General features: G+C 42.2%; 2 protein-coding genes and 2 pseudogenes across 4 annotated transcripts in view; 1 reads left to right on the top strand and 3 right to left on the bottom strand.

Annotated features, from left to right (window-relative positions):
- Nucleotides 1-9,521, top strand: part of TXLNG (taxilin gamma) — a 56,730-nt gene extending 47,209 nt beyond the window's left edge. The window contains exons 7-10 of one of the 2 annotated variants that reach the window (XM_028842169.2): nucleotides 997-1,071; nucleotides 4,922-5,014; nucleotides 7,150-7,304; nucleotides 8,773-9,521. In XM_028842169.2, coding sequence (XP_028698002.1) covers nucleotides 997-1,071; nucleotides 4,922-5,014; nucleotides 7,150-7,275 — 294 coding nt within the window. In that variant the 3' untranslated portion in view covers nucleotides 7,276-7,304; nucleotides 8,773-9,521. The remainder of the gene's footprint in view (nucleotides 1-996; nucleotides 1,072-4,921; nucleotides 5,015-7,149; nucleotides 7,305-8,772) is intronic. The other variant, XM_015127003.3, reaches the window with a different exon arrangement.
- A 2,453-nt stretch (nucleotides 9,522-11,974) lies between these two features.
- RBBP7 (RB binding protein 7, chromatin remodeling factor) lies at nucleotides 11,975-38,652 on the bottom strand. Of its 2 annotated transcripts, none has more exons than XM_015126963.3 (12): nucleotides 37,752-38,238; nucleotides 37,333-37,477; nucleotides 30,905-31,050; nucleotides 26,279-26,452; nucleotides 25,154-25,269; nucleotides 21,283-21,443; nucleotides 20,357-20,483; nucleotides 20,169-20,246; nucleotides 19,666-19,742; nucleotides 16,858-16,915; nucleotides 13,144-13,254; nucleotides 11,975-12,425 (listed from the first exon to the last, which is right to left on the bottom strand). In XM_015126963.3, the coding sequence occupies exons 1-12, from the start codon at nucleotides 37,897-37,899 to the stop codon at nucleotides 12,357-12,359; spliced, it is 1,410 nt and encodes a 469-aa protein (XP_014982449.1). In that variant the 5' UTR covers nucleotides 37,900-38,238; the 3' UTR covers nucleotides 11,975-12,356.
- A 5,127-nt stretch (nucleotides 38,653-43,779) lies between these two features.
- On the bottom strand, nucleotides 43,780-43,848 carry LOC114675299 (U4 spliceosomal RNA; annotated as a pseudogene).
- Nucleotides 43,849-70,068: 26,220 nt separating this feature from the next.
- On the bottom strand, nucleotides 70,069-72,691 carry LOC100429875 (solute carrier family 35 member C2 pseudogene; annotated as a pseudogene).
- Nucleotides 72,692-111,165: the final 38,474 nt, after the last annotated feature.

Genomic DNA, 111,165 nt, shown 5'->3' on the forward strand with positions numbered 1-111,165 from the left:
GTGTATGCTGAGATTCTGTTGCCTGTCAGTAATTGTGAATACAGTGGAATCTCATTGGGTGTGTATATTACCATGTGCAAATTCAGCTGTGTGCGCTTATCCACAAGGGAGAAATGATTGCAATAATGCAGACTGTTGGATCCACAACCCTGACATGAGCACGGTGTGAAGATTCAGTTCCTGAGTGGCCCTCATCATACGGGCGTGTCACACTGAGTGCATCTAGGGTTTAGAGAGACATGTTTTTCATACAGTGTGATCCTTCAATATGAACTGACAGTGGTATCCAGTGTTTAGCTGAGAAATGGTTATCATTTCCAAAGTTGGAGTATAAATTGTATACACACACACACACATACATACATACATTACATGTGTGTACTTTCTGGTTGCTTCAGTAGGACTTTTCTAGGCTTCTTTGGACTATGTGTGATATTTTACTTCAGGGACTGAATTTCACAGCTGCCTACTATGCAACTTTGTAATTTTTTTGAAAGCACAAGTACTATATATAAATGAAAATGCCCATCCCCTCCCTGCTTTCTAAAAAAGTGCTCAGAAACCAGGTCTCAGATTGATTGCGTTGCTTTCCCCATACCCTTTCACCCTGCCTCATCTTGCCTTAGGGAATAGCGAGGCTTTCTGAGTCACCCAGACAATATCAAGGTTCCCAGCCATGTTTTCTGCTAATACTGTACGTGTAATTATTTTCACCTAAAACACAACAATTTAACTGAGTTTTATAAACCATATTAGGCCCCCAGGGTACTTTATCTGCTTCAGCAATAAAAGATAATTCCTACATTCCTAAGTGTTAACCAGCGGGACAGATAGAAGATACAGGTAAATGGCAATTTGTGGGAATAGAATGTTTCATCTGTAGACCTGTGGTTCTTGCTAAAATAGCAGAAGGATGAAGCCTAACTCTGATCATTTGATATTTAGTCCTGCTTGTAATTACTATTAGCATTTTGCCAGAATGTTTCTGTTTTCTAGTTATTAAAAGAAGCGACAGAATCGAGGCACAAATACGAACAAATGAAACAGCAAGAAGTACAACTAAAACAGCAGGTAACTTCACAGCAGGGGAGAGTACAATTTGTAAGAAAAATCTGTGGTTCCTTTGATTCTGCGTATCTTCAGTCTCCTCTAAGATGGTTTTGCTTTTTGCTTTTTCCCAGCCAGAGCTGACCAGGATTGAGGCAGAAATCTCATGGCCCTCTTGGGATTTTCCACTTCATTTAGGTTAACTACCTCATCGCAATTTGCCCAGCACTTTCCTGGGTTTAGTACTGAAAGTCTTGTGTCCCAGGAGATGCCCCATCTCAGCCAGCCTGGGATGGTTGGTCAGCCTGTCTCCAGTAACCTTTCCAAGAGTCCAGATAATTCCTCCCCTTTTCAGTCTGTTCCCACTACATTTCCCACTAAAGGAAAACTGAGACATCTGCATATTTTATTTATTTTGTATTAAGTTGAACTGCAGGAAATTGCTAAAGAAGACAAGAATATGTCCTTGGCCTAAAAAAATGGCAGTTTCATGTCGTGAACTCTAATACTTTTAGAGTTTTGTGCTATAAGCACGTAAGTTATTTTAAAAACTACATATAGCTGGGCATGGTGGCATGCGCCTGTAGTCCCAGCTACTCGGGAGTCCGAGGCAGCAGGATCGCTTGTGCTGGTGTTTTTCATCAGGGCCTTCCCTCTCGCTCAGTCCAGACCCTGTAAGTGTGTCCTACTGTGATCTCTCTCTGTGGTTACCTTGTGTGGAATGAGTGTAGGAGGAGCTATCTCCTTAAAAAAAAAAAAAAAAAAAAAGGGTACAGGAAAGACTTGCTGTGGCTTGACAGATGGGTAAAATTAGGCGTTTGTACCTGTACATTCATCCTTTTTTCAGTTAACTAGATTACATTTGGCTGAAAGAAGTGTTACTTATTTAAAAGTTTATCGTAAGTTTTCGTGAAGACTCTAGATTAGCTGTGATATAACACTGATACCTTGAGACTGACGTGGTCTTCACGCGCACCTCTTTGGAGCGCTGCTTTTCTTTGGGAACATCTTACAATGTGGTGAATTTAAGGTCCTATAAAGCTAGCCTAACTGAGTGTGAATATTCAAGAGTGTCAGATATGAAGAATCTTTGGAACTGAAGATCATGCCAGAAAGCTTCAAGATTTGAATCCCTTACTTATCAGCCCTATCCAGTCAGTTGTCCATGTAAATAGAGATGAGAATTGATGTGGAGAAGGTGTAAAGTCTCCAGATGGTTTTGGAAGATGTTCCTGAATGTGGGAGTCATTGATAATGCTGCGGAAGTCACCAGAGGGCCCTTTTACCAAGCCCGCAGGCCAGCTCCCATTCTGTTGTACTGTCACCACCGTAGCTTCTGTTGTCTGTGATCTGTACCACTCAGAGTCCTCTTATCCAGTCACTATTTTGTTTCCTTTGCTGTCACCTCTTGTTTTCCTCTAGCTAAGCGTGGCCGTCCTTCCCAAGCATATCTCACCTTTTCTGCTGTCACTATGTCATTTCCCAGCATCCGCTGCTGATACTTTGTGCTGTCTTGACCCGCTGTTTTATAATCTAGCCATGGAGGTCCATGTGTGATGATAGGGGCCACTTACTGGCTACCCATCGGGCCAGCGTTGAACTCTCACATGGGACAGTCTTTATTTGGATGTTCCATCTTCAATAAAAGTGGACCATGGCTGCCAGGCACAGTGGCTCATGCCTGTAATCCCAGCCAAGGCGGGCGGATCGCTTGAGCTTAGGAGTTTGAGACCAGCCAGAGCAACATGGTGAAACCCCATCTCTATAAAAAATATAAAAATTAGCTGGGCGCGGTGGCTCACGCTTGTAATCTCAGCACTTTGGGAGGCTGAGGCGGGTGGATCACTAGGTCAAGAGTTCAAGACCATCCTGGCTAACATGGTGAAACCCTGTCTCTACTAAAAATATAAAAAATTAGCTGGGCATGGTGGCACGCACCTGTAGTCCCAGCTACTTGGGAGGCTGAGGCAGGAGAATCACTTGAACCAGGGAGGCGGAGGTTGCAGTGAGCCAAGATTGCACCACTGCACTCCAGCCTGGGCGACAGAGTGAAACCCTGTCTCAAAAAAAAAAAAAAAAAAAAAAGCCAGGCGTGGTGATGTGTGCCTGTAGTCCCCTCTATTCAGGAGGCTGAGATGGGAGGATTGCTTGAGCCCAAGAGGGAGGTCAAGGCTGCAGTGAGCCGTGATTGCTCCACTGCACTCCAACCTGAGTGACCGAGTGAGACCCTAAAGGACCACATCAAAACTGCTGTAACTTCTAAATGTCCCTCAGGCACTAATACTGCTCCCTCCCTCTGCGTGAGCACCACTCTTGGCCCCAACCCCAGGCTTGCTTTGTCAGAGGCCCCGTCAGTGTCTGCTAACAAATCCTGTGTATTCTCCAGGTCACCCTGCATTTATCTTCCTGCTTTGTCCTCATCCCAGGCCAGGCCCTTGGGCAGACGTGGCTTGGCCATCTCACAGGGACCTCGTCTAGCCTGACAAACACAAGGTCACTGTGAGATGACTAACTTTCAGTTGGCTTCTGCGTCCACCACACCACAGTGTGTGCTGCTAACGTGCTTCCTGCATGGCCCGTCCCCCTGCTGGCTGTGGTTGGGCGGGCACCATCATATTCCACCCTGCCCCGCATCCTGTGTGCTAGGTGGTGCTGGTGAATATTCTGCATCCAGCACTGCTTATGCTCTTTCTTGGCCTCTGAAGAGCCTTTATTCTTCTCTGCTTTTCTTGTATCTATCGTGTGATCTTGCCCAAAATACTTTATTCCTCTGGGTCTCTCTCTGTTCCCCTATCCTGAAAATAATGTCATTATGTTGGATGGTCTCTGAAAGGTTTCCTCCTGGTCTAAGATGAACTCATTCAGCTCACCCGTGAGGCCCAGCTCAGGCCTCCCACAGGAAGCTTCCCCTAAGTATCCTGAGCCTCACTGTGCCCTTCCCCTTGCACTTCTCTGGACTCCTTTCTAAGGGGGAGAAGATGGTGACTGCATTTTATATTCTGATTGCCTTGTTGGTTGGCATTTTTTTCCTCATCCTTAAATAAAAATTCCTTGAGGGTAGGACTATGTTAAGAGTAGATCTCGGCAGGGCGCAGTGGCTCACGCCTGTAATCCCAGCACTTTAGGAGGCCAAGGTGGGCGGATCACAAGGTCAGGAGATCGAGACCATCCTGGCTAACACGGTGAAACCCCGTCTCTCCTAAAAATACAAAAAATTAGCCGGGCGTGGTGGCGGGCGCCTGTAGTCACAGCTACTCGGGAGGCTGAGGCAGAAGAATGGTGTGAACCCGGGAGGCAGAGCTTGCAGTGAGCCGAGATTGCGCCACTGCACTCCAGTCTGGGCGACAGAGTGAGACTCCATCTCAAAAAAAAAAAAAAAAAGAGTAGATCTCTACGTTTTCTTTTAATTTTACTCTCACCGAATTCTTCTTCCCCAGCCAAACCAATTCTTTGGCTTCTGTTGCATTTTCCTCCCTACATTAAGGAAAGAGATACCATTGCTATCAAACTAAACTCTGCAGGTGGTATTCTAAAGGAATGATCTTTTCCCTAGGACAGTTTTCACATGGCAGGAGAGGGGTAGTTGGGCGAGCAGTCCACATGCATGACGTTTCTAGTCACCACATCCTTCAGGCTGTGTTATGATCAATGGGTGGAGATCTAATATTAAAGTCAACAGAATGTCCTCAGTTTTCATGCATTTCTGTGGGTTGTCAGAACTTTAGCCATCTATGTCTGGTGTCCAAGGATTGGATGTGCATTTGTTCGTATTTCTATCACTTGTAATAAGTAACTGTACTACGTTCTTTTGAAAGTTTGGGAACGGAAATTGTTTGCGTGGAACTCAGAATGTTTCATACTTTTTTTCCGGTAGCTTTCTCTTTATATGGATAAGTTTGAAGAATTCCAGACTACCATGGCAAAAAGCAATGAACTGTTTACAACCTTCAGACAGGAAATGGAAAAGGTATTTGCATATTTTTAGTAGAATATTATATCAAATGGAATTTGTATAAGCTCTTTTAAGTGTGATTACTACTTTGCTGAGTTCCCATTGTTATGATACTGTCTTCATTTTCTCTTTAGTGATCCTCCAGTGGCATTTTTGGTCATTTTGCCCTCAGTGTACCCCAAGTAGCTAATGTCCTCTGTGCTCTCTTTTATTATAGTGAAATCCTATATTAAATGCAACTTGTTAGAAATAAAGTGGTGATTTTTTGGTGTGTTGCTGTTTTTTGTTTGTTTTAACCACTTTAGAGGATCATCCTCACCCCTCTCATAAAACTCTGTGACCTTGGAGATTAAACTGTTGAAAGACGTCCAAGCCTAGAAGAATAATCACATGTTTTGGTTGGTTGATGTATCAGTGTTTCTACCTTTTTTAGCTTCTCTGTTTTTCTTATCTTTACTCCCATGGAATTCTTTCTCCCCTGACCAAACCAATTCTTTTGCTTCTGTTGCATGTTGTTGCCTATGTTAAGGAAAGAGATATCCTTGAGATCAAGCTAAGGACCAAAATATGTAATTCTATACATATCCAGCCAGCCAGCCAGCCAGCCTGCCAGCCTTATTTTACTTGGCATCCTTCCCTTAAAAATGGAGGATTTAAAAACACAGTGTTGGGTTGGGGAGAAGTACAGTAGTGCCTGGCACTTTGTTAGCATTCAATAGATGTTAGTCATGACTATTATTAGATCTCACACAGTGATGGAGACCATGTGCCCTGGGTTAATGTCCCAGTTGCATCATAGAACGTGTGACTGTGGACAAGTTGTTTAACCTTTCTGTTCCTTCACTGTTAAAAATGGTAACAAAAAACCTGTCCTTCATGAAATAGAGTATTTCAGACAGTGCTTGGCACATTAACATGTACTCAGTTACCATGTGGCTGATTGGTGCTCAAATTACCACCTCCAGGTATTTTTAGACCTGGTAATCTGGAGAATTCCGTGAGCAGCAGATTCGTTCTGCCTGCCAGTCCTTTCCGTTGAGGCTGCAGTCGAGGGGGCGCTGTTAGGCACAGTGCAAGTGATAGCTGGACGCCAGCACAGACTCACTGGTGAGGTGGAACAGAGTTCCCGCCTCCTGGATCTGCCATCCTTCTGGTCCTCTGGGACTGGAACACATTCCTCTCTGTCCGTGGCTGCAGAGGTCACTATGGGTCAGCAGTCAACCTGGGTCTTCCACCAGCTCTTCCCACGGCCTTTGTCCCAGTTTGCCTTGTGTTACAGTTTTGTGGGTAATTACCCAAGGCACAGGGTGCTGGCTGTGTCTTGTCCTTGTTTCCCTTAACGCCACCTGGCTCAGTGCCCCGACCTGGATCAGAGCTGGTGTGCAGTCAACAGTGGATGAAGGCATATTGGGAATGTAGCTGGTTACAGGCACGGATAAATGCATCCTGAATTTCTGAAAACTGTGTTCTGGTAGCGTAGGTTTAACACTTCCCTGATTTGGGGACCCACTTTATCTTTAGCAAAATCTGAAGTAAATCAGCCTCATGACTTGTGAGGATGACCAAAGCTGAGGTATTAACTACTTTTATCTTCTTGGTCACTGGAGTCTTATCTGAATCATGCTGCCTTGAGTTCTAAAACTGATGTGTTCTTGGAGGTTGGTTGTGGTGGAGCGTCAGTTCTTAATGTCTTGTGGGGCTGAAGATCGCTGTCTTCCCAAGAATCTGAGGAATTCGTTTAATGGACAGAAAACTCAGTCATGGGCATTTTTTTCATACAACTTAGGGATAAGGAGGGCTTGTCTCTCACTACCCAGAGCTGGGATGAAAGCTGCACTTCAGCCTTAACTGAGTTCAGAGTGTGGTGGCTGACAGCTTCCTCCATGTGCTGCTGCCTCTGAAATGGAGATTGAATTTGGTTTTCTCATAATACAAACCCCCTTTGGTTCCACCCTCGGAGCTTCTGAGATAAGCTCTGCTACCGACAGGCAGGCACAGCTACTTCTATAAAGACACACACAGCTGTCAGCCGGGTGAGGCAGGTGCAGGGATGGGGGAGTGGAGGGGCACAGAAGCATTTTTGTGTAGTGGGACAGGGAGTAGAGATAAGGAAGGGAACTTAGAATTTAAATGTGCAATTGTGTTCACAGATGACAAAGAAAATTAAAAAACTGGAAAAAGAAACAATAATATGGCGTACCAAATGGGAAAACAATAATAAAGCACTTCTGCAAATGGCTGAAGAGGTGAGATGGTTTCCTGCGACTAAAGTGTAGTCTTAGTCATGGGGACTCCTTGAGTTCAGGTATCTATCCGGGCCGGGGACGTGTGCTCTAACACTACTGCCATAGCTGAGGACTCCAGCCCGAGTTGGGGCGGGGGTGGGGTTGAGTTGCTGGGTAAGAATCTGTGACTTCTTTCCTGGAAGTTAGGTTAGGGACAGGGCCCCAAGTGAGGGGCTGAGCTTCCTAACGCCCAGTTAGCCAGCCCAGGCTTGTGTCAGAGATAGCGTAAAACGTCTAGATTTTGCTTTTTTCTACAGCAATGATTTTTCAAACTTGAGCTTGCATCAAACTCCCGCTTGTTAAGACCAGGATTGCTGGGCTCCACCCGGAGGCTCTGAGTCACTAGTCCTCGGGGCCGGAGGCAGGTAATCTGCCTTTCTAAAAAGCATGCAGGTGATGCTGATGCAGCATGTAGGGCCTTTCTAGCTTGACTTACTAGGCTTTCAAAAAAGCAACAAAGTACATTTTGCCTGTTTTATTATAACACTTCAGGAAAGAATATGCTGGGGCACATGTGTACAAGAACCTTGTTCTCGGCTGGGCGCAGTGGCTCACGCCTGTAATCCCAGCACTTTGGGAGGCTGAGGCGGGCAGATCACGAGGCCAAGAGATCGAGACCTTCCTGGCCAACATGGTGAAACCCCATCTCTACTAAAAATACAAAAATTAGCTGGGTGTGGTGGTGCATGCCTATAATCCCAGCTACTCAGGAGGCTGAGGCAGGAGAATTGCTTGAACCTGGGGGGCGGAGGTTGCAGTGAGCCGAGACTGCACCACTGCACTCCAGCCTGGGCGACAGAGCAAGACTCTGTCTCAGAAAAAAAAAAAAGTCGTCTTCTCATCTAAAAATTGGTAGAGGAGAAATCTATGTAGAAGTGAGTCATGTTCTGTATGTAGGCCTTTGTGTCTGCTAGTCTTTATGATGAATATCTTGAATTTCCTAATAGTTCAATAGGAAATGTCTTAAAAAGTTTATCTTTGGCTCACGCCTGTAATATCAGCACTGTGGGAGGCCGAGGCAGACAGATCACGAGGTCAGGAGATCAAGACCATCCTGGCCAACATGGTGAAACCCCGTCTCTACTAAAAATACAAAAATTAGCTGAGCGTGGTGGCGCTTGCCTATAATCCCAGCTACTCGGGAGGCTGAGGCAGGAGAATCACTTCAACCCAGGAGGTGGAGGTTGCAGTGAGCCGAGATCACGCCACTGCACTCCACCCTGGCGACAGAGCGAGACTCCATCTCAAAAAAAAAAAAAGTGACAAAAGGAATTTAATTTTGTCCCCCTGAAACAGTATCATGGTGCTAAATCTCATTTGGTATAAAGTTATAGGTGCAGTCACGCTAGCTAGCTAGAATGTTAGGAGGCTGAAAAGATGGAACACGTTCCATAGGTGAGAAGTGTCCAATAAGGCTCAGCTGGCTTAATTTTTTTGTAACCTGATTGATACTTAACAAAGTTACAGAAATCCTCTTTTTTCTTACAGAAAACAGTCCGTGATAAAGAGTACAAGGCCCTTCAAATAAAACTGGAACGGTTAGAGAAGCTGTGCAGGGCTCTTCAAACAGAAAGGAACGAGCTCAATGAGAAGGTAGAAGTCCTGAAAGAGCAGGTATCCCTCAAAGCGGCTGACAGGGATTTAGCAACACCTGTGATACAGCCCTTTGCTGCTCTGGATTCTCACAAGGAGCTGAACACTTCCTCGAAAAGAGCCCTGGGAGCGTACCTGGAGGCCGAGTCCAAGAGCCAGAGAAGCGCCGTGCAAAAGCCCCCGTCCACAGGCTCTGCTCCGGCCATTGAGTCGGTTGACTAAGATGAGGTGTGATCACTGTATTGAGAGATATATTTTGTGTATAACTTTCTCTGTTAGTAGTTAACTATTGGTTTTGTGGTGAAAATTTTCTTACTTTTTCTACCATATCTGTATTTTCTTAGAACTACTGGACTTACATGGTACAGGAGGCTGCTTAGCAGTTTTGAATAGTTTTAATCTATAAATTTTCCTCGGCTGTGTTGCACATCGGCCTCATTCTCCCTCCACTGGAATGCATGTGTTCATTGCCTTGTCCTTTCTCTCCCTGCTACTTGCACATTATCATCCTAATGAAAATTTCACTGACAGGGCCGACCATTACAAGGGAACTTTGTTCTGATGATGGTTCCTTAATGTGAAAACAATATTAATTTAAACGTCTTAGGTTCCCCCCCCAATTAATATTATTCAAAAAAAGAAAATACCAAGGTGATTAGTTTTGTCTAATAACCCATTTAAATGCCAAGTAAAAATAAAACTCTAATGTTGGGTCAGAAACAAGCATATTTGACTGAAATTAGCTTTTTGAAAATATATCTTGGGACAAATTGAGATGGCCACATGGCTAGAATCCAAGTTTCAGCAGAATATGTATATAAAGATGTCACTTGTCGACAAAATAGTATATGCAGGCAAATCACTAGACAAATAAGCTTAGTGTTTATGTGACTGAACAGTCATCCCGCTTTGGTTTCAGGTGTGGGATTTGGACCATGAGGGGCTTCTGTAGAGGATGGCGGTTTGTGTTTGATTCTGATTTGGGATTTGAGTACATATTCTCCACTTCCCATAGAAGGTCACTTATTCTTTGAAAACTGGTGTTGGTGTTTCCCGTTCAATGAAGTCCCTTGTCAAAGACAAGGATGGTCAATTCACGTGTAGCTTTCACGAGGCAGAAGTTTCTCCAACACTTTCTGGCTACTTGAAAGCTATTACAAAAGTTCCACCAGCAAAATACTCCAGGTTTTTCAAAAGGGAATTTTCATTATGGATCAGTAGTACCAACTGAAATTGATTTTCATTTGCAAAGCAAACACTGGCACCAACATTTTTACTTTGGGAAGACTTGGCAGAGTGTTAGTCAGGATCTATTACTTATGTGTTCAGTGTGTTTCTCACCCCCTTCTTAGTTACCATCTCTTTTTTTAAGAAGGAAAAAAAAGCCACAGTATTATCAAGGTCTCTACACTTGGAATGGGGGAACATTTGAAATTAAGCACGTAACTTTTGAATTAGTTCTTTGTTTCAATGTTGAATGTGGCTCAGTTATGCAGATGATTAATCAGGCTGCACTGATGGAAGTTTTGACTTTGTCCCTGGTATAATTTGCATTGAAATGCTTTATGAAATAAAAGGTTCTACTAGAACTGATGTTAGCACATTCCACTGAGCAAAACTATCAGACTGACACTTGTTAAATTGCTTACTGGACTGAATAAACTCTGTTTTGTCCAGTTAAAAGGGTTTTCTCTTTGTTACAAGTTTTATTTGTAAAGTCCTGTCACATTCATGGTCTAAACTGGGTTGAAAGAATTGAAAATTGTCCAATAGATAGGAAACCGCCTGGAGTGGAGGGTTGTATCTAAGCCTCCACCATCAGTCATGTTAATTCAAGGGGCCAAACAGTGGAGGAAAAGAAATCCACAAAGTAGATTATCTAATTACCATTCAAAATGAGTCAGAAACAAAAAACAATACCCTCCAACAGCCTCTTATGAGTACACCCCGTTCTGCTACTAAAGAAATACTAGGCTCATTTCCCTGGGTGGGTGGGGGGGGGGAAATGCAGGTATAGATCAGAAATATAATCTACCTTAAAATTAGTACTAATGATCACATTTCACAAGAACTCTGCTGGATGTACAGCTCTTAACATTTTATTAAGCCATTTGTGTAGCCCACCACATTTCTTTGTGGTGCTTGTCCTGTGTGGAAGATATTGTCAATCTTTGGCCTGTTGCATACTTCCAAGGGCTTTAAAGCAATGTGATTAACCGTACTTGGCCTGCTGCTTTTGGCTTACTTTGTATTTTTAGCTAGATGCTACTGTAGTCTTGAAAGGATATGGATTCTGTCTGGGATGCATCTGTTCCTTTCAGAACCCTTCCTCCCATTACCCTGTGAATAAAAACAAATGGGGACCCCCTGAGAAGGACATCTTCCTACAGTGATCACCTCACCAGCCCAGTGTTGTGGCTTTGTAGCACACCCCCTTATCTATCATATTCTAGAACACTGTAATGCTACTAGGCTGGCCCAGAAAAGGTTTAAATGTTGAATTCACTTAAGTTGCATTTGTTGCACCATCATGGAATCATGATGTGTATTATTTATAGTGGCAGTAGACTCCAAGGTGTAGAGAAAACTTGGGTCTTGGGTAATATGGACCATTTCATCCTCAGACTTGTTAGGAGTACATTTCTTGGTCTTGAGACCAGTATTTTTCAGTTACGTATGCAACTGCCTTTATTACACCTGGTTATCACAATTCAATTCTCAGGTGTTGCAGAAAAATCTACCTCTTTCAGACTGTAGATGGAAATAACTGTGAAAAAATGATGCAGATATCTTCTAGTTTGTGCTAAACACACTGCTTTATTTTTACAGCCCACGTCTTTCATTGAGGATACGAATTGTTAAGAGGCAGTCTTGTTTTGCTTTTCAAAGACATTTTGTAGAGATTTTTCACTAATGTGAATCTGATTTTATCTACTTGATTCTGTATAGATTAAGTAAATATGTATGATAAACTTAACAGCTTCTGTGTATTCTTTTATTATCCATGTGGCCTTAACTGTACGAGTCCAAAGGTACCATTTTACCCATTTCTACTCAAAAAGTAGACCCCCCCACCACGCTTCTAAAAAAACACAAGTTTTATTTTAAAACTTTATTTCTGCAAAGCCAATCAAGAAGTGTTGGAAGGAAAAAGTGTAAAAGTTATTCTTGCATATTTGGGAACAGCAAGCACTTAGTTTGAGAAAATGAGGACTTAAAACAGTTGAATCAAAGGCAATACCCTGCTACTTGTATTTAAAATCAATGATGTTCTTTCTTAAGTAACATTCTTCTCTTCCCTAATAGCTACAATATGATACAGTACGCAACAGCTCACTTGAAAGTGCTAGAATCAGAGGATAAAGAAGCCATAAGCCAACCCACTTACATTTCCTACTATACAATGCCTTTTTGGCGCTTGACAAATCAAGCATTCATGTAGCATTACATTCAACAGAAACATCTCTCGTACTTTGGGTTTAAGATCCTTGTCCCTCCAGTTCGGATGTCGTGACATCTGACTCTTCATCGTTGTAAATATTTTCAGCCTGGAGATAACCAAATAAATTCATAGGTGTAAAAACTCCCTATGGTTTTCACAAGGTCATCTAAAAACTAAAAATTTAATCTATTTAAAACTTACTAGTTTCACTTTTACATTTCTTTCTAAAAGCTTCAATAAGGAAATGGCAGGCTAGCCAGTATTTTGAAAAATTCTTTGCCAGTGTGTAATTCCACATGTATACTTAGCCACCCATCCATGCACTAATTTCAATCACTGTTCATAAGAGATGTTTTCCAAAAGCACTTCAAGCATCGTTTAGAGGAAGTGGTAGCCCAGATGTTATGGAAGTCTCAGTTAACACCTTAGAAATGTCAATTACTCAGTGCTCATCCTCAGAGAACTTGGTGTCATTTGAATGCCTTGACATCCCCTTCCCGTATCCCTCATATCTACCACACAGAACAGACACTGGAGACAGAGCAGCGATGCCAAGACTCCAGTGTATGAAGAGCGCAGCAACAATGAAAATCAGTGCAGATGCAGAGATTTCTCCTGACCTGACAGGTGCTACAAATAGCAAACAGTGGACGAAGCACCATATGGGACTAAAGATTGTATTGTTGAAATGGAAAAAGTTCTTTTAAACTGTTTCTGTAAATGTTTGGCATAATATGCACCTACACATTCGAAATAACTTCATTACATTATGTAACTAGTAAATCTCTACAAGATAGTTATTCAAGAAAAACATTTTAACTCACCATTTGCCATATCTGCATGATGTTATCCTCAGACACTGAGCAAATGACCCAAGGCTCATTGGGGTTCCAGCTAAAATCTGAAATCTTAGCAGTGTGTCCTCCATGAATAAACTGTTACAAGAACAAAAAAAACTTTGGTTTCATATACTCTCCTGTTAATCCTAATAAAGATTTTAAAAAGTCTTTAGAGCATCAGTATTTCAACTGGGGGTGGGTGCTGTCTGGTTTTGAAGAGAGGGTGGTACAGGCTCAGTAATCTATTTATACCTGTTTTGCAAATTTCCAAACCTCCAGAAAAGGTGACAGAATATAGTACAATGGATACCTGTATACCCTTTACCTAGATTCAACAAGTACTAATAGCATAACCGATGCTTTATCCACGTGCCTATACAATGAAATGGCTGAAGACTTCAGCCTGCATCCCTTAAGAATGAGGACATTTTCCTATATAATCAAAATGCCATTTCCATACTGATTATGATGAACATTAATCCAGCATCATTTGCTCATATACAGTTACGTGCAAATATCTAAGGTAATCAATCCATTATATGCCATGTAACATACTCTTCTATTATACAAGGGGCCTGAGGAGTCTTCTGGTTCTTCCCCTCTGCACTTAAGATAGGCATACTTCTTGCCCATCTTTCCAAGGTACACAAACAGCGCCAGGGTGAAAGAAAATCCCTGGCTCCAAAAGCATAGCTCCAGATAGTCCCTCATAAGTTATGCCTAAGGTGAGACAGCTTTGCTAAACAATTCTGAAGAAAGCAGTTGTTCCCTGAAAGAGAGAACCTCGTGGGAAGGCACTATGCCTTATTTATCTTAGAATTAAGACTTAAACAGTTCTTCACAAGGATAGTATTAAATACATTGCTTGGAATTGGGACATCACACTTTCTGACAAAGTCTGATTTGACTCTAGTTTGACAATGAGGTCCCTGCCTGCCGACAACTATGTCTTATGCAATGTATCTATTTTACCGAATAATCTTATCAGGTTAAAAATATGAGGTGGGGCTGCGTAAAACTCAACGCCTGTAATCCCAGCACTTTGGGAGGCCAAGGCAGGCAGATGGCTCAGGCTCAGGAGTTCAAGACCAGCCTGGGCAACATGACAAAACCCTGTCTACAAAAAATATGAAAATTAGCCGGGCGTGGTGGGGTGTGCCTGTAGTCCCAGCTACAAACTGGGAGGAGGAGGTTGAAACTGGGAGGTGGAGGTTGAGTGAGCTAAGACTGCGCCACTGCACTCCAGCCTGGGTGACAGAACCAGACCTTAACTTAAAAAAAAAGAGGTAAACAGCTTTTTAAAGTACTCTTAAGAGGTACACAAGTGAATATATTGGCTGGGTGCAGTGCCTCATGCCTGTAATCCCACCACTTTGGGAGGCTGAGGCAGGTGGATCATGAGGTCAAGAGACCGAGACCATCCTGGCCAACATGGTGAAACCCCATCTCTACTAAAAATACTAAAATTAGCTGGACATGGTGGTGTGCACCTGTAGTCTCAGCTACTCAGGAGGCTGAGGCAGGAGAATCGCTTGAACCCGGGAGTCGGAGGTTGCAGTGAGCTGAGATCGTGCCACTGCACTCCAGCCTGGGCGACAAAGCGAGTACTCTTTTTTTTTTTTTTTTTTGAGACGGAGTCTCGCTCTGTCACCCAGGCTGGAGTGCAGTGGCCGGATCTCAGCTCACTGCAAGCTCCGCCTCCCGGGTTCATGCCATTCTCCTGCCTCAGCCTCCCGAGTAGCTGGGACTACAGGCGCCCGCCACCTCGCCCGGCTAGTTTTTTTGTATTTCTTAGTAGAGACGGGGTTTCACCGTGTTAGCCAGGATGGTCTCGATCTCCCGACCTCGTGATCCACCCGTCTCGGCCTCCCAAAGTGCTGGGATTACAGGCTTGAGCCACCGCGCCCGGCCAAAGCGAGTACTCTTAAGGGGTACACAAGTGAATATATTTTAAGATCACTGGGGCTTAGAATACATACAGGAGTTATCAAAGCATACTGGTGGAATAGTTCACTACTTTCTTTTTGGGACCGGGTCTCAGTCCCATTGCTCAGGCTGGAGTGCAGTGGTGTCATCATGGCTCACTGCAGCCTCAACTTCCCCGGGCTCAGGTTTCTCCTACCTCAGTCTCCCGAGTAGCTGGGACTACAGGCACACGCCACCACGCCTGGCTAATTTTAATTTATGTTTTTTTTTTTTTTGGTAGAGACAGGGTTTTGCCATGTTTCCCAGCCTGGTCTTGAACTTTTGGGCCCACGTGATCCACCTACCTTGGCCTCCCAAAGTGCTGGGATTCCAGGCAGGAGCCACCATGCTCAGGCCCAGTTTAATTCTCTCAAATGTCCCTTGATTTCAAGCTCTCTTGTGAAAAACAAAATCCTAGTGTATTTTCTCAAGCACCTTGGAATTGTTGCAGAGCCATAATATACAAAGTAATACGCTTTCCTTTCTCCCTAAAAAAATTGCTGGAGACCTTGAAAACACTGTACTATGTGAAAGAATCAGTCCCAAAAGACAAAAGTCACATTTACATGAAATATCTAGAATAGCCCAAACCTATAGTGCCAGAAAGTCTCGTAGTAGTTGCCAAGGGCTGGAGGAAGAAGTGAATTCAGAGGTGATAGCCACAGTTTCTTTTGGAGGGTATGAATAATGTTCTAGAATTGATTTGTGGTGATGGTTGTACAAGTCTATGAATATACTAAAAACCACTGCCTTCAAGAACAAAAAAAGGAGGAAAAAAATCCCCCAAAACCCAAGAACACCTCCCCCCCACTGAACTGTACACTTTAAAGAGGTGAACTGTGTAGTATGTAAATTATATCTCAGCAAAGCTGTCATCAAAACAAAAGGGATTGGGGCATTCTTACAAGGTGGGCTTAGTGAACATCTTCTGTGTGCAGGGCTTGCTCTCAAGGGCCTTCTTTACCTTTGAAAATGTGTGGACATTCAATATAATCCATAGGTTCAGACAAAAAAATAAATAAAACTCATGGACAAAGTACAAGTGTGCCAAAAATGAGTACTGGCATTAGAACTAAAATCATAAATGACAAGAGTGATGAGTGACTATCTGCCAAATGATAGGAGGAAACAAATGTTAGATTCAGAGCAAGGACAAGGAACCATTGCTAAATCCGGCAATGTTTCACAGAAAAATGACGAAGTGAGCACTGAAGGACTCAGACGGGAAGAATGAGGATGGGCAGATACCACCATATAAGCTTTCAAAGGGCCAAGGAGATGCATGTGCTTCAATTGGGCATGGGAGGGAGGTAGTGGGCTCTGCTAGCATCAAGATCGAGAAAGCCCTCCTTTTCTGGGCAGGAAACTTAAAAAGCATTTAAAATTTTTTCTATACTGTTAGGAAATGTTAAGTATTGCCAACTGAATAGCAGTTATACTCACTCCCCATCCCCAAACCATCACAAATACCAGAGTTGAAATCAGTGAGAAATCACTACACACTATTTTCCAGGACCTCAAACCATTCCCAGTGAAACATTCATAAAAACCTACTGGGCACCATTTACTATTTTTGATAAATGTCAAAGCCCAATCGCAATAACCTTCAGGACCTCCATTTTGAAACCATCTGCAAGAGCTAGAATTCGAAGTTCTGACTCATTCTCGAAATAAATGGATCAATGACAATCCAATCTGCATATGGCATTTCATCTTCTATAAGCCAATGCGTACCAGGAGTTCTGGAGGCCCATCTTCTGCATCTTCTGCTGATTGTTCTTCCCCAATTTTACTGTAAGAATAAAGAATATAATGCTTTCATCAGTGACATTCTTGTAGCACGAACATCTGCTAAACCAGTATCAGCCCAGAAAGTAATCTTAAAACACAAACACACTCACAAAAATAACTTATTTCTATACTACAATCAATTAGGTTTTTTTTCTTTTTCCTTAGAGACATGGCCTCTCTGTTTCCCAGGCTGCAGTGCAGTGGCTATTCATTCACAGGCACGATCACTGTGCACTAGAGCCTTGAACTCCTGGGCTCAAAAGCAATCCTCTCGCCTTGGCCTCACCACACCTGGCTACTGTTTATATTTCGTGTAAGGGTGGAATGTTTACTTTCTGGAAATTAAAAGTTAGAGTTGTTCATAATTAAAGCTGCAGAATGAGGAATTATTGTCAATAATAACTCAAAATCCCTTCATTATTTTAACTATTTATTGCCTTAGAACTAAAAGGTGAAATGTATAGTTAAAAAAATCTACACATGAACTGACGTGTAATCCCTATACTTCACTCAAAGCCTTTTGCATCCCAGGAGTAAAATATAATTACATATCAGTACTATAGATCTGTCTAAAGATATGGCAATAAAACTTTACACAATGTGTAAGCCAAGGAAAGGTTTCTAAGGTTTTTCTCTTAAAAACTTCAATTTGTAGAATTTGCCAGTGCTCAACAGTGAAATCACTCTTTATATATCAGTATCAGCCCTATCCTTTTACCTAACCCAAAGACTTTACTAGTAACAACTGCTAAAAAACAAAACCCAGCCCTCCAAGTGAGACATTTTTTTCCTTCCCATAAAATTAACCAAACAATCTCAAACCTGTGGGATTGCTAGACAATTATATTTCTCTTCCACCTGTCAGTACAGTTGCTAACACTCACCCATTTTAATCCCAAATTTTATCTAATATTTTTAAATTTTTTGTAGAGACAGGGTCTATGTTGCCCAGGCTGGTTTTGAACTCCTGGGTTCAAGCGATCCTCCTGCTTCAGCCTCACAAAGTACCGGGATTATAGACATAAGCCGCTATGCCTGGCCCCATATCTAATGTAATTTTAATATTAAACAAGCTAAGAAATAATTGTAATAAGAAATTACACACAATGGTCACAAATTATTGGCACCTTCAGGGGCAATTCAGTTGCCAGGGCATCAGACTTCCAAACCTTACTGTACACTTCATACAACCTCTTTATAGTTTTGATTTAGGTTTTTTAATTTTACTACTAAAATTGTTTTTAAATCAAATACAATGCCCCGAACTGTCTGCTTTAAAGGTTTTCTACATCTTCACGTATTTATCATGGCAAGAGTTTGCTCCATCAGAACCCTGAATATTAGTTATTTTAAGTTTTATATACAAGCATTTTATTCTCCAGTGTCTCTTCTATATACTGAGGATTACTGCCTCTGTAATTAAGGTAGCCTTGGTTTTAATATACAGGTTGAGGATCCCAAATCCAAAATGTTACAAAATCCAAAACTTTAAGCACCACACGACACTCAGAATTTGGACTTTCACACCGAGTGCAATGGCTCATGCCTGTAATCCCAGCACTTTGGGAGGCCAAGGCGGGAGAATCACTTGGGGTCAGGAGTTTGAGACCAGGCTGGCCAATATGGCAAAGCCTTTTTTTTTTTTTTTTTTTAAAGTAAAAAATACAAAACCGGGCATGGTGGCTGTGGCAGTGCCTGTAGACCCAGCTCCTCAGGAAGCTGAGGCACGAGAACCGCGTGAACCTGGGAGACAGAGGTTACAGTGAGCCAAGATTGTGCCACTGCACTCCAGCCTGCGTGATAGAGCAAGATTCAGTCTCAAAAAAAAAACAAACAAACAAACAAACAAAAAAAAAACAAAAAAAACGCAGAAGAATAATAATTTGGACTTTCAGTTCAGATTTGAGATGCTCAACCAGTTAAGTATAATGCAAATATTCCGAAATCCTAAAAATTCCAAAATCCCAAACACTTCTTATTCCAAGTATTTTGGATAAGGGATACTCAACCTGTACTAAATTCAGTCCACTTCAAAGCAATATATTTAATACAAGCAGAAAATAAGTTATTTTTTGGTAATTTAACGATTTAAACTTAAGATGACATCTTATGGAGAAGTATGTAACTGAGCAACTTTATTAAGTTGTAAAGGCTCAGATGAAAAAAGTAAAGGAGTCTAAAATTCTTAGAACAGCAAGCTGAAGTAAAGGAACTTTTAAAAATTGGGAGAAACTCTTTATACAATGAGGCCCCAGAGAACATAAGCTCTCTGACAGCCTGGGCTGTCCTTGTCCCCTTCACAAAGGTCTCCCCGGCAGTTACACAACCCACAGCGGGAGTGCACATCTGCAGAATGAATCACTGAAAGCAAAGTAAATGGTACAAAAACTCAGAATAAACAGTCCTGCCTACACGTACTATGAGATCCAGTGAGACATAAAATAGCTAACATCTTGATCTCTCAAGTGTTTTAAATACAGTCATTTGAATGCAAAAACAGACAGACACATACACCTTCATGCCTGAATATTAAGAGACAAAACTCACACCAGAGAAATTTATTTTATAGTTCATTTGCTGCTTCACTTCCATTTTACAAAACAAAGACTCTTTAGGAAGATACTTAAAAGTTTCTTTAACATTAGGTTTCTTGAAGGGGGATTACCAAATTGCTTTTCTAGTTATGAATTACTATGTAACTTGCCAGATGAGCATATTTATGCAGTATCTTGTCAAGGGAATGTAAGTTACCTTAAATCCCACACATTCAGGCGGCGGTCAGTACCACTTGAAGCCAGAATAGTTTCATTATGTGGAGACCAGTGGACCTAGTAATAGATAATTTTGAAAATGTATTTAAAGAATCATCCGCTGCTAGGTTTGTGGCTGCTGTTTTAATCTTGTATTTTCCCATCTTGCGCTCTATGATCTTATCCTTGGCCTGATGTCCTCACTCTCTTGTCCCAGACTTTCAAGTGCTCTGAAAGGGCTCAGCTCCATCCTGTCCTCAGGAAGGCTGCACTCCCCAGCACTGAGGAACTCAGCCTGGGATTTCAATAAATTTATTCAACCCCATAACCATCCCACAAGCTTTTTAATTCTTCAATAAGGTGTACCTTACCCTATGAATATCTCCATGTAACCATGGACAAGGCATTTTTTTCAATAGTGGACCCACCAGTCTGGTATAGCTTAACTGACGAATCCCTGGATTTCATTTCTTGACATACAGACACCAGAAAACTGTCACATACCTGGAAAATTTCATCTTTATGAGATTCGAAGGTATGGAGTTTTAATTTTAAGTTACGCAGATCCCATAAAGCTACGGTCTAAAAAAAATAACAAGTGAAAATGATTTCTATGCTTTACCTAAGAATTTTCAAATATCTGATTAAAGCACAAGAGAACTGGGTTTTATAAACACCAAATAATGTAAAACCTTATCCGCAGAGCCGGTGGCTAGAATAAATTCGCTGTAGGGATTGAATGAGAGGCAGTTGACTTCGGCAGTGTGCGCATCCACCAAGTGGCTCGGCTTGGAGGTGGTATTGGACCTGGTGTCCCATCTAAAACACAAAGGTAAAGTCACACAGCACCCAGGGAGGACACACTCACATTTGGCCCCACGTCACTGTCACTACACTCCACAACTAGCTCCACTATGTGAGCCCCTTCATGAGGAAACCAACCACACAGCTGGTGATTCAGACCTTGACCACTAAATGATGGTTTTTTAAATTAGATTTTTAAATTAGATTTTAAATTAGATTCCTATTTTAATTACCAGCTACTTCAAGCATACACAAAATACAGACTATGTAGAGAATAATGTTAACAATCTGATACCTACAACTGGTTTTGACAAATGCCCAGTATTTTGTCACATTTGCCTCAGGTTATTTGTTTATAAGATTATAGGTGAATGAAGCCCTGTGGCCATACCTTGATGCAATCATTTTCCTCCCTGACCTCCAACTGGCATCACTCTGGATTCCAATCTTGATATTTACCACCACACCAAGTATGTTCCTTCACATGTCCATACCTATTTTTTTTTTTTTCTAAATAATAAGCAATCCTCCCACTTCAGCCTCCTGAGTAGCTAGGACTACAGGTGCACACTATCATACCTAGCTAATTTTTTGTTTTTAAATTTTGTGTAGAGACGGAGTCTCACACTCCTGGTCTCAAGCAATCCTTCTGCCTCAGCTTCCCAAGGTGTTGGGATTACAAGGGTAAGCTACCTAAAGCCGTTTTTTTAAAGCCATAACTTAAAAAAAAATAATCAAACTACAGCCTGCAGCAATCACTGATGGTCATTCAGGTCACCCATTTAACAAGATCCCACTGAACTTTCCACCTTACATCATAAGTTTCTGATCATCAGCAACAGATCCAAACAATGACTCGTGCAGCAGGTGCCAGGCCACATCCTCTACAACAGCTGAGTGGCCAGTAAAGATCGCTTTAGCATCCACAATTTTGCCTTCTTTTGGTCCTGCGTTTATATCCCACAGACAGACAGTCTAAGAGAGAAGCAGAGAAAAAAAAAAAGAACAAGGGCTATAAGAGACTATTTTTCCCCCCCTCGAGACAGTGTCTCAGTCTGTCACCCAGGCTGGAGCACAGTAGTGCGATCTCGGCTCACTGCAGCCTCCGTCTTCCAGGCTCAAGCGATTCTCCTGCCTCAGCCTCCTGAGTAGCTGGGATAACAGGTACAAGCCACCAGGCCTGGCTCATTTTTTTTGTATTTTCAGTAGAGACGGGGGTCTCACCATGTTGGCCAGGCTGGTCTTGAAAACTCCTCACCTCAAGTGATCCACCTGCTGCCTTGGCCTCCCGAAGTGCTGGGACTACAGGTGTGAGACACTGTGCCCGGCCAAGAGATTGAATTTAAATGCTAACATCTTATTTAAAATAATTTCATTACAAACAAAACTATTCAACTATATAAAAGTTTGAGGTAAACACAAGAGAGAAAATATAAGCAAACAGAAGAGTATGTGGGTGCAGCCTCCATGTGAGGTGCAGAGGAAAAGGAAACTCCACTGTAATGAGGGGGAGGGGAGACTGAGTATGGTGGCAGGCAAGGACACTGACGCTGGAGTTTCTACCTACATACATTCAGACATTCAAGTACCCCAAATTCACTTAGACAACACAACAAATCACCAAGAGCCCGGCGCTCAGCATCTACTGAACACCAATGCACATCCTAAAGTTTACACTGGGATGGGAAGACTGGGAATTAAAATTAAACTGTGCCTCTCACATAGCAAAAGCCTCATGGACAAGTCTTTCACTTCATGGCAGAAACCACCATAAACATCAGGAGATGTGACAGGTAAATGACACTGGGCCAGAAATCTCTACTAGTCTACTCTGAGAGGTCAAGGCCTGGGGCCCACAGACAGATCCCCAATGATATGCTCCTTGAAGCATCAGCAGAGTCCAAGGAGGGGCCATGGGGCCTTGCTTGGGCCTCAAAGGTCACAGCAGCCCACAAATAAGGAGGTCTCATGTGGGCCTTGACATCCTATCACAGAAAGAATTAAGAGGAAAGTCTTAAGTTTTTAATGAAAAAATATTGCAAGGTATAGGGCAACGATTCTCATTCAATGGTTAATAAGAAATAATCCCATGAAGGTATATTAGCACTATAGTTCCACTGACACTGGTATGGGCTTCATGTTTTGTTTTTTGTTTTTTAAAATTCAGAGCACGTGACCATGAAAAGGCTTCATCTCTTTTTATTAAATCACTTTCTTAGAAGAGTTTCTTTTCTATTTTTTTTTTTGAGACGAAGTCTCGCTCTCTTACCCAGACTGGAATGCAATGGCACAATCTGGGCTCACTGCAACCTCCACCTCCCGGGTTCAAGCAATCCTCCTGCCTCAGCCTCCTGAGTAGATGGGATTACAGGTGTGTGCCACCATGCCAATATTTTTGTATTTTCAGTAGAGACGGAGTTTAACCATGTTGGCCAGGCTGGTCTTACACTCCTGACTTCAGGTGATCCACCCGCCTCGGCCTCCCAAAGTGCTGGGATTCCAGGCATGAGCCACTGTGCCCAGCCACATGAAGGACTTTCTGTAACAAAGTTATTTCCCAGTAATGGCTATTTTCCCAGTAACAAAACTTTTTTTTACACAATACATATGCCCTCAAGTCTCTGTTGTTACTTACACATGAAGACACTCAATGTACGTAAACTGAAGAGAAAGGAACATGTGGCGCTGCTGCCATTCACACCGACTCAGAAGGACCTGGCAAGATTAGCATGATGCTTGGCATGGGGGGAGCCCCTGGTAAATGTCAGCTATTATTACTACTACCAAATTCCCAGCCTGGTCTCTTCAAAAGGTACTAGTAATTGGGTTAATGAGTACAGTCCACTTTCCCTACTTGGGAAACCATCTCATATACACTTTGAGGGAAGCATCCTTTCAGAAAGCCTGTAATCCCAGCTCTTTGGGAGGCCAAGGAGGGTGGATCACTTGAGCCCGAGAGTTCAAGACCAGTTTGGGCAATATGGCAAAACTCCATCTCTACGAAAAATACAAAAATTTGCTGGGGTGGTTGGTGGGCGCCTGTAGTACCAGCTACTTGAGAGGCTGAGGTAAATAGCTACTTGAGCTGGAGAGGTGGAGGTTGCAATGAGCCGAGACTGAGCCACTGCGCTTTAGCCTGGGCGACAGAGCAAGACCCTGTCTAAAAAAGTGAAAAGACAACCAACAGAATGGGAGAAAATTTTTGAAAATCAGAGGGACTTATACCTAGAATACATAAGAAACTCTTATAACTTGACAATAAAAAGACAAAATTAAAATATGGGCAAATAATTTGAATACGTATTTCTCCAAAGGAGATATGCAAATGGCAAGTACAAGAAAAGATGCTCATCATTAGTTGTCAGGGAAATGCAAACTAAAACCACAATGAGCCAGGTGTAGTGACTCATGCCTGTAATCCCAGCACTTTGGGAGGCCAAGGCAGGAGTATTGCTTGAGCCCAGGAGTTCAAGACCAGCATGGTCAACATGGTGGAACCCTGTCTCTTACTGAAAGTACAAAAATTAGCTGGGCTTCATGGCGCATGCCTGTAATCTCAGCTACTTGGGAGGCTAAGGCAGAAGAATTGCTTGGACCTGGGAGGTGGAGGTTGCAGTGAGCTGAGATCGTGCCACTATACTCCAGCCTGGGTGACAGAGACAGACTCCATCTCAAAACAAAAACAAAAACAAAAACAAACAAAAAAACCCCAGGAGATACCACTTTACACACACTAGGATAGCTATAATAAAAAAGACAAGCATTGGTGAGGATGTAGAGAAACTGGAACATTTGTACATTGCTTGTGGAAATGTAAAATGGACAGCCACTTTGGAAAATAGTTTGGTAGTTCTTCAAAAAATTAAACAGAGATACCATATGATCCAGTAATTCCACTCCTAGGTATATATCCAAGAGAAATGAAAACATACATCCACATAAAAACTTGTAAACAAATGTTCATAACATAATTCAAAGTAGCCCAAAAGTAGAAAGAACTCAAATGGTTCATTGACTGACAAATAAGTGAACTGTGGTATATCCATACAGTGGAATATTGTTCATCCATAAAAAGGAATGGAATGTAAGTAATGTTACTTGAGAACATTATGCTAAGTGAAAGAAGCCAAACAGAAAAGGCTACATATATGATTTCATTTATATGAAATATCAAGAACAGATAACTCTATAGAGACAGAAAATAAACTAGTGCTTACCAGGAGCTGGGGGAAGGCAGCGAATGAGTGGGGAGTCACTGCTTAATGGGTATGGAATTTCTCTTTCAGAGAGCGAAAACGTTCTAGAATTAGTGGTGACAGTTGTGCACTTTTGTGAATATACTAAAACCCACTGAATTGTACACTTAAAAAATACTTTATATTAATCAGGTCCCACAAACATTCTAGAGTTTCCATTATAAGGGCCTGGAGGATCATCTTTTAAATAATGGGAGGCCTTTTGCCTATGCTCCCTCCATCCTAAGGCTACTTCAAAAGAGCTTTGTGGAATCCGAAGACTCATACAGGACAGTATGAAAACCATGTCTCTAAGTCCTGGGGGAATGTTACCACAATAATCAGCAGTATTATCTTAGAAAACCTTTCATCTATATAGCACTCCTTCAGTACAGCTGTGACACATCAGCTCTCACTATATGAACAAATTACAAAGACTACGTTTCTCACATGGTCATCAGATGCACTTAGGAGATGTCCACTCAAATTCGAATTCCAGGAGAGACCATAGCCTTCCTTCTGGTGACCTCTTAACCTGAGATCAGGATTACATTCTCCACTTGGGTCTAAGAAAAGATGAAAAAACATTAAGTTGTTCTCTGTTTATCAGAACTGGTGAGAATAAATTCTCACTCCTTCATTGAGTGAGCCATTACAGCAATTGCACATGAACAAGATCTGGTCTGACCCATAACCACTTTAAAAAGCTGTTCTCTTTGCTTCGTTCTTAATACCCAATGCAAATTGAGCCTCATGACCATTAAACGATTGGTTTCTTTGGAAAACCTAATATTATCCCCAACACAAAAATACTAAAAACTATAGCTATCCTACAAATTTGGGCAGTGGTAACCCTATCCCCCCAACTCCCCAATTTTTTAGAAATATTTCTAACACAGCAGGTCTGGTTGCTCAGTCCTTGCATGCCTCTAGGGTAGCCTGCAACCATAAATGACCCTTAGCCAACCCCTGGGAATGTGACCCTCAGAAAGTTCTTCACGTCACTGACTGGTAAAGTTGTGTAAGCCCAGAGCAGTGGGGTATGCCATAGGAACCTGTCAAGACTTGTAGGATTGTTTAGCAAGATTCACAATGTATTTGGCTTCACTATTGGGGTTCTCAATTTTGTTACCATGGCTGGTCATAGAACAGGATGTGCCCATGCCAACAGACCTCCACAAAAATCCCAGATTCTGAAACTCAAATGGGCTGCCCTGGGTAGAGACATTTGGCACATGTTCCTATGGTTTGCTGCTAGAGACAAAGTATGTCCCACGTGACCCTGGATGGGAAGGACTCAGACACCTGTAGCTAACCTCTCTGGACTTCCCCTGATGTATATCTTTTTCTTCCTACTTTTGCTCTGGATCCTTTGCTGTAATAAACTTTAGCTGTTAGTATAAGCTGCTTTTAGGCAGTTCTGGCAAATCCCTGAACTTGAGGATGGTTATGGGACCCCCCAAAGTAATTTTTAAACCTTTAAATATTACAAAGTATGCTACTTTGACTTAAAAACATTACCAGTTTGAATCAAGAAAACTGCTCAAGTAATGACCTGACTTTATTATTACGTACCTGGTTTAGCAGGGTGTTTTGTATAGTCAAAAACCAACACATCAGAAGATGGTGTTTTTGTAGCAATGATGTGAGGATTCTGCGGCATGTAACGAGCACGGTTTACTTCTCCTTCATGATTGATTTTAATTTCACATTCAATTTTTCCTGTTACAGAACCAAAGCCACCAAATTCTAATGTGAGGAGAAAGAAACACACACACACTCAGGATTAAAATTCACAAATTACTTAGTTCAATCAACCCAACAGATTTTGACCTGGCAGAATACAACACAAATTGACAAGCCAAAGACAGAGACATGCATAGAGAAAATCCAAAAATGTGGGTTCATTTGCCACATCAATTTATTCTTTTTTTTTTTTTTTTTTTTTTTGAGACGGAGTCTCGCTGTGTCTCCCAGGCTGGAGTGCAGTGGCGTGATCTCGGCTCACTGCAAGCTCCGCCTCCCGGGTTCATGCCATTCTCCCGCCTCAGCCTCCCAAGTAGCTGAGACTACAGGCGCCCGCCACCACGCCCGGCTAGTTTTTTGTATTTTTAGTAGAGACGGGGTTTCACCATGTTAGCCAGGATAGTCTCGATCTCCTGACCTCGTGATCCACCCGCCTCGGCCTCCCAAAGTGCTGGGATTACAGGCTTGAGCCACCGCGCCCGGCCCAATTTATTCTTAAAGCCCATTTGCACTGGAAAACATTGGTAGCTGCCTTATGCAACTTAATTCAGTTCCACCTTGGATCTAAAACAACTGTCCTCTTTCAGTTATGAAGATGATACAGTTATTCACTGAAATTTCAAATAACCATATAATAAGCAGACCAACAGCTTTTTAGTTCAAATACAACTCACTGGAAGTGCTGCACTGATTTAGCATCTTATTTTAGGATTCATCAAAACAGGAAAAGTTTTAACCCTCAGGAGTATGAACACCCTTTGAGTCTAAAGTCAGAAGCATCCTCAAATCAGTGTGAAACCCATGCTAACCCCTACCTGTCCCTTAACACACATACGTTGGCCCTGCTAGCATCCTTGGTTTAACTGCTAGTGCAATGCCAAGGTTAACCTCTCCGCCCATCTGGTGTGTGAATAAGACGGTGTGTGAATAAGACTGTAGTATTAAATAATCATGAAAAAGGCCTTGTAAAGTAACAAAGCCATATAAAAAGCACAGTAACTTCCAAGAAGTAGCAACATATTAGCAGAAAGAATACAAATAGAGAATATCTAAGCAAATACAGCAAACAAGAACATTCTTTTTTGTGCTCATAGATAAAAAACTTGAATTAGTTGCTGAGGCTTAAAAAGATAGGAGAGTTCACACTACAATTGTGTTATTCTTCCTGACCTATATTGCCTTTTCTTTGCACATTCCATTTTAGCTCACCCTATGTCTCAGGTCAGGGACAACTAGCACAAATGCCTACTGGAGCCAGGCTGATAAGTAGTAAAACAGACCGGGGCCTGGAGCAACCACCAAAAGGAGAAAACCATTTCTCAGTTCCAGGCAGCTCCTTCTATGTGGAATGCTTAATGAACATTGGCTTCCATGTCTTAATATTAGTATCTAGCTGTTCTCTCTGAAGCAAACATAGCTTACTATTGCAGTGCGGCTGAAAAAACCGTATCTCAAATCCACGATTACTTCAAAGCTCCTTTACCCACTACTCTCACGTGACAACATGCAAAAGGACCCTTTTTCCTCATAGCACCTTCTGTTCCATGGTGTCAATGGAAGAAGTGTGCCTCAGCATGCTAAGACCCCTCCTGATCCAATAGTCTCCTGCCTCCTGAGACTGCTCCAAACCTGCTTCACTTTGACCTTCAACATCCCATTGCATGGACTCCAGTGGCTCTAACCCTTCTGCTACAAAGATACTCAAATTTCCTGATTCCTTTAGCTAAAACAACCTGAAGAGCTCTCCAAAAAAAAGGGGGGGGAGGGGCGCTTCCAAGTAGGATTTACTTTGAACACAAGAGTTTTGTTTTCTCAAACTTAAAATTTTGAAGTCACTGTCTTAATGATCACATCCATTAAAAAATATAACTGAATATTGGCCAGGCGCAGTGGCTCACACCTGTAATCCCAGCACTTTGGGAGGCTGAGGCGGGCGGATCACAAGGTCAGGAGATCAAGACCATCCTGGCTAACAGTGTGAAACCTTGTCCCTAACTAAAAATACAAAAAATTAGCTGGCTGTGGTGGCGGGCGCCTGTAGTCCCAGCTACTCGGGAAATCACTTGAACCCAGGAAGCAGAGGTTGCAGTGAGCCGAGATCGCACCACTGCACTCCAGCCTGGGTGAAAGAGTAAGACTTTGTCTCAAAAAAAAAAAAAAAAAAAATACACACACACACACACATATAAACGTAAACTGAATATTAACAAAGGTATTAAATTATTTCAGCTACTTTTTAGAATACATTGGATGTGTAACTTTAAGATTTTAATAGTATATTAATATCGTTATGCAGAGACTGTTAAACTGCAAGCCCAGTAAATACATACTTCAGGGCTAAAAGCCATTTAAAAATTTCTGATTACAATATATTCAGGCTGGGAGTGGTGGCTCATGCCTGTAATTCCAGCACTTTGGGAAGTTTAGGCAGGCGAATCACTTGAGGCCAGGAGTTTGAGACCAGCCTGGCCAACATGACAAAACTCAGTCTCTACTAAAAATACAAAACTTAGCTGGACGTGTTGGTGGGCGCCTGTAATCCTGGCTACTCTCGAGGCTGAGGCATGAGAATCACTTGAACCCCAGAGGTGGAGGTTGTAGTGAGCCGAGATCGCACCACTGCACTCCAGCCTGGGCGACAGAGCGAGACCCTGCCTCATAACAAACAAAAACAAAACACAAAAAACTCCCAATATTTAAAGAAATAATGCATACAGTTGTCGGGGAATGAACGATAAATTGTGGGAGGGGTAAACTGGGTGAATCACTTCGGAGAACAGTTTTCTATGAAGTTGACAATGAATACACCATACAACCCAGCAGTTTCGCTACACTAGAGAATGTAATATTTTTGAGACAGGATCTTGCTCTGTTGTTCAGGGTGGAGTGCAGTGGTGTGATCCTAGCTCACTACAGCTTCGAACTCCTGGGCTCAAGAGATCCTCAGCCTCCCAAGTAGCTAGGACTATAGGCATGCGCCACCACACATGGCTAGTTTTTAATCTATTTTTTGATAGAGACAATGTCTCACTGTGTGCCCTGAGTGGTCTTAAACTCCTGGGCTCAAGCGTTCCTCCTGCCTTGGCCTCCCAAAGTGTTGGGACTATGGGTGTGAGCCACTGTGCCTGGCCAGTATTTTATTTTCAATAAAAAAAAAACCCCTAAGGCACGTATTAGAAAATGCTAACGGCATTAAGCTATTTGGGACTGTGAAGAGAGAGTTAATACAGCAGTCTGGGTGCTTAGCCCTGGAGTCTCTGAGGAACACTGGGACCCCATTACTGACCCTTGGCAAGCTCCTGGGAACATGCACCTCAGAATGTTCCTTCTGTCACTGATGAACTGATGATTTTGTGGTGTGCACCTGGAGCAATGGACCGCGTTGTACCAGTTTGTCAGGTTTACTTTGCAGATATCAAGATTGATGATACATACCTTCTTTTATTACTGGGTCCTCAGTTTGTATTACTGGGGTCCTCAAGTTTCAGTCACCGTGGCTGGTTGTCAGCAGGATGTGCCTATGTAACTAGTCCCCCAAGAAAACCTCAGACCCCAAGACCCAAACAGGCTTCCCTGAGCAGAGATATTTCACACATGTCCCTGCAGTTTGCTGCCAGAGAGAAAGCACATCCTGTGTGGCCTTGGACAAGACTTGTGCCAGATCTCCCTGAGCTTGCCGATGTACATCTTTTCCCTGCTGCTTTTGTTTTGTGTTCTTTACTGTAACAAACTTTAGCCACAAGTATAATTTGCTCTTGGGAGTCCTAGCGAAATCACCAAACTTGGGGTGGTCATGGGAATACCAAAAACAGGAGAGTATGTGTTTGACTAAATTAAAAAAAGAAAAAAAAAAAAGCCAAGAGATTCCTAAATTAACCCTACCACTACTGCCACTCTCCTCAAACAAAAAAATACCCACTGCACACACCAACACATATTACTTCTACCAAAGAGGAATATCTTAATTACACATAGCAGTTATTCACTTAATTTATCTTAGATACCTTCCTATACCAGTGTGTACAGATTTTTCTAATTAAAAAAAAATTTTTTTTGAAATTTTGGTAGAAATGAGGTCTGTGTTTTTCTTACTGGACTTGAACTCCTGAGCTCAAGCAATCCTCCCACCTCGGCCTCCCCAAGTGCTGGGATTATAGGTATGAGCCATGGCACCTGGCCTTTCTTTCTTCTTAATTGCTGAGTAGTATTTCAAACATACCATGTGCTTAACCAACTTTCTATGAACCAACATCTGGGTTACAAGGTTGATCCTAATTTTTCAATTATGCAATTATAGCTAAAATCCTTGCGCACATGTAGGTGAGTAGTTCTGTAGGATAAAGTCCTAGAAGTTAAATTACTGGGCCAACAGCTAATAGTATAGTTTTAATAGCATATGCTTTGAAAGAGACATTTTCCCTTTGACATCAATATTGGAATATATGATATACCTACCACCCTTGTCACTGTCACAATGGGAAGCATCAAACTGTGCATCATCATTGGGAATATGTACTCGAGCAACCACCAGATGATTCTGTTCATCAGACGTATGAGTCCCCAGCACTAGCCAATGAAGGGCATAATCTTTTCCTTCCGGTCTGTTTAAGAAAGAAAATAAGTCACACTGATCTGACAAGAAATCTCCAGTTGCTAACAAATTCAGTCTAGTTCCCTCAAAATACATTCAAATTTCTTTAGCAAATATATACTTAGCATCAACTGTGTATCTTCTCCCCCTCTGGTTACCAACTTTACAATCCCCACATATGCAAATATAAGAAAATATTCTAGTTACAATATGCAGAGGGCTTGCTTCTTTCTCAAAGACCCATCCTCCTGTGCCTCAATTATCAATGTGAACACTACCTTTTATAGAGCAGCACTCTGGGGAAGGCAGGCCCAACTCAGTATAACACAGACAAACATCTACACAGGAATCCACCAACAATCCCCACACTCATAAATCACAACTTCCCACCTAAAGAAATCTTCTTCCCACCTAAAAATATCTTACACACTAGATGTTTCCTATTTCCCAATAAGAAATTCTACAAGATAGTATGGACAGAAAGTACTGAATCAAAAAAACAGCTTAAATCCTGGATCAAACTAAAATGCAATTGCTTAAAACACAACCTCCCTGGGGCCTCAGTTTCTTCACTGAATAAAACAGGCTATAAGTGCAAATGGCATGATGTGAACTCCTTGATGTTTATGATACCTAAGTTTATGAAATGAACATTCTCAATTTTACTGAGCCATCTTTGTTACCTTGTTCTGTGGAAACTCACCTTGAGGCTGAAGAACTTGCCCAAACCTCTTGGCACCTTGGTCCAAGCAGTGATTTTTTGCATCAGTATCTATCAAAAAGGCTTCCCCATTTGTATTATCTAGAACACAATTTTCAACTGTGCTCCATGGTCCCACTTCAATGAAGAGGACTGAGAAGTAGGGCTCTAGGCCCCAACACAAGACAAGTTAGGCCATTTATCTGTTTCTAAATTTCAGCTGCACAAAGGACTCAATGTTTTTTTTGTTTTTTGTTTTTTTTTTCCTAAAAAGATTGAAGGTTACTTCTAGGCAAGTAATTTAGTAATAACTTAAGAAAATACAAGGCCGGGCGCAGTGGCTCACGCCTGTAATCCAGCACTTTGGGAGGCTGAAGCGGGCGGATCACGAGGTCAGGAGACTGAAACCATCCTGGCTAACACAATGAAACCCCGTCTCTACTAAAATACAAAAAATTAGCCAGGTGTGGTGGTGGGCACCTGTAGTCCCAGTGACTTGGGAGGCTGAGGTGGGAGAATGGAGTGAACCTGCGAGGCGGAGCTTGCAGTGAGCCGAGATCGTTCCACTGCACTCCAGCCTAGGCGACAGAGCGAGACTCCATCTCAAAAGAAAAAAAAAAAAAAGAAAACACAAGATGCAATTTTACCAAGATTTGGCTTACAGTAAAAAAGTGCGTGCACACAGACACACACGCGCGCGCGCACACACACACACACACACACACACTCCCCCAAGAAGAGAGTAAGGCAGCCATGACTACGCAATAGCAACGTGTTTGAAAAAAAGACACCTGGGCACGGTGGCTCATGCTTGTAATCCCAGCACTTTGGGAGGCCAAGGCAGGCGGATCACCTGAGGTTGGGAGTTTGAGACAAGCCTGTCCAACATGGAGAAATCCCGTCTCTACTAAAAATACAAAATTAGCCGGGCATGGTGGCACATGCCTGTAATCCCAGCTACTCAGGAGGCTGAGGCAGGAGGATCACTTTAACCTGGGAGGCGGAGCTTGCAGTGAGCCAAGATCACACCATTGCACTCCAGCCTGAGCAACAAGAGTGAAACTCAGTCTCAAAAAAAAAAAAAAAAAGACGACGACGACATGCGTCTTGATTGATACATGCACAGTGGGCCAAGAATATGATGTGGCTACCAAAAAAGTAATTAATTCCATCTTAGGTGGTCTTTATACGCGTGTAGGGGGCAATGCACATGAGCCCATGTGCCCCCGCCCCCACTTTTTTTTTTTTTTTTTTTTTTTTAAAGAGACAAGGTCTCCCTATGTTGCCCAGGCTGGTCTCCAACTCTTGGGCTCAAATTGATCCTCCTGCATCAACCTCTTCAGTAGCTGGGACTACAGATGTGTGCCACCACATCTGGCTTGCCCACTTATTTTTAACCAGTAAAACCAACATACTTTATGAGGACTTGGACAGAAATCAAACCTTTACAGGGAATAGTGGCTTAAAATGAAAGGGTAAGCCAGGTACAGTGCTGTGCACCCACAGTACCAGCTACTAGGGAGGACTGCTTAAGCCTAGGAGTTCATGTCCAGTCTGGGCAACATAGCAAGATCCTGTCTAAAAAAACAAAACAAAACAAAACAAAAACCAGTCTGGGCAACATAGCAAGACCCTGTCAAAAAAAGAAAGAAAGAAAGAAAGAAGAAATATTTGGCCACATGCGGTGGCTCATGCCTCTAATCCCAGCACTTAGAGAGGCCAAGGCAGGCGGATCACTTGAGCCCAGGAGTTCGAGACCAGCCTGGGCAACATGGCAAAATCCCATCTCCACCAAAAAAAAAAAAAAAAAAAGTAAATATTTAAAAAGAGAAATAAGAATGCTTGAGAGAAAGAAGGCACCACAAAGCAATGCCAGGACTGACATCAAAGGAAAAAAGTGACTTGTTTTTTGTGGAGTTAAGCAAGAAAACTGAGACTCACAGGTAAAAAATTACAGGTAGACAGGTCAGTTTATCATAGGCCCTTTCTAATGAACACTGTCCCAAGATGGACTGGAGGTGCTTAAAAATCCCTCTGGACTCAAATTTAATTATTCCAGTTTTCCCCAACTTGATCATCACATGAGGACTTTTCTTTCTACTAGAAATCCTTTCACCTCCATCACTAAAACACAGCCTGTTTTCCTAAACTAATCAATATGACACTACTTTCCTCCAATACTGGATGTATTTAAAGGCTGCAGAAGCACTAATGGTTAAGAGAGCCTATTCATTTTCAGTGCAGAATCCTCTGACCCCAGTAACTACCACTAGGAAATTTAGCCAAGCATCACATAAATATGGCCTATTACAAGATTATTCTCAGCAGTATTGTTTATAGCAGCAAAAAGACTGAAAATAACTAAACATCCATCAGTAACGAACTGGTATCATATATTACACAGTGTATCTATAAACAAAATTCTATGGCACCCTTGAAAAGAACAAGCATATCCAAGCATGCTGACAGGAAAATCTCCAATATGTACTCTTACTGACAAACTCAAGAACTTGCTACCATAAAAAATGAAGATACAGGTATGCACTTCTACACGCTGGCAAGGATGGGTTAGGAAATTGAAAACAATGACTGGGGAAAGGAAGTAGGACAGTAAGGGATGTGGAAAGGGGACTTATTCTTCACTCTACATCCTTTTGTACTTCCTGAATTTGAAAAACTACAAAGCTTTTTAGGTAGACAATAACTTAGTCTCAATATATTTAAAACATTATTCAACAAGAGATATGAAATAACTACCTAATTAAAAAAAAAAAACAATTTCTTAGAGATATCTAAATAAAACCTTTTAAAAGTCAAATCAACAATTGTAATCCCAGCATTCTGGGAGGCTGAGGTGGGTAGATCATGAGGTCAGGAGTTTGAGACCAGCCTGACCAACATGGTGAAACGCTGTCTTTACTAAAAATACAAAAATTAGCTGGGTGTGGTGGTACACACCTGTAATCCCACCTGCTCAGGAGGTTGAGGCAGGAGAAACGCTTGAACCTGGGAGGTGGAGGGCGCAGTGAGCCAAGATGGTGCCACTGCACTCCAGCCTGGGAGACAGAGTCTTGCTCTGTCTCAAAAAAAAAAAAAAAAGCAAGCCAAATCAATTATTTGGACAATTACCTAACTCAACTGAAGGACAATAGCTCAGAAAGTCCAAGTAATTGTTATGAAGCATGTTGTAAGTCGGCAGAAGAAAGGCTTATGAGGTGGAGCAGGGTCTTGTTCCTCAGAGTCAGACACTGAGGAACAGTCAACATTTTTACTGTTCTGTATGGTGATAAAACACAGTCCCTTTATACCCCTAACTGAACCCTGCAAAGCACCACACAGCAATCCTCAACATCCAAGAATGCAGGCTGCTTGGCATTTTCTTACATTCTCTAAGGCACTGCACGTCCCACAACTCAATCCCACAACAGCTTTGTATACAAAGAACACCATGATACATATTAAATAATTTAATTAAAGCATTTTCTGTTACATTCCTAAGTATTACATATTATAGGTAACATTTAAAAAAAAAAACTTCAGCAAGTAGCTTCCATTGAAATCCAAATGAAGAAACACAGAGCTATTTCAATCCTGACAAATTATTTCTGAACAGGAAGGGGTGGGAGAATCAGCATCAGTCACCACTTACTGTGTACTTATGCTGCACCAGGCACTTTAACATGCATGATCTCATTTAATTCCCTCAAATGTAGGTAGTCAGTACGACCAACATCTCCATTTACAGCCCAGACAACACGGCCCCAGTTCACAAAGCTAAGAAGAAGCAGGGGCATGATTCTAACCCAGGTCTCTAAGTTTAAAGTCCCTGCTGTTTTCCATTATGTTACAGTGGGTCAAAAAGATCCCCAAAAAGGTAAATTTAGTTAATACATTTTAAATCTGCTTAACAGACCAAAGAGGCAAATGCACACAATGCTCAAACCAGAACTTGAATACCCCTGGGCATACGATGCTTAATCTAGTTTTTAATCTGTTCAAAGGTGACTGTAAACGTCAATGCTTCCAAGTGTCCATCACTTAGTTCTTCTCTACTCTTCCCACATCTGTACATTTACATTTAGATTTTTGGGAAGCCCAGTGGAAATTCCTATCTGTATGGAAATCAATGTTTGCATATGGAGAACCTAGCCATTGTAAGAGCAGTTTTATATACAATTAGATTATTATTGTAATTATTATTTTTATTTTTAAGAGATAGAGTCTTGCTCTCGCTCAGGCCGGAGTGCAGTAGTGCGGTCTTGGCTCACTGCAACCTCCGCCTCCCAGGTTCAAGCAATTCTTCTGCCTCAGCCTCCCTGTAGCTGAGACTACAGGCACACGCTGCCACGCCCGGCTAATTTTTTTTTTTTTTTGTATTTTAGTAGAGACAGGGTTTCACCGTGTTGCCTGGGCTGGTTTCGAACTCCTGAGCTCAGGCAATCCACCTGCCTCGGCCTCCCAAAGTGCTAGGATTACAGGCGTGAGCCACCGCGCCCAGCCAAAATTAGCTTATTATTTTTATAACTTGTTGCAAAATCCTCTTTTTAGGTTAGAGTTTCATTTAATCCTCTTTAAATTATATGCCCACAACACTCAAATTTAAGATGCTTTTTTGTTGTTTCTTTGGAAGACAGGGTCTCTCTCTGTTGGCTAAGCTGGAATGCAGTGGCGCAATCATGGCTCACTGCAGCCTTGAACTCCTGAGCTCAAGCTAACCTTCCAAAGCGCTAGGATTACAGGAGTATAAGCCACTGTGCCTGGCCCCATATTTAATACACTTTAAAAGTACATGGTCAAGTTCCTACTAGAAAAGGTTCAAGTGAATGAGAAAGGCAGACTAACGCAGGGACCAGCTGTGTGATCTTGGGATGGCACTTAAACGCTCACTCCCAGTTCCCCTATCAGTAAAACAAGGATAATGAAAATTACCTACAGCATAGTACTACTGTGAGGATTACAACAAGACGTAGATTCTTCAGCTGTGCCAGGCCCTGTTGAGTGCTCAATAAATGCCAGCAATTATTACCAGAGAAACTGTAGATCTAACAGAAAAGAATACTCTTATGAAGACTAACGGCAATCTCAAAGTGTATTCCATAAGCCAATAACATCTTTTCTTTAGTCAATTGTTGACAAGGTCTTTTTGCCTTTACCAATTAAAATGTATTTATCTTGGGTGACTGTTACGTGTGTTCACTTTGCAAAAATTTATGAAGCCATACAACACTTATGATGTGTGAACTTTTCTGTAAATATTCTCTTTTTCAATAAAGTTTTAAAGAAACGCATTAGTTTGGGCCCAGAGAGATGCTGCTCTACATTCGAGCCCAGGAACTGTCAAATACATTCAGTGTTTCCTCCAAATACCATTAATCTCACAACGGATTCTTTCTCCCCTTTTACCACCACACTATACGCCAGAAATCATCCCATAAATCACGTTAAGTTTTGAAAATAAAAACCACCTGCCACCCCATGCAAGGGCTGATTACATACTTATGTTCTAGGTATAAAACGCCAAAACTAGGAAATTCAGAACGACAGTTAAATTTAAGCAAAAAAAAAAAAAAAAAAGTTGCCAGAAACCCTTACTTAGTCACTTCAGGAAGCCACTGAACGGTAAGACTGGGCCACTGAAGAGCATGGGTCATAACCAGGTCATACAGAAACGGTGTATTCTTCTTCCAGATTTTATATTCTTCATTGATGACACGCTCCTCCACAGTATCTTCAAACACTGAAATTTGGAGAAAGCCCACACAATTAAGTGGCTGAGATGGATCGAAGTCAGAAATTGGAGGTCACCTCAAGATGGCCACACCTCATGTACTCTTTCCTTTTACCTCTAATTTGGACACGGACAACTAACTGCTCTTCCAGAAGGTGAAGAAAATACTACCAACCACGAAGCCTCTTTTTTTCCGTTGAGATCAATACCCTCTGCGTATACCATGTTGGGTAGTCAATTACACGGACATGGAAATTGTTTACCCTGTTACAGCTGTTCGCACCTGTTCTAAGATGACGACCTGTACGTACAGGGGCTGCGCGACCCACTCGGGAAGATAACTGCACGTGTACCAGAAGCCCACAGGCCTGGTCCCTCCAATCCCCATCAGGGGAGGCCCCAGCTCCCACGACACCCGCCTCGGCAGCCATAGGCCTGAGGGCTCCAGCAACCCCCGGACAAGGGCCGCGACCCCGAGGCGGTCAACGCGCGCGCGTAGAAGGAGCCGCGGCGTTCGCTTCCCGGCGGCGGCGGCCGCCTCCGCCCCGGGGCCGAGGGCGCCGGAGGGAGCGCAGCCTCTGGAGGAGGGAAGAGAAGAGAGGGGCCCAGCCCTCGGCCCCGCGCCCGGCTCCGGAAGTGCTCGGAGCCCTCGGCACGGCGGTCCCGTCCCGCGCAGGCCCCTCGAGGCGCGCGCCCAGCCTCGCGCCCGGCCCCGCCCCCTGCTCCGCACGCCAATTCGCGCCTTTCGCCGGCGCGTGCCGCGGCCTCGCGCGCCCGCCGCCCCCCGCGGCCCCGGCGCGCGCCGCCCCGCAGGGCCTCTTACTCTCTTTACTCGCCATCTTGCGTCGGGTCGTTCGCCCCTCGCCGCCGCCTCGGACTCCCCTCGTTAGCCAAGAGCAGCCCGACCACTGGCGCTCCTGCCTTTCCCAAACGCGTCACACACTCCCCGCGGTCGAAAGCCCGGGCCCAGTCTTGCTGCCTGGGTGCTCCCCAGACGCCGCGTCCTTGTTTCCTGCCTCCTCCCCGCTCGCGGGTACCGAGGTCTGAGGCGCTCTTCTCTCTCTCTCCAAACTTGGAACGAGACTTTTCAACCCGCGCCTCCCAGCCCGCCCAGGCAGCTAAGCGCAGGCGCATCCGCCCTGGGAAAAGTGAGAGGAGGCGGAGAGGCGGGTCTGGGAGCCAACGGCTCCAGCGCCGCGACCAATGACGCGCGGCGGGCGGGTTTCACGCGGCGTTCGGAGGCGGGCTTCTGGGGGTGGGCGGAGCGTGCCGCGGCAGGAAGTTGGCGATGCGCAGGCGCGAGGGCTCGCCCGGTGCTCCCAGGGCCGGCCGCGGGGGCGGATGGGGGCCGCGGGGGCGGGGCGGATGAGGGCCCGAGGGGGCGGGGCGGATGGGGGCGCGCGAGGGTGGGGTGGATGGAGGCGCGGCTGGCCGGCTGAGCGGGGGCCGCGAGCCCCGGGGCGGCTAGCCTTGGGGCCCGCGGGGCGTGGTTGCTGGTAGCGGCAGCGGTGGTGGGGGTGAGAGGGGGGCAGGGAGGCTGCTGCCGCTTAGCCAAGCAAAATCTCAGAGCAAGAGGGGAAAATGGTTCCTGTTCTCGAGAGATTACTGTGCCTTCAAAGTCTCCCTGATAATCACGGACATGCAATTCTCTGCACCCCTGAAATGTTCTCCTCCAGCCGACTGGCCTTTCCTGGGGCCCGGTCGGGCCGAGGTGGGGCTGGTCTCAGAGGGAAGAGAGCTTCTGGAGAGGCCGCGGGCGTTTTTTGCCTGCAAAAGCCGCCGGGCCGCCTTGTTAGGCTAAATGTGCAGCCTGTAGCGGCACAGGCCGCCGGCGGGCCGAAACCGATTTACATTGTTACATTTTAATTTGTTCGATGTTTGGGTCCTTAAGATGATGGTTTGAGGCCTCTTCGTGCTTCAGGGGATTTTGTTCCAGCACTGGCATTCCTTTCGCATCCCAGCCCCGGCCCCTGCTGAGTCATTTTTGTCACCTGCAGGGGTCCCAGGGCGACCCCACCCCAAGCTGGCGGAGCTGGAGAGAGCAGGGCTGAACTGCCCTGGGCCTGCTTACCTGAGCCATGCTCTGCTCGGGAACTTCATAGCCCCTGGGGAGTGTATCGGGGGAGGAGAAAACTGGCTGCAAGGCCAAAAGGGGAATAAAAGAAAATGAGGGCCAGGAGCAGAGGGGACGGAGTTGGGGGAGGCGACCAAGGTGCCTGCGTGCAAAGGGAACCGAAGTGTACGTCCAGCTCCGAGAGAGGCTCCTCTTGCAAAAGCACCCCCGGAACATTTGCTGCCTTGATACCTTTCCAAGTGCCTTCATGCTCAGATGCTATCTTGCAGATGCCGCTGTCATGCCCACTTTTCTGACCGGGACGCAAACCCAGACGTTAGTCAGTGGCAGAACCAGTCACACATTCCCTTCTGTAGATATTTACTGTCTTGTTTCCGATACAATACAGTTCATTATTATAACGCCCTCCCCCTATGCCGGGTCAAAGAATCTTGTTAGTGCCTAAGGCTGAGGGGGTGGCTGGAGAGGGAAAAGAGTTGGAAGGGTGTTTAAGCAATACAGCCCTCATATTCTAGGACGCTGGTTGGCAAGACTTTTTCTAACAGGACCGAGATAGTAAATATTTTAGGCTTCGGGGGCAACTGCTCGACTCTGTCGCGTTGTAGCGCAAAGCAGCCGTGGAAAATGTGGATACATTTGGCCGTGTTCCAATAAAACTACAGACACTGAAATCGTTTTCAGGGTCACAAAATCTTTTTTTCAACCGCTTGAAAACGGAAAAACCATTCTCAGCTCGAGGGCCATACAAAAACGTGGTGGGTTAGATTTAGTCGGAGGACTGTAGTTTGCCCACCTTGTTCTAGAATAATTGTACCTTATGGCTCTGCTTCAAAGAGAACCTCGTGTGCAAAACAAGAGGCGGCTTGGGAGATGATTTGTATCCCTTTAATACAGTGTACTGATTTCTGATAAGTAGGCATGATTTCCAAAACCTATTAAAAGAAATGTTTGAAGGACTGAAAGAAAAGAAATCTTCCCAGACGACGTGGCTTTAAAATCTTGATACTGTTGACCTCAGTGAGGGTCAGAGAAGGAAATACGGAACAAATATTTTGGGAGTTTCTGAGAATATTCACACGCTATCATGCATTTAATCCGAAGGTATCATGTACAGCATATTTCATTGGTTTTGCATTTTTGTTGTTGTTAAATTGAATCTGTCAATTCTATTTAATTTTTTTTTGGCCTTTTTTCCATCAACTACTTTTTTTTGAATTAAAAAAAAGTGATGTTTTCTCTCTTGTATTGCTTATCTGTTGGGTTTGCCTTTCTCCCCAACCTCTTAGCTCTGGTCCTAATCTTTTCTGGCACTTTTCTGGGGTTGTTCTTTTTGTCTCTTCTGTGCTCAGCTAATAGAGTCAGGCACAAACAGGTGCACACACACAAGAAAGGGATGAATTTTATTTCATTTTTCCAAAAATGCAAATTCTAAATGGACTTCATGATTGAGCTTAGTCACAACTTGAAGTTTGAAAAACACTATACTATGATTTTTTAAATTTCTCTTTCCTTTTTCTTTTATTTTCTTTTTCTTTTTTTTTTTCTTTTTTCTTTTTTCTTTTTTTGTTCTTTTGAAAGAGGCTCTCATTCTGTCACCCAGGCTGGAGTGCAGTGGCACGATCACAGCTCACTGCAGCCTCAACCTCCTGGGCTCAGGCGAACCTCACACCTCAGCCTCCCGAGTAGCTGGGACCACAGGCACAGGCCACCATTCCCAGATTTTGTTTTGTTTTGTTTTTAGTAGAGACAGGGTTTCACCGTGTTGCCCAGGCTGGTCTTGAACTCCTGAGCTCAAGGATCTGCCCACCTTGGCCTCTCAAAGTGCTGGGATTACAGGCATGAGCCACCATGCTGGGCCTAGTGTTTAAACCTTTAGCTGTTCCCGACTACCCTTTATAAAATAGCAACATGCCCCCATCCACCCCCACAGGTAATCACCTTCTATTCCCTTTACTCTATTTTCTGTTTTTTCACAGTGCTTATCGCTTATCGCCATCTGACAGATGTTTGTCCACAGGCTTTTTCTTGCACACTAGAATGTAAATTAGAGGGTAGGATTCTTGTTTTGTTGCACCCTCAGCACCTGGACCTGTGCTTACCAGATGAGGAAGCTGAGCCAGAGTGGTGAGGTTTCTTGCCAAGGTGCCATAGCTAGTGAGTGCTGGAGTTGGAATTTGAATTTAATCAGTCTTATATTAAGACAGCAAAAGTGATCCTATGGATAGAATAAACTATTTACTAAAAGGAATCAGAGACATAATACCCAGACATACCTGCAGAGTGATTCCATGTTCATTAGCAACTATGGTTCACTAGGTTGGGGGCAAAAAAGTTTTAGCCATTCAAAAAAATTTTTTGAAGTACCTACTGTGAGCCAAACAGTGTTCTGGAAACTGCAGCTAGCTGGATGAACAAGACATACAGAGATCCTGCTCTTTTATACTCTCCTTTATTGTTTGTTTTCTTATTACAAAAACAAAGCTTGTTACAGAAAGATCTGAAAATTATACAAGCAAAAGAGGAGCATAACGAATACCAATTTTGTTTCTGGCCAAATTGTTTTCATCCAGTCATTATTAGGAGCAGAAGAAAATACACTAAGATATTAATAGCCATTGTCTCTTGATACTAGTATATTGTTATTTTATTCTTCATATATTGCCCTATTTTAACATTTTTTCCACTGGACGCATAATGCTCATATCAATAGAAAAAACGCATGCATTTTAGAAAAAAAATGTCGGAGTAATACAAATGAAGAGTTGTCTTAATGCGGTAAAATTCTAAGTAATTTAAAATATTGTTTAATGCAGTTGGGTGAGAGGGAGTTGAAGGAAAATTATTATAATAGAAAACACACTGTTCTTTGAACTTGTACTTTGTTTGCATTGACTATTGTGCTATTTTATTAGGTAAAGTGAAGTGACTGTTTTATACTTACAAATGTGTTAATATGTAACCTTTGTGGGGTGTCCCTCTGGACTTCTAAAAGACCAACCTACCCTGTTGCTAGCTGTTGAGGCTCAGCCACTTGAGCTCTGCATTGGGGGCAGTGAATAAAGGAAATGACCTAGACCAGAATCACTGAGGCTTAGGCTTAGAATCACTGGGGCGTGGTAAATAAATATTTGTCAAATGAAAAATAATGAACAAGAAACTCCTCTTAGGCTTGTCCCAATCCATAAGCATCAATAAGAAAGCTTCCCATGTAAACCTTTTTTAAATTTTATTTTTAATGGACATCACAATCATATAAATGTATGGGGTACAATGTGATGTTTTTTTTTTTTTTTTGAGATGGAGTCTCGCTCTGTAGCCCAGGCTGGAGTGCAGTGGCCGGATCTCAGCTCACTGCAAGCTCCGCCTCCCGGGTTCACGCCATTCTCCTGCCTCAGCCTCCCGAGTAGCTGGGACTACAGGCGCCTGCCACCTCACCCGGCTAGTTTTTTGTATTTCTTAGTAGAGACGGGGTTTCACCATGTTAGCCAGGATGGTCTCGATCTCCTGACCTCGTGATCCGCCCGTCTCGGCCTCCCAAAGTGCTGGGATTACAGGCTTGAGCCACCGCGCCCGGCCACAATGTGATGTTTTGATATATGTTTACATTGTGAGATGATTAAATCAAGCTAATTAACAAATTCATCACCTCTCATAGTTAACATTTTTTTGTGGTGAAAGCATTTAAAATATATCTTTCAGCAATTTTGAAATATATAACACATTACTATTTATTATAGTCACCATTCTGTAGAATAGATCACTAAAACTTACTTCTCCTAACTGTAGAATCTTCTTGTAGACATATAGCCCTGAGTGTTTCACTCCAAGCACAATGTTCTTTTATTCAAAGTTTTCATATACAATGCATTCTTATTTACCGCTGAAGACCTCTTCTGAAATTCATTGTAGTGTACGTTTGTTGTAATTTCTGGCCACCATCCATTTTTCCTTCTCCAGGAAACAGCATGCTGGAGTTCTTTTGAGTGAACTACTCTTCCTTAATCCATTACAGTTTGGGAGGACTGTCCATCAGGATGTCCAACTCTCCACCAGCTAAAAGGTAGGGCGCCCGACCCCAGTGGGCAACACCCTTCTTGGAATGTGAATTCTATAGATTCATGCTGGTGAAACGCCTGGAGGTGCAAGTCCATTGATTCCTGCTTCCTGGATCTCTGGAATGGCTCTGGTTCCTACCCTTTCCAAGTTGGCTCCTTTGATTCTGTGAGCTCCTACGTAGCTTTTCAATTAGCAATAATCGCGCCTCAGACAAACCTCATTGGCTATGATACTGCCACTGCGCAAAGCTCCTATGTAGCTTTTATGGATTTCCTTTTTGCTTAAGTTAGCCTGTGTCCATTTGTTGCCTACCATCAAATAAATCTGATATTTGCACAAACCTACCCCCTTCTCTCTCCAAGTTCTGAATTTAACCACAGATTATCCCGAATAAGGAACATGACCTTTGTAGCTGGAGAGGACACAGACATGATACTAAAAAATTCGCAAAATTGTTCTTGCAATTGTATAAGAAAGCTACAACACTCTGTAAGGCAAAAGCTATGCTAAGTATTTCACATAGAGCTGATTCAATACCGAGAATTGGGTACATATCAGCTACTTCACCTGCTGGCTGGCACTCCCCACAGTCATTGCTCTGACAACTGAAAAGTGTACTACTCGGCTGAGACTCAGATCACCAAGGAAGGTGTGGCTGGTTGGTGCTGACAGCTATGTGGTATGGTGATGCTGGGAAGACTGAAAGAAAGTGGAGGCTGGAGCCATGTGTGTTGGGCATCTGTTGATAGGAGTTGGCAGCAAGAAGACCCTTCTCACCCCTTCCAATCTCCCATCAGAACCTTCCATTGACAGAACCTAACAGGAAGGCAACCAGCAAGGGAGTTTGGGAAAAGCAGTTTGCAGTGCCAGCCCTAGCATCACAAACAAAGTGAAAGGGGGTTAGCTTAGCATTAAGAGGAGGCAGGAAAATAACCACAACAAAACCATGCTTCACTTTTAAGAGGATCAGTAATGGTTTTTGAAAATAGAATTCCCTAGTAAATTGGAAATTTGCAATATAACTGTGGCTGAATGTAAATTACTTCATTATTGTACTATGCTGAAAGACCTAAGGGCACAAATTTCAAATCTGTAACATGTTCTCTGGCCCTCAGTGATGGCATATGGGTATATCAGTCAGAAAATATGCCTTTGAATACATATTTATGAGGTACAGGAGGTACAGCAAGATTGTTTAGTTTGATTATTACAAAGAGGAAACTGACACTGACGTAAAGCTATCATAGCCTTCAAAAGGTCTGTAATTATAAGGTCACTTACAAATTCCTATTGAGAATTGCTTTTCAAAATAAGTTAGAGGAAAAACCAGAGACACTCATTATATTGTTGAAAAAATACTTCACAATCTCTAAAGGGAAATTATACATGCTTCAAATGTACAGATCTATTAAGCCAACAGATTTTATTCAGAAAGTTTGCAAACTTACTGCTCATCTGAGATTAACCGATAGAAGGGGAAATTATTATACTAGTAGAAAACAAAATGTTAGATGAAAATGCATCTGTGAATGTTCACAGCACTTTATTTGTAAAAGCTAAAAACTGAAATCAGACTAGATGTCCTTCAACTAGTAAATGGTTAAACAAACAAACATATGTATGGTACATACATATCATCAATGTACAAGAAAAAGGAAGAAACTATTGATACACACAATGACTTGGATGAAGCTCCAGGGAATTAGACTGAGTGAAAAAAGTCAATTTCAAAAGGTTGCATACTATATAATTCCATTCATATTACATTTTTGAAATAAAAATCAGGACAGATTAGTTGTGCCAGGGAATAGGGATGGGGGGTGGTGTATAGGAAGGTAAGTATGGTTATAAAAGGGCAAAATGAAAAATCCTTGTGCTTGTGTAGTATTGAAACTGTTCAATATCTTGACTTTGGTGGTAGATACAAGAACCTACAATTTTGGGTGATAAAATTATGTAGTACTTTACACACACATACACACACACACGCACACACAGACAAGTAAAACTGGGAGAATCTAAATCAGATGAGTGGATTATATCAATGTCAATATCCTGATTGAGATATTATACTATTCTTTTGCAAGATGTTACCTTTGTGGGAAACTGGGTGAAGTATACAGGGGATCTCTCTATATTATTTCTTTTTTTTTTTTTTTTTTTTTTTTTGAGACGGAGTCTCACGCTGTTGCCCAGGCTGGAGTGCAGTGGCGCGATCTCGGCTCACTGCAAGCTCCGCCTCCTCGGTTCACGCCATTTTCCTGCCTCAGCCTCCTGAGTAGCTAGGACTACAGGCGCCCGCCACCGCGCCCGCCACCGCGCCCGGCTAATTTTTTGTATTTTTAGTAGAGACGGGGTTTCACTGTGGTCTCGATCTCCTGACCTTGTGATCCGCCCGCCTCGGCCTCCCAAAGTGCTGGGATTACAGGCTTGAGCCACCGCGCCCGGCCTTCCTCTCTATATTATTTCTTACAACTGTGTGTGAATCTATAATTATCTTTAAAATTATAATTAAAAATTATAAATGGTGCGCAGACCGCATGTTCTCACTCATAGGTGGGAATTGAACAATGAGAACACTCGGACACAGGAAGGGGAGCATTACACACTGGAGCCTGTCGTGGGGTGGGGGGAGGGGAGGGATAGCATTAGGAAATATACCTAATGTAAATGACGAGTTAATGGTGCAGCACACCAACATGGCACATGTATACATATGTAACAAACCTGCACGTTGTGCACATCATGTACCCTAGAACTTTAAGTATAATAAAAAATAAAATAAATAAAAAATAAATGGTGTGCAGAAAAAAATCGAAAAACCTTAATGATGCTTTCAGTACTGTTCCATTTATCAACTGAAATAAAGGCAACAGTTTCTGTATCTGTGGAGTGGTTCTTTAAAACGCTTTAAAATTATAGACAATTTTATTTTTTTATTTTTATTTTTATTTATTTATTTTTTTTTGAGACGGAGTCTCGCTCTGTCGCCGGGGCTGGAGCGCAGTGGCCGGATCTCGGCTCACTGCAAGCTCCGCCTCCCGGGTTTACGCCATTCTCCTGCCTCAGCCTCCTGTGTAGCTGGGACTACAGGCGCCCGCCACCTCGCCCGGCTAGTTTTTTGTATTTTTTTAGTAGAGACGGGGTTTTACCGTGTTCGCCAGGATGGTCTCGATCTCCTGACCTCGTGATCCGCCCGTCTCGGCCTCCCAAAGTGCTGGGATTACAGGCTTGAGCCCGCGCCCGGCCTATAGACAATTTTAAACACAAAAAAGAAAACAGAATAGTGGAATGAACTATCTATGTACATGCCATCCAACTGCAATAGTTATCAGCTCATAGTCAAATGTGTTTCATCTCTCTCCCCAATCCACCCTTCCCATCTCTTATTATTTTGATGCAAATATTACATATCACACTATTCATCTGCAAGTATTTCTCTATGCATCTCTAAAAGATAAGGACTTTTCAAAAAATTCAAATAACTACAATACATTCTCATATGTAAAAAAGTAGCAATAATTCCTTGGTATCAATATCCAGATAGTATTTACGTTTCCTCCTTGTGTGTGTTTTAGCTTTATGGAGGTATAATTTATGTACAATACACTGCACCCATTTAAAGTATGCAATTCAACGAGTTTTGACAGATATAAACACCCATGAAACCACAACTACAATTAAAAAAAAGAAAAAGAACATTTCAATCACACCCAGAAGTTTCCTTGTGCCCCTTCCTCTATCAATGACCACTGAGCAACTACGAATCTGGCTGCTGCCACCACAGATGAATTTGCAGAGAACGTGATTTTGGAAAAAAACCTACATAAATGGTACATAATTTTATAAAAATTAGAAGGGGGTTTAGAGAATGAAGAAAGATATGTATATATTTTTGTCTGATATATTTCAATAGTGAGCCCCAAGGCAGAAAGCAAGTTAAATTTTGAATACTCCAATAGTAGCAGCCCTTACTCAACACTTATTGGGGGCTTACTATGTGCCAGGTATTTTGCCTGTATTATCTAATCTGTCTCATGATAACCTTACAATTATTATTAATCATGTTGTTATCATCAACCCCATTATACAGTTGAGTATACTGAGGCCGAGAGAGGTTAAGTAACTTGCCCATGATCTCACAGCTTGCAACTGAAAATGTTTAGATATAAAAAAGATCATCTGACTCCAGAGACAATTCCCTTAAACACTTAGCTGTAGTCAGTTTATCAGCAAAAAGAACTGATACAAAAATAACACCTCGAGGTATTGCTAAAAAGTCTTACCTCTCTTTGACAAAGGAGCAAAGGCAATTAATGCACAAAGGACAATCCTTTTAAAAAATGGTGCTGGAATAACTGGACATCCACATGCAAAAAAACCAAAAACACAAAACAAAACAAAACAAAACAAAAACGAAGCTAGACATAGGCCTTACACCTTTCACAAAAATTAACTCAAAATGAATCAGAGACCTAAATGTAAAATGCAAAACTACAAAACTCCTAAAAGATAATATAAGAGAAAATCTAGATGACTTTGAGATTGGTGATCACTGCTTAGACACAGCACCCAAAGTATGATCTACCAAAAAGAAAAATTGATAAATAGGACTCCATGAAAACTTAAAACTTCTGCTCTGCAAAAGACATTGTTAAGAGAACAAAAAGATAAGCCATAGAGAAAATATTTGCAAAACATTTATCTGATAAGGACTGGTATCCAAAACATACAAGCAGTTCTTAAACACAACCTTAAGAAAACAAACAGCTCAATTTAAAAACGCAAAATATCTGAACAGACACCTCACCAAAGAAGATCTACAGATGGCAGATAAGCATATGAAAAGATGCTCCACATCATATGCCATTACAGAATTGCAAATTAAAACAAGAAAATACCATTACACACATATTATAATGGCTAAAATCTACGGAACAGTAAAAAGATCATTGCTTGCCGGAGATTCAGGAGCGGGGAGGCAGGGATGAATAGATGGGATTTTTAGGACAGTAAAACTATTCTGTATGGTACTGTAATGGTGGATACATGTCATTATATCTTTCTCAAAAGCCATATAATGTACAACACAAAGACTGAACCCTAATGTAAACTATGGACTTTGGTTAATAATAATGCATCTATATTGGCTGATCAATTATAACAAATGTGCCATATTAATGCAAAATTAATGTGTGAAATTAAAGTAATAGAGATTAACATGTGTGAATTAACATGGGAAACTGTATTGATGGGAACTGTACTTTCAGCTCAATTATTCTGTAAACCTAAAACTGTTCACAAAAATAGTCTATTAATTTAAAAAGCCTTATCCTCTCTAAGACTCATTTTCCTCATCTCTGAAGTGAGGAGTTGGACTAGATCTCAGAATGAAATGCTGTATTTATTAGAGATAAATTGTTTTTTTTATCCCCTTACATTTCCAAAAGGATTCACTTTATTATTTTTCCTTCTCTCTGCCATGTGGCTTTCAATGATTGCATTGATAGATCAGCCAAGCTGGCATCACTTGGCTGTGGGTGTTCCGGCAAATAGGCTCACACAGAGGAGTCAAAAGTTTTCTTTATCAAGTCTTTTTGGTGATCTTTTAAATAAAACTTTGGGGGAAAACGTGTTTCTCAGGTCTAGCAAATGTTTTCTGTTTCTTAGTTTGAAGGTCATTTTGTGTATTCATCTATAATTTAGCTTCAGCAACCTTGAAAATATGATCATTTCAAGTTATAGTAAATATTCAAATTTTAGGGGGAAATCCCTTCCTTCCTTCCCTCCCTCCCTCCCTTCCCTCCCTCCCTCCCTCCCTCTCTCTCTCTCTCTCTCTCTCTCTCTCTCTCTCTCTCTCTCTCTCTCTTTCTTTCTTTCTTTCTTTCTTTCTTTCTTTCTTTCTTTCTTTCTTTCTTTCTTTCTTTCTTTCTTTCCTTCTCTTTGATATAGGATCTCGGTCCGCCACCCAGGCTAGAATGCAACGATGTGACCACAGCTTATTGTAGACTTGACCTCTGGGACACGAGCAATCCTCCCTGGACTCTAGGTAAATGCCACCACGCCTGGCTATTTTTTGCATGTTCTGTAGTGACATGGTCTCACTATATTCCAGGCTGGTCTCAAACTCCTGGGTTTAAGCCATCCTCCCATGTGGGGATCACAGGAGTGAGCCACTGCACCCGGCCAGGAAATCTTAATTATCCTATGATTTTAGTGAAATCCTTTGTTAACCATGCCGTGTAGCCAAATATCACAGTAGTCTCGCTCTGTCACCCAGGCTGGAGTGCTGTGGCCGGATCTCAGCTCACTGCAAGCTCCGCCTCCCGGGTTCCCGCCATTCTCCTGACTCAGCCTCCCGAGTAGCCGGGACTACAGGCGCCCGCCACCTCGCCCGGCTAGTTTTTTGTATTTTTTTTTAGTAGAGACGGAGTTTCACCGTGTTAGCCAGGATGGTCTCGATCTTCTGACCTCGTGATCCACCCGTCTCGGCCTCCCATAGTGCTGGGATTACAGGCTTGAGCCACCGCGCCCGGCCGTAAGTTAGTCTTAAATGAACATAAAGATTTATATAGTAGTGTAAATTGGTCACATGGACTTTATTGTTTCATCCTGGCATTAAATTAAAAGACATTCAAGAGCATCATGGCCATATAAACTCTGCCATTCTAACTTCTCCTTGCTAAGGGGAGGTACAACATTTATATAAGCCACCATGTCCCATTCTCCCTACTGGCAGCCATAAGCGTTTGGTCATGTTTAATGAGACAAACTGAGTGAAGAATGAGGTACAAGAGAACTAGATTTTAAAGAATCAGCAACCATCACAATGTATACCATAATGTTATTTAAGTTGTAAATGTATAAACGTGCTGTGGATGATTCCTATTGAATCATTTATTTTATTTCATTTATTTTTTTGTGAGACGGAATCTCATTCTGTTGCCCAGGCTTCCCAGGTTCAAGTGATTCTCCTGCCCCAGCCTCCCAAGTAGCTGGAACTATAGGCACCTGCCACCAACCCTGGTGTTTTTTGTTTGTTTGTTTGTTTGTTTGTTTTGAGATGGAGTCTCACTCTGTAGCCCAGGCTAGAGTGCAGTGGAATGATCTCACTGCAACCTCCGCCTCCCGGGTTCAAGTGATTCTCCTGTCTCAGCCTCCCGAGTAGCTGGGACTACAGGCGCGTGCCACCACACCCTGCTATTTTTTTTGTATGTTTAGTAGAGACGGGGATTCACCGTGTTAGCCAGGATGGTATTGATCTCCTGACCTCGTGATCTGCCCGCCTCAGCCTCCCAAAGTGCTGGGATTACAGGCGTAAGCCACCACGCCCGGCCTAATTTTTGTATTTTTGGTAGATACAGGATTTCACCATGTTGGCCAGGCTGGTCTCGAACTCCTGACCTCAAGTGATCCACCCGCTTCAGCCTCCCAAAGTGCTGGGATTACAGGCGTGAGCCATTACACCAGTCTGCATGTTATCATTTAATTCCTAAGGAGTCAGGGTAATTTGAGTTGATGGACCTTAAGTTTATATTAAATAGTATTTTGTTGTTCTGGGGGTAACTTAAATTTACATTAAATAGGTGTTGTTTTTCTGGGGGTAACTGTTAACACTAAGTATTTTTGCTTATGTTATATTAATTATTCTTTTCTAGTCAAGAAAGAAGAGACTTGTCCCATCCGCTACTTTACTAACATTATAGAAAGGAATGTTATATATATTTAGATTGCTTACAGCAGTGGCTTTTACATTTTTCTTGGCTGTAACCTATAGTTACGCATATATTTTTCATCTATCTGTCTATCTCATCTGTCTATCTGATACTGAAACAATTTTTTCAAAAAATAGTACTTATTTTTGTTATGTATAATATACTCTGATATGATCTGTTTTGTTCTATTTCATTTTAAAAAGTGCTGCTCGTGACCCTCTAATTTGATTCCATGAATGGGCCAAGACCAGCAGCTCGAAAAATGTGGCTTGGAGAGCTCCAGATAAAATGTGCAGTGAATAGACCAAATTATCACATGTAATGATCAAAATGCACTAAAAGAAGGTTTTTACCACTTCACTTCTGAATAAATGTAAAAATTTAAAACTAACATACCATACACTATTTCTGGGGAGTAGGATTGAGAGATAAATCCTTTTAATTTTAGCTTCAAAATTGTTTGAAAAAATAATTTTCATGTAGAACTTTTATAGTAAAAAAAAAAATCTAACATGATATAGTTATTTACCCCAACGAGCTGATGTTGTACTTTCTAAAAGTAATGTTTTATAAAAAATAGTAAAAAATTGGGCGTAACAGGAACGTGGAATTATAGGGTATTAGTTGCATAAATTGTAGATTATTCATGGGATGTACTATGGAATCATCATAAATGATTATGTAAGGTCTAGCTCAGTGGTTCTCAACCAGGGGTAATTTTGCCTCCCAGGGGCCATTTGCCAATGTCTGGAGACATTTTTGGTTGTCATAACTGGGAGGGGGAATACTCCTGGAGTCTAGTGGGTAGAGGCCAGGAATGCTGCTAAACATCTTCCAATGTACAAGACAGTCCCCCCACGACAAAGAATAATCCCCAGATATCAATAATGCTGAGACCAAGAAACCCTAGTCTAGCTAAAAGCCTGTATCTATATTTACCTCATTTTGTAAAGCTGTAAGTAATCTTTTTTTGTACATGTATCCCACCCAGAAAAAAAAGAAGCTTTCTACCTAGGAAACCAGACCACCTGGTTTCTTGTAATTATTTAATAAATATTTGTTGAATTATTACATAAGAAAGAAGATGAACTCTGTAATTACTGAAATGGAAAGATGTCCACAATATATTTAACTGAAAAGCAAGCAGGTTATAAACAGTATAAGTGATCTACAGATTTAACGCAATCCCTAACTCAGTTAAATTCTGTGCAGAAATTGATAAGCTGATCCTCAAATTCATATGAAAAGTCAGGGGATCTGGAAAAGCCAAAACAATCTCGAACAAAGTTGGAGGACTCACTTCCCTAGATCAAGACTTACTACAAGCTACAGTAATCAAGACAGTGTGGTACTGGTGTAAGGATACACATATATATTAATGGGATTCCATCAACTGGCAAATGGGTAAATAAAATGCATTATGTCTATACAATGAAATACTACTTGGCAATAAAAAGAAATGAAGTCCTGACACATGCTACAACATGGATAAACCTTGAAAACATCATACTAAGTGAAAGAAGCCAGACACAAAAAACACATATTCTATGGTTCCTTTATTTATTTATTTGTTTATTTATTTATGAGACGGAGTCTGGCTCTGTTGCCCAGGCTGGAGTGCAGTGGTACGATCTCGGCTCACTGCAACCTCTGCCTCCCAGGTTTAAGCAATTCCCCTGCCTCGGCCTCCCGTGCAGCTGGTTTTACAGGCGTGTGCCACCACACCCGGCTATTTTTTTTTTGTATTTTTAGTACAGTTTCACCATGTTGGTCAGGATGGTCTTGAACTCCTGGCCTCAAGTGATCTGCCCACCTCGGCCTCCCAAAGTACTGGGATAACAGGCGTGAGCCACCTCGCCCGACCGTATGGTTCCATTTATATGAAATGGCCATAAAGACACAAAATAGATTAGTGATTACCTAACGTTGGAAGGTTTGGGGGAAAATGAGGAGTGATTGCTAATTTGTCTGCTTTCTTTTAGGAGGTATGGAAATGTTCTGTAATTAGTTTGTGAATGTACTAAAAACTAGTCACTTGTATGCTTTAATTGGGTGAATTGTATAGTATGTGATTTCATCTCAATAAAGCTAATTTTTTAAAAAAGAAGAGCCAACACGATGTGTCTCTGTGCCCCAGAATGTAGCGGGCTCAGATAAATGTGGAACATTAGCGGGTCAGTGTGTACCTGGTTTCCAAAAACATTCTTTGTGAAACTCTTGATTGATGAGTTGCAGCTGCACGAGAAGGGATGTGACTTGGCACTTGCTCCCAAACAGGGACAATGCACCGAACACAGTGTACACACGTAGGTGCCCATTTGAAGGGGTAGCTGTTCTGAGTTGAAGAACTGCACCGGGTTCAACCCAATTCTTGTACTGTGCATGTCCTGCGTGGGGGAGGGACCTGGAAACTGTGCCAGACCTCAGGAGGCAGCTGCTGTTTGGCCACGTGCATTGCTCACTGAATATCTCTTAAAAATAAGTAAACCAGTGTAGGGAGAAATGCCATTATGTGTAGTATAACCGTATATTTAGCTGTATTAGTGATTTTATCTGGGTGACAGGATTTTGAGTGATCTTTATTTTCTTTGTATTTCTCTGTGTTTACTATTTTGTGTGTGTGTGGAAATATTAATATACTAATGTCTTCAGAAAAAAATCTGTACAAAGAGGTTTAGCTCTCCGCCCGCCCCGCCCCTCCCCAGCACCAGGGGTGTCACTGGTGAGGCTGAAATCCCAGGCAGAAGTCAGCGGCCGCCCAGGTCCCTCATGTTTTTTGCATCCTGTGGCGAGGGTGCTTGGGGACCCGCAGAACTCAGGCGGGGACTGCTTCACGGGAAGCCCCACCCCGCCGCCACGGTTTTTCATTTCTAATGCGCAAGCGTGAGAACAGCCTTGCATGGGTGGTAGGTCGGGCATAAACTCTTGGGCTCAGGCTCCAGGCAGGCTAAGCTCTGGTGCCAGCTGTGTGGGGGAGTGCCCGGAAGGGCCAGGTGCCCGGCACCCAGAAACAGGAGTCCCCTTCATCCAGTGGGAAGTGGAGTCTCAGTCTAGTCCTCCCAGTCCCCACAGGGGGAGCCACAGGTTCCAGCTTGTTTGTTGCCAGGTGCCACTGAGAGAGCGCCTGGGATCATTCATCGAATAATCCTGCCTGTCTCTCCTCACTTTTAAACAGCCATATAGTACCATCCTTTGTTTAAACAGAGAATGTCTTTATCCCACAAGGGTAGGTAGTCCAGGAAATACTGAGATACAGGAATAATAGGATTACGTGATCAAACCTTCTCAAACAGATTTTTCTTAGTAGTCTCTAGAGCATTCAAAATACATATTCTATTTTATGTCGCTTTTCTTTCTAGTGGTCAGATTAATGAAGATTTCTAAGCTATCCCTTTTATAAATGTGCCACTTCATCTGCTAAACGCATACTAGTTTCCACCTCTAGCCACGGGAGGGCGCACGAATCAAGTGACGTTTGGTATAACATGTTTTGGGACCCTCTTGCTTTGGTTGAGGAAAAAAACAGGGGCATCGTGGTCCTCTCATGAATGTAGAGCAGCGCTATCCAATGGAACTTTCTGCAATGATGGAAATGTCCAATATCTGTGTTGTCCAGCACGGCAGCCACTAGCCACAAGTGGATATGTAGCTAAAATGACTGAAGAAATGAAAATTTAATTTTAGTTCGTTTAACTATACATTTATTTTTATTTTTACTTTATTTTATTTTATTTTATTTTATTTTGTTTTTTTTGAGACCGGGTCTTGCTCCGTCATCCAGGCTGGAGTGCAGTGGCGAAAACACGGCTCACTGCAACCTCAATCTCCTCGGCTCAAGTAATTCTCCCACCTCAGCCTCCCAAGTAACTGGGACTACAGGCCTGAGCCACTGTGCATGGACAATTTTAAATATTTTTATAGAGACAGAGTCTCCCTTGTGTTTCTCAGGCTGATCTCGCACTCCCACCTCGGCCTCCCAAAGCACTGGGATTACAAGCGTGAGCTAACACACCTGGCTAATTAAACACTTAAATAGTCACACTTGGCTACTGGCTACTACTATATTGGAGAAGAGTATTAGACTGTATAGGAATATTGATCTCTTTTTTTTTTTTTTTTTTTTTGAGACGGAGTCTCGCTCTGTCTCCCAGGCTGGAGTGCAGTGGCGCGATCTCGGCTCACTGCAAGCTCCGCCTCCTGGGTTCACGCCATTCTCCTGCCTCAGCCTCCCGAGTAGCTGGGACTACAGGCGCCCACAACCGCGCCCGGCTAATTTTTTGTATTTTTAGTAGAGACGGGGTTTCACCGTGGTCTCGATCTCCTGACCTTGTGATCCGCCCGCCTCGGCCTCCCAAAGTGCTGGGATTACAGGCGTGAGCCACCGCGCCCGGCCGGAATATTGATTTTTCTGAATGACTTTACAAAGTTGGCATTTAAACGATTTTGAATCTAACAACAATACCTTAAGGGTGAAGAAAACTAACATTGGTGTTCCCACCATTGACCAGCTTCTGTGTCAGGCAGACTTACATTTCCATCTCATTTAACCTTTGCTATGCCCCTCAGTGAAGGATATTAGTATGCCCATTTGATGAAGATGCAGCAGACCCAGAGAGATGAAGTAACTGGTTCAAAGTGATCAAGAAAGTCACTGAGCTAGATAAATGCATCTAACATTCATTGAGAACTTACAATATGCCAATAAATATTTCAGCAAGACACTGTTACAGACACTGGAAATTTATAATAGAAACCAATGTTAGGCTGGGCACAGTGGCTCACGCCTGTAATCCCAGCACTCTGGGAGGCCGAGGTGGGCGGATCACCTGAGGTCAGGAGTTCAAGACCAGCCTGGCCAACATAATGAAATCCTGTCTCTACTAAAAAAAAACCAAAAAACAAACAAAAAAAAAAAAACAGAAATTAGCCGGGCATGGTGGCGGGTGCCTGTAATCCCAGCTTCTAGGGAGGCTGAGGCAGGAGAATCACTTGAACTCGGGAGGCAGAGGTTGCAGTGAGCAGAGATCACACCACTGCACTCCAGCCTGGTAGGCAGAGTGAGACTCCGTCTCAAAAAAAAAAAAAAAAAAAAAAACCAGAAATAAAGAAACCAATGCTAGATACGGGGACCTTTTTAGCAGATGCTGTCATTTTGTCCTATACAGCATTTTCTGATTTATCAGAGGACAATCCATACATTTTAGCACATTGTATTCTCAGAGGTAAAAGGTACTTCCACACTAGCCCCTTATCGCTGTCTCTGATGTATGAAATTCTCTAATCACTGTGAGCTCTGATCAAGGCAGGGAGATAATTGCATTTCATTTCCAACTCTGTCACTAACTAGGCCTATCCCCTTAAGTAGATGGTTTGCTCTTCCGGATCTACAATTTCCTCGTTTCTCAAACAATGTTTTTAGCCCAGGAGAGATCCAAAGGTTATTTCATATTTCACTGATTATGAGACTCATTCTCTTTTTCTCCCACATTTTAACATCTCTGAATTCACATTTCATCTGAAACATGTCATAGTATAGTTGGCAACATTTTTTTCTTAGTTTTATATATAAAATAATAGTGTGTCTTATAATCATGACACCTTAAACTAGATGAAATATGATCTGTGTAATTTAATAACGTCATTGAAAATATGTATCTTCATATTTATTTTAATGTATCTTCAAAGTCCCCCAGAAACAAAGACAATGACCTTTTATTGTGATTCTAAATCCAATTTAGAATATTAAATTACATATGCTATAATCAGAGCTTCCCCAAGTAATCATGCAACACACAAACTCAAAAATCTCCACTGCAGGCCGGGTGTGGTGGCTCACATTTGTAATCCCAGCACTGTGGGAGGCCACGGTGGGCAGACCATTTGAGGCCAGGAGTTCCAGACCAGGCGGGCCCACATGGAGAAACCCATATCTACTAAAAATATAGAAATTTGCTAGGCGTGGTAGCGTGCACCTGTGATCCCAGCTATTCGGGAGGCTGAGACAGGAGAATCACCCGAACCTGGGAAGCAGAGGTTATAGTGAGCCAAGATTGCACCACTGCTCTCCAGCCTGGGCGACAGAGGAAGACTCTGTCTCAAAAAAACAACAACAACAACAACAAAAAACTTCACTGCAGTGTGCTCCCATGTAGAATGGAAGATCAGCAGGATTCATCTTAGGCAAAGTTGGGGGATGGGTATAATTTTGTTTCTCTTGAGTTTCCCATCCTTTTCCTTTATTTTTCTCCTTCAGGTACTCAAAGCTTTTAAGCAACTTCTCTGTGATGCCTTCTACCTTTTCTTCCCTCCCTAACCCCCATCTCTATCAGCTACACTTGAGAGTAAATTCATTCCAGGCATATTTTCTCATGAAGATTTATGACCAAGGGAATCACCTGGTATTATACCAGTGATGTGTTGTTATATGTTTAACAACTGGCTCTCTGGTGGCGGGGGAAGCCCTGATTTGCAGCACTTGCCAATTTCTGTGGTATAAATACTCCTGCAGTGGCTGATTTCAAGCTACCGACCTGACGTTAGTCACCTCGTAAAATTCCTGAAAACTTCACAATGAGCTCTCATGAGCCAATATGATCCTTCTCCAACACATCACTGCTTGGTACAGATCTGATTATTCCATTCTTCTGCCAGAATCCTGTGATGGTTGCTGATTGGCTCCAGAGTGGATTCCAGTTTCTCCAGCTTGATATTTAAGAGGAGAAGATGATCTCATGGGTGCTGAAGCTTATGCAGTTTGGGGGCCCTCTTTAAGAGCAGTAATACAAACTTCATAGTATAACATTAGATACAAAAGTGAATAATTATTTGGAATGAGAAATCACGACACATTACAAATGTTAAAGAGCTGACAAATACCAGAAACATCACAAAATCTGGAAAAATCACATAATATGCTTGGAAGAACTTTCCCCAGACTTGCTTCTGGCTTTGTGTGTTTGAAGCCTTATTATTATTATTTTTTTTTTTGAGACAGAGTCTTGCTCTGCTGCTCAGACTGGAGTGCAGAGGCACGATCTCAGCTCACTGCAACCTCCGCCTCCCAGGTTCAAGTGGTTCCTCTGCCTCAGCCTCTTCAATAGCTGGGATTACGGAAGCACGCCACCAAGCCTGGCTAATTTTTGTAGTTTTAGTAAAGACGGGGTTTCACCATGTTGGCCAGGCTGGTTTCAAACTCCTGACCTCAGGTGATCTGCCCGCCTCAGCCTTCCAAAGTGCTGGGATTACAGGCATGAGCCACTGCACCTGACCGTCCACTACCCACATCTGGTGCCAGGTGCCCTCGGACATGATCATATTGTGATATGTCCTCTGGCAGTGGGGTGTAGGAGCATTCCTGAGAGCTATTCCTTATTTGGATGGCTAATGCATGACTTAACCATTCATGGAAATGACCGTCAAACATGTATGTTTCTCTAAACCCTAGCCAAATATATCTCCAACTCAACTTCCCCTAGCTAGATCCCCAAAATGCCTGTAGCCACTCTAATGTCACTGAGCATAGTGGGAAGTGTATCAGTCAGGGGTCGATCTGACAAGCAGAACTGCCAGAGATCTAAAATAAGGGATTCATTATAGGGATTCGATCCTATGCCACTGTGGGGTCCAGGGGAAGAATATGTGTAAGCTGTCACCTCCGTGTTTATTGTTGAGCCTGAAGTTGCTGTAGATCAGCCAGGCCGGCATTTAGGAAGGAGAACTGCATGTGGATAACAATTGGAATGCTTGGGGACAAACTGGAACACGTGTCCAACCTCTCACCACCTCTTGTCATGGTGTCGTGTGTGGCCTGCACGATAAGCTGGTACTCTTTGCCATGGAACTACACATGCATTTGACCCAGGCTTTGAAGTCGCTGAAGGAGCTGCCCAGTGTTGCCTAAGTGAGGGATCAGATCAGTGACACTGCCTGCAAGCTGCCACAGTGCCACACCCCCAGACTAACCTTCAGAGCTTCAAAAATATGGCCGCTGGTGTACATCTACCCTCTGCATCGCCTACAGAATGTCTCTAGTGGCCAGTGCTAACCTGGAATCACGTAGAGCTGAGAACTCTGGGAAAAAGCTCCAGCTTAGCACCATGCTCTGTGCATATATTGAGATGGAGGGGAAGTTGGAATGGAGACAGTGTTTCTAACTGATTGCAGCTTAAGCATTTTACTTTTACAAATTTATTTTATTTTATTTTTGAGACAGGGTCTCACTCTGTCTCCCAGGCTGGAATGCAGCGGTGCAAGCTCGCCTTACTGCAGCCTCAATCTCCTGAGCTCAAGCAATGCTCCTGCTTCAGCCTCCCAAGTAGGTGGGACTACAGGTGCGTGCCACCATGCCCAGCTAATTTTTGTATTATTTATAGTGATGGAGTTTCACTATGTTGCTCAGGCTGGTTTCGAACACCTAGGCTCAAGTGAGCCTCCAGCCTTGGCCTCCCATAGTGCTGGGATTACAGGCATGAGCTACCGAACCTAGCCTACTTTTGCAAATTTAAACACATGGCCATGTGCATGTGCACATTGCTAGGACCTTTCCTTAAGCTTCATTATCTTCATGGTAAATCCATTGTGTTAGACAACCAATAAAATCTAGTTCCAACCTACCTCTCAACCTTATCTGATCTCCCTTTCCTTTGTTTTCTCTCTCTATCTCTCTCTGTCTCAGTCTCTCTCTCTCTCTCTCACACACACACACTCACACACACACACACACACACAAAGACACACACATTTACTGAGCTCTTATGCACCAGGCATGTTCTAGGCGCTGGGAATCCAGAAGTGAGCAAGACACAAAACTTCCTCGCCTCGTGGAGTTTGCATTCTAGTGGGATGTCAAAGACGAAGCAAAGAACCCCATTTGTCTGTTGGCTGATTATAAGTGCCCTGGAGAAAAGTAAAGCAAAGAAGGGAGGTAGGGAGGTAGCAGGGAGGATTTTGTGGGGGTTGGTCAGAGAAGGTCTTGCTGAGAAGGTTGAGCAGAAATCTGAAGGAGGAGAGGGAGGGAGCCACGTAGCTATCTGGGGACACAATGTCCCAGGCCCAGGGAGATAGCGCAAAGTCCCCGAGGCAGGGGAGGCGAGGCGAGGTGGGTGGGCTTGTTCTATTCTTGCAGGACTGGAGCAGAGCAGGTCTGCACTGCAAGGTCATTGAGCTATGGCAATCAGTGGGCGAAGAGGTCCCCAACGTGGGTGTGGGTGGCTCAGGCAGGACCCTGTGAGCCATTAGCCTTTCTTTCCAAGTGCAACTTCGAATTTTAAAGGATCACTTGGCTTTCTATGCTGAGAGAGACTGTAGGGAGACAAGGACGGACTTAGGGGCCCCAGTTACGAGGCCTTCACAGTCATCCCAACCACTACTCTCTGCTCCGAGTTTGCCCAGCAGATCCTGCCCTGTCCTGCTTGCTTTGCTTTTGTTATTTGATCCCCACCCACCTGGATTGCTCTTCCTGCTTTCTCTTTTCTTCTCATTTATGCCAAATTTGATGTCTTGATTTGATTTAAATTTCCTGTTAAAATTTTGATAGTATAATTTTATTTTTGCAAGATTTCCTCCTAAACCTGATAAGTGACGGTAGGTGAACTGATTATGTGACAAGGTGTCTTTAAAAAGGGAGACTAGGATCTCCCCATCAGGTCCTGGAGTACTGCTTACATCCCTAAGCCTCACTCACCTCAGCCTAGTCTGGACCCTGCAGGTAGATCCCCACAGATGACATCACAAAGGGAAATTAGTAACCTTATCATGATCACCTGACAGACACTAGACAGCGTCTTAGCCAAGTGATCAAAGCAAACATCACCAGCAATGGGGCAAGTTGACGTCATGAACCTTCTGATGTGGTTCCCCGAGAAGAACACATCATCTCTTATGTGGTATCCCCATCCAAAAATGTATAACTCGGCCGGGCGCAGTGGCTCATGCCTGTAATCCCAGCACTTTGGGAGGCCGAGGTGGGCAGATCACTTGAGGTCAGGAGTTCCAGACCAGACTGACCAACATGATGAAACCCTGTCTCTTCTAAAAATACAAAAAATTAGCCAGGCGTGGGTGTGGGTGCCTGTAATCCCAGCTACTGGAGAGGCTGAGGCACGAGAATTGCTTGAGCCCGGGAGCAGAGGTTGTATTCAGCCGTTATTGTGCCATTGCACTCCAGCCTGGGCGACAGAGGGAGGTGAGACTCTGCTTAAAAAAAAAAAATGTGCCAGCCTGGCCAACATGGCGAAAACCTGTCTCTACTAAAAGTATAAACATTAGCTGGGCGTGGTGGCGGGTGCCTGTAATCCCAGCTACTCAGGAGGCTGAGGCAGGATAATCGCTTGAACCTGGGAGGCGGCGTTTGCAGTGAGCCAAAATCGTGCCACTGCACTCCAGCCTAAGTGACAGAGCAAGACTCTGTCTAAAAAAAAAAAAAAAAAAAGAAGGGGTAGGTCAATCTACTCTTGAGAAAACATCACACAAACCCAGGCTGAAGGATTTTCTGCAATATATTAACAGAACCTTTTCAGATGAAAGGAGATCAAAGAGCCATGACATGATATATGCCATGTGTATTTGTGGATTAGATCCCGGACTGGGAGAAAGTGCTAGAAAGGACATTATGGATATAATTAAAAATTTTGAATATGAGCTGTAGATTGGATAATAGTGTTATCGCACCATTAAATTTCCAAATTCTTGTGATTGAACTGTGATTATGTCAGAGAATGTTCTTGTTTTTGGGACGTACACTCTGAAGTATTTAGGGGGTAAAGGGACGTGATAAACTTACTCTCTTATAAATCAAAACTGTAGCTATCTACATTCGTCTATCATCTGTCTATCTAGAGAATGGTAAAATGTTAACAATTGATAAGTTTGGGTGAAGGGGGTATATGGAAATTCTTTGTACTATTCTTGCAACTTTTCTGCAAGTTTGAAATTATTTCACAATAAAAACTTTTTCCAAAAAGTGACTACAATTTTAAAATTCTAGATGAAGGGACTGGAGATTAGAATCTTTCTTTATAACAGGCATCTCCTTTGGTTCTGAAATAACCATGAGTGTTATCAAATAATCATCTTTCTGCAACAACAGAAAGGTTCAATCATTAATTTTTTGATAGCTTTGAACTTGCAGTTTTCATTTGCATCTTAAGTCCATTAGTTCTGTTGAAGTGGGTAATTAATAAGGTTCAAAAAAATTTAAATGTCTAACCAACCTGTTCATCTTTAATTGTTTGAGAAGACTAAAATGCTCAAGGAAAAATTACTTTATGTAAAAATAGCATGTTATTAATAAGTGAAGTAACTCCGTATACAGGCGCACATTTTTTTTCTTTTAAAAAATATGTATTTATTTATTTATTTAAGCTATCTCCTACCAAAAGGAATATTTACTTTTAAAACTAGAGATGGCAGTCTCACTATGTTGCCCAGGTTGCTCTCAAACTCCTGGGCTCAAGTGATCTTCCCGCCTCGGCCTCCCAAAGTGCTGGGATTACAGTGGTGAACCACCACACCCAGCTGAGGCACACATTGCATGCTTTATTTATTTATTTTAACACCACTAGAATTTAGAATAGGACTTTGAATACAATAATAGTCTGTCAATTCTCAACCTTGGCTACCCATTGGAATTACCTGAGGAATTTTAAAAAATGCTGATGCTTGAGTCTTCCCCCCAAATTTTGACATAATTAGTCTGCTGTGCAGTGTGAGATGTTTAAAAGCACCCCGGATGAGCACACTGCAGTGGAGATCTATCTTTCTTTCTTTCTTTCTTTCTTTCTTTCTTTCTTTCTTTCTTTCTTTCTTTCTTTCTTTCTTTCTTTCTTTCTTTCTTTCTGACAGAGTCTCAATCTGTCACCTAGGCTGGAGTGCAGTGGTGAGGTCTCGGCTCACTGCAACCTCTGCCTCCCAGACTCAAGTGATCCTCCTGCATCAGCCTCTTGAGTAGCTGGGACTACAGGTGCGTGTCACCACACCCGGCTAATTTTTGTATCTTTAGTAGAGACGGGGTTTCACTCTGTTGGCCAGGCTCATCTCGAACTCCTGACCTCAAGTGATCTGCCCACCTTGGCCTCCCAAAGTGCTGGGATTACAGGTGTGAGCCACTGTGCCCAGCGTAGTACATGACTTTTGCACATGCTCTTCTCTTGTCTCTTTGCCTGAATAGCTATTTATGTGTCCTTCAAATACCTGTCCAAGTGTCACTTCTTCGGGAAGTCTTCTCTGACCTTTGACCTTCCTGACCATGTCACATACCCTATTAAAAACTCTCATGGATTACCTGGGTGTGGTGGCATGTGCCTGTACTCCTAGCTGCTTGGGAGGCTTAGGTGAGAGGATCACTTGAGCCTGGGAGCTGGAGGCTGCAGTAGAGCCATGATCACATCACTGCACTCTAGCCTGGATGACAGAGCAAGACGCTGTCTAAAAACATTATATATATATATATATATATATATATATATATACATATATATATAAATTGCCGAGCCTGGTGGCTCATGCCTGTAATCCCAGCACTTTGGGAGGCCAAGGCGGGCGGATCACCTGAGGTCAGGAGTTCAAGACCAGCCTGGCTGACATGGCGAAACCCCGTTTCTACTAAAAATACAAAAATTAGCCGGGCATGGTGGCACGTGTCTGTAATCCCAGCTCCTCGGGAGGTTGAGGCAGGAGAAGCGCTTGAACCCGGGAGGCAGAGGTTGCAGTGAGCCGAGATCGTGCCACTGCACTCCAGCCTGGGTGACAAAGGGAGACTCTACCTCAAAAAATATATATATAAAATAAATAAATAAATAAATAGCTCTCACAGAGCATGTGTTTGTGTGACTGTTCAAGAAATATCTGGCTTCCCTGAAGCTCCGTGAAGGACAGGACTTTAATTTAGGTCATAATTCTCTCCCCTGTTCCTGACTGTGTCTTGCATAATAATATGTTAAATTTCATTAATTTAACATATTAAATTAGGCCTGCTTCACCAGGATGATCCATGTCATGAGCCTCAACTGTTTTGCTGCTGAGTTTACTAAAATTGCATTTAGGATTTAGCGTTTGTATATAAGTGACACTGGCTGGGAATTTTCATTTTTTAGGCCTATATCTGCCATGGGTCAGTCAGGAAACAGAAACCACATCAGTCACTTAAACAAAAATTAATATAAAGGATCTTGATCTAGGAAAGACTCAAAAGAGAACTCTAGGGTAGCAAAGGAAGGCTGAGTGAGCAAAGGAAGAGGCTGGAATTATTAAAACTTAGAAACATCGAGGACGGGACTGGGACCCAGACCTCAGGGGGAGAGCGCGCCATCCCCTGCTGCAAGGAACTGCTGCAGTCAAGATGTAGGAAGCAGATGGGGAGGAGCAAGTCTATTTTCCCTTCTCCCGACTTACAGTCTCTATCTAGCTCCCCCTACTGGCAGAGCCTAGCAGAGAGCAGCTGGCAAAGCAGAAATGTTATGCAGAGTCCCAGCCCTGGCAAGGACCAGTTTGGAACTGGGAGACTAACGTACTATCTGGCACAAGGTCTTAGAAAAATAATCTTTTCCTACATGTACCATAGATTGTTACAATTTATATAATCCCAGTTTCTCCCCTTATTAGGTGTGTATTTTTTGGATGAGTTTTTAAAATTTCTACTCTCTGTTTACTCATCTACAATAAAAGAGCAATAATCCTGTACCTATCTCATAGTGTTATTATTTGCAAGTTTCAAATAAATTCTCTGAGAAACACAGCAGTTTTGGGTGCTTTCACTTTTGGAAGGTCTTTTACAGATTGTTCTCCACTGTCATTAGTGCTTAATTTGTTGTTGCATCAACTTAAGTCACATATATTATTTTTATAAAGAACCATCATGTGTTTACCTTATCCAGAGTCAAGAAGACTAAGCCCACCTCAAACTTAACATGTCTAGAGTTGAATTCTTAATCCCTGTGCACAACCTTTACCTTATTTCCCTGCACAGTTGTCCTTATCTCAGTAAAGGGCAATGTCAACCAACTCATTATTCAACCAGAAACCTTGGAGTCATGCTTGATTTTTTAAAAAAAGTTTATTTATGTATGTATTTATTTATTTTAATTTTATTTTTTTTGAGATGAAGTCTCTTGCTTTTGTCACCCAAGCTGGAGTGCAATGGTGCAATCTCCGCTCACAGCAACCTCCATCTCCAGAGTTCAAGAGATTCTCCTGCCTCAGCCTCCTGAGTAGCTGGGATTACAGGTGTCCGCCACCACACCTGGATAATTTCTGTGTTTTTTTTTTTTTTTTTTTTTTTTGAGATGGAGTCTCGCTCTGTAGCCCAGGCTGGAGTGCAGTGGCCGGATCTCAGCTCACTGCAAGCTCCACCTCCCGGGTTCACGCCATTCTCCTGCCTCAGCCTCCCGAGTAGCTGGGACTACAGGCGCTTGCCACCTCGCCTGGCTAGTTTTTTGTATTTTTTTTTTTAGTAGAGACAGGGTTTCACTGTGTTAGCCAGGATGGTCTCGATCTCCTGACCTCGTGATCTACCCGTCTCGGCCTCCCAAAGTGCTGGGATTACAGGCTTGAGCCACCGCGCCCGGCCAATTTCTGTGTTTTTTTAGTAGAGACAAGGTTTCACCATGTTGGCCTGGCTGGTCTCGAACTCCTGACCTCAGGCCATCCACCCACCTCAGCCTCCCAAAGTGCTGGAATTACAGGTGTGAGCCACCAAGCCCAGCCAAAAAGTTTATTTTTTAATGATTATGCATGTTGTGAGTCATCAGCCATCCAATTATAAGTGCCTGTTTCATCGAAGTCCTTCAGAATGATTTCTTAAAATTTAAATCACAAATGGCAGTATAACTTTTCTTTCTTTTTCTTTTTTTTTGAGACAGAATCTTGCACTGTCGCCTGGGCTAGAGTTCAGTGTCACCATCTCAGCTCACTGCAACCTCCACCTCCCAGGTTCAAGCGATTCTGCTTGCCTCAGCCTCCCAAGTAGGTGGGATTACAGGCACCCACCACCATGCCCGGCTAATTTTTTTGTATTTTCAGTAGAGACAGGATTTCACTATTTTGGCCAGGCTGGTCTCGAACTCCTGACCTTGTGATCTGCCCACCTCAGTCTCCCAAAGTGCTAGGATTACAGGCATGAGTCACTGCGCCTGACCAATATTTCTTTCTAGAATAGTCTTTACATTTCTTTCTTTTTCTTTTTTTGCCATTTTGATCTAGAGGTGTTTAGTGATTTTTTAACTGTTAAAGACACAAACAAATCTATTAGTATTTGGTGAATGTGGGTTTTCCTTTTTAGCAATTTCTTTTGATTCTACCTCTAAAATGTATCTTGAGAGCCCTCCAATTCCTTCCATCTTCATGGCCACCAGCCCAGTCCCAGCCACCATTAACTTTCACCTGATCAGAGCCACAGGCTCCTATCTGGTCTTCCCACCACCACTCATGAATATTCCAATCAATTTCTCATAAAACATCAAGGGATAGTTGATTAATATTCTTCTCTTCATTAACTCTTCTTATGCCTTTCCATTGTACCTTGAATGAAGTCCAAACTCCTTATCATAGTCTCTAAGGCCTTACGTGATTGGACTCCTGCTTACATCTCAGGGACGTTTCATATCAAACTTCCCTTTGCTCACTGTGCACCAAGAACATTCTGATCTTTCAGATCACTGAGCTTGCCCATTTTTATTCCACCTCAGGGTCTTTGAACTTACTGTTCTCTTTCAGCCTCTCCACAACCCCAACCCCATCCCTCCTTCTCTTCCTTTGAGTCTCAGTTTAAATGTCATTTTCCCAGGGAGACCTTTGTCAACCACCCTATCTAAGTCAGTTGATGGCCTTCCCTATTACTTTCTAGGCTAATTTCATACTCCACTTTCTTTGTAGTACTTATCACACTGCATAAATTTTCTTTGTTTATTTACTTTTGTCAGTATTCCTTGCTAGAAAGTAAGTGCCAAAATTCTAGAATCTTTTGTGTCTTGTTCATGGTCTTTTTTTTTTTTTTTTTTTTTTTTGAGACGGAGTCTCGCTCTGCCGTTCAGGCTGGAGTGCAGTGGCCGGATCTCAGCTCACTGCAAGCTCCGCCTCCCGGGTTGACGCCATTCTCCTGCCTCAGCCTCCCGAGTAGCTGGGACTACAGGCGCCCGCCACCACGCCCGGCTAGGTTTTGTATTTTTTAGTAGAGATGGGGTTTCACCGTGTTAGTCAGGATGGTCTCGATCTCCTGACCTCGTGATCCGCCCGTCTCGGCCTCCCAAAGTGCTGGGATTACAGGCTTGAGCCACCGCGCCCGGCCTTGTTCATGGTCTTGAACCTATTATCTGGCATGGTGTTTGTCCCATAGCAGGTACTCAACACCCCCCTCCATCTGGCAGGCTGGAAATTGAGCAGGGAGAATGAGGGAAGACTGTTTCAGGTGGCCGAGATGATGGTCTGGCTGCTCTTCCTACCCAGGCATGGGCAAAGCCCAAGTCCTACAGGTGGGGAATGCGTCAGCTTGGGCTCATGTACTTACGGTTCTTTTTTTCCACTGGGGGCGGGGAGGAACTACAAGATGTCAGAGGAAGCTGACCAGAGTCACCAGAGTGACCAGAGTCACCTATACAAGTTCCCTTTGCTGCCAAATGAATAAAAGGAAAAAGAAGATTGCAGCCGGGCATGGTGGTTTATGTCTGTAATCCCAGCACTTTGGGAGGCTGAGGTGGGTGGGTCACCTGAAGTCAGGAATTCGGGACCAGCCTGGCCAACACGGTGAAACCCTGTCTCTACCAAAAATACAAAAAAAAAAAAAAAAAAAAAAAAAAAAAGAGCCAGGCATGGTGGTACAAGCCTGTAGTCCTAGCTACTCAGAAGGCTGAGGCAGAAGAATTGATTGGGCCCAGGAGGCAGAGGTTGCAGTGAGCCGAGATTGCGCCAATGCACTCCAACCTAGGCCAGAGTGAGACTCCGTCTCAAAAAAAAAAAAAAAAAAAAAAAAAGATTACTAACATCTTTAGGAGACATGTAGAACGTAAGCTGTAGAGGATTATGGATGGACTTGGAAACTAGTTTGCAGACTACTGTGGTAATCCAGCGAGGATGTGCTTTGGGTGGGGTAGCAGCAGCAGAGATATAAGAAGTGGTTGAATTTGAGATGTACCAGAAAGATCTTGTAACGATGTTATGTCATTCTTAGTTTGATTTTTGTTCTGTGAACTGAGGACCCCCATCCACTCTGCCCTGATTGTCTATTTACATTCTCTGAGGTTTATATATCTATGGGACTCTTGAGTAAGTTTCTGTTTTCTTTTTTTTTTTCTTCCTTCTTCTTCTTCTTCTTCTTCTTTTTTTTTTTTTTGAGACAGGATCTCATTCTGTTGCCCAGGCTGGAGTGCATTGGTGTGATCATGGCTCACTGCAGCCTTGACCTCCTAGGCTCAGGGGATGGACCTGCCTCAGCCTCCCTAGTTAGTAGCTGGGACTACAGGTGCATGCACCACACCTGGCTAATTTTTGTATTTTTTTGTAGAGACAGAGTTTCGCCATGTTGCCCAGGTTGGTCTTGAACTCTTGGGCTCAAGTGATCCCCCCGCCTCTGCCTCCCAAAGTGCTGAGATTAAAATCGTTAGGCACCACGCCCAGCCGGGCAAGTTTCTTAAAACCTCCAAGGCTTAGGGTACTCATCTGTAAATTGCAGCAATATTGTGGTGTGGATTTCCTGGCAATACCAATGGGTAGCTTGGGAGTTTAGGTCTCCCCCGAATAATCTTCGCTGGATGTACTTATTCTTAAATATAGACAACTGACATCTTCTCAATATTTTGAAATTGCTGTGCAAACATAAATTCAAACAGATAGCTATTTCTAGACACTACATGGAAATTTAGAAGCAGCTATTGTGTGGATATGAAGAAAGTTATTTTAACACAACTTAAATCAACTAGCCTAGTGCTCTGATAGGCACTGGAAAATGTGACTTTCTAACACTTTCACCTTATTAATTATTGAAGAAATAATTAAAATGAAAACCAGAATTAATTTCTCACCCAAATTAAAAAAGATAGAAAACAAAACAAAATGAACAACTACAGAAACCCATGGGACCTTTGAGGCTTTGGTGAAATGACCACTCAGACAATGTTGATGGGTGTGTAAACTGGTAGGAAAGCCTTTGTGTGGGTTGGTAATGTGTATTGGTCCTCAATTATATTCACACCTTTTGATCCAATTGCTCTGCTTCATGAGAATGTTATATGGAATAATCCTAAAGTTGGAGAGACCTTTATGCTTATGAAGGATTTTTTGTTCATTTTCTCTGGACTGTGAACCATTTATTTCCAAAGTATAAATAAATTTGCTATCTGAGAAAAGATGCTGCCCAGGTGATGAGGGCCCCAGCCTCTCCAGGTCCCCTTCCCAATTGCTCTGCAGTCCAAACCCAGTCCCCTTAGAAAGCTGCTAAGCCTCAGAAATGAGTCTTGGCTGTCAGAGTCTGGGAAATAGTTGAGAAGAACCAGCCCACTCCCGTCTGCTGCTGCGATTCTAGCACAGCTTGGGCCCAGTTCTGGCCAGGTCCCAAGCTGGCCTGGTGCTCACCCTCTCTGTTTGACCATGTTCCAAAGGGAGGGGCAGAAGCTACAAGTCCCTGACCTGGCCACACCACATGGCCATGCCCGGGTGACTCCCGGTCCACTGCTCCCAGCTGCCATGAAGAGCCAGCCACCCAGGTCCCCTGAGCTACTGCCAAGTGTTAGTTGAGAGTGGCCTGCTTTCAAGCTGCTCCCCTTGGCTGGTCACTGCTGCCTCTGGGCCAAAAAGTACTCCTCCTCGGCATTGTCATCTTACTCCTGCTGGCTGCTTCAGAGCAGTGGCTCCAGGTGGGAACTGGAGCCTAGCCTCTTCAAGGGTTCAGAGCTGTCATCACCTCTGGAGTGCAGGGCTTTGAGGATATTCCTGAGAGGCAGAGCAGGAATTCCAGCCAGTTCAGGTGGCTGATCTGATCACCCAGCAAAGTGCCGACTTCCTTCCAAATGCCAGCAATGGAGGCAGTGAGGCTGGAGGGTCTGGAGATCAGGAGGAACTCAGAGAAGTCCAAACTGAAGGTGAGAAGCCCACCAAGGAAGAGGCTCCCAAGTGCCCCAGGAGCAGCCCTGTGTCCTGGAAATGAAAGATTTCCCCCAACGTGGACAAATGGTGACTTTCACATACAGCAAAGAGAGGGAAGAGCCCCAGAAACATGAGTGGTTGCAGGTGGAACATGCTGTCGATGGAGTCCTGGAAGCCAAGATCAGCCTTCTGCTGGAATGTCTGGGTGAGGGTTCAGCGAATGCCACCAATGAACAAGGTCCCCAGCACCAAGGTGAAGCCCTCCACATTGGGCTGTGTGGACTTGAAGGTGAACATGAAGAGACCCCCGGCGATGAGGAGGATCACAAGGACCAGTGCCATTGCAACTCCTCCAGGTTGAAGATCAGAGAGAAGATTGAAGATGAAGAGGACAGCTAAAGATTTGGTTATTGTGAAGCTCCAGTTGGACAACCCCATGTCAAGTGCTGTTGCCAGTGCTGTGGGAGCCACTCTTCTGAGGTAGTAGGTCCATCTCAACACCACAAGGGTCTTGTGGCTGGATCATTCAACCAGCGCCCTTCATTGTGGAAGGCGATGCCTGCCAGTGCAGAAGCATAGTCAACACTGCCTTCCACACAAAGGTCACAAGAGGGCCCATCTCCCTATCCATGGAAGCTGCTACGCCCTAGCTCCTGGATCAGTGTGAGCAGGCACCTCTCTTAAAGACAGTTTGTAGGAAGAGCCGATTGAGGTAGCCTATGATTTTCAACAAGAACGTCACCTAGCTAGAGAAGTCTTCTTCACCTCCATGATTCAGAACCATCAGCAGAGCCCCAGGCAGAGTTCTCACCAAAGGGGCTGGTAGCCTGAGCCAACCCCTTCAGCAGTTAACTGGGTGCAGGGCGCACAGGTCCCCAGGTCTGCTCTGACTGGGATGCCTACTTTTAAAGGTTGATTACATCATATACCTAATTTTTCAACAACAGCAAAGGAATTATAGTTCATTTGCCAGATTAAATGGACTATTACCCAGCCATTAAACATGGTAACATATACGAAAATACATGTTTTTTTTTTTTTTTTTTTTTTTTAAAAAGAGACAGAGTCTTGATCTGTCGTCCAGGCTAGAGTACAGTGGCACGATCTTGGCTCACTGCAACTTCCTTCTCCTGGATTCAAGCAATTCTCCTGCCTCAGCCTCCCGAATAGCTGAGATTACAGGCACATGCCACAACACTTGGCTAGTTTTTGTATTTTTAGGAGACGGGGTTTCGCTATGTTGACCAGGCTGGTCTTGAACTCTTGACCTCAAGTGACCCGCCTGCCTCGGCCTCCCAAAATGCTGGGATTATAGGTGTGAGCCACTGTGCCTGGCCGAAAATATACTTGTTTAATACAAATTAAAAAGCGGGCTGCAAAACTGTCCATATGTATTAATTATAACCATATAGAGAAATCTGGGCAGATAAAAAGATTGGGAATAGACCAGGCACCGTGGCTTACACTTGTAATCCCAGCACTTTGGGAGGCTGAGGCGGGCAGATCACTTGAGGTCAGGAGTTCGAGACCAGCCTGGCCAACGTGGTGAAACCCTGTCTCTACTAAAAATACAAAAAATTAGCCGGGTATGGTGGTGGGCGCCTGTAATCCCGGCTAGTTGGGAGGCTGAGGTAGGAGAATCGCTTGAACCCAGGAGGCGGAGGTTGCAGTGAGCTGAGATTACACCATTGCATTCCAGGCTGAGCAACAAGAGTGAAACTTCGTCTCAAAAAACTTTTTTTTTTTTTTTTTAATGTTTTTTTGTTTTTTGAGACGGAGTCTCGCTCTGTCGCCCAGGCTGGAGTGCAGTGGCGCGATCTCGGCTCACTGCAAGCTCCGCCTCCTGGGTTTACGCCATTCTCCTGCCTCAGCCTCCTGAGTAGCTGGGACTACAGGCGCCCGCCACCGCGCCCGGCTAATTTTTTGTATTTTTAGTAGAGACGGGGTTTCACCGTGGTCTCGATCTCCTGACCTTGTGATCCGCCCGCCTCGGCCTCCCAAAGTGCTGGGATTACAGGCGTGAGCCACCGCACCCGGCCTCAAAAAACTTAAAAAAAAAAATTGGAAATAAAAATACTAAAAAAGCTTATAGTAGTTATATTTAGGTAGTATAATTATGGGTGACATGTCTTCTTCTTTCTAACATTCTGAGTTTCCCTAATGATTTTGCATTAATAGAAATGATTGGTGTAGTATGCATCACTCACATATCCGGAGTGAGTGCTGGCTGTTGGCTAGAGTGATGAAGGTGACTGAGTTACATGTCTCTGGAAGGGCATCCTGGCCTTGTCCACAAGGTGATGACTGCATGGGTCCCAGGAAAGTGCAAGCACTTTCTTTTTTTTAAATTATAGTTTTTAGCCAGGTGCAGTGGCTCACGCTTGTAATCCCAGCACTTTGGGAGGCTGAGGCGGCCGGATCACTTGAGGTCAGGAGTTTGAGACCAGACTGGCCAACATGGCAAAACTCTGTCTCTACTAAAAATAAAAAAATTAGCCAGGCGTGGTGGCACACGCCTATAATCTCAGCTACTGGGGAGACTGAAGCAGGAGAATCGCTAGAACCCGGGAAGCGGAGGTTGCAGTAAACTAGGATTGCATCACTGCACTCCAGTGTGGGCGACAGTGAGACTTTGTCTCAAATAAATAAATAAATAAATAAATAAATAATAAATAAATTATAATTTTAGTGCTTAAATCATTCTTTATATATGTGTAATATATATATATATACACTTTTTTTTTTTTTTGAGACGCAGTTTTGCTCTTGTTGCCCAGGCTGGAATGCAATGGTGCGATCTTGGCTCACAGCAACCTCCGCCTTCCAGGTTCAAGCGATTCTCCTGCCTCAAGCCTCCCGAGTAGCTGGAATTGCAGACATGCGCCACCATGCCCGGCTAATTTTGTGTTTTTAGTAGACACAAGGTTTCTCCATGTTGGTCAGGCTGGTCTCAAACTTCTGACCTCAGGTGATCCGCCTGCCTCGGCCTCCCAAAGTGTTGGGATTACAGGCGCGAGCCGCTGTGCCGGGCCTATATGTATAATAAATTATATCTTACTCAGAAAAATGCATAAAATGTTTTGTTTTACATTTAAATAAACATCATATAAAGTTCTTTAGACTGGAGGCTCACAGTAATGAACAGACATTGGGCATTTCATAGTTTCCCTGTGGTGCTCTACCCTGACTTAATTTGCCTTCTGTCATCAGAGGTGACCACTATCTATCATCCTGTGAATACTTTTTATGGCTTTACTATCCACTATTTATCACCAAGCAGTGTTTCACTTAATGTTGCCTCTTTTGCACTTTCCATGAAAGGAAGTAAATGGATTGGCATCTCTTTGTTTCTTTCCCCCTAGTATATTTCACACCCGCTGGTGTCTGAGTCTTGGACAACCCAATTTGCTCATCCATTCCATTTATTATAGTCTTTGGCTTCCTTTGATTTTATGTTCTTCTCTTATGAAAAATGTTGCTCGAATCATACTCAAGTTTGCAAGTGCCTATACATAACAATTTTTCTACATTAGAGAAAATTTGTTGGGTTGTAGGTTCTGGGAAACTTCAAGATTACCAGAAATTTCTAATACAGTGTATGAGTTGACCCTTCCACCATTCTTGCACATGTGTCTATTTATTCCATATAATTGGCAACATTGGAATGATCTAATGTTTTAATGAATTATTTTTGTCTATCTCATGTTTGTGAAATGGGATCATCTTGTGTTTTTATTTTGGTTTTTACTAATTAACTGTGAGGTTAATAAATTTTCATGTATAGTCTTTGAACTTCTGTGAAACAGTTTCCAGTCAACGTCTTACGTTTAGTTCATTTGTTTGTTAGTTTCTCCCAATTTCGTTATATACTCTTATTATTTCTGTGAAGGTTTGCTGTGGACCTGTTTTCAACTCATTAAATAAAAAGGAGTCCTATTGCTGGATCATAGTGTATAGTGTCTTTATTACTGTAGTGCAAGCACTTTCCAAGTGTCATGTTTGTTATTTCCCCATTGTCCAAAGCAAGTCACTTGGACAAGCTCAAGAATCAGAGTGAAGAGAACCCCCCAAGGCAGGGATATAGGGAGGGGAATGATGGCACCCATTTTGAAAACAATCTATTGCAGTTATCATAGACCATAGTAGCTGCTCAGAATCAGGATGATTTAGGCTAGGAAATAAATAAAAACGGCCAGCCCATGGCTTCTGCGTCCCTCTAAGAAAAAGTTCAAAGTCCTTAGCTCTAATACATGACTACCTGCTACGTGTTATCTCACTATATGCCTTCTCCCCACTTCAAAACTATACAGAATGGGCACACTGAGCTTTTTTTTTACGGGGAATGCACCTTGCTATTTCACACCCTGTATCATTGCTCCTGCTGCTTCAACTGGAATATAATCCTCCACTCTGAGTCTCACAGACTAACCCACCATTGATCTTTGAAAATCTTTAGAGACACAACAGGATTTACCTCCTCAAAGAAGCCTACTCTCTGCTTTGGATAGAATTAAACATTCATTTCTTTGGAAGTTATAGAGCCACATGAAGTTATTTTTGTTTTAGTTTTTTGAGACAGAGTCTTGCTCTGTCACCCAGGCTGGAGTGCAGCGGCGTGATTGCAGCTCACTGCAGTCTCCACCTCTTAGGCTCAAGCGATCCTCCCTCCACAACCTCCCGAGTAGCTGGGACCACAGGCACGCGCCACCATGCCTGGCTAAATTTTTATTTTTAACATCTTGCTATGTTGCCCAGGCTGGTCTCGAACTCCTGGGCTCAAGTAATCCTCCCGCCTCGACCTCCCAAGGTTCTAGGCTTGCAGGTGTGAGCCTTAGTGCTGGCCCAGATTTTTGATTTTGCACCTAAATAACTTTAGTGCTCATTTGTTAACATGCCCATCTCCCTTTTGGTAGACTTTAAGATCCTCAAAGATAGGCACTATATCTTTCTTATATTCATATTTTCCTTCCTTCCTTTTTTCCTTCCTTCCTTCCTTCCTGCCTGCTTGCCTACCTGCCTGCCTGCCTGCCTTCCTAGATGGAATCTCGCTCTGTCATCTGGGCTAGAGTGCAGTAGCATGATCTTGGCTCACTGCAACCTCTGCCTCCCGGGTTCAAGCAATTCTCCTGCCTCAGCCTCCTGAGTAGCTGGGATTATAGGCGCCCACTACCACGCCTGGCTAATTTTTGTATTTTTCATAGAGACGGGGTTTCACCATATTGGTCAGGTTGGTCTTGAACTTCTGACCTTAGGTGATCTGCCCACCTCAGCCTCCCAAAGTGCTGGGATTACAGGCGTGAGCCATTGTACCCTGGCTTTCTCTTCTCTTTCTCTTTCTTTCTCTCTTCCTTCCTTCCTTCCTCTCTTTCTCCTTCCTTCCTTCCTTCCTTCCTTCCTTCCTTCCTTCCTTCCTTCCTTCCTTTCTTTCTTTTCTTTTCTTTTCTTTTCTTTTCTTTTCTTTTCTTTTCTTTTCTTTCTTTCTTTCTTTCTTTCTTTCTTTCTTTCTTTCCTTTCTTCTTTCCTTCTTTCTCTTTCTTCTTTCCCTCTTTCTTTCTTTTCTTTCTTTTTTTCCTTTCTTTCTTCTCTCTCTCTCTCTCTCTTTCTTTCAACAGTCTTGCTCTGTCACCCAGGCTACAGTGTGGTGGTACAATCTCGGTTCATTGCAGCCACGACTGCCCAGGCTCAAGCGATCCTCCTGCCTCAGCCTCCCGAGTAGCTGGAACTACAGGCATGCACCACCATACCTGGCTAATATTTTGTATTTTTAGTAGGGTTGGGGTTTCGCCATGTTGCCCAAGTAGTCTGGAATACCTGGGCTCAAGTGATCCTCTCACCTCAGCCTTCTAAAGTGCTGGGATTACAGGCATGACCCACTGGGTGCAGACTTATATTCATATTTCTAGAGTCTGGTAGCTGGCAATTGTTGGATGAATGTTGTGATAAATTGTTTAAATATACATATTTTAAGATATGGGGTCTTACCAAGTTGCCCAGACTGGTGACAAACTCTTGGGCTCAAGCGATTCTCCTGCCTTAGCCTCCTGAGTAGCTAGGATTACAGACACAAGCCAACACTCCTGAGTTTAACACACATTTTTCAGTCACTAGAAAAACCAGGCATTTTCATCTGTACATTTACTATTTAAACATTTTTCTCATGGGATAATTTAATCACTAGTGAAATTACGCATGTTTCCATATACATATTCATATTTGTATTTGTCTCACGGGATAAAAATTTACTTTTATTTCCATAAGTTATACATAATTGTAGGATCGTGTGTATGAAGAGACCAAAACATATCTTCAAATTGCATATACGTTTATTTACTTTGCTATAACCAGGTACTATGAACTCTCACCTGGTTTCCTTAGCTCTCGTGGAGGTCTTGTCTTTTCTTTTCCTTCCTTCCTTCCTTCCTTCCTTCCTTCCTTCCTTCCTTCCTTCCTTCCTTTCCTTCCTTTCTTTCTCTTTCCCCTTCCTTCCTTCCTTCCTTCCTTCCTTCCTTCCTTCCTTCCTTCCTTCCTTCCTTCTTTCCTTTCTCTCTCTCTCTCTCTCTCTCTCTCTTTTTGACAGGGTCTTGCTCTCATCCAGGCTGGAGCGCAGTGGTGTGAGCTCTGCTCACTGCAATCTCCGCCTCCTGGGTTCAAATGATTCTCCTGCCTCAGCCTCCCAAGTAGCTGGGATTACAGGCACTTACCACCATGGCAGAGCTAATTTTTGTATTTTTAATAGAGACAGGGCTTCGCCATATTGGCCAGGCTGGTCTCGAACTCTGGACCTCAGGTGATCCACCGACCTCGACCTCCCAAAGTGCTGGGATTACAGGTGTGAGCCACTGCACCTGGCCCATATTTTCACTCGTGGATAGTTGTTCAAATTGATGTTTTGGCAGAGGTGGTGGTGGGGCAGTCATTGGAGAGTCCTATTCCACCATCTTGCTCCAACTTCCCCCATTTTATTTGCTTTGTGAAACAACAAGCTTGAAATACTGAAAATTTTATAGCAAACTTTGTGAGAAAGAAACCTACTACTACTTAACACTGAAAATAGAAATATATAGCTTTGGGCCAGGCGCAGTGGCTCACTCCTGTAATCCTAGCAATTTGGGAGGCTGAGGCGGGTGGATCAGCTGAGGTCAGGAGTTCAAGACCAGGCTGGCCAACATGGTGAAGCCCTGTCTCTACTAAAAATACAAAAATTAGCCAGGCATGGTGGCAGGTGCCTGTAATCCCAGCTACTCGGGAGGCTGAGTCAGGAAAATCGCTTGAGCCTGGGAGGCGGAGGTTGCAGTGAGCCAAGATCATGCCACTGCACTCTAGCCTGGGCAACAGAGTGAGACTCTGTCTCAAAAAAAAAAATATATATATATGTATATATGTGTGTGTATATATATATATATATATATATATATATATATAGCTTTGCAGCCCTAACAGAAACAAAACTCAGCTTGACATATTAAATGTAGAAATCACTATGTAGGTAGAAAATTTTAAACTTTGTCAAGTTTCTTTAGAATGGGCACCCATTAAGAGTTATAACAACATTTAAATTCAGAAAATCAATCATCTCAAAAAATTTTAACAGTTCAAGTATTTTTCATAATTATGTTTGTGAAAGAAATGAAAATGTAAAGCCCAGGAAGCAGGGTGATACTATTGCTAGTTATAATTTCTATTTTTAACACCCTAAATTTCTTAGTTCTCATTTCTTCTTGCATTTCAGCTTGTGGTTGGCTTTGCAAAGCTAACATTTTCATTGGTGACAGTTTTTAAAACATAAGCCAGAAGACTGGTCAGGAGCTTCTCCATTCCATAAAACATCTGAGAACTTTAAAAAAAAAAAAAAGGTATTTCAATTGGACTAAGAAGATAAAGTAATGTGATATTTTGATAGGTGCTTATTTTTGTTTTGTTTGTTTTTAACTTCTAGACCTATCCCAATGTTTTCCAGGATCCTCAGAACATACGGGTGGCCTTTTCTTTTAAAAATATATATAAACCTGGTCGAGTGTGGTGGCCTATGCCTGTAATCAGACTGAGATGGGAGGATTGCTTGAGCCCAGGAATTTGAGACCATTCTGGGCAGCATAGTGGGACCCTGTCTCTACAAAAAATAAAAAATTAGCCCAACATGGTGGCACATGCCTGTGGTCCCAGCTACTTGAGAGGCTGTGGCAGGAGGATCACTTGAGCCTGGGAGTTAGAGACTGCAGTGAGCTATGATCACGCTACTGCACTCCAGCCTGGGTGACAGAGCAAGATACTGTCTCTAAGAAAAAAAAAAGTTGGGGGAGGGCAGTGTTTCTTTTATTACAGTCTCTTTCAGCAGGAAAACAAAAGCTTTCCCAGAAGCGTCCTAGGAGATTTCCTCCCTTCATCTTCTTGGCCAGTGTTGGGTAACGTGGCCATTATTAGATGCAGGGGGTCTGGGAAAGTGGATAAGAGGAGTAGAATAGCTAATGTCAGAGTGTTTCCCAAATAAAATGGGAGTTGTATCAATAAACAGAAGGTTTGTGGAGGAGGTGGGGATGAGATGGCAGTTAGGCAGGCAAAGTACATCACCTGCCATGATGCAATATTCGTGTAGCTAAAAACTTGTAATGCAGTTAGATAGAATGAATATGTTCTAGTGTTCCATAGCACAGCAGGGTGACTGTAGTTAATGATATAGTGTGGATATTTGTTCCCACACAAATCTCATGTGGAATTGTAATCCCCAATGCTGGAAGTGGGGCCAGTGGGAGGTGATTGGATCATGGGGGCAGAGTCCTCATGAATGGCTTAGGCCATCCCCTTCATGATCTGGTTGTTTTAAAGCATGTGACTGACCGGGTGCAGTGGCTCATGCCTGTAATCCCAGCACTTTGGGAGGCTGAGACAGGTGGATTGCCTGAGCTCAGGAGTTCAAGACCAGCCTGGGTAACATGGTGAAACCCCATCTCTATTAAAATCCAAAAAATTTAGCCAGGTGTACTGGTATGTGCCTGTATCTCAGCTACTCGGGAGGCTGAGGCAGGAGAATTGTTTGAACCTGGAAGATGGAGGTTGCAGTGAGGCAAGATCGTACCACTGCACTCCAGCCTGGGCGACAGAGTGAGACTCCTTCTCCAAGAAAATAAAAAAGCATGTGGCAACTCTCTCCCGATTCTCTCTTGCTTGCTCCTGCTTTTGCTATGTGACATGCTTGTTTCCCCTTCACCATCTGCCATGATTGAAAGCTCCCTGAGGCTTCACTGGAAGCCAAGTAGATGCCAGCACCATGCTTCCTGCAGAACTGTGAGCCAATAAAACCTTTTTCCTAGTCTCAGGTATTTCTTTATAGCAATGCAAGAACAGCCTAATGCAGTTAACAGTAATTTATTTTATACTTCAAAATAGCTAGAAGAGATTTGAAGTGTTCCCAATACAAAGAAATGATAAATATTTGAGGTGATTCACATCCTGATTTGATCATTACACGTTGTATGCATGTATCAAAATATCATGGACCTATCCCATAAATAAGTGCAATTATTGTGTATCAATAAAAATGTTTTGCTTGGGCTTGGTGGCTTATGCCTGTAATTTCAGCACTTTGGGAGGCTGGGGCTGGTGATTCACTTGAGTGCAGGAATTTGGGACCAGCTTGAGTAACATGGTGTAAAAGTCCCCACAAAAATTACAAAAATTAGCTGAGTGTGATAGCATGCACCCAGGTACTCAGGAGGCTGAGGTGGGAGGATCACTTGAGCCCAGGAGGTGGAGGATGCAGTGAGCAAAAATCTCACCACCGCACTCCAGCCTGGGTGACAGAGCAAGACCCTGTCTCAAAAAAGTTTTAATGGTAAATTACATTTGAATATCAGTCAAAATGGTGACAGCAATTTTTCTATAGTCCCTTACTACTAAAGTGGGATCCCTGGTGAGCAGAATGGGTGTACCCTGAAAGCGTTAGAAATGCAGAATCAGGGTCCACCCTCAACCTACTGAATTAGAATTTGCAGTTTAACAAGAAGTCCAGGTGATTCCTATGCATATTAAGGTTTGAGATGCTCTAGCTGAGGTGACTCAGTACAATATGCCTAAAATACTCTAGATCAAGCAATTTGCTATTGTGAAATAGGAACAAATTGGCATCAGTACTCACAAACACAGAAAATAAAAGTCCAAATATAAGAACAGTGGACAAAAATCAGAAAACTTTGAAATGCTGTAAATGTGAGCATAATGCAATAGATGCAGGAGAAGAAAAGATATTTTTTTTCGGTCAAGTGGAATGAGACTTACCTGATGGCCATTGTATCACACCCTAATGTCATATTTATGATTACATTCAGTAATATTAAGTTTCTTACAGCATATAAAAGTGCCATTTAATAAGTCTTCACCAGCAAAGATGGAATAAGCAAGCATTCAAACTGATTAATCCTTAAGTACAAAGATGAAGCTGGTGTCACCAGTGATAGACAACATGAAAGTTAGATGAACTGCTGTAAACCTACCTCATAAGACCATGACTTCCTCTCTGTAAGATTTTAATTCTTTATTGAAACACTTTGTAGTGGATGAAAGTGAAGTTTTCTCATTTATCTCTTAATGAGCTCTTACAGTACAGTATATTTTATGCCAATCATTCTAAAGTCTTTTAAGACTCATTGATTATTAATTATTAATTATTGATTATGCTTGTTGCCTCAGCCTCATTTTGTGAGAATAGAAATACTAATGATTTTCAATGTTGCCCCAGGCTGGAGTTCATTTAAAAGCAAATACATTGTTTTTTTTTTTAAACATTATTTATTAATAGACCATAGTCTCTAGTGGTCATGCTTGTGGTGAAACTGCTTATAGTACATACATACCCCAAAGTTGGAAGTAAAAAGCTAGAGTCAACATTTTACTTTGGGAAGCTTGTACCAATTTATGTGAGCAAGCATATTTGCTTTTTAACAGTGAAATTGGACCAGCATAGAAAGCTATTTTGGCTAAATGTATTGCTTGAATTGATCTGTTTCATCACAGAACTCTTCCAGGCAGCAAACTTGGAGAAGTGCTTCTTTAAGGGAAATTAATTCAGATCGTAAAAAAAAAAAAGGGCAGAGAGAAGGCATTAAAAACAGACACTTCATGAAAGAAGACACAGGAATGTCCAAGAAGTACATGTAACAGTGCTCATCACTGTTAGTCATTGAGGAAATGGAATTAAAACCCAGTTGAGATACCACTATGTGGCTAAAATTTTGAAAAGCTGACAATGCCAAGTAATGGCAAGAATGTGGAGCAACTGGAATTTTCTTGAACTGCTGGTAGGAGCTTAAAATGGTACAACATGGATCACCTGAGGTCAGGAGTTTGAGACTAGCCTGGTCAACATGGCAAAACCCCGTCTCCACTAAAAATACAAAACTTAGCCATGCGTGGTGGTGGGCACCTGTAATCCCAGCTACTTGGGAGGCTGAGGCAGGAGAATCACTTGAACCCAGGAGGTAGAGGTTGCAGTGAGCTGAGTTCTATGGTGCCACTGCACTCCAGCCTGGGTAACAGAGCAAGACTCTGTCTCAAAAAAAAAAAAAAAAAAAAAAGTACAACAATTTTTTGTCAGTTTCTTATAAAGTTATACATACATCTACCCTAGGACCCATGAATTCCATGCCTAGGTATTTTCTCATGAGTCATGAAACCATTTGTTTAAAAAAACAAAAACAAAAAAACAGAAAACAAACAAACAAACAACCCTGCACAAAAATGTTCAGTAGCAACTTTCTTCCTAAGAGCCCCAAACTGAAAACAACTCAAATATCCATCAGCAGGAGGATTAATAATCAAATAGCAGTATATTGATACAATGGAATACTACTGAGTAATGAAAAGCAAATCAATAGGACACATGCAGCAACATGAATGAGTCTCAGAAACATCATGTTGAATGAAAAAAGCCATTCTGTCAGAGTCCACGTAAGTGAAATTCTAGAACAAGCAAAACTAACCTATAGTGATAAAATCCAGAAAGTAATTGGAGGGATTTGCAGGGGTGGGGAAGGTAGGTACGTGGGGATTGACTGGAAAGAGGCAAAAGGGACCTCTAAGATGGAAGAAATAGTCTATGTCGGCCTGGCCCAGCGGTTCACGCCTGTAATCCCAGCACTTTGGGAGGCCAAGGCAGGTGGAACACTTGAGCCCAGGAGTTTGAGACCAGTCTGGGCAACGTGGTGAAACTCGTTTCTACAAAAAATACAAAAAATTAGCCAGGCATGGTAGTATGCACATAGTCCCAGCTACTCTGGAGGCTGAGGTGGGAGGATCACTTAAGCCCAGGAGGCAGAGGTTGCAGTGAGCTATGATGGTGCTGCTGCACTCCAGCTTGGGCGACAGAGCAAGACCCGGTCTCAGAAAACGAAAAATGAAATATTCTGCCTTGATTTTGGTATCGGTTACACAAGTACATAATTGCCAAGACCCATAGAACTGTATACTTAAGATCTATGTAGGCCAGGTGCAGTGGCTCATGCCTGTAATGCTAGCACTTTAGGAGGCTGAGGTGGGCGGATCACTTGAGGTCAAGAGTTTGAGACGAGCCTGGGCAACATGGGGAAACCCTGTCTCTACAAAAAATACAAAAATTATCTGGGTATGGTGGCATGCACCTGTGGTCCCACCTACTCAGGAGGCTGAGGTGGGAGGATCAATTGAGCTTGGGAGGTCAAGGCTGCATGAGCCGTGTTCACACCACTGCACTGAAGCCTGGGTGACAGAGTGAAACTCTGTTTCCAAACCAACCAACCAACCAACCAACCAAAACAAAAACTATATGTTTTATATCAATTATATTTTAATTTTAAAAGTAAGATCCCCCCTTTTCTCCCCACCCTACTGAAGAGGATGTCTGCCCAGACAACCTAACTAGTGCAAAAAATTCTGTTTCAGGCTAAGTCCCTCTAGGTAAGACATAAGCTCTGCTGGACTTGAACTCCAGGTGGGAATTAACCAACATGCACTATGGCTCTATCCTATCTGAACCTGATGATCCTGTGGTTTAACTAACTTACTCTGGTGTTTTAGTAAAAGCTGCCTTTCCTACCTCAATTTTTATTATCCTTTTCTGTCTTAGCATTTCTGGTCTTTTGACTACAAACATTTGTTGATAAGGCATGATATATATGAAAATTTGTTGTCTTTTTTGAGACTTATTCCATCTATTTTTTAAAAAATAAACCACAATGGTGTGTTTGACTTTTCTTTTCTCTTTCTTTCTTTCTTTCTTTCTTTCTTTCTTTCTTTCTTTCTTTCTTTCTTTCTTTCTCTTTCTTTCTTTCCTTCCTTCTTTCTTTCTTTCTTTTGAGACGGAGTTTCACACTTGTTGCTCAGGCTGGAGTGCAATGGCATGATCTTGGCTCACGACAACCTCCACCTCCTGGGTTCAAGCGATTCTTCTGCCTCAGCCTCCCGAGTAGCTGGGATCGCAGACATGCGCCACCACATCCAGCTAATTTTGTATTTTTAGTAGAGACTGGGTTTCTCCACATTGGTCAGGCTGGTCTTGAACTCCCGACCTCAGGTGATCCGCCCGCCTTGGCCTCCCAAAGTGCTAGGATTACAGGCGTGAGCCACCGTGCCCAGCCCTTTTCTTTCTTTTTTTTTTAGAGACTGTGTCTCACTCTGTTGCCCTGGCTGGAGTGCATTGGTGCCATCATAGCTCACTGCAGCCTCAACCTCCCAGGGCTCAAGTGATCCTCCCACCTCAGCCTCCTGAGTAGCTGGGACCACAGGCATGCGCCACCACACCCAGTTAACTTTTTTTGTTTGTTTTAGTAGAGATGAGTTCTCTCTATGTTGCCCAGACTGGTCTCAAACTGCTAGGCTCAAGTGATCCTCCCTCCTTGGCCTCCCAAAATGCTGGGATTACAGGCATGAGCCATCGTGTTTGGCCATGTTTTACTTTTCTAACTGCCAAATTTGATCCAGTGCAGTTACTTAATTAGATTAGATTACTATTTATATTAAACTCAAATAACGATTAAATTGAAAAATTTCATGACAAGAGCTCACAAATGAAATCAGCCGAAGTCAACTAGTGCTTGCCTTAACCTATCCTTGGCTGTGTATGCTGCCTCATCATCAATGGGCATACCAGGCTGAGCTGACAGATGAATGACCCCTGTTAATGGAGTACAGATAGTTCACAGAAGCCAAATGTGATCAGCAGCACTTGCAAATGTCTCTTTTTCAATGCTGCCGCATGGCAAGAACACAGGTGGTGTCCTCGAGAGGTCTCCCTCTATGGTGTTTGACCACAGCACACTCTTCATCTGCAGCTTCAGAATCCAAGGTCTATCCAGATGACAGGATATTAAAAAAAAAAACTTTAAAAATAGAGATATAACATACATACAGTTGTGGCAGCTAGTCAGCAAAGATGGCTCCAATCTTCATGTTGTGGCAGTCCCCTCCCGCATTGAGTCAGGCTTGCCCATGACTTGAGTTAAACAAGAGAATGTGGCAGAAGTGACCCTGGGCCAGTTCTGGGCCGGGCTTTTAGAAGCATTGGTAGGTTCCACTTCCTTTCTCTTGCAACACTTGTTTTTGGGAGCCCTGTCAGTTTGGATCCTCCAAGAAACAAACACCAAGACTGAATTATATGTGCAAGAGATTTATTAGGGGAAATGCTACTGAAGGATAAAGGGCCCCCCGGCCAAATGCACCAATCATTAGGTTGGTGCAAAATTAATTGAGGTTTTTGCCATTACTTTCAATGGCAAGAGCCACAATTACTTTTGCATCAACCGAATACATACAGCTCAATGAATGGTTACATATACAAATCCATATATAACGATCACTCAGGGCTGAACGTGGTGGCTCACACCTGTAATCCTGGCACTTTGGGAGGCCAATGCAGGTGGATCACCTTAAGTCAGGAGTTCAAGACCAGCCTGGCCAACATGGTGAAACCCCGTCTCTATCAAAAATACAAAAATTAGCCAGGTGTGGTGGTGCATGCCTGTGGTCCCAGCTACTCAGGAGGCTGAGGCATGAGAATTGCTTGAATCTGGGAGACGGAGGTTGCAGTGAGCTGAGATCGTGCCACTGCACTCCAGTCGGGGGAACAGAGTGAGACTCCATTAAAAAAAAATCAATCAGATCAAGATGTAGAACATTTACAACAACCTAGAATGCTCCCTCATGGCTCCCTCCCCAGTCAATGCCACTCCCTGACATAGAGGTATCCACTCTCCTGAGTTCTATTGCCATACATTAGTTTTACACATTCTTGAACTTCACTTAAATGGAATGATACAGTACATACTTTTTAGTGTCTGTCTTCTTTCACTTATTGTTATGTCTGTGACTCATCCACATGGTTGGGTGCAACAGGAATTTGTTCTTTTTTTTTTTTTTAACAAATAGGCACCACATACACTGTACTACATGAAGAAGATAGGTGGGTCGGAGTGCAGTGGTGTTTACAACGACATGATCACAATCAGTTATGGATGTCTTTGCGCCACCACGCCCAGCTAATTTTTGTATTTGTAGTAGAGACGGAGTTTCACCATGTTGGTCAGGATGGTCTCTATCTCTTAACCTCGTGATCTGCCTGCCTCAGCCTCCAAAAGTGCTGGGATTACAGGTGTGAGCCACCTGTTGTGGGATGGCATATGTTTAGCTTCGTCAAACTGATTGAGTATTTTGTAAACAGATTTCTATTTAGTTTAATAAATGATAACGACAACTCAGGGGCATTTAAGTAAGATCCCCCCTGCTTACTTGTGTTTCTCACCCACTTGACTTAATACTCCATGGTGGCATGAATCACATCTATCTTCTTTTAAAAACTTTTTATTTTTATTTGTTTATTTTTAATTTTTTTTCAGCTAGTCAAAATGAAGCAGTGGGAGTGGAGAAAGAACAAAGACATCCATAGCTGATCTTCTTCATGTAGTGCAGGGTATGTGGTGCCTATTTGTTGGAAAAACAAAGAGTATAGGCCAGGTATGGTGGCTCATGACTGTAATTCCAGCACTTTGGGAGGAAAAAGTGGGAGGATTGCTTGAGCCTAGGAGTTTGAGACAAGCCTGGGCAGCAAAGTGAGATCTTGTCTCTACAAAAATATTTTAAAATAAGCAGGATGGTGGTGTGTGCTCTTAGTCCCATCCACCAGGGAGGCTGAGGTAGGAGACTTGCTCAAGCCTGGGAGGTCGAGGTTGCAGTGAACGTGATTGTGCCACTGACCTCCAGCCTAAGCGACAGAGTGAGACCATGTCTCAAAAAAAAAAAAAAAAAAAAAAAAAAAAAAAAAAAAAAAGTATAAATAAGGTGTCATTGTTTAACACTGAGAAATATATACTTCTGACTGGATTTTAGGTACTATGGTGAGCAAATGGAGGAAAAGACTGATTTTCTTTTTTCCTGGACCTTCCAAAGGTATTATTTATAATCATTTTTTCCCAGAAGTGACAGTATTTATAACCATTTGACTATACGTGTATGAATAGGGATTTTATAAACTTTCTACTGGATTTCCTTATTGTGGAGACATGTCCAGAGTAAAATGATTAAGTCCTTAGAGTAGGGCTGTTTAATAATTAAGTCCTTAGAGTAGGGCTGTTTAATAGTTAAGTCTTTAGAGTAGGGCTGTTTAATCTGAAGTTTGTGGATGGATTTTGTGAGGGCCTGAAATTGCATGCAAGATTTTATGTGCAAATAGATATGTCACTCAGGATCCTTGACTGCAAGTGGCAGAAGCTCAGCTAGGATTCACTTATGTAACAAAGGGGTTTCATGGCAGGGTCTTGGTTTGGCTCATGTAGTTCAAGGAAGACAGGCACAGCCACGCCTAGGCCACAAACTTGGGGTTAAGCCCAGAACTTGGACTAAAAACAGAAACCAAAAAACAAAGACGAAGACAAAAACAAAACAAAATAAAATCTGGGGGTGCCTCATGCCCTGCTGGCTTGGGGACATCTGGTTGGCAGAATCCAAAGCACATCTGAAACCCAAGTTTCAGGAGAACCTAGAAAATGTAGTTTTTAGCTTTCCAATTTCTGCAGGACAGGAAGCACCCTAAAATAATGTAATAGATCATAGGATTCTTTCTTTCTCTCTCTCTCCTTCCTTCCTTCCTTCCTTCCTTCCTTCCTTCCTTCCTTCCTTCCTTCCTTCCTTCCTTCCTTCCTCTCTCTCTCTCTCTCCTTTTTGACAGAGTTTCACTCTTGTTGCCCAGGCTGGAATGCAATGGCACGATCTTGGCTCACTGCAACTTCTGCCTCCCGGGTTCAAGCAATTCTCCTGCCTCAACCTCTCGAGGAGCTGGGATTATAGGCACGCACCACCATGCCCTATTAATTTTTTGTATTTTTTAGTAAAGATAGGGTTTCACCAAGTTGGCCAGGCTGGTCTCGAACTCCTGACCTCAGATAATTTGCCCGCCTCGGCCTCTCAAAGTGCTGGGATTACAGGTGTGAGCCACTGCACCCGGCCATGGGATTCTTTCTTTAAGACCCCAAAAAGGTCCTCAAAAATCCTTCTCAACCTAACACCGTACCATCAATGGTGCAAAGTTGGATCTATCAGTGAAATCTATTTGTCATCCCTGTGCCATTTCATGTTGCTCCCAGATCTCTTACTTTTTTTAAAGAAAAATATATGCAAAACTTAGAAATAGGCAAAATGCTTGCCACATGTCCTTTCAATGTCATATTAGAACACCGTTTATAGCATACTTTTCTATAATGGATAACATAACGGTCTGTCCTAGAAAGGCAGGCCATAGGCCGGGCGCGGTGGCTCAAGCCTGTAATCCCAGCACTTTGGGAGGCCGAGGCGGGCGGATCACAAGGTCAGGAGATCGAGACCACAGTGAAACCCCGTCTCTACTAAAAATACAAAAAATTGGCCGGGCGCGGTGGCGGGCGCCTGTAGTCCCAGCTACTCAGGAGGCTGAGGCAGGAGAATGGCGGGAACCCGGGAGGCGGAGCTTGCAGTGAGCCGAGATCGCGCCACTGCACTCCAGCCTGGGCAACAGCGTGAGACTCCGTCTCAAAAAAAAAAAAAAAAAAAAAAAAAGAAACGCAGGCCATAAACTTACAACAAAAATTGCTTCAGCCCAAATTGTTTTAGTACCAACCCATCCAACTCATGTGTTCCAAGATTCAGCAACTTGTGTGGTTTACAAAATCTGACATATGTTCATTCTCTACCCAGCCCAGCCTTAGAACCATCTGAGCCCAGTCATCTAACTTCCTTCTTTTGAGTTGCTACTGAGATGTTGTAAACTCAGGGCTCTCCCTTACTCAGCAAGTTGAATAAATTTAGCTTTGTGTCATCAAAGGGTGGCTCTGGTGGTCTTTGTGAGGTGCTTTGTAAAAGTCAATGGGTGCATTGCTATATAGAAAATGAAGAGTGAGGTAGGGCGTTGGTGGCTCATGTCTGTAATCCCAACACTTTGGGTGGCCAAGGCAGGAGGACTGCTGGAGTCGAGGAGTTGGAGACCAGCCTGAGCAATATAGTGAGACCTCGTCTCTACAGAAAGTTAAAAAATTAGCTGAGCGTGGTGATGTGTACCTGTAGTCCTAGCTACTTGGGAGACTGAGGTGGGAGGATTGCTTGAACCCAGGAGACAGAGGCTGCAGTGAGCTGAGATTGCATCGTTTCTATCTAACCACAGCCTGGGCAATAGAGCAAGGCCCTGTTAAAAAAAAAAAAAAAAAAAAAAAAAAAAAAAAAAAAAAAAAAGAAGAAGAAGAAGAAGAAAGAAAGAAAGAAAAGTGAAGAGTGGGCAAAAAAGACAAAACAGGAACAACCCTAAATACAACTTGAAGCAAGGTTTTATTGGGTATAAACTTCTTGGAATTAGCAATCAACCAATCAACCAATAAAATTAGCCATCATCCTTGATTTGAGGAGAGCAGGCCTCTGCATTTGCAGACAGTGACAAACCATGGTTGAATGGTGAAAAACTACTGTAGAAGAACATTAGGGAAGTGTTGAATACCAAGTGGTTACATTCTCTTTTCAGACAAATGACCCCCTACCTGCCAAAAACTATGGGATGATTTTTAGTCCTTACCTCTCTACAATATTTGATGATGTTTATCACTTCTTTCTCAAAATTCTTCTGTAGACTTTCATGACACTGTGCTTTTCAGATTATCTTTCATCCTCTCTAATAATTCCTTCTCAATTCTAAATGGGCAGAGAGAGATCAAACAGGATAAAAAATAAGAAGTGACCATTGAGTTAATGGTTATGATGCCATCCATGCTGTTAGCAAAGGTCATAGAGCAGAGTAGACAGTAGACAGATTGTAAGGGATAGAAGGAAGGGTAGCAACAGCGCCTGTGGGCCTCTGTTTCTAAAATTTGGAGATTGTTGTTGCTTTTGTTTACTTTGGGTTTTTCTTTCTTTGATTTTTGCTCTTCCCTGTCTGCTTTATTGGTGCTAGTTTTCAAGCAGTTAGTGTGTATCTGCCATGCACAGGAGCTCTTCCTGGGGCTGCTGGGATGCAGAGATGGCAAGGCTCCTTCCCGTCCTCCAGGAACAGATATCTGAGGATGAAGAAAAAGAGAAGCCAAGCGCAGTGGGCATCACTGAAGATGATGAATGCCCCATGAGCCCTGCTGTAGACTGAATATATGTATCCCTCCCAAATTCCTAACTTGAAATCCTAACTCGAAATCCTAACTCTCAAGGTGATGGTATTAGGAGGTGGGGCCTTTGGGAGGTGATGAGATCATAGAGGTGGAACCCTCATGAACAGGATTAGTGTCTTTATCAAAGGGACCCCAGAGAGCTCACTTGCCCCTTCCATTATGTGAGGACACAGTGAGAAGGCATCATCTATGAATCAGGAAGGAGGCCCTCACCAGACACAAAATCTGCCTGTCTTGATCTTGGACTTCCAGCCTCCAGAACTGTAAGAAATAAATGTTGTTTGCAAGCCACCCGGTCTATACTGTTTTGTAATAGTCACTGGAATGGACTGAGACAAGCCCCCAGGTTACCTGGAGAGACTTGTTTTTAAAAATTGAAGAGACTTGACCATATTTAGGTAGGAAGATAAAATCTAGAGGATTGTTAATGTGAATTCATGTTGGTACTTTCTAAAAGTGAACTTTCCCACATTAAGCCAGAGGCATTCACTGTCTTGAAGATTTTAAAGACTATTACAGCAGGAATGCAAAAACAAAGTAAATATCTAACTTTTAATCACCAAAATAGGCTCTGAAACCCATTTCAGGGGCTGTGGTTGAGAGTGAAAACTATTTCCACACAGCTTACTGCTTGTATCAACATGCCTTTACTATCTCAATTCACGATTAGAAAGAGCCTAAATCAATCCCTCATTGTGGTGGGAATTGTACGATTTGAAACTCAGGAGCTCTCTCAGTAGCCAAGTTCCCTGCGACAAAGAGGGCTTATTAGTTGTGATTGTGTTCAGCTGCAAGCTAAAAAAAACGCTAAGTAAGAACGGCTTTTCAAAGAGATGTTTATTTCTCTTATCAAGAAAAAATAATGTGAAACCTATAACAAGGCGAAAGGGTGACTGAAAGTCTTCCAAGTGTCATACGACAGCACTATCCAACAGGCCTGCCCAAGGTTTATTTAATTCTCTAGGAGAATGTATCTTTGTTTGACACTTTTAATTAGGGTTCATACTCTGTAAACTTACAAGTAAACGTGTAGAATTTTGACCAAGAGTAGTAGAAAGGATAACTCCAAAGGTTATGGCTTTATTGCCCTGTAGGGTATTAAGGGTTTTGATGCTAACATGCTTATATCAGCACGTTTTTCTTGTTTGAATATATAAATTTCAGTTTCTCAGATGATCTTTGAAACAGCTTTACTATGCTGCAGGTTTCTTCATTAATAAGTCAAGTAAATTTTTTACACACATTCACCTGTGTTTAGGACTATGTAGTGGTGGGACGAAGATTTGAGGTCTAGCTGTTCTTTTAAAGAATTTCCACCACTTCTGTTTTTGGCTCCACCCTGCAACCCACCTTCAGCAGGCTCTCTCCTTTTAATTCCTAAGCTTTTCTGGGGTTCTGTGACACGAATCACCTTGCTTCTTCTTGGCTTCCCACCTTGCAGGCACTTAGCTTTTTTCTGCTTTATTGTGTTATTTGCCACTTGGCCATCTACTTTCCAGCTTTCAAAATTTTGTTGTCATATCTCATCTGCTGTCATTTTGATGGGTTTTTTTTTCCTTCCTTGTGAGTTTATGCCTTAAAAAATTTCCTTTGTCTTTCTAGTGGGGTTTGAAGAGGTGCCTAAGATGTATACATATATGAGATCAATCTGCCTTGCTTAACTAGAACCGAACGTGATTTCAAAATGTAGCCCCAAAATACAGCAGTGATTTCTTTCTCCACAAATGAAGAAATTCATCAAAGGTTGAAAGAGGGCCAAACTCCTTGTGATTGAGCTGTTTGGATCTTGGTCTGATTTCTTTAAAAATATTTTTAGAAATATTTATGTCCAGGCCGGGCGCGGTGGCTCACGCCTGTAATCCCAGCACTTTGGGAGGCCGAGACGGGTGGATCACGAGGTCAGGAGATCGAGACCATCCTGGCGAACACCGTGAAACCCCGTCTCTACTAAAAAATACAAAAAACTAGCCGGGCGAGGTGGCGGGCGCCTGTAGTCCCAGCTACTCGGGAGGATGAGGCAGGAGAATGGCGTAAACCCGGGAGGCGGAGCTTGCAGTGAGCTGAGATCCGGCCACTGCACTCCAGCCCGGGCTACAGAGCGAGACTCCGCCTCAAAAAAAAAAAAAAAAAAAAAAAAAAAAAAGAAATATTTATGTCCAATATTGTATGCTGAACATTATAAACCACAGTATTTTGGCTCTCAAGTGATAAATTCAGACTATTCAATGTGTTAAACACAAGACCACTATTGGGTATTTTTCCAAAGGAAAAGAAATCAGGCTGGGTGCAGTAATTCACACCTGTAATCCCAGCACTTTGGGAGGCCGAGGCAGGAGGATCGCTTGAGGCCAGGAGTTCAAGACCAATCTGGGCAACATACTGAAGTCCTGTCTCTACAAAAATATTTAAAAATTGGCCAAGTGTGGTGGCATGTGCCTGTAGTCCCAGCTATTCAGGAGGCTGATGTGGGAAGACTGCTTGAGGCCAGGAGTTGGAGACTGCAACTGCTATGATTTTGCCTCTGCACTCTAGCCTGGGCAACAGAGTGAAACCCTTTCTCTAAAATAAATAAATAAGAAAATAAATAAAATAAGAAATCAATGTATCAAAGGGATACCTGCACCCCCATGTTTATTGAAGCACTATTCACAATAGCCAAGATATGAAATCAACCTAATTGTTCATCAACAGATGAATGGATGAAAAAATGTGATATACATAAAAATGGGATACTATTCAGTTATGAAAAAGAATGAAATCCTGTCATTTGCAGCAACATGCATGGAACTGGAGGTCCTTATGTTGAGTGAAATAGGCACAGAAAGATAAATATCGCATGTTGTCACTCATATGTGGGAGCTGAAAAAGTTGATCTCATGGAGATAGAGAGTTGAATGATAGAAACCAGAGAGTAGGAAGGGTGTATGGGGTGGGGGCTGATGAAGAAAGATTAGTTAATAGGTACAACTATACAGTTAGATAGAAGGAATAACTTCTAATGCTGGATAGCAGAGTAGGGTGACTGTGGTTAACAGCAATGTATTGGATAGCTCAAGATAACTTGAAGAGAAGATTTGAAATGTACCCAACACACAGAAATAATACTCAGGTGATGGATACCCTAAATGTCCTGACTTGATCAGTATACATTCTATGGATGTAACAAAATATCACATGTGCCTCAGAAATATGTACATATATAGTGTATCAAATACATTAATAAATGCACCACTGAATTGCACTTTGGAAAGTAGCAAGCACCGCGACATGCGGAAATGGTCCTTGCTGGCATTATCAGTGTCACGCTTGTACGCAGTGTCAGCATCTTTTTCTTGATAGTTAATGCACTCTGGTGTGGAAAAGCCATCTTATGCATGCTCCTATGACTTTTCACAGTATGTTGAAGAAACATACTCTGAGTAGTGGCAATTTAGTCAGATTACTTCCATACTGATTCAAGAAGCATATTGCTAACATCCAGCTGTCCTAAGTGAATAAAGGAATGTGAAAAAACTGTCATTTTACTAAGACACTATAGTTGACATCTATTATTGGCCCTTCTCCATCATCCATTCAATTTTTTCTTGGTATAATTCTTTGATCTTCCTTTGGGATACCAGCCCTCCCTGCATGTCAGACTCTGTTTTGGGGAGAGTTGAATTCAACCTCTTCTCCTGGGGTGGATGATGACTCAGGTGTGACCAGTCAAAGCATTGCCTTTCCTTGGCCATAGAAACTGATTCATGGATGGGCATGTGACCCAATTGGACTTAGCCAATAAATTCTCATAAACTTTAGTTGGGGCTATTGGAAATGTGGCACTTTGGACTTCAACATGAGAGCATATGTGACTGGAACAGCTGGAAGACACTCTGCAGAGCCTGAAATTGAAGCTAACATGGCAGAAGGTAGAGAGGAAAGGTGGAGACAAAACCAATGTGATGATATTGCTTGAGTATCTGAATTCAATTGTGTGAGCGAATAAACACTCGATGGCTTAAGGCAGTTGCAATTATTTTTCTATCACTTCCCATCAATCTGACTCACCTAGCAAAGCTTGGCATTGCTGCTTGCGTAGCGGGTGCTACCCCAGTACTGGCTCCCAGAATAATTTTTACCTAAATAAAAAATCACTTTTGTAACCTGGGTATTCAGAGATCAACAGAAGAAAACACTGAGCACATCTCACTCATGTATGCTCATTACATATGCCAAAAGCAAACATATTTTAGCTGTAATGTAAAATATCTGCTCACATAAACACCATAATAAGTACTTGTTTTTGCAGAATGCCATTGATATTAGATGATGTACAACACCATCATTTGGTAGGAGAGTTTTGCCAACAGACCATTCAATTTTCCTTCTTGCACAACATTTCTATTAACTTTGTGAGTGGTTTTACAAAGTTCTTGGCAGCAGTACAACTTGAACCTTTAGCATCCTGGAAAGCACAATTTTTAGCTTATTCTGGAAAATCTCAGTGGGTTCACCAGAGAGGTCATTGTGCATTGTTTTTGAAAAGTATAAAAAGGCTGTGGTGGCTTCCTGCCACTATTTGACAGTTTCATAATAAGTGAAGCACAGGCATCTATAGATAGCATCTGATTCTCATATAATTATTGTATTTCTCATTCCTATTCCTTTTTTCTCTGCTATCACTATTACATATTCTTTTGTCCCAGTAATAGAGTCATACTCTATATTCACACTGACTTCTTATGTATTATTTATATTTATGAATTATCCCACACTGCAGTATTTAGATAACTTTTTCTTAACCGCTTTTATACTACAATGAACTGTTGATCCATTTTTAAAAACTGGGAATATAATGGGGCACTATGGTTACAACAAAAAATCCAAATTGGGCGAATGTAAGTAATAGTATGTAAACGATAAAAATATATTAGCTGACATCAAATGTACTCTAGAAACTGAATATTAGCAAAAGGAACTGACTAATAGAGTCTTTATAGTGAATGCATAAACTTTAGGATTGTGATGATAATTGAAAACATAATGAAGTTTCTGTGAAAATCATAATTTAGGCCAGATGTGTTGCCTTACGCCTGTAATCCCAGCACTCTAAGAGGCTATGGTAGGCAGATCACTTGACATCAGGAGTTCGAGACCGGCCTGGCCAACATAGTGAAACCCCATCTCTAGTAAAAATACGAAAATTAGTCAGGTGTGGTGGCATGTGCTTGGGGACCCAGCTATTCAAGAGGTGGAGGCAGGAGAATCATTTGAACCCAGCAGGCGGAGGTTGCAGTGAAATGAGATCATGCAACTGCACTCCAGCCTGGACAACAGAGCAAGACTCTGTCTCAAAAAGACAAAAAACAAACAACAAACAAACAAAAAACACATTAAGGCATCCCATGCTCATGGATTGGAAGAATTAATATTGTTAAAATGCCCATACTACCTTAAGCAATCTATAGATTCAATGTAATCTCTATCAAAATACCAATGACATTCTTCACAGAAATAGAAAAAAATAGCTCTAAAATTTGTATAGAATCACAAAAGACCCCAAATAGCCAAAACAATTCTGAGCAAAAAGAACAAAACTGGAGTCATCACACTACCTGACTTCAAAATATTCTACAAAGTTATAGTGATCGAAACAGTTTGGTAGGGGCATACAAACAGACACATAGACCAAAGGAATCGAATAAAAAAGTCCAGAAATAAATCTACACATTTACATCAAGGCATCAAGAACATACAGTGGGGAAAGGACAGTCTCTTGAATAAATGGTGCTGGGAAAATTGAATATCCAAATGCAGAAGAAGAAAACTAAACCCACTCCCATCATATGCAAAAATCAACTCAAAATGGATTAATCATCTGGAAAATGCAAATCAAAACCACAATGAGATATTGTCTTACCCAGGTTAAAATGGCTATTATCAAAAAGACAAAAAGTAACAAACACTAACAAGAATGTGGAAAAAAGAAAACTCTCATACTGTTGGTGGGAATGTAAATTAGTATAGCCATTATGGAAAACAGTGTGGTGGTTCCTCAAAAAACTACAAATAGAAATATCATACAATACAACAATCCCACTGCTGGATATATACTTACAAGAAAGGAAATCAGTATGTCACAGAGATATCTGCACTCCCATATTTATTGCAGCAGTATTCACAATAGCCAAGATACAAAATCAACGTTACTGTCCATCAATGGATAAATGGATAAAGAAAATATGGTACATATAATACAATGCTATTCAGCCTTAAAAAAGAGTGAAATCCTGTCATTGCAGCAACATGGATGAGCCTGGAGGTCATTATGTTAGGTGAAATAATCCAGACACAGAAAGATAAACATCGCATGTTCTCACTCATATGTGGGAGCTAAAAAAAAAGATGGTTGCATGGAGGTAGAGAGTAGAATGGTGGTTACCAGAGGCTGGGAAGGGAAGAGGGTAGTAGGGGATGAAGAGACATCAGTTAATGGGTACACAACATACAGTTACATAGAAGGAATAAGTTCTAGTGCTTGATGGCACAGTAGGATGACTATAGTTAACAATAATATGTTGTATATTTCAAAATAGCCAGAAGAGAAGAATTGCAATATTCCTAACAAAGAAATGATAAGTGTTTGAGGTGATGGATATCCTAAATACCCTGATTTGATCATTACACATTGTACACAGCTGTCAAAATATTATGTGTCCCATAAATGTGTACAACTATTATGTATCAATTTTAAAAAGTGATTGGGGACAGGAAAGCCTTGACAATAGGAGGAAGAACCATTGCCATCAACATTATGATTTGCCAAAATCATAATCCCACAAGTTGGGTAGGAAGTATGTTTTTGAAAAGATTTTATTAAGTAAGAATTGGTGTGTTTCGAGACATTTATTTTTTAATTAAAAATATTTTAATTGTGGTAAAATATACATAACATAAAATTTACTATCTTAACTATTTTTAAGTGTAGTTCAGTAGTGTTAAGTATATTTACTAAAAAAAGTTCTCCAGAACTTTTTCATTTTGCAAAATTAAAACTCTGTACCCATTAAACAGTAACTTCCCATTTCCTCCCAGCCCCTGGCAACCGTCATTCTACTTTCTGTGTCTATGAATTTGACTACTCTAGGTACTTCATAAGTGGAATCATACAGTATTTGTCTTTTTGTGATGGGCTTTTTTCACTTAGCAGAATGTCCTCAAGGCTCATCCATGTTGCAGCATGTGTCAGAATTTTCTCTTTTTTCTAGGCTGAATATTCTTCCACTGTAAATGTATATCACATTTATTTACCCATTTCTGTTGATGGTATTTGTGCAACACAATTATTATTTTTTTAAATGTAGTTATTTTACATGTATATATACCCTGCTTAATTCTTATATAAGCTGATATGAGACAGAAGTTTCATTTAGTTAAAAAATATAAATAAATAAATAAATAAAACCTACCTAGACTTAGCCGTACTAAGATTTGGATGTGTGGTTTTGAAACTTGCTAAAAAGAAAGCTTTACGTTAATTTCACTGTTTAAGATCTGAACCTAACTATTTTCTGGGCTCAGGAAGCTTTTCTCTAATGAATTATATATATATAAAATATATATACACACATATATTTATATAATATATAATATATAAATATATTATACATATTAATATATTATACAGTTATATATAATATATATTATAGTTATATAAATATATATTTATATATTTATATATAATATATATTATACAGTTATATATATTTATATATAATATATATTATACAGTTATATATATTTATATATTTATATATAATATATATTATACAGTTATATATAAATATATATATAACTGTATATAAATATATATATATTTATATAACTGTATAATATATATTATATATAGACACACACACTTATATATGTATCTGTAATATAGAATTTCTCCTGTTCTTTAAGTAAACTAGACATACGACCCAACAAAGAAATAGAAGTGATTAGTCATTTGCTAAAATGATTCATAATAAGATTTATTTTAAATCTTGTCCTGAATTTGTTTAAATTTCACTTATTTTTTTTTTATTTTTATTATTTTTTTTTTTTTTGAGACGGAGTCTCGCTCTGTCACCCAGGCTGGAGTGCGGTGGCCGGATCTCAGCTCACTGCAAGCTCCGCCTCCCGGGTTCACGCCATTCTCCTGCGTCAGCCTCCCCAGTGGCTGGGACTACAGGCGCCCGCCACCTCGCCCGGCTAGTTTTTTGTATTTTTTAGTAGAGACGGGGTTTCACCGTGTTAGCCAGGTTTATACAGAAAATTTTAGAGATGTATCTGAAACATATCCCACCATAGGGGTTATCAAGTGAAACACAACTCCCAACACAGGGTGGGAAAGAGAAATGGCTGTCAGGAAGGCTGGGAAAAGGCTGGAGAACTGCCCTCCCCAACTGGATATTCAGATGAAGATGCCTCATATGGGTCTACTCTCTGGAGACAAGGAATTCTTTTGGGGGCCCTGATCCAGGCTAAGAGAGAGGCAGAGAAAGACAAGATTTAGAAAGGGCACCATTTGAGAAGGTTTACTCCTACTGCTCTCACTGCAGAGTCTTCATGTTTGCTTTTAATTGACAAAGTCCAATACGATCATGGCATTTTCACAATGCAATGAAGTGACGAAAGGATGGCAACACCTCGTGTGAAGTGTCACCTCTTTGGATCAGTGTAGATTGATATGTCTGGAGAGTTAAATTCCAAGCATGACTTCGGCAAAAGAGAGGAACTAGATTGTTCTCTTACCCACTACACAGTGCTCTTTCATTTGCTTATACAAGGAAATAAATAGGGATGTGGTAGTGGCATGCTTTGTATTTAAAAACACTTTTAAAAAAATTGAGGCGTAATTCACATCCCATACAATTCACCATCGTAAAGTGTAAAATTCAGTAGTTTTTAGTATATTTACAAAGTTGTGCAGCCATCACTAATAATTCTAGAACACTTTCATCACCTCAAAAAGAAGCCCCCATTTTTCCTCAACCTACCCCCACCCAGCCCCAGGCAATCACTCTGTCTCTCTAGATTGGCCTATTCTGGACAGTTCATAAACAAGTCTATTTATATTAATATGGATTCATGCAATATGTGTCCTTTGTGTCTGGCTTCTTTTGCTTGGTATGTTTTCAACGCTTATCTGTGTTGTAGCATGTGTGAGAACTTCACTGAATAATATTCCATTATGTGCCTATATCGCATTTTGTTTATCTACTCATCAGTTGTTGAACATCTGGGTTTTTCTACTTTATGGTTATTATGAGTCATGCTGCTATGAACATCTGTGGACAAGTTTTATGTGGATGCAAGTTTTCATTTCTCTTGGGTATATACCTAGAAGTGGAACTGTGGGGTGATACAGTAACTCTACGTTTAAATTTTTGAGGAACTGCCAGACTGTTTTTCAAAGTGGTTGCACCATTTTATATTCCCACCAGCAGTGTATGAGAGTTCCAGTTTCCCTGCATCATCACCAACACTTGTTATTGTCCCTCTTTTTGATTATAACTGTCTCAGTAAATCATGCTATATATTTGATGAACTCTTATATACTTGGCTAAATATGCAGTTTAAGCCAATTCTTTAAAACAATCCTTGGAGACATAACATGCTTGTAAAATATTTCTAATAGTGATTTCCTAAAGGATCAGAAGTCTGTTGAGGTATTGCTATGTGGGATCTGGCTCCAGAAACTATAGTTGTTTTTTTAAAAAAAACTCTGTTGGCTTAAATGAAACAGCTGGTTTCAGTCAAAATTTAGGATGAGTTTTATGAACTACAAAATATTTCCAAGTTTTCTGTTGCACAGGCCTTGGATTAAAGCCTCATTGTGCATTTAAGCCTTTTTCTGTCAATGCAAGTACAGTACTCTAGTTCTAAAATGGAAATAATTACAGAGGTGATCAACTTTTTAGTGTTTTAATCCAGTGTTACTATTTTCATAGTTACCTGACTGGCATGTGTAATAATACAGAAACTGTTTACAAACACATATTCTTCCAAGAGGTTCTGAAGCTTAAAAAAAATCCAGTTTATTTGCAGTTCTCTTGTTCGTAACTCCCATTTTAGTTAAAGGGTGGAGTCTCACGAAGATAATACATCACATGTGAAATAAACATCCTCTTCAAAATGAACATACACTTTTATTTCTTCCCGTGCGAAAGGAAAGCAGCCATTGTCATCCAGATGTGCTGAACTTTCTCATGAAGCTTCGTTCTAAAACAACAAAAAAATTGGACTAGTTGCCAGGTATTTCACTATTTTTAAAGAGAAAGGCATGCCTTAATATTATTCTTTTGTTTTAAATTTCTGTTTAATGTTAACATTCAAAAGCACTTAGATACCAGAGTTGCATTGAGGGCTTACATATTGGAATGAACAAATGGGGATGCAAAGGGATTGCTGATAAAAGTTTATATATTTCATACTTTAAGTTCTGGGATACATGTGCAGAACGTGCAGGTGCATGTGCATAGCTATACATGTGCCATGGTGGTTTGCTGCACCCAACAACCCGTCATCTACATTAGGTATTTCTCCTAATGCTATCCCTCCCCTAGCCCCCCATCCCCCAAAAGGCCCTGGTGTGTGATGTTCCCCTCCCTGTGTCCATGTGTTCTCATTGTTCAACTCCCACTTATGAGTGAGAACATGCAGTGTTTGATCTTCTGTTCTTGTGTCCTGAGAATGATGGTTTCCAGCATCATCCATGTCCCTGAAAAGGACATGAACTCATCGTTTTTTATGGCTGCATAGTATTCCATGGTGTATATGTGCCACATTTTCTTTATCCAGTCTGTCATTGATGGGCATTTGGGTTGGTTCCACGTCTTTGCTATTGTGAAGAAGGGGTTGATATATTTTTAAAATATTTTGTTACAAAAAATTTCAAACAGAAAAAAATTGAGAGATTGATATAATACTCCTCCTTGTACCTATCACTCAGCTAAAACAGTGGTCAGTACTCTCAAAATTGTCTTTCAAACTATCCCCTTTCTGCTTTTTTCTTTTGTGCTTGAGTATTTTAATGCAAATTCAAGATATCATGTCATTTCACCCATAAATAATACAGAATGCATTGGCAAATGGTAAGGGTTTCTTTTTCTTTTTTTGAGACAGAGCCTTGCTCTGTCACCCAGGCTGGAGTGCAGTGGCACGATCTTGGCTCACTGCAGCCTCTGTCTCCCAGGTTCAAGCAATTCTCCTGCCTCAGCTTCCCAAGTAGCTGGGACTACAGGCGTGCCGCCACCACGCCCGGCTAATTTTTTTGTATTTTTAGTAGAGACGGGGTGTCACCATGTTGGCCAGGATGGTCTTGATCTCCTGACCTCGTGATCAGCCCGCCTCAGCCTCCCACAGTGCTGGGATTACAGGCGTGAGCCAAGAGGCCCGGCCAAGGGTTTCTTTTTCATAAACACTATGACATTATTACACTTTAAAAATAAACAATGTTCTTTAACATAATTGAATACTCAGTTCATATTCAAGTGTCCCTCATGGTTAACAGATTTTATTTTTAATTTTTTTACTATTGGAAATTTTAGATATATACAGAAATGAAGAGAATAGTAGAATGAACCCCCAGGTACCTATCACCCACCTTCAACAATTATCAGCTCAAACTCAATGTTTCGTCCATAACCCACATGTTCTTCTCCCCTGCCCCTTATAGTTTTTATCTTTCAATCATATCATTTAAACAATTTTCTATTGTGGTGACATTCACCTAACGTAAAATTAACCATTTTCAACATTTCACCAGTGTACATTAAGTGACATTTAGTAATTCACAATCTTGTGCAACCATCACCACTATCTAATTCTAGAATATTTTCATTACTCTGAAAGGAAACTACATACCTACTGAGCAGTCACTCCCCATTCCCCACTCCTCCTAGACCTGGTAACAGTCTGCTTTCAGGCCCAGCATGCTGGCTTGCACCTGTAATCCCAGTACTTTGGGAGGCCAAGACAGGAGGAGCACTTGAGACCCACCTGGGCAACATAGCAAGACCCTGTCTCTACAAAAAAATTTTTTTTTACAAAAATTAAACAGGCATGCTGGTGCACGCCTATAGTCTCACCTACTTGGAAAGCTGAGGTGGGAGGATCACTTGAACCCAGGAGTTCGAGGCTGCAGTAAGCCATGATCTTACCAGTGCACTCCAGCCCAGGCATTAGAGTGAGATCCTGTCTTCAAACAAAGAAACACATCCAATCTGCTTTCTTTCCCTATGGATATGCCTCTTCTGGATATTTAATAGAAATGGAAAGCTCCTAATAATTTTGAAATGAATCTGAAACACTGTATAATTTCATCCATAATACTTCAGAACATATCTTTAAAAGATAAGAACTCATTTTTAAAAACCACAAGGCTATGATCACACCTGAATAATTAAATAATAATTACTTACTATCACAAAATATCCAGTCAGTGTTCACATTTCCATTTGTGTTATAAACGCCATACATTTGTTTAAGTTAGTTTGTTTGAATCCGGGTCCAAACAAGATCCACAGATCATGATTGGATTATATCCATCTTAAATCTCTTCTCATGTAGAATTTCCCCATCCATTTCCTTTTCCCCACTTGTGATTTATTTGTTAAATAAATAAAATTTTCTTGTAGAGAATCCCACAGTTTGCTTTGGCTGTTTACTTCTCTGTGGTGGTGTCTAACATGTTTCTCTGCCTTCTGTATTTCCTGCACTTTGATGGTTTTGTCTAGAGTTGCACTGTCTTATGCAGTGGCCACTGGCGCCATGTGTTTATTGAACACTTGAAATGTGACCAGTCCAAATTGAGATGACTGTAAGTGTAAAATACACATCAGGTTTCAACGGAATGTAAACTATCTAATTACTGATTAATTCATGTTGATTTCATGTTGATATGATGATATTTTGAGTTAGATAATTATCAAAGTTAATTTCACATATTTCTTTTTAGTTGCCTTAAATGGTTGCCACTAGAAGATTTAAAATTACATATGTGGCTTGCATCATATTTCTATTGGACAGTGCTGATTTAGAGAGACTCGTTAAAATTCAGATTTGCTTTTTTGGCAGTTGTGCTTCATAAGTAGTTTTGGGTGTGTCTGGCCAGAAGCACATGTCTGACTCCTTTTGAGATGTTAGCAGCCATTGATGATCAATGTTTGGATCTATTTATTCATTATGAATTGCAAAATGGTGATATTTTAATTCTGTCATTCCTTTGGTACTTAGTTGCAAAAACACATAAAGACAAACCCACCTGTAATCGCAGTGCTTTGGGAGACCAATGTGGAAGAATTGCTTGAGGCCAGGAATTCGAGACCAATCTGGGCAACCTACGGAGCTTCTGTATCTATAAAAAAATTTAAATTAAAATAAAATTTAAAATTAAAATTAAAATTAGGGGCCAGGTGGCATCCACCCGGAGTCCCAGCTACATGGGCTAAGGCTGGAGGATGCTTGAGTCCAGGATTTTGGTTACAGGGAGCTATGATCATGACTCTGCACTCCAGCCTGGGCAACAGAGCAAAACCTTGTCTCTAAAAAAAAAATAAAAAAAAAGAGAAACCCCACTCACCTACCTCATTTACATTTGGTTCTCCAGTGGTAAAGATTGATATGGAAGGCAAGGTCAGTGTTTGATTATTTCCTTTTATTTACTAATTCTCAAAATTATCAGTTCACAAGCCATTGATAGACGAAAATTATTTAGGCTGGGCACAGTGGCACATGCCTGTAATCCCAGGACTTTGGGAGGCTGAGGTGGGAGGATCACTTGAGCTCAGCAGCCTGGGCAAGATGGTGAAACCCCATCTCTACCAAAAATAAAAAAATTAGCCAAGTGTGGTGGCACATGCCTGTAGTCCCAGCTACTAGGGAGGCTGAGGTGGGAGGATCACCTGAACCCGGGAGGTGGAGGTTGCAGTGAGCCAACGTTGTGCCACTGCACTCCAGCCTGGGTGATACAGTGAAATCCTGTCTCAAAAAACAATTCTTTTTTTTGAGATGGAGTCTCGCTCTGTTGCCCAGGCTGGAGTGCAGTGGCGCCATCTCTGCTCACTGCAAGCTCTGCCTCCCGGGTTGATGCCATTTTCCTGCCTCAGCCTCCGGAGTAGCTGGGACTGTATGTAGGCGCCCGGCTACCTCGCCTGGCTAATTTTTTGTATTTTTTTTTTTTTTTTTTAGTATAGACGGAGTTTCACTGTGTTAGCCAGGATGGTGTTGATCTCCTGACCTCGTGATCCACTCACCTCAGCCTCCCCAAGTGCTGGGATTATAGGTGTGAGCCGCTGCACCCAGCCAAAAGCAATTTTTAAAAAATATTTAGGACTGCTTATTTTTATGAGTCTCAGGAAGATTTACAAAGCTTACAGAGGAATGAAGATGCAGGTTTGTAAGCAAATTGAATACCATCTGCTCCCAAACTGTGATAAACTCTACATAATAAATGACTTGTAGACATCAAGAATGTCAAGGTCATGAAAGACAAAGAAAGACTGATGAACCGCTTCAGATTAAAGGAGGCATGACCATTAAGTGCAGTGTATCCTGGACTGGATCCTGATTGAGGAAAAAAAAGTTTTGTTTTTTTTTCCCCCTTTTACTTGAAAGTACATTAGTGGGACAATTGGTAAAAATTGAATAAAATTTGTAGATTAGATGATAGTGACTTCTTTTATTTTGATAATCGTATTGTCATTATACAAGAGAATATCCTTGTGTTTAGGAAATGTACACTGAAGTACTCGGGGGTAAAAGGGTATTATGTCTGCAACTTATTCTCAAATGACTCAGAAAAAGAAAATAGATGGAAAGTGGAAAGGAAAATTTAAAAAATCTCAGGATCCTCCTTGTGCAACAGGAAAGGTCATTGCAACACCCTCTCCCAAATGAATAGCTGTTATTAACATTAATGCAGCAGTCAGATCCCCATGGAGAGATAAAAGGCCTCACGTATCTGTGAAGGATGGCCTCCACAGATTATTCATAAGTAAATTCCTTGCTGACTTCCCAGAAAGAAGGACATGCCAATGATAACTTTAGGTCTACCTCATAAAACTAGTCTGGTCCATTCTGCACTGATAATGTCATCACACGCTTATCTTCCCAGGTGCAGAACAAAGACAAGGCTCATTCCTCCGCCTACCCAGAGACGTCTGCATAATTGACTCTTCCTTTACTCCCTTTCTCTTTTCAGATATTCACTTCATCTTATATGAAATATAGTATTTGCCTAACTGCTTACCTGCCCCTGTTCCTACACACCTGTCCTCCCTTTAAGGAAATGTAAAAACACAAAACCTGAAAACTTCAGAAAAACAGCAGCCAATGTGTCTGTGGCTGGTGTTTTTCCCGGAAGCCCTCTAAAGTGGCTTAATATACCTAGATGATTGAGATTCATGCTTCAGTCACTCACTTCAATTGTCGAGAGAGAGTGAGAGAGAGAAAGAGAGAGAGAGAAATAATAAACGTTTGTTGATAAAACAAATGTGGTAACATTTGGAAATTCTGGGTTAGAGGTACACAGGGGTAATTTGTATTATTTTTGCAATTTTCTGTGAATCTCAAATTACTGCAAAAAGTTAATAAAATAAAAAATGCTCATGAATTTGTAAAAATCCTGTCTGTTCTAAGTTTATGAATAGATTGACATTAATTTGACCCCAAAATAATATTAAAAAGCACTTTGCAAATATGAGAGAAACTCTGTGAAGAACAAGAGAGAAGTTAGGAATCAGTGTTATGGTTTAAAATGTACCCATAAAATTTCTTCGTGTGTCACTTCTGAGACTAGGTCGTAAAAGGCAATATGGTTGCAGAAGTATTTTCTCTTAGATCACTAGCTCTGGGTTTGGAAGCCAGCTGCCATGTCATGAGGCCACTCAGGCATCCTGTGGAGAGGCCCACATAAGAAGGAACTGAGGTCTCCTGCCAATAGCCATGTGAGTTAACTGTCTTGGAAATAGCTCCTTCAGCCTCAATCAGTACTTCAGATAACTACATCCCTGGTCAACAGCTTGATTGCAGACTCCTGAGAGACCCTGAGCCAAAGCTGTCAGAGGCATTTGAGCCAGAGAGACTCCATCTTGAATAGGGGCTGGGTAAAATAAGGTTGAGACCTGCTGGGCTGCATTCACAGGAGATTAGGCATTCTTAGTCACAGGATGAGATAGGAGGTTGGCACAAGATACAGGTCACAAAGACCCTGCTGATAAAACAGGATGCAGTAAAGAAGCCGTCAAAACCTGCCAAAACTAAGATGGTGATGAAAGTGACCTCTGGTCATCCTCACTGCTCATTATATGTTAATTATAATTCATTAACATGCTAAAAGACACTCCCACCAGTTCCATGACAGTTCATAAATGCCATGGCAACATGTGGAAGCTACCCTATATGGTCTAAAAGGGGGAGGAACCCTTAGTTGCAGTGGTGGGGGAGGGGAGCAGGAGTGGGAACTCCCCACTCCTTTCTTGGAAAACTTATGAATAATCTACCCTTTATTTAGCATATATCAAGAAATAACTATAAGTATACTCAGTCAAGCAGCGCATGCCACTGCTCTGCGTATGAAGTAGCCATTCTTTTGTCTCTTTACTTCTCTAACAAACTTGCTTTCACTTTACTCTATAGATGTGCCCCAAATGCTTTTTTGCACAAGATCCAAGAACCCTCTCTTGGGGTCTGGTAGGGACCCCTTTCCAGTAACAGAGCCACCCAGCTAAGTCACTCCTGAATTTCTGACCCTCAGAAACAGATAATCAATGTTTGTTGTTCAAGCTGCTGTTATGCAGCAAGAGACGACTAATACAATTCCACATCTTGGGCACCTTGAACTCACACTGCTTGGACAGCTGCCTGAATATGAAATTAATCTTTTCCACCAGATTCTGCTATAATATGTAAATTAGAGTAGACGAAGAGGGACATTTCCAAGACACAACCAAATCTACATTGTCACTTTGGAAACTGTTATTCATGAGATTATAGTATTTGCTCAGAAGTCACCAGGAAGCAGCTAAACTAAAATTTAAGTTTTCAGTGACTGGAACTCCTAGAGAAGAGAATTAAGTAAATGAGAGTAAAAATGTGAAATAAGACATGAAATTGGGGCCGGGCGCGGTGGCTCAAGCCTGTAATCCCAGCACTTTGGGAGGCCGAGACGGGCGGATCACGAGGTCAGGAGATCGAGACCATCCTGGCTAACACGGTGAAACCCCGTCTCTACTAAAAAATACAAAAAACTAGCCGGGCGAGGTGGCGGGCGCCTGTAGTCCCAGCTACTCGGGAGGCTGAGGCAGGAGAATGGTCTAAACCCGGGAGGCGGAGCTTGCAGTGAGCTGAGATCCGGCCACTGCACCCCAGCCTGGGCGACAGAGCAAGACTCTGTCTCAAAAAAAAAAAAAAAAAAAAAATAAAGACATGAAATTGGGAATGAAATTATGTCATGAAAGTAGGTTTAAACTAGGAGGGGATTTAGTTGCAAAGGAAAACATAAACCTTTTATGAGGGGAAATCTCGGAAGGATACTTTACCACCGTGTTTTTAGTACTTTCCAGGTAATTCTGATTCCTCGTTTGATTTAAATCGACATCATTTAAAAAAATTTAAGTTTCTATTTTAATTTCAGGGGGTACATGTGCAGGTTTGTTGCAAGGGTATGTTGCATGAAGCTGAGGTTTGGGCTTCTATTGATCCTATCGCCCAGATAGTGAACATAGTACCCAATAGATAGTTTTTCAACCCCTGGTTTCCCCTCCTTTTGGAGTCCCTAGTGTCTATTGTTCCCATCTTTATGTTCACGTGTACCAAGATTTAGCTCCCACTTATAAGTGAGAACATGTGATATCTGATTTTCTGTTTCCATGTTAATTCACTCAGGATGATGGCCTCCAGTTTCATCCATGTTGCTGCAAAGGACATGATTTCATCCTTTTTAATGGCTGCATAGTATTTCTTTCTTTCTTTTTTTTTTTTTTTTGAGACGGAGTCTGGCTCTGTTGCCCAGGCTGGAGTGCAATGGCCGGATCTCAGCTCACTGCAAGCCCCGCCTCCCGGGTTCATGCCATTCTCCTGCCTCAGCCTCCTGAGTAGCTGGGAGTACAGGCGCCTGCCACCTCGCCCGGCTAATTTTTTTTGGAGTTTTAGTAGAGACGGGGTTTCACCATGTTAGCCAGGATGGTCTCGATCTCCTGAACTCGTGATCCGGCCGTCTCGGCCTCCCAAAGTGCTGGGATTACAGGCTTGAGCCACCGCGCCCGGCCTGGCTGCATAGTATTTCATGGTATATATGTACCACTTTTTCTTTTTCTTTTTTTTTTTTTTTTTTTTTTTTGAGACGGAGTCTCGCTGTGTCTCCCAGGCTGGAGTGCAGTGGCGTGATCTCGGCTCACTGCAAGCTCCGCCTCCCGGGTTCACGCCATTCTCCTGCCTCAGCCTCCCAAGTAGCTGAGACTACAGGCGCCCGCCACCACGCCCGGCTAGTTTTTTTGTATTTTTAGTAGAGACGGGGTTTCACCATGTTAGCCAGGATAGTCTCGATCTCCTGACCTCGTGATCCACCCGCCTCGGCCTCCCAAAGTGCTGGGATTACAGGCTTGAGCCACCGCGCCCGGCCGTACCACTTTTTCTTTACCCAATCCACCATTGATGGGCACTGAGGTTGATTCCATGTCTTTGCTACTGTGAGTAGTGCTGCGATGAACATGTGAGTGCATACATCTTTTTGGTAGAAAGTAAATCAACAATTATTTATTACGTATCAGATGAGTAAGACATGCTCTTTGTCTTCAAAATGCTACTTGGAAATATCCTTAACCGTGAAAAAGGGTGTACTGGCCTCATCGTCCTCATTTAGTTCCTTTGTTTGTTTCTATGGCTCTGTATTAAGAAGCAGTTTTCTTTTTCTTTTTTCTTTACACCAGTGTCACTTGCCAAAGCAGTTTTCTTATTTAAAATTTATCTCCAGAGAGAACTTATGTAGCAAGAAGAGGAATGCTGTGTGTACAAGAGTTATAGTTCACAGAGCAGGCATCACTGTCGATGTAAATCAGTTAACTGGAATTGTGATTTATGTACCTGCACTGTTCTGTGGGTTGTGTCACCCCCAAGGAAGTGATAAATGCATTTGTGGCCTTGCAAGGCAGAGAATCGAATCCCAGATGACTCAGTAGCCACATCAACTTGGTCAAAGTAGAATAGGGTAGGAAAGAAAAATGAAGAATGAGACCACAATCTATATTCACCGTAAAAGGATCCTGTTTGCAGTGCTGGGGTAGCAGTCTTTGTTTATTAAGCATAATGTTATATAGACTGTACTGAAAGCACTTAAGTATTTACAGGTTGGCTTGTGCTGCACATGTTTTTTTTGTGAGATATGGATCATATTACTTTCTGATATAAAATCCTGGCTCAGGTTGGATTATTTGGGAACAGAAACTGAGATGGGGATTTTTTGTGTTGGTGCTTTGATGGGGAAGTGCTCTCAGAAGAAGAGGTGTGAGGGAAGCAGGACAGGGCTGGAGAGGGAGCTACGCAAGGAAGTGGTCTCTGCTGGAGACTTCCCTTAGCCTGAACCCACGGGCCACTCTGGAGCATGATCAGAACCAGAGTCGGTCCCACTTTGAGTCAAGGAGCTGGCCTTGTATGGGAGTCAGTCAGTCCTTGCCTGCGGGCTGTTTCATGGGAGGTGATGGAGGTGTAACCTCCCTGAAGTGACTAGTTTGGCTGAGGGTAGTGTCCAAAGAAGGGAGCAGCTGTGAACCATTAGCAGACAGCACTCACTGGTATGTCCATCATCTGGTGAAGGGAATCTTGGCAGTAAAACAACAGTGCCTACCCTAGGTCTGAAATTTTCTCACGGTCATTATGGCAGAGTCTGGCTAGATATTCCCTAAACTTCTTACTTCTTCTTGGGTACACAGCTTGATGATATTTCCTAGCCTTATTTGCCATATGAATGGTTTCCAACCAATGGAAAGCAGAGAGGTGATTTGTGCCACCTCTGAGCCTGACCCCCCCATAAACCCTCATCTTTCCAGCTCTTCCGAGTTCCCACTTGCTTTCTTTTTCTAACCACTAGATGCAGAAGATCTAGCGGAGGACTTTGAGAACCTAGGGGATGGAGGAGCCAGCAGACGGTGTCGCTGAATGAAAATGACTAAAACTACCCTTTCTACAGGGGTGACATGAGCAGGAAATAAACCGGAATTATGTTAACCCACTGACATTTGGGGATTGTTACAGCAGTTAGCCTACCCTGACTCATTTGCTGGACATTCCATTTTTCAGAAACATAACCAGCTTTGGAAAATTTGATTTTCAGAATTCTATCAATTTCATCAATTATAATCCTTGCTTTCAACTCTATGATGACTAAAATGCTGAATAACTGAAAAATTCTTTCTTAGTCTTTTAAAAAATAAAAAAAGCTCTAAAAATAAAGCTCTAATGATACATTTGAGTATTATGGACAATTTTTTAAAGCACTATAAAAAGATGTGGTCGCGATAATAATTATCCAAAACCGTGTTCTGCGAAACAAAGCAGGAAGCTGCTTTCCCAAGGTTAACAAGTAGTGAGAACTCTTGGTTCCAGTTTGTCTCACTTAACTATTGGGCTTTACCAGTGCACAGAAAGTTTTTAACATTTCTGCTCAGCCATTCCCAGGGATACCAAAGCCTTAATTCCACGGAGAGGAATGAACTGTCTGATACTTTACATAAGAGGGCAGCAGGGCTGCTGGGAACAATTCTTTGTTACTTGAGAGCAGCCACTTTCTCAGTTTGTTGGACTTCAGAGGACACAGTTGGTATAGGAAGAAAGAGGGCACATAATCACACATCTGCATGGGTGCACATGCACATACACACGCACACACACACATGCACACAAGGGTGGGTGTAAGATATAACTTTACCAAAATTCCAAACTAGTTTTATGGTAGGCAGTCATTTGTTTGTTTGTTTTAGACAGGGTCTTGCTCTGTCACCCAGGCTGGAGTGCAGTGGTGCCATCTCAGCTCACTGTAGCCTTGACCTCCCAGGCTCAAGTGATCTTCCCACCTCAGCCTCCCAAGTAGTTGGGACTACAGGAGTACACCACCATGCCTGGCTAATTTTT

The sequence above is a fragment of the Macaca mulatta genome, chromosome X (assembly GCF_049350105.2).
Source record: "Macaca mulatta isolate MMU2019108-1 chromosome X, T2T-MMU8v2.0, whole genome shotgun sequence".
Lineage (NCBI taxonomy): Eukaryota > Metazoa > Chordata > Mammalia > Primates > Cercopithecidae > Macaca > Macaca mulatta.

What these genes read in the sequence shown, in the direction of transcription:
- RBBP7 (XM_015126963.3), bottom strand. Translation starts at nt 37,899, where the DNA reads ATGGCTGCCGAGGCGGGTGTCGTGGGAGCTGGGGCCTCCCCTGATGGG. An exon ending in AGGTCGTCATCTTAGAACAG is followed by an intron (nt 37,478 to 37,751) that starts GTGCGAACAGCT and finishes TCCAAATTTCAG; the next exon opens with TGTTTGAAGATACTGTGGAG. An exon ending in TAAGTGCATCTGATGACCAT is followed by an intron (nt 21,444 to 25,153) that starts GTGAGAAACGTA and finishes CTTCTCTCTTAG; the next exon opens with ACTGTCTGTCTGTGGGATAT.